Genomic DNA, 135575 nt, shown 5'->3' on the forward strand with positions numbered 1-135575 from the left:
AACTCAGCAGTGTGTCATTCAAATCCAGGTAATGCAACCCGTTTCCAGGCACATAAAATTCCAGAGGTCCCCGATCAGTGAGTGCTGTTACTGGTAACATTTCTGAATAACATTTGTCCTCGATTTAAAACTGAGTCAGCGGTGCTGCAAACAGATCCAATTCGCTCAAGGTGCATTCGCTTGATCGTTAGTAGTAATACAATGGCACTTTTTTTGTCTCTTCGAGAACTCTGGGAAGTAGCAAGGGAGTGTTAACCTTAAGGTGTGAAACAGGTGTGTACTGAGGCTAGACTAATTTTATAAATCTGACAATATCTCAGCTTGCTGCGATGCATGCAATTTATTTTAAAAACGGCACAAGTGGGAATTTCTTCTGAATGGGTAATGTCCACAAGCGTTTTATTTAATCAATCCCCCTAGTTTTAATTTAACTAGTTTTTTCACACATCTACTGGGTTTCTTTCCAGGGTTGATGCGATCATTTTATTTAAAAATCGGGATTTCGCAATGTTGAACTAAGAATGAGGCAAAGCCACCTAGGCAAATGGTAGGGGGTGTAGTAAGGTTGTTGGCGGGAAACAGGACCTCCAGAGCAGGTGTCTTTTGTCTCTTCGAGAACTCTGGGAAGTAGCAAGGGAGTGTTAACCTTAAGGTGTGAAACAGTTGTGTACTGGCATTGTTCCTAGAGAAGGTATTTACCTGAGAGCCGTGCTAGGCTCAGGGTGAACTCTGCATTCGTCGCGACAACACCACTTTCTTTGAGATCATCAAAACTATCATCGTTCTTTATAACATGGACATCTTAAACGGTAAGTAAAACAAAACCTATTATTGTATTTTTAAAAGTGTTATGTTAACATATTATAGGATATTCAAACTATCTTTTTCCTAAAACAAAAGCTTAATTTTCAGGAGTTCGGGAGAACGGCACAGCACCCTTTTCTTTAGAAACGGGGGATTTTAAAGATGGAACAACATCTCTAACAGGCACAAGGTGTGTACAGAATTACGCGATTTTTAATCGTATGTATGTTTTAAGCTTACGATTGTTTTAAATTATATAATAACAGAGTTTTTCTTTGATTTGTTCCAGGGTTAACAAACTGAGCAGGAAAACATTCAGACACCGTGACCACAGAGCCCATCCTTACAAAAGGTATGTATACAACGGGGTGTATAATTGTGTATTTTAAAAAAAACAGCAAATGGGTTTAAACAATTCCAAATGTTCTAAAACAGACCGTTTTACACATACAGAGCCACGCCAGAGAACCTTATGTGCGGAGAACCAGGGCCGTCGGGAATAACGCACACTACAAGGTAAGCATAGGTATATATAAATTAGATAAAAAGAGAGAGAGGGAGACACGCTTATTCTGTTTGAAATGGGTACATGTATAAATGTTTTAACACATATCTATCTTCACAGACTGCAGCACAGTACCCCTCCTCATAATGATCAGGACACCGTACTATTCCAGACGTTTTTGGAATGTTTAAACAGTATCGACCTCCCAGAACAACAAAAACCTGGAGTTTTGTGCAATAGTGGAGAGTCAGAAGCGATCTTCATCAGCGGTCCTGCAACACCCCCGAGTGAGTGCTTGCCTCGGGATTTCTCTGATGTTTTTGACTACAGTATATCAGATTTCGATCTTGTTCATATACCCACCCCACCAGAATGTGTCAGAAATAGCATTGATTCACACGTAGATTTTGAAGACGACGGTATAACAGACTCTCAAATATCAGCGGCGTATGATGCTTACATGAAGGTTTCAGACGCTCAACCTGCTGAACAGAGTCATATAGCTTCATTAGTTGATAAATTATGTTTGATTGAAGCTAGACTCAATCAATACCACCAAGAAGCACAGATACAAAGGCAACAGTTTATCAAATTCATAAAAAAAAGTGTGTAGTACATTAGACATCATCTGCAGCAAAATTTCAAGTCCCTGACTTTTAAAATCCAGACCATGGACCCTCCAAATAAATTATTTAAGCATAATAACGGAACCTCCACTCCTGTTAGATGTTTTGACTTAGAGACTTTTATGCAGTGGGTTGAAGAAACAGATAACAAATTAGACAATATTATAGCTAGACTTAATAGTGTGCCTGCATCAGCCTCATCTGATACACATCCTTGTCAGACTGTTCCTACGCCTGCTATTGCTGATGGGGCTATTGTTGTTGTTGTTAATAATAGTGATAGTACATCAGGTGTTGCTCGGACCACTGTTGTTACTGATGCTAACCGTATTGCTGCTGCTGCTGGTGTTATTGAGTCTGTTACCGCTTCTACTAGTACTACAGACACACATGCGTGTCTGGGCGCCGCTGCAACACCACATACCGCCTCAGTCATTGTAAATTTCTCACAAAGTGATACTATCGTGATTGAGCCCGTTGTGCAATCTGGATCTGGCAGGCGCTCCCAGCCACACATTAGAGAGATACCTAATTTTAATGCTCGCGAATTGCGTGAGCGCCTTGATTTTAGGGGTATAAGTCTTGATCATCCAGAACAAGTACCTGAGCGAGTGCGCGAGTGCTTAGCCAATGTGGTAGACCGAGCTGTGGCTGGATCTCAACAGGGCAGCGTTCTAAACGTGGTCCTGCGTGGCCCCTCGCTGGCTTCAGATGTTCAGGCTGTTTTAAACGCTGATGATCGGTATGATCCGGAGCTGTTTCTCGATCGAATTGCACAAGTTATGCAGAGTAATGATGAATCTATCGGTGATGATGAATTAGAGTTTATTGTCACGGCAGCTCAGAACAGTAGTGGTGGGGCTCGCTTAAGACTGGCACAAATCCCTTATGATGAGATTCTCTCAAAGAAAGGCAGACATTTATACACACCAAACAACACACAACAATTTGTGCTTCTCCCTATGTATAGCACATTCATTAAACTCATCAGCCTCTGAGCTAGAAAAACTCGCTACAGCTAAACGGATGCATGCTGAAGTAGGTCTATGCGACAAGCAGCAAGTATCATTCACCGATGTCAGTAAATTTGAGAAGCACTTCAACATTAAGATTGTAATCTATTACCACACAGAAGGGCGTAAACGCCTGGAATGTTTTTTCACACATGAAGAGCCAAACACAAACACGTTGATGATGTATCTCCATAATCAACATTACCACATGATTTTAAACCCAACCGCTTTTCTTGGTGCATCCTATGTGTGTAATTTCTGTTACAGTACATATAATACAGCATTACATCATAGCTGTAAACACAGATGTAACACATGTTATACACTCTGTCAACACCACAGGGGTCCCACAGTGAAATGCAGCGACTGTAACCGCATCTGCAAATCACAACACTGTTACCAGCAACACAAATTACCAGAATTAAAACACAACATGATCCCCTGTGATAATATGAAACATTGCATGCACTGTGGCACCACATATAGAGAATCCAAGAAATCGCCACACAGATGTGCCCAGCCTAGATGCGAGCACTGCCGCGAGCCTAAATTACCCGGAGACTCCGACCATCAGTGTTTCATACAGCCTGTTGAAAAACAGAAGCCTAGCGATAAATACATTTTATATGATTTCGAGACTAGGTACCACAACGGTAAACACGAGGCTAACTTTGTGTGTGCGTCTGATCTGAAGGGCAATAAGTTCACATTTAACACATTAAAGTGTGTGGAGGCGTTTGTGCAACATTACAGACGCCCAAGGTTTCGTGGGTACACGTTCATAGCACATAATGCATCTGGCTTTGACAACTACATACTCCTCGAGTACTTTGTCAGACAGGGCATAACACCTAGTGTCATAATGAGCGGCAGCCGTGTGATTTTGATGTATGACAGGGACTATGACCAGCGATGGATTGATTCGTTCAGCTTTTTGCCCATGGGCCTTGCCAAAATACCCTCTGCTTTAGGTTTTCAAGACCTGCAGAAGGGCCATTTCCCACACAGGTTTAATACGAGGGATAATGAGCATTATGTGGGCCCGTACCCAGACCCCTCCTTCTACGGCTATGAGTACATGTCTGAAAGCGATAAGGTGCGATTCATGGAATGGTACCAGGTTGCCTCACAGAATCCCTTTGATTTTCAGGCTGAACTCAGGCGTTACTGTGTTAACGATGTTGATGTCCTGCGTAAAGCATGCAGCATTTATCGTGACACGTTACTGGGTTGTACACAAGTTGATCCATTCCACCTTGGCTGCATTTAGTATGGGTGTGTATAAAACGCTGTTTCTGCCTAGAGACACGCTCGCTCTCACGTATGACGGGGCATACGTTGAGCAGAATAAGACGTTTTCTAACGTCTCTATCGAATGGCTTCAATACGTGTCCCACACCGCCAACAAAGTGGTAAAACATGCTCTCAGAGGAGGCGAACAGAGGGTTGGACCGTATTTTGTGGACGGTTTTGACCCCACAAGTAATACAGCTTATGAATTTGCAGGATGTTTTCACCACGGCTGTGTTAAATGTTACCCCGAGAGTGAAGTTAATCCTGTCAGCAAAGCATCCTATGGACTGCTGCATCGCATGTTTTGTGACAAAGTTGATGCACTGAGATCACAACACAGTGTGAGCGTAATAGTGATGTGGGAATGTGAATGGGCTGCCTTGAAGCAGACAGACCCTGCAGTTGTGGCTTTCATGCACACATACAGAAAGCCAGAACGTATGAATCCCCGAGACGCCCTTTTTGGAGGTCGCACAAATGCTATAAAGCTGTACCACAAGACTGGTTGTGATGAAAAAATATTTTACTACGACTTCACCAGTCTCTATCCCACAGTGCAGTCTAAAAAAGACTATCCTGTAGGACACCCTCAAGTCATTTACACCAACTTTGACAAGCTAGAAAATTATTTTGGCTTTGTTAAATGCACAGTGCTCCCCCCTAAGGGTCTTTTTCACCCCGTCCTTCCCTACAGGTGCCACGGAAAACTGATGTTTCCACTCTGCAGCATGTGTGCTGAAGACCAAAACCAGCATACTGCATGTGGGCACAGGGACAGTGAGCGGGTGTTGAAAGGCACGTGGGTCTCATTTGAGCTTGAAAAAGCTGTTGAGAAGGGATACAAGGTTCTTGCTATTGATGAGGTGTGGCATTTCCCCAATAAGACCGACACATTGTTTAAAGATTATGTGAAAGCCTTCCTAAAACTCAAACAGGAGGCCTCGGGGTATCCTGAACACGTCAAGACACCTGACGAACAGAAGAAGTACATAGACGAGTATTATGAGAAGGAGGGAATAATGCTAGACCCATCCAAGATTTGTGTAAATAAAGCTGTTCGTAACTGTAACAAGCTGTTGCTAAACTCGTTATGGGGTCGTTTCAGCATGAGGTCAAATATGGCGTCATCCGAGCTCATTACAGACCCTTCCAGATTTAGCCAGCTAATGTTTAGCGACCAGTACGACGTGCGTCAGTTTTGTTTCATCTCTGACGACGTCGCAATGGTGCAGTGGCGGCATGCTGATGGTAGAGCTTCCCGTGTGAAGGACGTTAATGTTTTTGTCGGGGCCATGACCACTGCACACGCCAGACTCATGCTGTATGATTTGCTAGACAACTTGCAGCAGCGCGTGCTGTATTGTGACACGGACAGTGTCATTTTCACGGCACGCCCTGGCGAGTGGATGCCTCCTCTAGGTCCATTTCTGGGGGATCTCACAAGTGAATTAGACTGTGGAGAGGGTGGTGTGGAGGATTACATAGCGGAATTTGTTTCTGGTGGGCCAAAATGCTACGCGTATCACACATCGCTGGGCAAGACCCAGGTCAAATGTAAAGGCGTGACACTGAACGCATTAAACTCAAAAGTTGTCACCCACGAATCCTTGAAAGGTTTAGTCCACAAGTTTGTAACCAATCAGACATCAGACGCACACCTAGTTGCCGTGTCTGATAGCATCAGACGCGATAAAAAGAAGCTTCATTTGAAGAATAAAACCATTGTGAAAAAAGTTAAAGTTGTTTACAATAAGCGCCGTGTGCTCCCAGACTATACAACCGTACCTTATGGATTTTAAATTAGAACAGGGGTTTGACGCCCGGTTGCAGCACCCGTTCAGTATGGTGGTCAGCGGTCCCAGTAACTGCGGCAAGACTTTTTTTGTTAAAAGCATAATTGAAAATTCTTCCAGGATTATATCATGCAGCATTGACAATATTGTATATATATACTCATGCTGGCAGCCATTATATGACCAGCTTCTTAAGATAAGAGACAAACTTTGTTAACGGTATACCCGAATCTCTTGCTGATGACACCCTTCTTCCTGCAGAAAAGAACAATTTGTTAATTATAGACGATGTAATGAACGATGCAGCTAACAATTTAGAAGTACAAAATGTGTTCACAAAGTATGTGCATCATAGGAATTTGAGTTGTATATATCTAGTTCAGAATTTGTTTATTCAAGGAAAATCCAGTAGAACCATTTCCTTGAACACTAACTATCTAATATTGTTTAAAAATCCGAGAGATAAATATCAGGTTATGCTTTTAGGTAGGCAAATGTTTCCGGGTAATACTAAATATTTTATAGAAGCGTTTAATGATGCCACATCCACAACATACGGGTATCTTTTAATAGACTATAAAGCTAAGACCCCGGACTATTTAAGACTCAGAACAAATTTACTATCAGAGCGTCCGGTTGTTTACATTCCAAAACAAAAATCAGCAAAGAGGTGAAAGGATGTCATCACGCATGCGGAGGAATCTGTCTCTGTTGGAGATGATATACAGGGCTCCTCCTACTCTACGCAGAGTTATTATTAGTAATTCAAACTTAGATTTTATCAATGCGCTGTGTGAGATAGCCTTTAATGTATTGCATGGTAACATTCCACTGACCAATCAGCAGTACAAACAGCTGAAAAAGAAAAAATCAATAATCAGACTGATTGCAGACAAAAAAATAAAAACTTTGAAAAAGAGAAAGACAATCAACCAATCTGGAGGGTTTTTACTGCCGCTATTAGGGGCTGCAATCCCTTTCATAACCAGTCTGATAGCAAACAGGTGAAAATGGAACATGTGCAAAAGATGTTTTTGGTACCCCAACACCAGTTGGACTTAATAAAGCAACAGCAGCAGCAGCAAACAGGCAGCATCAGACAACAGTCTCAGAACGAGTTGGACAAGGAGATGTTACAAGTGTTACAAGATTCTGACATAGATGTGTATGAGAAGGCTAAAAAATACAGCGATATTCTCCAAAGATACCTTACCCTTGTGAGACAAGGTGCCCGTGAAAAGAATGTATTGTCTTTATCATTACCTGAACAATTTAACAGGGATGTGCAACCGCAGTCGGCGGACACATCGCCTGTTCGTGGTGATGCAGGGGTGAGGGATCTTGTTGCGGAGAATGTTTTAACACACATACCTAAAAGGAGTAGGAGGAATGCAGAACTTATTCTATCAGCGGTGAGCCGTTCGCCACACTTGATCTCTTACAACGACAAAGGTGAAATTGTTGTTGATAAACACACCATCCCTGGTTCACACATTTATGATCTAATTAAAGGCGTCACAACCACACACACAGCCTCTGAGGGTTTGAGGCCTATCGGCTGGACAGAGTTTTTAAAAGCTGTCTCAGATTTAAACGTACCGTTATCAGCCATATCTAACACAGGCATACGTAAGACCGTCGCCATGTATAAAACCGATCACACACTGTCTGAAGACCCTGGTTTTTTAAAACACACACCAAAAAAGATCACCCCTGGCGGACCGCTGCGACATAGTACACTAAAAAAATAAAGAATAAAAAAAACAAATTAAAGGGGGGTCCTGTAGAGTGGTTGGATTTTTGAATTCAGGTTTTTTCTTATTGCACCTGAAATGGTTTTTCTGCTAAAAATATTTGCTGTTTGGTGTTTTTCTACTGTAATGTTTTTTTTTCACTTATTGCTGGTAAATTGTTTTGTTTCGTTTCATTTTATTACTGTTAAATATATTATGTCTTTATTATTGTTAAATATATGTTTTTCTTTTTTTATTACTGGTTAATGTTTGATTTCTTTTATTTATGTTTAAACAATGTATGTTGTGAATATCTATCTATATATATCTATATATCTATCTATATCTATATACGAGATTTGATAATAAATACCATTGACTCGATTATCATGCTCTCATGTTGTTTTTATTATTCTCATTAGTACATGTCAGTATCCGCATTGCACACACACGTAATCACTGCATACAGCAACAGGTTGTATGTTGTTGACAAATCGACACACCATAGCATCATTACAAATTAAATCAGACCCATACATGTTAAGCAGACGCTCATAAGATACACCATTTTGCACATGATATAAAAAAAATACACAATGTTGACCGCATGTGATGGAGAAGTCGTTCTGCACTACCTGAATATAAAACAGTGGAACAGTTTTTTAGAAGAAACATCTTTATTGTTGGGGGAAAACTGTCTAACGAGTGACCAAAACTATCAAAAAAATAACCGCGTCTGTCTCTCGAAATATAAACAGCAAGCCAATGTTCCCCGGGCATCGTAGAAGGGTGGGTGTTTACAATACCCATAGCAGGGAGTCTTTGAAGCCGTTCAGTGGTTAGCTGATCATAGGCTAACACGCCTAGGAAATGTGTGTTTTTATTGATAATGCTGCCGATCACTGCTGATAGTTCTATAGTGTTCATGACCGTTTTTGTCTCAATAGTAGTCCAAGAGCACCTGTCTCATGTTAGATATTTCAATGACTGAATCAAATACCGAATAACACAAGAGGTTCACTGTACGGGGTAGTGGATTTCTGAAACGGGTTTCCAATCTCACGTTCCCAGTTTTAATTAACGACACATTCCCTGAATGTCCTTCGTCAGCTTCCAGATTGAAACAGAATAAAGTGTAGCCGTTACCAAAGTCAGCACGTGTAATAGCTAAGGATCTGTCCTTTAAATGTCTTCCTGTGGTTTGTATCAGCTGGTAAAATTCTCTGGTATAGTGTTTTCTCTGGAAATTTGGCTGAAATGGTTTAGCAGGATAAGCCTGACTATCAGCATATAAAGACATAAATTCTATATCGCAGTTTTCAAAATGAAATGGATTACGCTGGTAGGAGCCAGTGTATGCTTCATTGTCTATAAATGCAATGATCACAAATTTAGGTATCCTACCCATAAATAAATTGTCATTTGTTGATATTCTAGCCCCTGCAGGTATGGAGAAGGTCTTTAAAAGACACTCTGTCTACCGTGTATTTTGCGTTTGCATGGTGCAATGCCTTGCTGTGTGCAAGTCTGACGGTCGGTGATACACTAACTTTCTTGACAAAGAGACTGGCTGAGACAATTTTAACTCTGTATGCATTGGCATCCGCTGTCATGAGAGCAAATTCGTCTTTAGAGCGCACAAATTTCAGTGACAGGTCGATTCCATTAAGTAACAGTTTTTCTTGAAAAAACAGGTCTGCATGTACTGGTGCAATCAATTCAACAATACTGCTATTTGCTGTGTAGCCACCTCTGGTCACCAGGCCCTGGTTCTCTCCTTCTATAGATGTGTCATTCATGTGTGATGATGTATCCTTACAGAATAACCCGGTGCTGAACTGTGTGTCTAAAGTGTCCTTATTATAATTGATAAGACATTCTATCACACCTCTGTATGGATATGTGTTGGATGGTTGACTAATGAGGCGGTCTCCCAAATTAACATCAACTTGACTAAATATGCTGCATCCAGGATAATTAATAAATCCTACATTAGCGTCCCTAGCCAGGTTTGAGCCATCAGCGTTTGTGATTCTCACACGTGTGTAGATATATGAGTCATTTAGATCCAGGTAATCTTCACCGGACGATGAGATGTAAAACTCGATCGGCCCTCCATCAGTGATTGCAGATACAGGTGGGATTTCGATAAATGTACTTTTCTCAATGCTAGTCTGTGTGTAGGGAACAGTAAACAGGTCCAGCTCTGTTTTTACACATTCTCCAGAATGACTGTAACAGTGCCATTTAGAATATGTCAAACGCTGCAGTTTTAGAACGACTGGTTCTGGGTCTTTTCACTCTGCGTGGCGGTGTCCGTTTGCTAGCTCTCCTGCTAGGTTTTGTGGTTTTACGCTTTTTAGACAACGGCTGCCCTGGGGGTGGGGTCTTAGATGGTCTGGGCGTATACACATACAATCCGCTACCGTCCTGCTTAGTGGTTGAGGGTCTGGTTATGTTGGTTATGACATCAGACACTATGCCCGATGCGGCTGTTTTTAGGTGTGGTTTGACTATGCTAACTCCTTTTTTAAACAGTGGTACAGCAAATCTAAACAAGCTGCGGAACAACCCACCCAGCCCTGACCCATATTGCGTACTGGTCCCAACATACCCTCCGAGCTCTCCACCAGCCTGTGATAAGTAGTATTTTACATATCTTGAGTCATCAGTGTTGTAGACGGCCATCCTTTTTTTTCAAAAATGGTGGGTTATCGGTCGGAAGTGTAACTTGACAAACACCTTGCCGTATAAAAAGGGTATGTGTTGATTTCGATCGTCTTTCAAATCAATTTCTATGTCGTCGATCAATGTCTTTGACACAGGTGTGTAGTGTGAGCTGTCAAATTGTAGAATAGGCAAGCGGCGGTCATCGTCCGTGATATTTATAGCTCTTAATAGCCTCGCGTGGGCGTCACCCACAAGCTGGTAATCAACGATATCTGCATAAATAAAGATGTTATATTTTCCCCCGTATATGTCTGCGGGGTGCGGGGCATATGTGTTTTTATAATGAAGTACAAACGGCTCTCCTGTTTCGAATCCTAGGATTTCCGCCAGTCTCCCTCTAAATGTGAGAATAGTGCCCCTAGGTCCCATAACACAGGCATGGTTAGTAACTGTGTTGTATTGCATTTTAAGGTCTCCAGTGGTTTGGTACTGCTGACATTTAAAATTAAATTCTTTTATTATCTGTTCCACAGATGCATAATGACCCACAGACAGTTCGATCATGGTTACGGCGATGGTTCCATCTTTGACTGGGTCATGAATTTCCACTTGCGAATCTGATTGTGGAAAAGACATCCATATGCGTGGGTACTGTATCTCTATAACAGCGACCTCATACGGCTGATCCAAAACGATAGGTTTTGCTAGCTTTGTTCTAAAATTAGATATCTTATTACCCGGGTAAACATGCGCCGAAGCATTCGAGAAGAGGCTTACATAGAAGCCTGCATTGTTGTTGTTCTTTTTATTCATGCTTTCTCCGTCTATGCTCAGTGTTAAATGAATGTGTGTAGAGCTGCGTCATCTGAGTTAATTACGCCTCAACGATGTCTTTTTCTGGAATCCACGAATTAAAGCTGTCGGGCCATTCTAGCCATTTCACTAGCACATGCTTTTTCCGACCCACTTTTTTTCTAGCCAATATGTTTTCAATTTTAAATGTTTTGTTTTCATCAACAACCACACGTTGTATCTCAGGCTCATAAAATGACCCTTTCAATACCTCTCCTGCTAGATCCGCTAGTCTGTACACTGGGGGCTGTCTCCCTATACGTTCCTTGACTGTGAAAATCTCATCGGTGTAGGTCTGCTCGTATCCTTTTCGAAACTTTCCTCTCAGTTTTGATATTCGTACAGTGTCGCCAATATTAAATTTAAAGCGCAGTTCCCTCTGAGGCCTCGTTTTGTACAGCGCGTTAAAGACCGACTTCTCATTATCCTTATTCACCTCTGCCGGAGCCATTTGGATAGATCTGTGATAAGCATTGTTATATGCTTGTGTGAGATCTGGTATGACATCTACATATCTCCGGGAGTTGGCTGATGTTAAGTACTTCCACATTCTGCCCTTGAAGGTACGATTGAATCTCTCGACAATACTGCATTTAACCTCGCTAGCTGTTGAGAAATGCTTGGTATTATATCGCTCCATTAGGTGTTTAAAGGTTGTATTATAAAACTCTTTGCCTTCATCTGTTTGTAGTTTCACAGGGATCCTACCCTCACTAAGTATATCCTCAAAAGCAACTGATACAACATTCGCTGTCTTGTTTGTTAGGCATCTAACCCATGCGTATTTTGAGAATACATCTATACATGTTAGCAGATATCTCACATTATCATTATCTGCCACATATTCACACATGTCAACCAGATCGGCTTGAAACTGTTTGTCGATCCCTGTCACCAATACTCTATTTCTGGGGAAATGGATCCTCACAGGTTTATGGAGTGTGTAAGTGTCGTCTTGTTCTAAATAATGTTTGACCTGAGATATTGGAGGTGTTACACCTGATGCCTCCCCTGCCGCTATACGTAGCTTATTTAAACTGGCCAACCCCACAGGATGGGCTGGATCATGATATATTTTATGCAATGTGCTTTCCATGACTGTGCAAACCACAAATGACTAAGAAGTTGGTGTTAACACGTCTTTTTATTTAATTTTCACACAGACACAATCACAGACAATGGATACTTGAACAGCACACATTAAACCAGGTGTCTCCCACCCCAGTAGTTTCCAATCATGCGGAGCATGGCTGGTTTAACACGTCGGGCGCAAGTACTTGCTTCTAGCAGGTCCACAATGTTGTCATTAATGGCGCATACTATATTTCGCTCTGATCTCAGTTCACACATGAGGTGTTCTGCAACTCTGCGGATTTGTGTTCCAGTCCCATCTGTGGTGTTTGAGCGTACAAACAGCCGGATGGCTGGGATGAATCGGTCAGTCTTGAGCCTTATCATCCCATCGTCATAGTAGGTGTCGAAGAAATACTCAGACAATTCCTGCAAGCAGCTGTGTTGCTTGCAGGAATATGCGGTTAATGCCATTGGCAACACAATTCCTCCACTGTTTGTGTTCCCACACATACATTATGCAGACCACTGTGTCAGAGATGGACCAGTAGGAAGTACTGGTAGTGGAAATAAATCAGGATGGGTGCAAGAAACAGATTTCCTCATCTTTCTGAAGCACTTTGCAAACCACGCCAAGGTAAGCCATGATAAAAAGTAATGGAATTGCGATGCTGGTGAACAACTACATTTTTTCAGCTTCATTGTTATGTTCATTGGTGCAAGAGTTGTAGGTTATAATGCCCACTGAGCCAATGAGGCCAAACTCAAGGAAGACCAACCAAAATTAATGAAATATTCAGTTGCAGAAAATTCCATAATTTGTCTTTTTTGGGGGGTTGGAATATGTTCAAAAGCTAGATTTCTGCATTCTGTCTCACACACACACGGCTCTAAGTGCATGATTGTGTTGAATAAACAAAGATTACATGTTAATGTTTTGTTAATACCCTTTTTTCCATTGTGTTACATTTCACCCCAGGATATGTTACAACTAACCCAGACTATGGGGTTAATTGTAACATTTCACTCTTTGTGTTTGAGACCATACCATGCAATGGGTAATTGTGCTGCAGAGAAAATAGCTGCACTATTTAATAGCCGAGACATGTAAATACTTTGCATTACATTTTGAATCCACTACAATAAAAGAGCTCCAATTTACAGACAGAAATGTCAAAAATGTTACAACTATCCCCGGTCTCCCCTACGTAACAGGTGATAACAGAACAGGTGATAACACCCCGCCTTTATATCTGCAGGATATGTGGCATATTTGCGCTGGAATCGCTGCCAGACACCTGCCGGGACACCAAGCATATATGCAAGCAGTGGGAAAAACCTGAGCTGATATGCGCCTCCAGATGTGAATTCAAACTTTTTAACAATTGGGTGATATTTTAGATAAATATCCGAGTCGATATGCCTAAGGCAGGCTTCAACCTCTGATCTCAGCGTGTTAGTGTCCTCATAAAAACTGGGATGTATTTTCGTCTTAACCACGTCATCAGGTCTCTGCTCACCATCACTCTTTTTCCTCCATTCAAAATAAGCCTCATCATTCGGGAGACTAAGCCATGTACAGGGATGTGAAATTTCAGTGAGAGCCATTGAGATGGTGAGCCAAATCAACACGGAAGCAGCTACTGGTATTAATTTTTTTTTTTTTTTTTAAATACATTCAAACTTGTGATTGATGATAGCGTGACATAAAAGCCTTGCGATCTGACAGTGAGAGTGAGGTCCGGAGTTTGTTATGTGAGGTTTTTAAGCTCACAGGCTTTAACACAGCTATTAAACTTTTCAGGCCAGTTCCTCCATTTCACCAGGAAATAAATCTGTCCCCTCTGTTTACGTTTTGAGAGAATTTTGTCTATTGTCCATGTGATAGAGCTTATCCTTGACAAGATCGATTTTCTGCAGCTCAAAAACTACCGATAATTTCTTCCCCATCGTAATCTTTGATTTTGTTATGTTAAAGGTGTTTAAAAAAAAAAAAAAAAAAAAAAGTAAAAATCAAAGTGAGACAGATTTGTGCCAACGCTGCGTGAACCGATTGTTCAGAGCAAATGACAAAAACTTAGTCTTACAAATCGATGTAGCTCTACCCTTCATTGGGCAAAAAGTGTCCTCATTGGCTAGACCACAAATAATGAAATAAAATAACTGACTTCACATACATTTTTAGTCTGTGTATATAGTCCTTCCCCTGGCTTTGTTAGCCTTTGTCAGTTATGCAGATGGTAGTTTTTAAAATGGTTATCAAACAAGAATCGCTTTAGACAAGTTTCTTGTGTGTGGTTCTGCTGCAGCCATTACCACCAGACCCTGGAGTGATGACAGCAGTGTCACTGGGAGGTGTACAACATCTGTGATCCAGGTCGAATGTGGGGCGATTAGGAACCAGTGACACCAGCAAGATGAGGCCTGACACTCCTTATATTTGCCACATGCTTAACTGCCACCTGAATATGCAGTCAAGGTCTAGAGCCTGGCTTATGAGCTACTCAATTTTAAATTCAGGTGTGTTGCAGCAGGGACACGTAAAAGTTTCAGGACACCGGCCCTCAAAGTAGAGGAAAGGGTCTACCATTGCACTGGCTTTGAGATGCCCTTATTTGAGAGGAAAGCACAAGAGCTCGTGGCTCTGCATGGAGCACAGATGCCAAGTTTGATGGGAAGAGCTGGAGTAGATGTCATCCGCTTTAAATGTTATCAAAATGGGAGTCACTAGTAAAACAAGCAGCTTGTTTTAATGTTGTGTAGTGGTAGAGTTAGTGTTGAGATTATGTTTTTATCTTTAAGGCTTTAAGGTTATCTTTTAAGGGGGGGGGGGGAGAAAGCAAGCTGTCAGCTTGCAGATGGGGAGGGAGTAAGCCTTTAGAAATTAAATCCTCCATATCAACACTGCGGAACACCAACTTATATACTGCCTAAAAGCCCCAGCGCAACAGCAAGACCCAGCAGGCACAACAACCTACTGAAGACTGGGAGAGAGAGAGAAGCCACACTAAATACACCGGCTCCAGGAGGCAGGATAACAATGCACAGGTGAACCCAACCAAGACAATAATGAGGGCCTCCCTGCAAAAGAGGGAAATAAAAATCACAGAGAGCCACACGAGAAACTCACCATGGAAAAAAAACAAAACTAAACAGAAAGGAAATCTGAAAGAAACGAACAAAGACGAGGAGGATGCTGAGAGGGGAAGCACTGGTTACCTGGTGTAGATACATCACAGCAAGTTACAACATAGATGCAAACATCCACAAGTCTTTATCCTTGCTCTCATAATCTAATGTTTGTGACTCACACTGAGGATAACAAGGCTCAGGTGGGTCCAAAATGGAAGAGGAACAGAGGAGGGAAAGTCCAAAAAGCCACTTCAGGATTAAAAGAAAAAAAGAAAAAAGAGGGAAAACATGCAGGGTGAAGAATGGATTAATAAATGACTTTCGCTGCTCTGTCACTGTGTGTACATGAAAGCTGAGTGGTGTTTGTTTCTCTTCACATCTTTAATTAGTGGGTCAAAATCCGAGAGCCTGAAGTGAGCAGTGGGCAGATTTTCAGGTCTGGAGATTCAATGCTTTAGTTCCTGTTGAATATTCTTAATGCTCTGCTATGTATCTAGTTTTCTTTGTTTTTGTTTCTTCTTTAGTTTTTTCTATTGTAGCTACTTCACATCTTATTTTGAAGGTTAGTGCTTGCCCCGCCCTCATTAGCATCACATGTGTGATTGCCTTCACCTGTTCGCGGCTGGTTCACTGATGGTTTATAGGTCTGTCCTTTGGGAGTGCTTCAGTTTGTCCTTCTCACACTCATGGTTATGTCTGACTCTGCTCTAGGGCTTTGTCAGTGCCTCGTTTTGATACTCAGTCTTTGTCTCCCATCACAGGTCTAGCTAGGGGGGAATGTTGTGAACTATCTTGGGGCTATGCATGCTGCAGTGTTTCGCATAGTAAACCTGCTTTTCCTGATCAGTCAGATGGGTTTACTAGAGCTTGAAACATTACAGGAAAACCATCAAGGCTGCAGCAAAACCATGCAATGAGCTCTTGATCTTGTTGAATAATCGCTCTAAAGACAAAATACTGCAGTCAGTTTGCAACTGAATTGGTTTAGTTTGCAATTCTAGGCAATTTGTCTAATAAAAAAAACTGATAAAGTTAAAGACAATTTGTGCATGTAGATGGGGGGGCACTTCAAACTAGCTTATATTCAGAGTTTGGCGAGAACCTTAAATCAAATTTATGATCTGACATGCTGGACGATTAATGCTTCCTGTTGCACATTTAGAAGAAATGTGAAAATGAAATCTTAATGCTGAGGAAGCAGATCATGTTCCTCAGAGCTAAAGAAAATTCTGCTCAAACTCTGCAATTACTTTGCTCCCATAAAGGGGCCTTATTTTGTCACATGGCGTCTTCCATTGGCTGATGGTCATGTCAGAATCAGTATGTCCCTGTGCACACGGCTCTAAACACAGTCCTTTAGGTTCCCTCACCCACCTTTGAGCTGATGTCAGAACATTCATAAAAACTAATAGATCTGCTGTTCTAACCTTCAGTTTGAGTTGGTTAAAATCTTGAAGGAAGAGGAGCTCAAACATTTATTTTAAACGATCAAACTTGCAAACCTGCTCTGAAGCCAAAGCACAAATGGAGAGACAGAGAAACGAGTCCAAAATGAGAAATTGGATGACTTTGGTCTAATACCTGGTGAAGCTATATTTAAGCAAGGCAGGAGTAAACTAAATTACATGTCTGCTTGTTTCCTTCACTGGTGTAATTCTTATCTCGGCTCCTGATGTAAGGACAGAACAACCAAACCAGACAATTGAGAAATCCTTGTTGTGTCAGTCCAGATTATATTGATGGGGACTCTACATGTCCACAGAGCTGCTGCTTTTCAGCTCATCTTCATTTTAGGAATGAGTGAATTTCAGGAAGGACGATGAACGGAGCCATCAAACCCCAACCTGACTCTAATTTGAGTTGAATCATTTAGTTTTTGTTAATGGTGTTTTTGTGATTATACTAATAGTTTTAAAGAGTACAGGGTTAAAACAACGACTCTCAGGGCCGTGGGAGGTGGCCCTGAGAAACATAACCCACGTGGCTTCCTCTGGAATCTGTTTGCAGGTTTTCCCTCCAGCTGTAACACAGCACAAAGCATCAGGGAAGGTTAGACGGATGTTTTGAGATCACAGATTTGATTTGAATCAGCAGAAGGCCACAGCTGGAGAGGTTTCTTCCAATTGATCCCAATATTCTTCATTCTTAGTGATCATCAGTCATGAGCAGGCTGGGGACACTCAGCCTGAACTCAGGCTGAAAGCAGGTCTGATGGTCAGAAAGGTCCTGGTATTAATGTTTAGTGCAAAGAGCCAGAAAGTGTTCACCAGAGTAGTGAATGATAAAAATTAACAATGAGAACTGTCCATAGAAGCATTACACAAACATTCCTATGGAGCCTAAGAGTCCAAGTATATGCTTCTGCTTCTATTTATTTTTTTGAATAGTTCAGTCATAAACTGACATGAGTGAAGAAGCAGAAACGTCTCACACTGTTACATGAGTTCAGCTCAGGTGTCTGAGATGTTTATACTGCAAAGCTCCGCTAAAGATCAGTCGCTCATTCTTGAGTCATTCGACTAAAAGTCTGTCAAAGTTAATTTTAATCTGAGACGACCGATAAAACACTTTAAATTTCATGGTTTTCCCATACATATGAAAGGAAACTAATATAAACACAACTGGTAACTTACCATTCTTGTTCTTATATTCTTCTGATGCTTTTATCACTGGTGAGCAATAATTCAAATGTGTTTGAGTCTTGCAGTTTTTATTAAATAATAGTGACAGCCTTCAGCCAGCTTTTCCTTTTACACTGGGACTCTGACTTCATCCATGCAGTGGAGTGTTAAGTCTGCAGCATGATTCCCAATCACTACCATTGTGTCATTTAATCCATTACCTGGTCAATTATATAAGGTAACAGATCTGACATGGCATGATTTACAACACATCTTTTTGAACATTTCCAGAAATGAAGTAACCCAAAATACTCAAAATATCAGGACCAGGATGTAACTAAAATGTCAGTATTAGTCTTTTGGTCTATTAGGAGTTTTGATCTTGATACTTTTTATTGAAGGACTACTTCTCTTGGCACAGCAGTAGAAGTGTTTGAAAAGTACTATGTTTGTGTTGTATGAGCTGCTTTTGTTTATTGGCAAAAATAAAGAGTTTGTTACATGAGTATTTGAGTATCCACTGCTGCTTTTCTGGCTCTTTCACACGTCTTCCCACTGAAATTCAGACCCACAGCCTGAAGTGAATATGACAGCTGAAGTTGGGTCAAATATTTCAATATTCAAAATGACCTTTGAGCAGCCGCCTCTTATCATACACAACCCCTAAACCTCTTCTGGAATGAGTAATTCAAAAGAAAGCATTTTTACGTCACACAGGAGGAGTAGTACTGAGCAGAGATGGCACGATACCACTTTTTTATGTCTGATACCGATATGAATTCAATATAGTGTTTTTTTTTTATTCAATAAAACTTTAATATCTTGCTGCATTTTGTATAAGTCCATACTCAAGTTTAAATAAACAACAACACTAAAGCTATTCTGTTATACCTGTATGTGTAAAAAAATGCACCCAAAATATTTCATAGTTCAGCAATACTGATCAATGTAATAAACTTAAACCTGCTCCATCCTTCCTATTGTGGATTTTAAAGAGTACTTAGCAGAAATATTAAGCAACCTAACTAATAGCAGGCAAAACAATAGGGAACCACCCTCCACCTCATGATTCTTAATCGACGTAATCAACTTTAATTTGATGCAGGTTGGCAAAAAAATGCACAGAAATAAGTTATTTTTCAAGAATAATTAAATAAATTCATCCTCCTTCAACAGAATCAGTCCTTTTTTCCCTGTGGAGTCAGCATTTACACTGGAATTTGCCTTTGGTGGCTTCTTTGGACAAATGTGACATTCGGCAGTATAACTGACAAACAATACAAAATAATAGCTACACAACACACCAACTATAGCCTCCAATAACGCTAAACGTCACTAATGTCTCACATATGAAAACTCGCTCTCTCTCTCGCTTGCCCACGTTCCGTCCCTGGTGTCACTCCTAAAACTTCCCCTTCTAACCAACCAAGTGCAACATGTTGCCATATCATTTTTTTATTTGGCTGACATGGTAAACTCTAACACCAAAAGGGAAGGGGTGTTTTTTTTTTTTTTGTTGCCTGTCCCGTTTGGTTCTTTTGCCATCAGAATTATTGTCTAAGGAGGAAAGATGCCCAACGGATTTACTTTACCTAATTGACCATCCCAGCCTTGCTGTAATGGTCTATTTGATTCACCTTTTATTGTTTATTTTATTTTATTATTTTTTTTATTTTCACTTGCTAGATATGGGACAGACTTGAATGAGGAAAAGAAAAGGGAGAAAGGAAGAGGGGAAAAACTGCGTAGAAGAGGGTCGGGGATAAAGGGCAAAAACACAAAAACCAACTAAATAGGCAGGCAAAAAATAGATATATCGATCACCTGGATCATTTAGTGAAGTTAATACAGCCACGGAGTGATGTTGGGGTCGCGGTGGAGCTGTCAGTCCACGTACAGCCGGTCCACAGCGATGACAGTGCGGGAGCCCTTCTGGATGAAGCCGCGTCGGATTGGGACGAGGACCCTGCGTCGTTCCAGGATCTCTTTGGGGAACTGGTCGTTCACGCTGAAGTCCGTTCCTTTTAATTCCCTGCCGCGGCTTTTCACATGTTCCTTTTGTTTGAAGTGGCCGAATTTGGCGACAATAGGACGTGGTCTCCCGGTCGCAGCCCGCATGGGGCCGAGGCGATGCACCCTATCGAAGACTATGTTCTTCACAGTGTCCTCAGGTGGGTTTGATGAAGCTTTTTACCGTGGTCTCCGCTTCTTCTCCAGCGGCTTCTGGAATACCAGATTATCACGCATGCTACGAGCTTGTAGATCAATAACTGTTTCTTTTATTTTTTTTATTTTCTCTATTGAGCTGGGTAACATTTTCTGTGAGAGATTTCACCGACTCCCTTAGCGTGGCATTTTCAGCAGCGAACGTTTCCACCTGCTGCTGGCTGAACTTCTCGCAAGCATTTAAATTCCCGGTGAAGAATCAACACCAAGGACAGCCTTGCATCGAAACTGGACAATCGTTTGTCGATTGACTCCAGTATGTCGACAATATCTTTGCTGGCTGGCGATGTTGTGCTGGGGGAACCTGCCGGGCATTGTCTTTTCGACGACGGCGTCTCAGATTTGGCCGGGGAAGCTGCACTCTGGGCCTTCTTCATCACGAGATCCTGGAAACACTGAGAGCCTCCACACTCTGCCCGTTGTTCTCCAGGGTGTTGGAGATGATTAAGCAAATGTTGTTAGTTATAAGACAATTGATAAGTGTATTTGGTAATACTGAAGCTTAAATGAATTTGTTCAAATCTAAACTACCATTTGCTTTAATTTTCCGCCAAAATCTCCGGCGTCTGACGTCAGTTACAACATGAGTCGCTTACCTTGTCCGTCACTTCCGTCACTTACCACCTGCACTTACCACAGACTTTCGCTGCATCTTGTAGCAGTGTCGTCTTAAGTTGGTCATGTTATTTTTGACGCGCCAGCGCGTCCGTCGACCCTAAAGGGTTGAAGTCCTCCGGGCCAAAGACTGGCAGAGTTTAAAAAAAAAAAAAAAGTGGCAGAAGGAAAAAAGCAGGTAAAACAGTTAGACATACAGGACGCAAGTCTAAGCAAGATATTTTCTAAAAACGAGGAACAAGCAAGAATGTCTTTACTTCACGAACAATCGAGTGGGGTGTACCTTGAGTGAAAGCGACGCTGTTAGCCTTATGGTGCGTCAAAGTTTTACAGCCTGTACACTGCTACCGGGAGAAACCTGAAAGATCTGTCCTCGTGCACTGACAAGAATTTGAACAAGGATGGATATATATATGCTATCGATCTCTCGATCTCGGACCTGTATCCGATTGGCTAACCGGAGTGCGAAGGGAGCCGCCCCATTGTTATGTGATTGGCAGAGGGGCGAAGTTAGGCGGAGTTGGTCTCTGGCGGAAATTTTCAAACTAGGTAAGCGGCATTCGGGACCTGAGCCAGGAGCAAACAACAAGGAAAAGATTGTGCTCTGGAAGCGGTTGCCGGTCGGTGCGATTAAGAGAGAAGGGAGAACTTAGACTTTGCGTTGAATTTTAGACGGAGCTGGTTTGAAGAAAAAAAGACTAAGGTTTTTTCAGGATTTTTCCCCCGTTTTCGAATATAAGGTTTTGGGAATAGAGGGGTACCTAAGAGGTTTTTTTTTTTTTTTTTTTTTTTTTTTTGCTGGGAGCTGTGGTGGGTTTTCCGGGGATCGCTAGAGTTTTATTTTATTTTAATTTTTTTTTCACGATTCTGAGTTTAATTCTAAATCTCCTTGTTCGGATTAAACAAATGCATATAAATTGAAATCAAGTTTTCCCCCAAGGCATGCAGCCTGTATTTCTGGCCATACTGAACGTTACAAAAGCACAAGTTTAACTAAGCAGTTTCACTATGGTTTAACACATTTTCACACATAAGCACGGAGCCCAAGACACACAGCACGGTCCGGAGACAGGCGCGCCCACAGCCCCAGACACACACACACACACACACACACACACACACACACACACACACACACACACACACACACACACACACACACACACACGCGCTGACCCACCACCAGATGGCGTTTTTTAAGCATAAAAATGGATTTTTTTTTATGGATTAAAAAATAAAAGAATGCTATTTGATATATAAAAAACTTTCTAAATAATCAATTAGTTCTTTTTTAGGGGGAAAAAGCAATGAGCTATGAATATCATATTTTTATAAATATCATATTTTTATGAATATCATTTATTACTTTATTACTTCATAGGGACATAAAACTTTATTGGAGGCCATAAATCACTCAGTTTGACATAAGGGGTATAATATCACTCTCTCCTGTGCATTTTTAGCCTCTGAAATACATCACTGCTGTGTCCCAAATATTATGGAGCCCTGAAAACAAACTGCAGAAATGTATGTAAATAATATTTAATCAAACTTAATTGTGAATGAAAGTTTCTCCTGCTCTGATTGGAGGTTCTGAGCACAGACGGGTGTCTGTGATGTTTGTGTGCACAAATCAAACTGACTCCGCTTTTCATTCAAAGTCTTTATTAAAAAGCTGCTCACAGACACACTAAACCAAACGCTTATTACAGTGGTTGATTGGTCCGCTCTCCTGACCTGAACCCCTCAGAGAATCTGATATGAAGCTGAAGATGAAAAACAGCTCAGACACCATCATTTTCCTCAAACGTCCAATGGAAGAATTGAAAAGCAGAATTCATGAGCACATAGGGTTCATGTAAAGATGAAGCAGACAGTAAAGTGAGCGGTCCACACACAGAGTCATCGTCTACTTTCTGTCAGTAAACCCTCACAGATAGATAAACAAATGTTCTGAATGCACTGTGACTAAATGATCGTCGTCATTATGAGGTTTATAATGTTAGAGAAACATCTGGGTCCTGTTCTAGGCAGCAGGTGCAATAACGCTGAGCTTTCTATCTCACAGTCACCTCCTCCTGAACAATCACTTCTTTGGAAAATGGCATCAACATTCCCAGACTATCACTTAGACGTCAGTGAGATAACCCAGGCCTAAAATTTCTGATGAGCATCAATAACAGATCCTGTGACATGATTTAGTAAACAACTGTATTCTTGTATCAGACTAAAAACAGAGCTCATATTTTCACGTGTCCACACAGTCTCAGCCTGGTGTGAATGTTAGAATGAATCTTTACTGTCAGACTGGTGAACAGGCTTCCTCTCACACTCTGTACTCCATGCTTCATCTCATTCTGCAGACATAACGTTATAGGGAACCTTCCATGTGGAACATGTTCCAGCTAGAACATCTCACTGAGGCTCATTAGTTAGCAGTTAGTAAAGGAAGAACAAACATCTTCAAGCTTGTGTTCTCAGACCATCACTGAGCTTCACTGAGCAGCAGAAACATACATGATCTTGTCAGAGTGGAGGTGTGAGCTTCACGTCTTCTCCTCACCCATCAGCTCCTCGTTCTTCATTCGGACTAACAGACCCCTCAAACTCTTCGATTTCTCACCGAAGGAAAGGAGTCATCTTTGTCCAAATGGCCAGCGAAGCCCTGTCCGCCTTGGGTTACTGACAAGTTGAGCTGATGAAGACAAACACATAACGTCACATGACCCAGACACACATGTCTTTGATTCTGTCACATGATTTAAAGATTAGAGATGTCATCAGAGAGAGATGAAGAAGAGCCATCAGCTACCAGCTTCAAACTTTACAATTATTCAGAGCATAATCTAATACTAGTGACAGCACAAATCCCACTGTGTCTCACGCACTGTCCAATATTACGTATGAACTAATTACCCTGGATTATACATGTACTTATTATACTTATATATTGTACCTCAGTAGATATATGCAGCTGTCCCTGGTAAATGCAACATGTGCTTGTGACGCCTGATGAAGGCTCTAAGGTCCCTGTTGATACAGCTCTATGTACTCTAGGATCCCTGTTTGGGTGTTGTGTTCTCTTTCTGTTTCCCATTCACTCGCTTGTGTATATTAGCCCTGTTTTCCTTTGCCCTTTGTGCTGTAAGCCTCTTTGTTTCTGGTTTCAGTTTTAGTTCTGTGTTTCTAGTTTCCCAGTGTGGTGTTCTGAGTTTCATACTCAAGGTTTTGGTTTGTGTTTCTGTGAGTTTATGTTATGATGGATGTTTTTCCAGCAAATAAAGCTGCCGTTCTAAGTTTTTTTTCTGTGCACGAGTGTCTGGATTTGGGCCCACATGCATGCTGCATAACCTGACATGACAATCTTAGCCTCTATGATGTCTGACAGGAGCTTCCATGTGGTCCTGAGGTAGGTTATCATCTTGTAGTTGGGTGGGACCGGTCCCTTCAGGGGATCCTTGTGGATCAGGACTGTCCAGCCTTCAGTCAGTTATTCCAGGTGTGTCTCACCCGTTAGCGGCAGGTTCATTTGCCCTGCCAGACACTAATGGAGTGTGGTCAGCTTCTTTAACCTGTAGGTGTGGACCATGCTGGGGCGCAGTGATGTCCACTGCTTCAGCAGGTGTTGTTACCTGTGGAGCAGAAATGAGCAGCTCCGCCCGAAAAAGTTGTTCTAATGTTACTTGGTGTAACTCTTCACATGCTTTTCCTTTTCCACCTTCTTTTTTTTTATGTATTTACTTGTGGAAGTTCTTTCTAATGAATTTCCCTCTCAGTTGATTGTTGTCCGTTGTCAGTGATTAACACAGGTGGGTGATGACAAGCAGATCTCACTACCTTCAGAGGTAATGCTTGGAAGAAGGAACTAAAACATCATCTATTAACTTCAGCAGCATTTCTTTACTGCACCAAACAGCAGGGTGAAGCCACTGAATCTCAGCTCACTGTAAACCGTACACACTTTATAACACACTCACGTACCTTCTACAGTCTTAAGCCTTTTATGTTCACAATACAGGATGACGCCAAAGGCAACAATCAGGACAACCAGGAGAAGCAGGGCACCTGCGAGGACCCAGGGCCAGAGTGGAGGTTCTGTAATCAACGCAAACAACCACACCATCATCGAACATGATTCACATCAGAGTTCACTTCTACTCTGACCGTTGACAGCACTGACCTTTGACCCTCAGGTATACTTCTGTCCGCCTCAGATCTCGTCCATACTTCCGGGTGGAGCAGGTGTAGCTTCCACTGTCAGAGACTGTAGGGTTCCTCAGAGTGAGGCTGAGGTCTCCAGTCTGCAGAGCGTCGGCTCTCATTGATGTTCGGTTGGAGTAACGATGGTTTTGTTCTTTAAGATCATCTCCGCTCTGCAGACGCACGTGGACTGTTGGCTTCTTGAACTCATCACGGTCCCACACTGCTGCTGTGGTGTCGCTGGAAACATCCTTTGCTACCTGACAGGGCAGCAGGACAGAATCCACCCCCTCATACACCTCCACACCTGAGGCATGCTGAGAAACTGAGGAGAAAAACATGAAACGGGTGATTCCACAAAAGTTGAATCTGTTCATCTGGATGTAGCATTTTCAGTGGGAGACTTCTTCAGTCTCAGCTGACTGCAAACCTTATAAACAGTACATTTGCACAATAACTGAAACCTGCCCACTGAATGAACAATAGGCAGTGAGGTCAGTTCCTTCATCATTAATATGCAAATTGTCATGACCACTGATCAAATACCATTGGGTGTGCCATGGGTTTCCCAGTTCACGCATTGTGGGCAATTTGTACACGGAAGAAGTGGAAAAGAGGGCTTTGCTATTCTACCCTGGAGCACAAGCCACTGGTTCAGATATGTGGATGACACCTGGGTGAAAATCAAATCTCAGGACGTACCACAGTTCACGGATCACATTAACTCAGTGGACCGACACATCAAATTCACCAGGGAGGATATGAAAAGTGTCAGCTTAGCCTTCTTAGACTGTGAGATTTCCATCAGTAATGGGGGACATCTAAAACTGACGTGTACCGTAAACCTACACATACAGATCAGTATCTAAGGTTTGACTCTCATCATCCACTGGAGCACAAACTGGGTGTCATCAGGATGCTACAAGCAAAAATTTCTGGCACAACTTCACCTACTTCCAAGGTGCATGAAGAGGGTGAAAAAAATCACAAAACAGAAGCTCCAGCAACACTTGAAGGTAAGACCAACGCTTTTCAGCTTGTGGCCTTCATCAGGGTCCTCATCAGGATGCTAACACACAGAGCCAACACCATCCCCACAGACACAACGGCCAGGGAAGGAGAAGAACATGACGTCAGGAGGGCCCTGAGTAAATGTGGTTATCCCAGCTGGACATGTATCAAAGCTGGGAAGGCGCCAAAAGAAAGCTCCAGCTGATCCAGGAGAGAAGGACAACCGCTGCCTAAGTGAAAACCTGTAGTGATCCCATATGTGTCAGCAGTATCGGAACAGTTGAGACGCATTTTTTCGAAACACCAGGTCTCTGTGGCTTTTAACCCCCAAAACATGCTGCGCCAAAAACTGGTCCACCCCAAGGATCAGGTCCCCGACACAAACAGAGTAACATAGTGTAGCTGTTAAGTGCAGGAGGATTGCCAGGATTTATACATCGGGGAAACCAAACAACCTCTGGTGAAGCGGATGGCACAACACAGAAGAGCCTCGTCAGGCCAGGACTCTGCAGTCTGTTCACACCTACAGGCCAGTGGACACTCTTTCAAGGATGAGGATGTAACATCCTGGACAGGGAGGAACGCTGGTTTGAGGGCGGAGTCAAGGAGGCCATTTACGTGAAAAGGGAAAGACCATCTCTGAATCGAGGAGGGGCCTAAGGGTACATCTGTCACCATCTTACATGCTGTGATTGCAGCCATTCCCCAACTCTCTGTGAATGGGACTCATGGACATTGATCAGTGGGCTTTGATCTGATTAGTATCATCAGTGAATCAGTGAGACTCATAGACCTGTCTTTCCCTCAGATGCAGGACAAAGAAGCTCTGTGCGAGTCAGCGGTGGGTGGAGAGCAGAGCTCCAGAGGGTGGAGGCCTCACAGAGAACACATTCATCCAGCAGGAAAGAACACAGCTCCACACAAACATTGTTGTGTTCATAGAGAGAAATGTCTCCATTCACAGCAGAACAGGCGCTCACTGACACGCGCCCAACCATCAGCACAGGTGGGCGGGACTTAATCATGCGTGTCTCAACATGTGTGCGCACAGATGATGATGACCATAATTGCCTACACAAGAATCGACTCCCACAGATCATCTTTCCATCTAACACGTGTCATGTGACCTCAGTCTGTCCTCGGATGACTGTCCCAAAGTTAAGTTCATCCTCAAGAGCGACGAACAATAATAACATCAAAAATAAGTAGAATAAAAACAAAGTTCTCCACTCTAAACTGATTCCAGACCGACTGCTCAGATCTGCAGCCATTACACTCAGCACAAACACACATTTGCACACACACATGCACCTACACAAAACATATAAACATGCAAAAGCACACAGACATGCAAACATGTGCACACACGAAAGAAGAAAATTTTCAACAAAGTCTGAAAACATAAACTCGACTTCACACATACTCATTACAGAATAATAAGTCTTGACACCACTGTGTGTGTGTGTGTGCATGTGTGAGTGTATGTGTGTGTTCCTACCATGCAGGAGGACCACAAACAGCAGCCTCAGCTTCATTCTCAGAGTCCAGTTAACGAGTGTTTGTGTGACCCAGCTGATCCTCCTCCCAGTTCTCTGGTCTCATCATTCAGAGAGGAGGGACAGGAAGTGGGATGCAGGAAAGCATGGACCACCACCCATATTACAGTGAACCTCAGAATAGTGAAAGGGATGAGCTGCACAGGTACAGGTGAGCATGCACAGCACGACTGGGTCCAGTCTGACACAAAGCACCGCTAAACATGCTGCACAGGAGAAGAGAGGTGGAGGGCATACACGCTCTTTATCATAGGACGGGTGGAGATAAGCATCACTGTACCTGTAACACATGTTAGCATGGTGTTTGTTCAGAGCTCTGGTAGGAGCCAGACACGCTGATGAGCTCTGTGGTTTGATCCATTAATGAAGCTGTGATGTTGTCTAATTAAAATGAACCTGAGCATCATAAACCTGAAACTGCAGTCAGTCATCACTGCAGAGGTTACCAGCTGTCTCGGTTCCACTGAACAGACCATAAACTGTGTTCACTTATATATTGAAGTAACAACAGTTGTGTAGCAGCTTTGATCTCTACCAGATTCATAGTTCAACATATTTCAGCTGTGTGTCACACTTCAGTTCAGTTATCTGATTTAACTTCCTCGCCTTCATTACATCACCCACTGCTGTTACGTGCACTAAACAGCAGCAGGATATCAGAGTGCTTTAAAACCTGATGGAACACCACTAGAATCAATAGATGGAGACGGATTTGTGTCCAGCTGAACTGCTGCCACTTTGATTTCTTTCATTCGTAGCACTGTCTGTGCAACCAGCAGCGACCATGCTGAAAGCCACCACCAGAGGGCGCCATAACTCCTGTTACTACTATTATGGTACTTGTTAAAGTTGGTCTGAACTTATAAAACAGCAGCTCCCAGTCTCTGAGCCACATGCATCAACCAATGGGGACTAAATACCACTGATATGAGCTAGACAGCTGGTGATGATGTCACTGATGACTTCCTGTTTGGGAGGTGAAAAGAAACATAAAGAATCTCATCGTCTGTAAAACACTTTAATGGAAGTGAAATCAGTGAAAGGATTGATGAGCAATCATAGACCTGAATGTCTGCACTGTAAACTCATATCTGCACATAAATAGATACTGATCGATAATTAATAATCAATCACTCTGGAGCCTCAGTGGGTGAAGCGGTGCATGTTGTGGATGCTCCACACGTCTCCATTCAGAGCGTTGGCGGCGCCCTGCAGCGTCCACGTGAACAGCGCCAGCTGCCGCCTGAAGCTGCTCTCGTCGAAGCGTCCGGGGTCAGAGGTCAGCAGGCCCAGGTGCTCAGTGAGCGCACTCAGAGTATGGTTGCCACGGCCGTGGATCACATGACGGAATGGCGTCTCAACTGCAGACACGTACTGAGACAGGAAGTAGTACTCCACCTTCAGGATACACATGAGAAGACATGCAGTACTCTGTACAGGGCTCATGTCTTCATCATTCAGCTGTTTGCAGTACTGTTTGCAGTACAGTTTGCAGTACTTGTACCTTCATGATGCGAGTGTTGTAGAAGCGTGTTATGGTGGGCTCGTGCAGGTCGCTGTAGTCGATGGCTCTCTGCAGCGTCTCTGCCGCTCGGCTGTAATCTCCTCGAGCGCTGAAGACCCACTGAGGAGACAAACCTCTGGACTGGACACACACACAGAGGTCACATGACAGCGACGGGTTTAAACATGTGTAGAAACACTCAAACAGGTGAGCTACCTGCAGCTCAGCAGAGTGTTTGTTGAGCTGAGCGCTGAACTGCAGCACCGTCTGGGCGTAGGAAGTGATGCGCAGCGGCAGGATGTGGTCGTGGGCCAATCGCAGCACCATTTCCCCCACCAGCTCCCCTAAGCTCCGCCCCGTGACCCCCAGACGACCCCCCAGCACCTCCTGCAGGCGTGAGACACTGTCCAATGGTGTGTTGATGAACGGATATGCTCGCTCCTGAACATGCGACACGGTTAACATGACATCATGTACCATGACAGTGAGTATGTATGATGTTGGCGTGTAACGTTGTACCTCGGTGAATCTGAGCTCCATGGCTGGAACTCCTGCAAACGCCGTGAAGCTGAAAGCGCCGCTGTTCAGATACAGCGGCTTCATACTGAGGAGACAGCAGCGGCTCAGTCAGGCGTCATCACAGTAACGTGTGTGTGTGTGTGTGTGTGTGTGTGTGTGTCCTCACATCCTCCAGCTACCTCCATCTCTCTCCGCCTGGCTGTAGATGCTCTGACCTGCATGTTTGGGATGCTCCACCTGGAACACATGAAGGCCCACTCATGCACAGCATCATGTGGTTTGGTAATCAATTGATTGTTGCGGTTAACCCTTTAATACCACAGCCTGTACATACTTATAGTTATAGCATATTCATAACATACTTCATACCGTGCACATTGTAACATACCTGTAATAGATCCATATAATGTAATATATCTATATTATTGCCAAAGCACTTCTGGATGGATGCAGACAGCATTTCGTTGCCTTGTACGTGTGACATGTGCAATGACAATAAAGTTGAATTCTATTCTGTTCTATTCAACTGATGGGCCCAGTTTACAAGCAATCTTTAAATGAGTGCGACTCTATTTCTGTTTGAGAAGATGAGGTTTATGGGAATATTTAGTGTATCACGGTAGCACAAGGCCTAATGTACACTTCACATGATCCTACTCTTCAACCATTATGGCTAGAGCAAAAATTAAAACGTTTTCTGAAACATGAGGATGATTTATTTTTCATTTAACAGCCAAAGTTAGAAAATCATCCCAGGCTTGCATGATTCTTGGTTGATAAATGGTTAAGAGAGGCTGGAAAATAAGGCCTTTCTCTGTCCAGTAATTTAGTCTTTTAGAGGCAATGGCACAGACAGTCCAGACTCACCTTTGTGAATAAAAGCTATTTGTAGATACATTTAGCTGTAGTGTGGTCACAGATTCATGCTTTTACTGTTGCATGATTGGGGCTTGTCTGGGATTGTTCCCAACTCAAAAACGATAATCTCAACCGTGCATACATAGATGATCCAACAATTATACTTCAGCCACACAAAATGGACAGAAGAACTAAATCTTGGGGTTCAATTCATATATTATATTAAAACCTGTGTTTATTGCAAATGAGCGTGTCATCTCCGTAGCATGTACACAAAGGTCAGCTGTTGTCCATGTATAGATCCCTGAGGGACTCCGGGTCCAGAAAAATAGGATTAACATTATTTTTTTTAATAAATGTGTGAGGGCGATGAGCTCCATCCAGCTGTGTGACCACAGGCTGCTGTATTAATGCATCACAGATGCATCACACTCACCTGTCTGATGGCAGCGTCCAGCAGGTCAACCAGGAGAGGACTGGTGTAAGCTGACAGGACCTCATCACCTGATGAGAAGGACAACATAAGACACCGCGTTTGGTTAGCAAAGAAAATGCTTTCTGATTGGCTTCCAGCTCTGTTACCCATGACTGCCTGGTCCAGACTGAAGTAGACCACAGCCTTCAGGTGAAGCATGGACAGATAACCCTGTCAAACGAAGGTCAAAGGTCAGGCAGTTATTTTGATAAACTGTTAAATTTGCTTTGGTTTGTATTTGCTGTGGCTGAACCTCAAGCCATTCGGTTGTTCCAACATTCCCGAAGTCTCCAGCATCCCAGCTGACAAACAACAAGCTGCGTCTTGGACTGAAACCTGTAAACGAATCCATCAGTTCAGACAAATCAGAGGAACCAACACACCAAAGTAATGCCAGCATCATTTCAGCTCCCACCACCACAGGTGAGTCTTACCCTTCTTCACCATGGCTGAGAAGGTTCGAGCCAGCTCCAGCAGGATCGCAGTTCCAACTCCGGACTTCACGGCTCCCGGACCCAGAGAGTCTCTCTGAGCTCCCAGTATGATGTACTGGTCTGACAGGGAGATGCTGAGGTTTACCACTGTGGCACATTCACCTGTCTCTGTGTGTAGTCAGCAGAGCATACCTGGCTCCACTCTGCCTTCCAGTGATGAGAAGATGTTGTTGAGCAGGATCGGCTTCATCACGTTCTGAACCGACATCTGGACTCTGCGACCGTTACTGAACTCGGGACCGACAACGCAGCGCACGTACGGCAGCCGACCCTGCCAGGGCCGAGGACAGGACGGACCTGTCAGCTGGCTGAGACACAGAACAGCGCTGAGAGTCACACTCACACCTGGGCAGGTTACCTGAGGGGTGGGGCTTACCTAAGCAGCTTGGAGGCCACAGTGGCAGTAATTGGCAGGGCTGGAATGAGTGGCAGACCGGACGACTGAATGGGCGGGAACTGAGTGTGATTGAAGGAGGGAAAGCCAGGGGTGAAGGGGTCCCCTGACCCTAGGTGGACCTGTGATTGGACAACAGAAGGGAGATGAGGATGCTTATTGGCCAGGAGACGTGGATAATGTTTGTTTGTGTGTGCGTGTTACATGTTCAGACACAGCAGTGTGTGTGTTCAGGCCAAGGCGGCGAGGGTCCTGCGGCACATCAGCAGGGTCAGGGTAGATCAAAGCTCCGCTCGCCCCATTCTTCTCAGCCAACCAGACCTTCTCCGCAAAACTGACCCCGCCCCCAACACGCATCACCACCACACAGCCAGCCACAGACACGTCCTCACGTTTCAGCCATTTAAAATCCTCCGGTCGGCCATAGTTGGCATAGACCACACCCCCCTGCAAAGAGACATACATCAGTAACTGGGACTTTGGTTACCATGGTGACAGATACTTCCTTTCTGGTTGGCTCACTGTGGCATTTCCTGTGGCGCTGTACGGGCAGTAGTCAGAAGGGTTGAGAGGAATCTCTTCTGAGACCCGACCTGCAGAGTCCACCAAGCTCAGAGAGCTCCTCTGAGACCTGCACACAAATAAATGAATGTAGCACCCTCTGGTGGTCAAATTAGAGCACTGCTGAAATGTTAAATAGCTCTTTATATTGAGCTGTGTGTAAATGTGGGTTTGTTTTTTGTTAAAGTTTTAATTCAGCTGGTTCCAAATCAGCTCCAGAGCCTGACCACATGTTCAAAGCAATGTTTCAATAAGTGAAAGAACCAGGATGTGCTGGGACTTGACTTGCTGCTGAGCTTCAATCAGCTGCATCCATTTAAGACCCAAAAGTATCCTGATGTGACATGTTAAGTGTATGATGGGTTATTTTGTTGCTGGTCTGTCCTGAATGTGGGGGAGCTTCTCTGACTCTTACCTGTCAGGGAACTGCAGCGTGGCGTATAGTGACTCGGTCCAGGTGTGGTCCATCTGCAGCTCCCTGAAGCGCTGCAGGATCTCTGAGGCCAGAGAGGTACCCTCCGAGGAGCCTGGAGGATGAGCTGCCCTGCTCACGCGACTGATCACACACACACACAGAAGTTATTAAATAGGACCCGATACTACAGCTTCTGAAACAGGTGACTTTACAGCGATTCACCTTTGACTTAAAACAATATCAGAATCTTTTCTTCTTGAATGTTCTGTTGACCACCTGATTACCTGCTGGAAAAACTCTACTTGTACTTGTACTCAGTTACCATATTTTCCGCACTATAAGGCGCACTTAAAATCCTTTAATTCTCTCAAAAATCAACAGTACAAACCGTCTAAATTCTTTCATCGTTAATAAAATAGTAACGTTGCTGCTCTACCAGGTGTAACAATCAAGTTTAACATCCAGGCATCCATGAAAACGGAATTAAGTTTAACAGAGTTAGAAGTTAGCAGGAAGTTAGCTCGCTAGTTTCAGAATCAGAATACTTTATTGATCTGTTTTTGTTTTGCCTTATAATCTGGTGCCTTTATGGTCCGTGGCTGTGAGCATTACCTGACTGTGTTGTGGATGTCTTCATCCTGTAGCAGCTTCCTCATCATCAATCTTAGCTCTCCCAAGTAAAGCCCCGCCCCTCCTTCTGAAGGAGCTTTAGCCCCACCCAGCTGCTGCTCATGCCCCTGCTCTGCTTGGGAGCAGTGGTACCGCCCACTGAAGATCCCATAAGCCAATAGGAACGCTGGAAGGGAGAAGCAATGCCGGCTTTAGTCACATGATGAGACTAATCGGTTAAAATGATTGGCATCTGTTTACCAGCAGTGAACACGATGACTCCGCCCACACACAACAGCACACAGCATCGCCGGTATCCATGACGATACCTCATCACCAGAGCTGTGAGGTCACTGAAAGGTCCCGCCTCCTCCTCGTCTTCTGATATCGCCAGCCTCAGCTCCGCCCGCTGAGCACCTCCTACCTCCTCTTCTTCATCATCATCAGACACTGAGTGGTGGACGGACATCAAGGAAGCCTCCAGAGAGAAAGATATAACCATGGTAACAGGGGAAAGGAGGCGGAGCTTGTCTAACCTGTGTTTCACGTGTGTCTCACCTGTGTCAGGTGGGTAGTCATGGTAACAATGCAGCTCTGCAGGCACAAAACACAGGGACAATCTCAACAACAGGAAAATATATACCTTCATTGTCTAAGGAGATTGGAAATAAAAGCGTCTGGAGGATGTGAGGTTAAGGTGTCTGGGAAGGATCTCAAAACCTAAATCTGGGACTGAGAGGTGAAACGTCTTCAAGCAACCTAAAGAAGTCCAAACACTTTTCTTTCCAAGCTCCTTAGACTACGATGACCTGGATGACTGAGAACCTTCACAGACATACACCTTCATTCTAAACAGCATACATTCAGCTGCGAGACACTTGGACAGGTGAGTCTGTGTTTCTGAGCTCCAGTAAGTCTGTGAGCAGCAGTCTGAGGGGTGTTTGGCCCCGGCTGCGGTCCACAGACACACACACTGAGCTCTTCTGTTTCTATTTTTCAGTTTGTCCTGTTCAGCTGATCAGAACTGTGGCTATGAAGGAAATAACAACGATGAGAAACTTGCAGCCCTGAAAAGTGTACCTTTGAACTTTTTGGGTATGAAATGTGATTAATTTTTGCTTTTGTTCTAACAGTTTTTACAAAGTTCAGTTTAGATTTTCACCAGTCCAAAATGTCTCTGTATGTGTAGCTTTGTTACGACTCGGCAGGTTTGAGTTTTCTCTCTGCTTGTAAGTACTCTCAGGTGAGGTTGCTGGGCTGAGCCGTCCTTCACACGCCTGGTTCGAGTGGCAGCACCGTTCTCTGCAGATCAGCCTCAGCAGTGTGGTGACTGTACTCACCTGCTCCCCCCCAAGCCTTTAACTTGGCAACACAGAAAATAACGCTTGCTGTCCACTCAGCTATTTGACCCTCTCTCTCCTCTCTTACAGAGCTCTCTGTGCACCATCCAAAGGCAGCTTCATAACCTTATTCATCTGACCTAAGCCCCTCACCAGCAGTGAGTGACGGCACCATCTGAACCTGTCGGCAGCACACACACTCAGGAGATTCTCACCTTCACCTCCGACTCTCTCAGTTCAGGATCCAGAGCTTCATCATGGGTCAGGATGAGCTCAGGCTTTGTTTTTTTTACTCCTCAGCCTGCTGTGATTGGCTGCTCACAGGGGTCAGAGGTCAGCGTGTGCTGTCTGTTTGATCTGCTTAACTTTATTAACAGCAAAGTAAACACACGCCCACACTGCAGAGCCAAAACAGCTCTCTGTCATTACAGGGTTTGGAAGAAGAAACCGATCACATGACTGTGGAAACAGATTGATTGAGAAAAGAACACAAACACCCACAGAGCTCCGCCCCCTCCAGCCTTACAGCCAAACAAAGCAATGAGAAACTCAGTTTCCCAGCACACACCTGGTTGTCCTCTGGCTCAGGTCCATCAGGAAGCAGCTCACCTGGTTGGGCCTGAGCGGTTCCTGGTGATAGACAGGTGTAAAGACTTTGCACACACACACACATTAAGACTCCAGCAGATCCACCACAGTCCACATTCAGCCTGACTCAAAGACTCTGGATCAAACACAGAGCTTCCAGCAGCTGCAGCTTTACTTCCAGCTGACAGAAGCAGAACCAGGTCCAGGTCCACAATCAGGATCAGCTACTGGGAACCAGCATCAGTCCTGGGGCACAGACAGAGGAAACTTTGTTAGAACAAGTCTGACTGCTTTAACCAGCACTAGTCCCAGAGTCTGCTGGTGTGTAGCAGCAGGACTGAGCAGGATCAGGACTCTGCTGGGCTTATCTGGTGCACTTTTATACATGTGAATGTGCCCACTGCTAATAAATAGAAGCAGTTGTATTAAAAACACAAAAATCATTAATGACTCATCCACATCACAATCCTGACACTGAGCCTGATGTAAACTGGCATTTGCTGTCATTCATACAGGAAATCACCATACGGGCACATGTGTGGTTACACACAGAGATTCAGCCCTGAATGTTTCTAGTATTTTCATTCCCTTTTTCAAAATAATCATCATTTAATACGACAGAATCTGACTGGCATATTTAAAAACAACCCACCCTGCAGCCTGACTGTGTCTTTATAAACTATCTGCCTCCTCATCCTTTGAACCTGCACTCAGAGCTGTGGACTCAGCTGTGGAAGTTTGTGTTGTGGAAAAGCTCATATTAAGACAAATAATGTCTCAGTAATCAGCTGGTGATGTTTAACAATCAGTTCATTTGCTCACAAGGATTTTTAACAGGTTAATTAAAATACAAGCGGTAATTAGATTTAGAGACTCACCATCAGCAGAGACAAAGAGGACCGAGGAGAGGACGAGGAGCAGCACACACACCTTCATCTTCATCATCTGCTTTACTGATGATGAAGATGAAGGAACTCTGTGACTCTCTGAATGTCTGCTAGCTCGAACACAAACAGCAGCCAATCACAGAGCAGGGACTACATGATGTCATCAGTGTCCAGGCACACAGAATATACACACACACAGACAGAAAACTGAGATTAATAATAGCATATTATATAAAACTAATTTTGATCAGAGCCTGATGAAGATCACATGGATGGAAAAGAAAGCTCTGATAAAGAAACACCGAACAGGTGGTCAGGTGAATCAGATGGTCAGGTGATCTGGGACTGCTGGTGCACTGCGGACACCTGGTGGATGGATGAAGAACTGCAGAGGTGATCTGGTGAAACCTCAGTGAGTCCAGGTTCAAGGTTTTCCTGCGCCAGCGTCCTGTTAAACCTTTCCACCAGTCCATCGCTTTGGGGGTGAAGTGGGGTGGTGTGGGTCTTCTTAATCCCAAGGCGTTCACACATGGCAGCAAATACCTTGGACTCAAAGTTACGCCCCTGGTCACTGTGGAGGGTCTCTGCTGTTCCAAAGCGGCTAAACATCCCCTCCACTAATACATCAGCGACAGTCTCACCCTTCTGATCTGGGATGGCATATGCTTCTGGCCACTTGGTAAAATAGTCCATGGCCACAAGGACAAAGCGGTTTCCTCTGTCTGTACGAGGAAATGGGCCCATGACGTCCACAGCTACTCGCTCCATTGGAGCGCCTGCTGGTTTCTGCTGAAGCTGAGCCCGGGACTGGTCCTGTGGCCCTTTGTGCGAGGAACATGCATCACAGCTGCGGCAAAAGTCCTCCACATCCCTCCGCTGCTGACCCCAGTAGTAGCCCTGGCGGAGGTGGCGGAGGGTCTTGGGGACCCCAAAGTGGCCGGAGCCAGTGCTCCCATGGCAGGCTTCCAGCACAGCTGACCTCAGCGACCTTGGCACCACAACCTGCCACCTCTCCTCCCCTGTGGCAGGATCCTTCCAGGCACGCTCCAACACCCCCTCCTTCAGCCTGAGAGCTGCAAATTTGGCCCACAGCCCCCTGGTACAGATGGAAAACCCAGTGACCTCATCCCAAAGGGGTTGCTCCTCCCTCTCCCGCCACTGCAGGACTGGCAGCAGGTCAGTGTCTTGTTCCTTCCGTGCCCTCCACTCCGCTGCATTCACCACCAGAAGAGCCCTGCAGGCGAGCTGTGTTGCTCCGTCTATTGTGAGTTCCTGCTCTATCTCCTCTCGCTTCTCATAGTAACGGCAGCCAGTGGCAGCACATGGGCGGCGAGAGAGGGCGTCTGCGTTAGAATGGTGCATCCCTGCTCTGTGCTCCACAGTGAAATTGAAGGCTTGGAGCTCCTCCAGCCAGCGAGCCGCCTGTCCCTCTGGCTCCCTGAAAGACATCAGCCACTGGAGGGCGGCATGATCAGTTCTGATAACAAATGATATCTACTTAAAGTGTCTCACCCCTGCCACCACGGCCAGCAGCTCTCGTCGTGTGACACAGTAGCGCTGCTCACTCCTGTTCAGGACCCGGCTGAAGTACGCCACCACCTTCTCACCTTCCGGCCCAACCTGCGACAACACAGCTCCCAGCCCTACATTACTTGCGTCAGTGTCCAGGACAAAAGGCAGGGTGGGGTCAGGGGGGGCGAGGACTGGGGACTCTGTCAGCGATCTGCGGAGGGTGTTGAATGCCTGCTGACAGTCCTGGGTCCAGATGAAGTCACGGTCCTTCTGCAGCAGGCGGAAGAGTGGTGCGGCTATAGAGGAAAAGCCCTTCACAAACCTCCTGTAATAAGACGCCAGTCCTAGGAAGCTTTTGAGCTGTTTCTGGTCTGCTGGTGTGGGCCACTCAGTAATGGTGCGAATTTTTTCCTCCAAAGTGCTGATGCCCTCATGACCCAGCTTGTGGCCCAGAAACTCTACCTCCCTCCTCATGAAGTGGCACTTGTCGGGGTGCAGCTTCAGGCCTGCAGCAGCCACCCTCCCCAACACTTGTCTCAGGGCATCCAGGGCAGCATCAAAGGAGCTCCCGTGTACTAGAAGATCATCCAGGTAGACCAGACACCGTTGCCGTGGGACGCCAGCCAGCACACTGTCCATAAGCCTCTCGAAGGTAGCAGGAGCGTTGCAAAGACCAAAGCTCAGGACTTTGAACTGCCATAGTCCCCTGTTAGTGCAGAAGGCTGTCTTCGGTCTGGATTCAGGGGACAGTGGCACCTGCCAGTAGCCACTCCGCAGGTCCAGGGTGGAGAACCAGGAGGATCCGGCTACTAAATCGAGAGACTCGTCAATCCTGGGAAGGGGGTAAGAGTCCTTTTTCATCACTTTGTTGAGTGGTGTGTAGTCCACACAGAAACGCATCCTTGGGCTTTTTTTCTTAGGCACCATCACCACAGCGGAGGCCCACGGGCTATCAGATGGCTCTATGATGCCCGTCTTCATCATTTCACACAACTCTCTGTCAGCAGCCTCCTGATGAGCCAGGGGCAGGCGGCGGGGGCGCACTTTAATAGGCTGGGCATCCCCGGTCTCAATGACGTGCTCTACCAAGTGTGTGAAGCCAACATCACTTTCTTTCAGGGCAAAAATGTCACTAAACTCTCTTAGTACCTGCCATAGACTCGCTTGCTGCTGTGGAGTCGGCCCCTCACAGTTCTTTGACCAGATGATCCTCACTGCTGAGAGCCTCTCCTCCTCCCCCGCTTGCTGTTCTGCTGGCGGGTCTGCGGGGGTCTCCGAGGTGGAGGTGGACGCCGCGGCAGATGCTGGGCAGACCAGGGGAGGAACAAGCTGCACCTTCTTCCCATCAGGGAGTATGAGGATGCCTTTGCCTAGGTCCAGTACACCACCAATAGCTCGCAAAAAATCCAGCCCAAGGATGCAGGCGTCCTGCACGTCAGCCACCCAGGCAGCATAAGGCACACCCAGGTCCCCCACCTTAAACTGGAACACTCCCCTCCCTCTAATTGGGGCCAGATCACCGGTCACAGTCTTAAGTCGCACATTAGTTGGTTGCACAGCAGCTCTGGTTGGGACAACATCGGGACGGACCAGCGTTGCATTGGACCCCGTGTCAAGAAGGGCCGTACAGGACACCCCCGCAATCATCACTGGAACATGGCAAAAGTTACCAACCTGGGTCCAGCCCACAGCGATGACCGCACCGGGTGGAAATGGCGGTGGTGTGGGGATGTCGTTCTCCCTGGCCCGTGTACTCCCACCTACACGGGCCTGTGGGTGTTTCCCTGAACCGCTGCAAGCTTGGGGCACTGCCTGATGAGGTGTCCGACTTGTCCACATCCCCAGCAGCTCTGTGGTCGGCGGTGTGGGCCAGCCCGAGGGGAAGGCGACTGCAGAGAAGCCGTCTGAACCAAACTGCACAGGCCCGCTGGCATCTCCATCTGCTCCAGAGGTGCTGACATAGCCCTCACCACAAAGCCAATTGGAGAGCTTTATGTTCCTCAGACCAGCCAGCTGCAACAGCTAACAGCTCAAACTGTGCAATAAACACTTCCCATGGCGTCTTGCCGCTGAACTTAGGCATTTTTATATTCGCCGCAGCTTGCTGGGCGCCGCCATGTTTAGTTACATCACGTGACGGCACGCCAAGCGAGGTCGACTCCCTCCCACCGGAATCGCGGCCACTGTGCAAAAAGTTCCCGAGCCTAGTCAAACCTGGAGAAAATCCAGCCTCAGCAGACAGCCGCAGCGCCGTTTCCCTCACTCTATGGGCAGGCGAGTGCGGACGAACCTCCCTCTCCTCAGTCTCCTTCTTAATCTTGTCCGGCAACATCCTCGTGTCTCGTGACGGTTAGCGTCGCCAGCAACAAGGTGTCGGGCGTTTTCGGTGTTTTTTTTTCTTTCTTCACTTCTGACACCAGTGTAACGTTCGCAAGAACCAGACGTTTGGATCTCAGTTTGTCTGTTTATTTGGTAACACAGGCAAACGGGCAGTTAACTCCGGGGAGAGTGCCCTCGTACAACACCTCACTTCAGCCCCGCACAGTAGTGATGTTCGATTCGTGAACGAATCGTTCAATACTTGAGAATCACTTTACTGACTCGTGAATCATGATTCACAAGCCCAACTGACTCATCCCTGTTGCTGTTAGCAAACTAATTTAATTAGTAGAAATATATCTAGCTTATAATTAAAATTGTGGGGGGGGGGAACAACAGCCAGTTTCTTAACAAAAGCATTTCTGCTCTGAACTGGAAGACAAAAACCCTGAGTAGAAGCTCACATCAAGAAAATAGCTCCTGGGTTCACAGTAGCATCGCTCTGCTAACATGCTAACAGCACATTTGAGCTACTCACCCCCTTCCTTCCTGTGCTGAATCGTAGAGCGAACGAATCACTCACTCACTCACTCACTCACTCACTCACTCACTCACTCACTCACTCACTCACTAACCCCCTCCCTCCTGTGCTGAATCATAGAGCCAAAGAATCACTCAGGACTCACTAACCCCCTCCCTCCTGTGCTGAATTGTAAGCGAATTAAAACTCGATTCAGTAAAAAAGAATCAAATTTACCAATCACTACCGCACAGTCACACAACAACAAGGACCCCCCTCCCCTTCCTGCACACATTAACTCCCTTTTTCCTGCAGCACAACCAAACATGTATCTTAAAGAAATATCAACAGTGTGCAGAGATAACCAACATGTCACTGTAAAATAACATTTAACCATCGTTACAGTATATACCAGGAGGAGTTTGGGGTTGGATAAAGGTGGGGTTCCTCCTGTGAAGGGTGGAGCAGCTGTGAAGGTGTCATCCTTCTGCTGTGATCTCAGTGGGACCATCATCAGACTCTGGGAGGCTGAACCAGCTCCAGTCCTGCTCTGTCTCCAAACTACAAACTACTGAACCCTGACAGGACTTTCAAAATAAAACTCCCTCTGCTATATGATAAGAAAGATAAGTAAATAATGTCACACTGCAGGCCTGCTTACACACTCCACTCATCCTTCATCATGGTGCAGAGGTTAGTAAGTTGCTGCATTGATGTCTGAAAGGCTTTGATGACAGTTTCTGGTTGGAGCAACAAACAGGTTAAACTCAGATTCAGCTCTCTAACAGACTTTGATGAGGTTCTTTAAACCTACGTTCAGGTGCAGTGATGTGAAACAGTGCTTGTCCCTGATTTTCCCTTTTTTGTATGTTTGTCACATTTAAAAGTTTCACATCATCAAACTAATTAAAAAAATGAGATAAAGAAAGAAGAAAGAGAAGCAGCAAACAACATGGCCTGGATGGCAGAATTCCAAGATTAAACTAAAGGCTCATCTCAGATGTGCCAAAAACATCTTGATGATCCCAGAGACTTTTGGGAAAAGCTGAGACTGAATTAATGTTGATTTTTCATCCAAATCATCATTAAATTTCAAGATTGAAATCTAAGTGTTAAATAAATGTTGAATAAATGTGTGAAATATTGGTGAAACCTGACAGTTGTTCTGTTGTAACCGACGATCTATTTATAACTGTAGTTATGGCACATGTATTTATGTTTTGGCCAAGTATTAAACATGTATGATGCAACATTATTTTTTAATTTTACACACATTTGTGTTTAATGTATATGTAACGACTTTATTGTTACTTGCCGCACTTTTTTGCAAAGTAACCTTGGTTCCTACCTCGTGTTTATGGAGGGAGTGTTTATGGTGTGACGGCCCCTGTGTCATGTGCATTGAGGAGTCAACAAAGTAAAAGCTGAGTGCACACTGTCCTGTCATGTTGGTGTTTATTATGGAAAAGCATTTTTAAGATAAACTGTAGTCTGAAGTACAGCCACAGCCAAAAGAAACCAGGTAAGACCACCACAACCAGAAACCAAGGTTACATACTTATAGTTGACCATGTTTCAACCACTTGTAGTTGAAACATCAAACATGTTCAAAAGTCATGGATTTATAGCTGACCATGAAATGAAAGCCATCATCAGTTGGACTGTTCTATGACAGCCCTCTGAAAGTGGTTCATCCCATCTGTCCACCACTGAAAATACTGGGAACGTCTAGTGAAATTAGGTTTAATTTATTTAAATTTGGGAAATTAGGATTTATTTTTGAGTGGAGAAAATGAGAAAACCACAGCTCAGCAAAAACATCTGCCAAAAACATCTGGATGATCCTCCTCAGAAACTCTTCTGTCGATTGAAGAGACAAAAGCTGAACTTTATGGAAGGTTTGAGTCCTGTTACATCAGACATCAGACTAACAGGATTTCATAAAAAAACCACCTCACAGCAGCAGTTAAGACGTGGTGTGATGGTCTGGGCTGCTCCACTGCTTCAGGATGAATTCTGCTCTCAGAAATCCTTGAGGAGGATGTCCAAACATCAGTTTATGTCCTCAAGAGCACTGAGGTTACGCAGAGAGACCAGCAAGTCCAACTCTGAATGGCTCAACCAAAATGAAGGTTTTGGAGTGTCTGAGTCAAAGTCTAAATCAGATTGAATCAGGTCAAGTTTATTTGGGATGAACTTGAAAAACCTCTAATGTGTCTGAATTCAAAAAACTCTGCAAAATAAACACGACCAAAAACTCTTCCACAGTGATGTGAAAGACTCGTTTCCAGTTCCTGCATGTCTTCATTTGTGGAAATGTCATGGAGCTACATGTTAGATTGATGTTAACTGGTTTTACCATTAGGTGGCGCTGTTTGTATTTGTTCCTGTGAAAGCTGTAGCAGTGACAAACTTGGTTAAATGAAGGTTTATTTGGCTTCATGAACAAACATGATCAGATTATAGAGCTCATATGGAATCATGACACAAACATGGTTTTACCTGCTTTTAGTGACAGGCTTTGTAATTCAAGCTGAGGATACAATGGTGTGATACAAAGATTTACAGCACATGAAGCAGAAACATTCAAACCTTCACCATATCTGAACTAAATAAAACAAATATCCTGCTACAGTTTAATAATGAACCAATCCAGCAACAATGAAGGAAGAAACCAAGATGCTCCTGACTCTGGTAAAGGAGAGGAAATGAAACACAGACTGCTCTCTGCAAATATCTAACCTGCAGATAATAATCTGTTGGTTATTTTTCTCCCATTTCAAACCCAGAGACTGTAAACACTGAGCAGAAACACAGAGTTCACCCCAGAAAATCTACATGTGCAGCTAAGAAGTGACTTTAGGTTTAAACTTTAGTGTTTTAAACAAATAAAATTAAATTTCTCATTTTTCCTCTGACTGACCCACTCATGCTGCCCTCCTGTGGTCATGGCTGCAGACATGTCACAGTCTTCAGTATTTCCCCCTGAAGCCCACCTCTCATAGCACACTACATAATCAGTGACCCAAAGCCACAAACGTGCAGCACAGCCGTACTGCAGCCCCAGCCACACGAAAGGAGTCGAGGCCTTTTTGGCTCTTTCCTGGACCCATCGCTGCTGATGAGGGTTGCTGATTGAAACCAGGTCATGGTGTTTCTGTCTGCAGTAATTCAAGGCTTCCTCCCAGGTTTTGTTTTTCCTGATCAGGATCAATTTATCTGCCATAAAATCAAAGAAAACATGAAATCAGTTAAATCTGGACTTAAAGTCTGTGGATGTTTGGTCCAGTTTCACTGGAAGAACAAAATAAAACATTTCAGTGATTCTTCAGATGAATCAGTCGCTCTACAGAGAAATCTCTGTTCCAACCATCAGCTAAACATCTTCACCTCTGACAGAAGTTCAACATACATGCAGAAATAAGTGGCTGAAGAAACATACTGACCTAAATCCTCTCAGTGACTCCAGCTGTTCATCTATTGGACAAACAGCTGAGATAAATCTGTGTAAACTCACCATCATAGCAGAAGAAAGGCTTTCTGTGGTCACATCCAGCAGAGCTCCATCTTCCTGATCTCCCTAACAGAGTCGTAGCACATGTCCTGTTGTTTAGTCCATCATTAAATGAGTCCATGTCCCAGTGTCTGAAAGAGAAGTTACTCCCATCTGACCACCTCCAGCTGTCTCTGAACAGGCCGATCCACAAGTTGACCTTAGAGCCTGTAGACTTCTGCAGCGTCTTAAACTCTTCACTGTATATCTGATCGAGTCCACTGGCCAGGTCAGTGTGATGCTGTCTGCAGTAGCTCTGAGCCTGAGTCCAGGTCACAGACGTCTTATTCAAATGAAAGGTTTTGTTGTCTTTCATTGTTTCTGTCGAGTCAACAGAAAAACACAAAAACATCTTTATCAACTAATTTGTTTCATTCTTCAAAATGTCTCTTTCAGGAACATGTGATATAACACAGATTATAAACTAGATTATAACATTATTAAATATTGTATTGTCATATTACTGTTCATATATTCTCACCGTCATAGCAGATGAACTGAAATGTGTGAGTACATATAACATCTACCCACTTGTCTCTTGTCCCCACACAGTTTTCAGGGTATACTTTGTCATTTGGCTCTCCATCTCTCCAACAGGTCTTATTTTCAGTGTATTCCTCCCCCGGCAGAGACCAGTGCCACCTCCTGTTGTCTCTTCCTGGCTCGCTGTACAGTCCAATCCAGGCTTGTGTTTGACTCTGTGCAGAGTCTTGAAGTCTTCTCATGTCTGTCAGGTCAAACACTTTGGCCAGGTCTGTGTAGTTCTCTCTGCAGTATGCCCGTGCTTCATCCCAGCTCATCTCTTCTTTAATAAAGTGGTACTCATACAGCTGACATGTGATGAAGACACACTGACCTAAAACAGAAGAAATACTGTTGAATATCTGCTGATACAAGCAGGAAACTCATGTTCCCATCAAACTGTCCAGTTTACAGGTGAATCCTTGATTTTCTCAGTAAGAGTTCATTTGTTTAATGAGTCCTGATCAAACTAAAGGATTTTAGGTGGAAACAATCAGGAGCCCTGGTAAAATGATCACTCACCCATCAGAAGAAGCAGAAACAGACTCCACTGCATCGTCGCTCTGTCACATGAAAATGACTTTTCTGTCATTTGGAGGAAACAATGAATCCAGCAGCTCTTCAGTGTTTGATGGACACGCAGCACTTTATATTAAACACAGATATCTAGTTTATCACACACTGCTGTAAGAAATATATGATTCTTCTTAATAAATGATCATCTATTTAAAATTGTCCAAGAAGAAAGAAGCAACAGTTCAAATGTGGTCCACACAGCACCTCTGTACACAGACATGAAATGAGCCTGCAGGTTTGAAACTTACATCTGGTTCTTCTCTGGTGTTCATGCAGACAGCTGTGCAGTAAATAACCATCTGTACTAACACACACTCTCTTTGTACTCAGTATTTGAATATGAACTAACAGTTTTTACCCCTGACTCAAAGACACACTGTTAATATGAGTTATATATGAACTCATTTACATATTGCTTTGGAAAGAAGAAACACTGGACTGTCCAACAAGAGGAAGTTTCTAATATCCAAATATGACAGCAGAGGTGCACATGGACAGAAACATGAATATGAGTCTGTTGATTTTTGAGAATATAATCATAACGCTTCCTGTACTGATCAATATCGCTGGATCGCTCTGACGCTGACATGATCTTAAAAACCTATCAAAGACTTTTGTGTGCACTGACACAGCAGTGACGTCTTCAAGCTCACCCTCCAAATTCACATATTACCAGGTTGTCATCCATCGTCGAGCTTGTAGAGCTCAATAAATGTCTGTCAGTGCTGAGTGTTTAAAACGTGACTCATTCCTCTGGATATGCAATTGCAATTGTTTTTAATATGGCACCAGTTTTGACAAACTGCAGATGATGAAATCCACTTTATTCTGTTCATAATTACTGAGCTATTTCTTTACTATGTCAATAAACTATCTGAACAAGAACACTACACTGTAGATGTAAAGATGTCACGGTCTGCGGTGGGCGGACCGAGTGTGGGAGTGTGAGGTTCCAGGTGCAGACACAGACGAGGAGACAGTATCGGACTTGAATCGAAAAGCGAGCCTTTATTTGGGCTGATTAACGTGGCAAACAACAGAAAGCACTGAGGCAAAGCTAAACTAGACGCTGAACTGGGAAAACTAAGAACTGACACTTAACTCAGACAGGGTGACAATGATGCACATGACTGTGAACAGGACTCCGTGCTGGAACAACAAAGAACTATGAAACATATATACGTAAGTGACATGGACGACGCGGCGACGAACAAAGGAAGTCTGAGGACTTAAATACACACATGAGGTGATCAGGGGAAGTGGAGACACATGAGGACACAGCTGACTAGAATGAAACCTAATGACAACACAGGGGAGAGTAACACTAACTACAATGAACAAAGAACACCAGACTCTTTCTAAATAAAACAGGAAACACAGAGACATGGAGATAGAACATGAACTTAACCTAACCAGAGACATGAAACATGACAGGTAGACACACGGACCAGGGAGAGATGACAAAATGGACTAAGAAAGCAAGGACTAAACTGCAAACTAGAAAACAACTAGATCCGTTAAACTACACATGTGGATACAAAAATATGCGTTAGAACTTAAACCCTGGGCCTCATGGCCCAGTACCGTGACAAAAGATGCATCTTAATCGAAGCAAAGGCAAAAATCTGGAATAAATTTGATGTGACTGTTCATATAAAATACAACTGTGTGTGTGTGTGTGTGTGTGTGTGTGTGTGTGTGTGTGTGTGTGTGTGTGTGTGTGCGCTCATAGAAGTCATGGCAGAAGCCTTTTTGAATGCATCCAATCAACTTTTTTTAAACAAGAGGTGTAGATCATACATTGTAATAAAAGTCTTTTTTTCACATTTTATGAATATGAAACTCACAAGATTTTGAGTTCATGTTTATCATGAACAAATATAAATCTCTGTGTCACAATGATTTCTATAAAAACATGTTGTTTATGGGGACAATATGACAAATCTTTCATGGTCCCTATGAATGATCACTGGTAACTGAAGAGAAAGAAGAGGAAGCTTGAACCCAGATTCTGTCCATTTTCATAACAAGTGACAGCTCAGACATCTGTTAATGAGAGAACATGTTCTTATCATAAAGACGGTGATGTGAAGCATCAGCAGGACATTAAAGTGTTCAACAGTCTGGACCCTGAGACATAATAAAAACAGACTTGCCAAAGTAAAAGCAGAGCCAACGTGTGTATTAGATACACTCAGTCCAAAAGCAGAAATCATAAAAAATAGAATCCACAACAATGTCATCCTAAATAAATGTCATCCTGGGGGTCGTTACAAGGAAATACAAAAAGAAAAATCTGCCATTTTTTTATCTGAAAATGTTACATTTAGTAAAACAAAGGAGTACAGGGGTCAACAATAATATGGAATATGGACATTGCTGTTTTGTCCGCTATATGTAGAGCCAAAGCAACTGCACATGTGTAAAAAGAAGTTCTTTGCATGGACTTTGAATATATCGATATCATAAAGATCATTTTTTGCAAAAAACAAACTTGTTCTGTCTCAGAGTCCTGCAACCTGTCAAAATACAGATAGTTGAGACAAAATAACATACTGAGTTATAGTTATACCAGCTACACCAGGCTATAAATATTAAGTTATAAATTCACGTGATAACACGCTCTCTTCCTTCACCCCCCTGTTCACAGACAAAATTACAAGCTGGTAATTGTAAGAGGCACAGACATGTGCCATATACCATGTTACTCTCCACAGTAAAAGGCTTAAAATACTGATTCATTTAACGCAGCTAAAGCGATTGTTTGTAAAAACCAGTCTTTGTTTTTTTTACAGCTGTGTTTTTATATTAAACAGAAGTCAAAGCAGCAGCAGGTAAACTAACTACTGTGATCGATCTGTCTCTGTGCAGCCATTTGTGCTTTGGCTGCAGATCCTGATGCATCACTGATCTGCTGTGTTACACAGAACTTCCTGCAACGACTCAGATATGCCTTGATCTGACACACCCGCGTCAAAGCGAACTTCTGCGCTTCAGAGTTTTAACAAACTGAATTCATTATCAAGATTCAAGATTCAAGGTCTTTATCATCAACACAGCATACAGCAGATTCAAATGCTGCTTCCAGTTTGTAGGTTTATGGGAGCTTTTGTTGTTGTTGAGTCTTTTGGTGAGTATTGTGAGGTGTTTGTGTTTGTCCGTCCTTTTTGTGGTAGTGAGTTGAGGGCTCTGCTTGGAAGAAGAAGCTCTTGCAGTGTCTGGTTGTTACGGTTTTGATGCTGCAAAGCCGTCTGCCAGATGGAAGGAGGGAGAACAGCACATGTGAGGGTGGAAAGTGTCCTTCACTATGCTGCTCGCTGGTAGGATGATGTGTCTGTCGTAGAGTTGGGAGATGCACACAGATGCAACTTCATCAGTCTGAGAAGAGAGACCATGTCCTGGTCATACAGCTTGTTAGGTTTCTCTAGGCGCAAACCTAATGCTGGAACAAAGAGACAATCTACTGCAGGGGCGAAGCAAGAGGCAAGACAGCAGAGCTCTTTGTGTGATCTCGTGCACCAGGGAGACGGCCGACCGCTTCCTACCGCTTGAACCCCGTCACTCCCTGTCAGCTCCCCCGTAGCGCTGCCTTTTATTGAGGTTACATGAATATGCATAGTCCTATTAACATATGATGTTTAAACAGGCATAGATGTGAACAAAGTGTCTGTGCGTACATGTAGGTATGTGTGTGTGTGAATGTGGGTCAAAATATGACCCTGTGAACGCCTCCTCAGAAAGTTCAGGTGCACCTAAACAAAAGGCTCTCATACTCAAACAGATACAGATGTGTTTGCCAGACCATATATCAGAAGGAGAAGACACAAGCTCTCTCTGGACCCTAGGAGGTGTGTGGTCTATGCCAGAACACTCTGGAAAAGCAGTGAACGTCCTCCTATCTCATCTTATCTCATCTTTTTTATTCCTCGGGCATCCAGAGACGGCACTGGACTCAGTAGTCATTTCACAAAATCCTTTATCCATCTTCAGTTACGCATGCATCTTCTAGAAGGGGAGACGTGCAAGGCCGGTGTCCCTCTGCAGATCTTCACTTCTTTGTCTGTTACAGCTAGCTTTATAGAAGCGACCCCATCATAAAACCCCCAGGGTGTGTTGCAAACGCTGTGTTTGTGTATGCATGTGCGAGCACGTGAGTGCCTCTGCGTGTTGGTGTGTGTGTCTCTGTATCTGTGACTTCCTGCCGCTCATAAAAGTGATCTCCTCACCCAAGCTACACCAAATTCCTTTAGACAACATACGAAACACAGTTAACATATTAAAGACTGAGACCCCCACTCTGCATCCACTGGGCCGTTGGCCTCTTGTGTTACATGTACAGATAAGCATGTGGAGAGTCTCCTGCAAACCTGCTTCTAAGATAACACAATTATGAGCGTTTATTAGATTCAGGTACAAGCATCAGCATCAGCATCAGCATCAGCATCCCCCAACTGTAGCTTCATGTCTCCTTTTATGACAGGCAGACCCACAGTGTCCATAAATTCCTCTCCCTCTACACAAGTACACACAATCTTAGGCCTATAACTAAACTTAACTAAAACACAGACAAATCCTTCCCTGTTCCTCTGATCTATTGCTGGACCCTCTCATCCAAGCAAATTTAACACATTATATTCTAATAATTGTTGTCTTGTACTCACAGTACACAGAGTGTTAAAGACCTACTAAGGATGAGACATTCTATCAATATGCAAATGATTATATACCTCTAAGCATAAATGATTATATGTTTCTAAGTATAAATGACAATTCTGAAATCTCCCTCGGACACACCTGGGACGCATCCCTGCACACTTCCAGTTAGTGGTAAAGTCCTGGTCACATGACCTGTGGAAAGTCCTGGGGTTAAAGCCTTCAATCCAACTCACATTCCTAAGTGACACAAGCTGTTATGGAGTAACTCTCTCACCAAGTCTTGAAAAATAAAACTGAAAAATACAATAAAAAAGATAAAATAATGAAATAAAATATCAGTCTAGATCTTTACAACCAACAACATGAAATCAATCTTAATTAGACAGCGTGTGTGTGTGATTGGCTGCTCACAGGGGTCAGAGGTCAGCGTGTGCTGTCTGTTTGATCTGCTTAACTTTATTAACAGTAAAGTAAACACACGGCGACACTGCAGAGCTGCAGCTCTCTGTCATTACAGGGTTTGGAAGAAGAAACCGATCACATGACTGTGGAAACAGGTTGATTGAGAAAAGAATGAGGAAGTAAAATCCAGCAAACAGCTGACAGTGTGAGTGTGGGTTCATCTCTATGTGCGTGTGTGTTTGTTAACACTGGAAAGTCCCACACACACAAACACCCACAGGGCTCCGCCCCCTCCAGCCTGACAGCTCACCTGGTTGGCTCCTGCTGTCAGACAGGTGTAAAGACTCTAAGAATACTCTGCACACACACACACACATGATGAAATCTATGAACACATTGAGACATTGACTCAAAGACTCTGGATCAAACACAGAGCTTCCAGCAGCTGCAGCTTTACTTCCAGCTGACAGAACCAGGTCCAGGTCCAGGTCCACCATCAGGATCAGCTACTGGGAACCAGCATCAGTCCTGGGGCACAGACAGAGGAAACATTGTTAGAACAAGTCTGACTGCTTTGAACCAGGAGCTGCACAAACCTGTACTGCTTTACCCAGCAGGAGCAGGTGCTGGGTTTATCTGCTGTGTTTGTAGCATCACATTCAAATCATATATGGTGAGGGGGGGCTGAGGGGCCCCGACTCTCATCTTGTGTCATTAATTTGTAGATAAATAGGTGTGACCTGCTTTCCTGTATTTTTTAGGCTTTCAAACAACAGTTTTTTTTTTCCACAGTAGGAATGATCTTTAACTTTTTGGCAGAATCAGAAACATTTTCTATTAAAAGCAAAGAAGAAACTGAAGAATATCATCGTAGACAGGAGTTCTCCTCACAGACGACTCGTACTGAGCTTAGCTAATGATGATACATCGCTCCGTCTCCGCTCATACTAGTGTAGCTCATCCAGCAGTCCTGTTTATAAAAATGTCAGTGCACTTTTATAAGCTGTGAATGTGCCCACTGCTAATATGTAGAAGCAGTTGTATTAAAAACATAAACTGTTGCAATTAAAAGCCCAGAATGACTCATCCACATCACAATCCTGACACTGAGCCTGATGTAAACTGGTGTTTCCTGTCGTTCATACAGGAACTCAGCGTGCAGGCACATGTGTGGTTACACACAGAGATCCAGCCCTCAATGTTTCAGGCAGTTTCATCTTCTGGTTTAAAATAATCATCATTAAATACGATAGAATCTAAGTTCTATAAATAAAGCCACCCTGCAGCCTGAGTGTGTCTTTGCACTCAGAGCTGTGGACTCACCTGGGCTCCAGCTCATCTGGTAAAGTCTTCTGAAGCAAATCAGCTGCTGCTATCGCTTTAGCAGAAGCGACCTTTTTGGGGTAGAAGTCGTAGACTTTGTAGAGCAGCATGGCAGGATGATGACCACCAGGGGGCGTCATGGCATGCGGCATCACTGGAACATAATAATGACAATTTAAACCATCACAGTTTCCTGCATCCCTCCCTCGCTGTGTGGCTCCCTCACACAGCTTTTCAATGTTTCACTCATAATCTGGAATTATAATTATTCTTATTTAAGCTTTATTTACACAGGTAGTCCCACTGATGTGATGTCTCGTTTATAAAGAGACCTGCTTCAGACAAACATATTAAAATTACTACAATAAAAGAAAACAGTCGTATAACTAAAATGTTTCCACTGATGAGTCATTAATACGTCTTTTAAAGTCTGTAAGCAAAGTTAACTAAGAGACCTGCGAGTCGTGCTTTATGCTCCATGCAGTTCTGTATGAGCTGAAGCATCCTGCATAAGGCCCGTGAGGACCAGTCGACCAGAGAGTATATAGTAAAGTGTTGTGCTGGATCTTAGTGCTATGTGATAAACAGACTCCAACAGATGGAGAGAATGAGCAGAGACAATAATTATATTACTGAAATCCAGGAGAGCTGGATGGTGTGGTAGCAACAAGAAGAAGCCCAACTACACTACAAGACCTGAACACAGACCTTTACATTAACGCCCACACCACCGCCTTTTCTCGGACAGCAGAGTGATAAACGTTAAATCCACCAGCTGCCACATCTTTATCTTAATCACTATAAAATTAGATAACTGACTTTCAGATACGACAGTTATGTCAGCACTACTTGAACAGGCCCAGACTCTAAATATATCCATCTTAGGCAGCGAGCTATGAGCGCTTATATGAAGGATGTGGAAACCAGGCAGTTGGTATATCACACACAGCCAGGGGCCTAGCGTTAACACCAGAGGAAAAGAACAAAACATGATTATTAAGCACTTGTAAATGTTCTGGTAAACAAATAACGACAGTAACAAGTATAGCTGACAGCTATACTTGATCCAGAGACGCCTGGCACCTTCAACCCACACTGTTGGCTGTACCCAAAGCTGCTGCTAGCTGCTGTCAGCTGTTGCTCCCCGTCTGGTGCTAAATGACGTAATGACTTCTCTAATATTTTCCCATGTGGCAAAGCTAACCAGCAGGCTCTGCTTTACTGTAACACAAAGATGAAACCATCACAGTGTGCAGCTGTTCATTCAGGAGCTGATTAATCAGTGAGGACCTGAGCTGTCATGTGATGAGCTGATGATGTCACAGAAACACTGAGTCACCTGACTTAGGCAGAACATTTGTGAAGCAGAGCTCAGAGTCGGGTTTGAAGAACATCTCCTTCTGAGGTCTCCACAAGCTCAGAGCTGCAGCATCTTTGCTCCAGTCCCCTGGCTGCTTCTCACTGAACTTGTGAGCTAAAGGTGTATTTCCATCTGTAACAGTGAGAGCAAGGGTCAAAGGTCAAAGAGTGACGACTCAGGCTGAACTGATACACGCCACAGTTCTAATGTTTCATGCTGCTCACACTTTGGCTTTGGTAAAGTAACACTGGCAGGCTCCACAGCTACTCCTCACCTTCCTGGTATATGCACCTATGGTACACATTTGAAGATCCTAAGTGATTAGGGAAACGCTTGATTCAAACTGGGCCGAGGTTTTTACTATAAACTCGTATTTCGCCTCCCCACCCTGCTAGCCTGTGAGCTGTGTTGTGAGCTTTCAAAACATTGTAAACTTGGAAATTCTTTGCTGACGTGTTTGTGGTGCGACACATCGGAGAGAACAGATTTATCTGTGGTTATATTGAGTTATTAATCAGTGTCTGCTGGCAGAATAAGACATAAATGTAAGTATCTTTAATATTTAACTGACCTTTAGCCTGATTCTTGTGGAAATTTCTCACATATCAGATTTAAAAACAAAGGTCCTCTTACAGGGCCCTGTGGCGCCCCACTATTACTACAATCTCAAAGGACATCAGAGAGAGAGGAGAGATTCTGAACTCTGACCCTTAAAAATTCTAATTTTCATGCTCTGGTTCTGATTTAAATCATCCTGCTGATGAACATGTAAAGTATACGTGTCCTTTAAAGTGCTGTGAAGAAAACATGTATGTCACATGTACATGAAACTGTATAGAAGGCCTAGAATCCAAACTGGTTTCAAACTCATATGTTGTGGTATGAACAGTTTGGTGTGAGTGCTGCTCTGACCTCTGCTGCACATCCTCGTGTAGATGACTCCAGCCAGGAAAAAGAGCAGACCCAGGATCAGCCCAAAGGCTCCAACGATCATCAGTTTCTTGGATTCAGACATGGACGGGACTGAGGACACACAGGTGAGAGTCACACAGGTGGACAGACACACAGGCAGCTGTACAGGTGTGTAGATACAGACAGGTATTTACCCCAGTCAGTAACCAGAGGTTTCTCCAGGCTGGAGTGCTGCACCATACAGGAGATCTTCTCTCCAGACCTACAACACAAACCAACATCACTGACTCTCACTTTCCTCCAGATGTTTCATTTGTAATGAATCATATAAAAATCAGTTCAGAGGATGGTGTCTACCTCAATTTATTAAAACATTAGCATCAACCGTTCAGCATCACTTTCTTCCTCGGATGAAGAGGTAGATTCCTGCTGCCACGCCGAGGACACCGACAGTCAGACCCACTCCACAAAACATTGCAGGTCCCAGAATGGATTCAACGCCGTCCACCTCTGTATAGACAGAGAGAGACGTGAACCTTCACATCTGTAAACAGTCAGTCTTTGTGCTGGGACTTTCTGCTTGTTTTTTAATTTCAGATCATATTACTAGAGATCATTGAACACACTTCCTTTGCAGACATGGAGCCTTAGAATATAACTCACCTTGTGATTACTGTTGTTGGTACATTTTACAATAAACTGAACCTGATATACTCACCATAGAATTTGGTAAATGGTTCGGTCAGGGCCACATGTTCCACATTGCAGACGTACACATCTCCTCCCTTTGGAACAAAGTCCAGTTTGGACGTCTGGCTGAAGGAACCATCCTTGTTGGATAAGGGAACATGCTGGTTCCTTCAACCACTTTCTTTGTGTTCTTGCGCCAGGTGACGTTAACGGGAGCAGGATAGAAACCAGTCACATGACAGATCAGAGTGTTCTGGACTCCAATCTCCACATTTACTGTAGTGTAGATGGTCACACTGCCAGGAGCATCTGTGCACAAACACATACAGTTTACTCACAACACCACGCGACTCAATAACATGAGAAAACAAAAAACTGAAAGAAACAGAAGCTTCTTCTGCTGAACTCCAGTTTCTAGAGAAAATGTGCAAGAACAGAGTTTTTGTAGTTTTCATGTCATGTGATAAAGAGGAAATACATACTGTAGGTTCCCTATTTCATTTCATAGGAAGCATAATATTTCCATAGCATAAGATAAGATAAACTAAGATAAGATGGGACAAGAGAAGAAGATTTTTAGTTATGCAGAGAGAAATTCTTTTGACAGAGCTGCTAGTAAGTAGATCATCTTTGTGCTTTATCAAAGACACGAGTCTGATCAACATCTTAGCAGAATGATGTCGTCTATTTCTGCTCATCATCATCGCTGTGTTGGATTATGATTCTGAGAAGGATTTGGGCGTCCATCATTTACCAGGTGGACTGCAGATTCTGAAGCCTTTTAAGGTTCTCCCTGTGAATCGTAGCTTCCTTATTATTTTCAATAACAGAGCACTGAGGTGGAACATACCTACACTACAGGAAGTGCCTATCTCACCACCAACCTCTCTCCTCCAAAGCTAAGAACATCCGCATTAGTTCAGAGTGGGTTAATTAAGTAATTAGAATCAATTAGATTATTATTTTTTTTAATGTGCAGTTAAAGTCTAAACTGTGAACATTCCCTTTCTAACTGTTTGTGAAACAATAAAGGTGTGAATCTGAGTATAAATCTATTTAAGTCCAAATAGATCTAACTGGTTGCTCTAGCAAGTCATATCTTCCCCTGAAGCCTGAGATCTGGGCTTCTAAAACCATCCCGAGTAAACAAGTCCCACGATCTAGACGGGGCTGTCATAACATAAGTGATTGATAGGAACTGACTTGCAAGGCAAGTTTGTTCATGTCTTTCTCAAAACAACACATTAATAGTTTGCAGGAACTAATTACTGAAGTTAACTCAGAAAGATGAATTTAGAAAATATTTTCTGTTTCTTCACAATACTTGGGGATTTCTCAACAATCATTTCACACACATTGCTGTTTTTTTAAGACAACACTAAATCTCCCAGCATTTGCCAACTCACCAAATTTGGATTATCTTTGTGTTTTTGTTCTAGTTTATATCTGTAAATCTGGTGAATATTGACACTTTGTGAGCTTGGATTAACCTCAGGATAACACCATCATTCTGTTGTTTGCATCATATGTTATTTAAAACTAGAGTGAGCCAACTACATACTGTACACCTGAGTGTCAGGTTAATGACAGCAAAGCTGGTCTAACCTGTCAGCCTGTGACAACTGGATCTCCGCGATTTATCTGCCATCTTGTTGTTGTTGTTTTATCACTTTAACAATGTGAAATATTTACAGTATTTACTCCCAAGCTGGAAATGTACTTCTGTTCTTTACATGTGGACTGTGTGGTTGATGAGTTATGTTTACCGAGTTCTTTGGGGAAGTCCTTCATAGCCGTACGAGCCATCTTCAGGTTTTGTCTGCAGATCTGTTGATTAGCCACAGCTTCTTCATACATCCCAAACGGACAGCGTGGATGATCTGCAAAGGCTGGCAGAGAATCAACACCTGTCTGTTTGTTGAAGTCTGCGTACCAGACCACCTCATTATCCAGTATCAGCACATCCTCTCCATCAGTGTCTGAACAGCCACTGACGGAGTTCATCTCGTAGAGACCTGAGGAGAACAGAGAGCTTATTCAGTGTCTGTTATTCAGTGCTGACTGTCAGCAAATGTGAGTCACACAGGAACCATCAGCCTGATGATCCTCAAATATAGAGTCCATTAAAATCTCTTTTTTTAACTATTAGTCAAACAACACGTATGTTGTTAAAAATGTGTGTTTTACATTTGTGTTTTTCTGATTTTTGCGTGTCAGACTGGGGAACAGTGTTTGTGTTGTGGAAAAGCTCATATTTAGACAAACAGTGTCCCAGTAATCAGCTGGTGAAGTTTAACGATCACGTGATAAATGTGTGCGCGTGCTCCTCTCTTCTGTTTCGGACTTCTGACAGAGTTTATTTGCTCACTAGTATTTTTAATAAGTTCATTAAACCAGAGTTAATGAGTGATTTAGAGACTCACCATCAGCAGAGACACAGAGGACCGAGGAGAGGATGAGGAGCAGCACCCACACCTTCATCTTTATCATCAGCAGCAGGAGCTCTGTGACTCTCTCTGAATGTCTGCGAGCTCGTACACAAACATCAGCCAATCACAGAACAGGGACCACATGATGTCATCGGTATCCAGGCAGACAGAGGCACCAGGCCCACAAACACAGACGCATAGAAAACAGAAATTAATAATGACATTACAATAAAACTCATTTTGATCAGAGTCCGATGAAGATCACATGGATGGAAAAGAAAGATAAAAAACAAAAAAACACAAACGGAGCAGGTGGTCAGGTGACTCAGATGGTCAGGTGATCTGCGAATGCAGGTGCACTGTGGACACCTGGTGGACAGATGAAGAACTGCAGAGGTGATCTGCTCAAACCTTTAGTCCAGGAGGAGTTGGGGTTCCTCCTGTGAAGGGTGGAGCAGCTGTGATGGCCTCATCCTTCTGCTGTGAGCTTAGATGGACCATAATCAGTCTGAGAGGCTGAATCAGCTCCAGTCCTGCTCTGTCTCTAAATTACAATCTACTGAACCAATCTAGTTTGTTAAAAGAAATACATTAAAAAAAAATACACGCGATACAGACAAAACGTCACCTGACAGTAAAAAGCACCACTCGGTAGGCTGGTTCACGAGTCTTTATGGCACAGTACTCTTTTGGTTTCTAGTGTCCAGAAACCCGAGTCAGGGGACGCAAAGATAAACCATCTGTACATTTTTCTTAGTTCATATTTCATTCGAACACTATATTTTCAACTTAGAGACGTACATTTAAATTAATAAACACAGAGTACTATTTATAAACTGACATCAGTAAATAAAGCACATTTCCTCTAATCCACTTCTCTGGTCACTGTCTCAGTTTCACTATCAGTCCGTATCACTTCTTCTTTGCTTCAGCATTAATGGTCATATCTGATAACCTGCAGTACAAACATGAGCTCTAACTGTGAATTTGAAGAAAGATGAAAGTAAAACTCAGGCTCATTCAGGTTTTATCTTTTTTTGAGTTTTGGAATTGAAAACCGCGATCTTCACTGGTGGAGAGGCAAAATGATCTAGTAGTTAGTAGAGGTGCCAACCGTCCCTTAAAAAAACAGAATCGTCCTGAGGAACTTTTACGGGTTTCGTATTGAAGTGAAAAGGAACAGTTTGTCCCGTACTTCAGCTAGAATAGACAAAAAAGACACAAAGCTGGAGCTATTCTGTGTCTTTACGCTGCCAGCTGCCTCTTCTCTCATTCTCCCCCCTCCCTCTCCTGTTGCTACTTCAATCATGAAAGTGATCAATGATCAGCTGATCGGCTTTTCTGTCACAAGTCCCGTCTCTCTTGTTTGTTTATCTCCCACTTTGCACCAGAAACAGGTTTATGTTTTAGGTGACATGAATGAGTTGAAGGGAAGTCATGAACTGTTTCTGAGAGACAAATAACACCAGGATCTTTTTCTATGTAGTTAACAGCTGGTATCTCCAAAGGGGCAGGTCTAGCAAAATTTTGCCAGGGGGCCAGGTAGGGCATTAACAGGGAGAGGGGGGCACAAAGACATACTTTTCTTTCTTATTCTCATTTAAAATGTCTAGTTTTTAATAAATAATTATCTGAATCTTACAACTAAAGTTTTTATCTGATATAAAATGTATAGAAATCATACTTATACCAACAAGACTGAACATCACTGTGACAACAGCGTTTGTTTTCATTCAAAGGCTTTATGGCTTTTCCTATAACACCTGGTGGACCGGTCTCTAGTCAAATGCCCTGGCTGATTTTTTTTGTCCCAGCCCATCCCTGTCTAAAGGTGTGAGAGAAGAGTCAGTCAGACATACACACTGGATCACACAGAGTCTACGTCCACACAGTATTTTTTAAAACAGAGATTTTCAGTTTTATTTAAAAAAAAAAAAATCCCGTCCACACGTGCAGTTTTGAAAATAAATATATCCGTCCACATCTAAACACCAAAAATGTGAACGCTGCCAAGGACATGCCCAATCCTAGTGGTGTAGAAATTTGGGCCAATCAGAAGTGCAGAAGCCTGGGAATGGAAAAAGTAAACAGGGTTTTATGCAAACCTTAAATACTTCTGTATGTATGTTCTGTATGTATGTTAGTATTCAAGTGCCTTTATCATCTCAAATGTTAATAACCAAATTTGTGCATACACAATTTTTTTTTTTAAATTACATTTATTCCCAACCAGTGACCACATTAGGATTTAGGTTGTGAGAGTGTCTGTTTTGAATGAAGAAGTTCACTCTGCGCACAACTTTGATATTGTGTGAATAAATCTCAGTTTTCCTCATCCACACATAAACACAAAAGCATAGCTTTCAAAAATTTCCACCCTGGCATGAGTTTTTAAAAATCTCAGTTTTCAGTGATTGAAAATGCCATTTACATGTGGATCTAGAAAAAGCTGTATTTTCAAAAATACCTGTGTACGTGGCCACAAATCTGCATGTAATTTGAATCAAACATTGCTGAGAGGGACGGATGTGCATGATGACTTACCTGCCAGCTCCTCTCCTTAATTTAACATGAAGTTTTTTCTTTAGTAGTGAGTGGAACAGATTCATGAGTCCTGGTCAAGAGAAGACAGAACAGACAATCAGGAAGAAACAAGCAAAAAGATCAACATATGTAACATTGCTATTTCCAGTTTGACACCAAGAACCAACCAATGAATCACATGATTACACTTAGATATATAATATAAATAAAACAAACTTGATCAGTAAAGAATTCATTAAAGATTGAAAAAAGGATGAACGACACTTTCAGTATTCAGGTTCTGATGTCAGTTGAGGTTTTAGCAAAATTGGATTTAAACCTGCAGGATGTGCGCTGAGTTAAAGATTCATTTTAAATGGTCCAGCTCTAGTCTTTACATTTCACACCAACTTTACAACAGGCAACAAAAATAAAGACAGAGGAAGACAACTTTACACAGAGGAAGAAGGTCCATCAGTCATGGGTTTTCTCTTATTTCTGAAGCCTTGAAACCGCTCTGTAAAGCTTGCACCATGTTTTCCTGCAGAGGAAACAGACAACATTGATTCAGAGTCTCATTTAACTTGTCTTCAATCTCTGGTGCGAGTTATCAAGAATATTTGAAACATCGGAATCAGGACTGCAACCATTACTCAGTGATATCAAAGAAAACTATGGGAAACTTCCTCATTTCAAGACAAAGCAGAACCATAAAATTACACTAATACTTAACATTTAAATATTGTTTTATTTTAGTGTCAGTTTCAGAATGAGTGTATTAAGTGAATCTATTTGGCATCTGACACTCAGCAAAAATGGACACTTGATGTTTTCACAGCAGTTCCTCAACTAAAAGAGCAGTGGGTGGAGGAAGCTACATTTACTGACCTCTGACAGTAAGCATCACAATTTTCTGTCTCAGGATGTCTTCACCCTGGGAGACTGTGCACATGTAGAAACCACTGTGGGTGTTTTGGGGGTCTTTCAGGGTCAGACTGAGGTCTCCAGTCCTCAGTGGCTCTTCATTCATCTCTGTGCGACCTCTGTAATCCTGTCCCTGTTCTTCTAGCTGGTTTTGGCCGTGCTGATAGGTGTGGACTGTGACTTTTGAATCACCACGTCTCCACTCGACTGTGACATCATCGGGTAGATCAAGAGTGGTTTTAAAGGGCAGCAGCACAGACTTCTTCCCCTCTGTTACTTCGACCATTTCCACCTGGTAGTCTGATAAAATACAACATGAGCTGTAAATACAGACACAAGTTATACATTTACTGACCTCAGATAAGTTTACTGACCTCTGATAGTGAGTATCACTACTTTCTGTTTCAGGATGGCGCCATCGTTTTTGTAGACGGTGCAGGTGTAGACTCCACTGTCAGTAAGTCGAGGGTAATTCAGGGTCAGACTGAGGTCTCCGGTTCTCAGTAGTTCTTCCTTCATCTCAGTGCGGTCTTTGTAGCCCTGGTGTTGCTCTTCATGCTTGTTTTGGCTGTTCTCATAAACAAGGACCTTCACATCTTCAAGGTCTGAACGTCTCCACTCCACTCTGATGTCCTCAAGCAGGTGAGCTGTGGTTTTGAAGGGAAGCAGAACACGCTTCACCCCCGGTGTCACCTCCACTGTCTGAAGCTCGTAGACTGAAGAAAGTAGAAAAAAGTTGTACAGACAGGCAGAAGTTATGTGCTGCAGTTAATTCATATCAGTTTGATTTATGTAGTGTCAGATCCCGACAAAAGTATATCAGAGTGCTTTACAATGAAAATAACTCTAAAATACCAAAGAGAGAACCACACTGATCAGGTAATCTCATATGAGCAACACATGTGAAGCAAAAATCAAGGATCAAGGAGGTGTGGCAATCTTTTGGGTGGTGAGGGGGTAGAGGAAGAAGATCAGAGAGACCACACATAACAAACAGGACAAATAACAAACTGCAGCAGAGAGAAGACAAAGTTCAGGACATGAACTAGTGGCGTAGGAACATACAGTGGGGCAAAAAAGTATTTAGTCAGCCACCGATTGTGCAAGTTCCCCCACTTAAAATGATGACAGAGGTCAGTAATTTGCACCAGAGGTACACTTCAACTGTGAGAGACAGAATGTGAAAAAAAAATCCATGAATTCACATGGTAGGATTTGTAAAGAATTTATTCGTAAATCAGGGTGGAAAATAAGTATTTGGTCAATAACAAAAATACAACTCAATACTTTGTAACATAACCTTTGTTGGCAATAACAGAGGTCAAACGTTTACTATAGGTCTTTACCAGGTTTGCACACACAGTAGCTGGTATTTTGGCCCATTCCTCCATGCAGATCTTCTCAAGAGCAGTGATGTTTTGGGGCTGTCGCCGAGCAACACGGACTTTCAACTCCCGCCACAGATTTTCTATGGGGTTGAGGTCTGGAGACTGGCTAGGCCACTCCAGGACTTTCAAATGCTTCTTACGGAGCCACTCCTTTCTTGCCCGGGCGGTGTGTTTTGGATCATTGTCATGTTGGAAGACCCAGCCTCGTTTCATCTTCAAAGTTCTCACTGATGGAAGGAGGTTTTGGCTCAAAATCTCACGATACTTGGCCCCATTCATTCTGTCCTTAACACGGATCAGTCGTCCTGTCCCCTCGGCAGAAAAACAGCCCCATAGCATGATGTTTCCACCCCCATGCTTCACAGTAGGTATGGTGTTCTTGGGATGCAACTCAGTATTCTTCTTCCTCCAAACACGACGAGTTGAGTTTATACCAAAAAGTTCTACTTTGGTTTCATCTGACCACATGACATTCTCCCAATCCTCTGCTGTATCATCCATGTGCTCTCTGGCAAACTTCAGACGGGCCTGGACATGCACTGGCTTCAGCAGCGGAACACGTCTGGCACTGCGGGATTTGATTCCCTGCCGTTGTAGTGTGTTACTGATGGTGACCTTTGTTACTTTGGTCCCAGCTCTCTGCAGGTCATTCACCAGGTCCCCCCGTGTGGTTCTGGGATCTTTGCTCACCGTTCTCATGATCATTTTGACCCCACGGGATGAGATCTTGCGTGGAGCCCCAGATGGAGGGAGATTATCAGTGGTCTTGTATGTCTTCCATTTTCTGATGATTGCTCCCACAGTTGATTTTTTCACACCAAGCTGCTTGCCTATTGTAGATTCACTCTTCCCAGTCTGGTGCAGGTCTACAATTCTTTTCCTGGTGTCCTTCGAAAGCTCTTTGGTCTTGGCCATGGCGGAGTTTGGAGTCTGACTGGTTGAGGCTGTGGACAGGTGTCTTTTATACAGATGATGAGGTCAAACAGGTGCCATTCATACAGGTAACGAGTGGGGGACAGAAAAGCTTCTTACAGAAGACGTTACAGGTCTGTGAGAGCCAGGGATTTTCCTTGTTTGAGGTGACCAAATACTTATTTTCCACCCTGATTTACGAATAAATTCTTTACAAATCCTACCATGTGAATTCATGGATTTTTTTTTCACATTCTGTCTCTCACAGTTGAAGTGTACCTCTGGTGCAAATTACTGACCTCTGTCATCATTTTAAGTGGGGGAACTTGCACAATCGGTGGCTGACTAAATACTTTTTTGCCCCACTATATAAGGAGTGAAATATGGGCATGAAAAAAATTGTTTAGTGCATCATCGGAAACCCCCAGAGCCTGTAGGAGCGTGTATGAGGGATATAAGCAGTTCCACCTACAATATTTATTTAATGTGAATGTTCACATAGGCACATTTGTTGTCCTTTTATGTGTATACATATACAAGGAAAAGTACTCCATCTTTTGCTTTACTTTCAATGTACTTGCCAGAATAACCAAACAGACAATACAGATGTTGGGTCTGCGCTTCCATAACTTTCTCTGGCAGTTCACATCTTACCTTGGTACCATTTCAAGCTATTCACTGGAATTGAACGACTTGTATTCCAATAAATAACTGGAAAAAGTGGGGTGTTCTAAAACTTTTGGCCAGTAGTGCAGATTTCCTTTTTTCATGTTTTTCATACAGTCAATGGAGTGTTGACAACAGGAAATGACAACATACCACAGCCTCTGTGATGTGCTTACTGACCTCTGACACTGAGCACCACCACTTTCTGTTTCAGGACTTTTCCATGCGTGGAGACGATGCAGGTGTAGACTCCGCTGTCAGTGATGCCGAGTTCTTTCAGGGTCAGACTGAGGTCTCCGATTCTCAGTGCCTCTTTGTTCATCTCTGTGCGACCTCTGTAAATCTCGTCCTGTTCACCTGAAAGGTGCTGGCTGCTCTGAAACATGTGAACTTTCCTGTGTTTGGAGTCTGAGCGTCTCCACTCCACTGTGGCATCCTGTGGAAGGTCATCTTTGGTTTTAAAGGGCAGCAGGACAGACTTGTTCCATTCTGTCACCTCCACCGTCTCCATCTGGCTCTCTGAGAGGAGAACACAGTAGAACATGAGACAGACAGACAGACATCAGTGAGGTTGAGCCTCCATCATGTCCTCTGCTGTGTAACCAGCAGCTCCTGTTTTCAGTGTTTCTCTGACTTTGAGCTCGACTGCTTGTGTGTTGATGTGTGAGGCTGCACAAAGCGCTGCTTTGCTCTGCTATCTGCTGCTTTCTTTAGTCTTCTGGATTTATTCTGTCACACCTGCAGATACTTACAGCGTCTACCCTTCAGCATGATGCTGGGGAATTTGTGTTTTTAACAAAGCAGTGAGTCAGCAGGAATCACAGCCTCTGCTACACAGCATGGATCAAACTTTTGTTTGGACTCTGCTTCTGTGTGTGTCACATGTGGTGTGATGGTCCCTTATTTTTGTGTTGTTATATTGGCAGTGGTAAATTTATTGACAAAAATTCTTGTTATGAATATGTTGCCATGGAGATCTGACATAGTACAGCCAGATGTTAAGTTCTGTAGAAGAAAGAAGCAGTGTGGAAATTAATGAGTTAATGAGCTGATAGATTGATGAATGATGGAATTAAATGGCAGATGTTATCCCATGTTTTTTTTTTTTCATTCAGAGGTCTGTGCAGGCCTTAATCGGATTCACACAGCTCCCTCAGTTCACAAGTTTAATCAAAATGTCTGCATTTATTCATTCAAATGAAAATGTGTCAGCAGCAGTTTGATTTTGTTCAAATTTATGGAGGATCCACATAACAATCAAAGCTGTTCCACTCACCTCTGACAGTTAGAGACACCACTTTCTGAAGTAGGAGGCTTCCATCCTTGCTGCTGACGGTGCAGGTGTAGACTCCGGTGTCAGTAATGCGGGGCTCCTTTAGTTTCAGACTGAGGTCTTTATCTCTCAGTGGCTCTTCATTCATCTCTGTGCGGCCTTGGTACACCTCGTCCTGTTTGTCCGGCTGATTTTTTCCACTGTCATACACGTGAACCTGCATGTGTTTGGGTTCAGTGAGTCTCCACTCCACTGTGGCGTCCTGGGGAAGATCCTCTGTGGTCTTAAAGAGCAGCAGGACAGACTTTTTCTCTCCCTCTGAAATCTCCACCATCAATACCTGGCTGTCTGTGAGGACAACAGAGCAGATCATGACATGTGCACTCAAACCAACACATCAGTCTACCATGACCTCAAAGAGAAGGTGTTCGATTGTTTCAGTGCTGAAGTCATGGAGGACAGAAAAATAAGAACAACTGTATCCACTGGAGGTCTTTAGGGCCACAAATCTCAAGTGTTGCAAATTAGCATCAAGCCACAACTGCACAAAGCTCAGATCAACGTACAGCTACTAACAATCATTTAGCCATGTTCACATTAGCTAGCTTCTCCTGACAGATGACACACATCTGTGTGTCGGGTATGTCGGGGTTCCCCTTCCTCTGTAGGGAAATGAGTGCCCACAAAGGAAGAATAAGAGGAAAATCATTCACTCATTACTTCCTGTCCAGTTCTGGTTTACAACAACAAACCAAACAGCAGCACACACAGACACAAGGTCATCATACCTGCTGGGCTTTTCATCCTTTTATATCTATAACACATGACGATCCCACTGCTGACAGCCAGGAGAGCCAAGATAGCCAGGATGCCAGAGAGGACCCAGGGCCAGGTCGGAGGACGCTCTGTGGTGAACAGAAGAAACCTGAACATGAAACATGTTGAATTCACAGCAGATTTCCTCACTCGTTCACTACTCTGTGTCCTGATCAATGAGCTCATTCACAAAGTAAAATTGTTTTAGATGCAATTTTTATTTAATGTAACAAAAGTGGACCGTACAATGTACAGCTCAACTAGCAAGATGTCAACAACCTATAAGTGAAAAGATGATAGGTTCTTACTAAGCAGACATTTTATTAGTTACGTCATGCACTGAGCTGCTGCCATGTGATTGGTTGATTAGATATTTGCATTAAAGAAAAGCTGAACAGGTGTGCCTAATAAAGTGGCAGTGAGTGTATATGTGTTGAAGTTGAATAGTGTCCCCTGCTGGAGACACTTGGACATCTCTCAGTTTAGATTTCACACCATTACAGAGTCAATGTCACAGAGCCTCACTGGACACTTTATTAGGTACACTTTGCTGGTATCCTTTTGCCTAGCTTGTTAATGGCTCAGATGTGACATCATCACTCACACGCTGCACATTTATCATGTGACTCTTCTGTTCCAGCACATACCAAGGACGCTCTGTTGGACTGAGATGTGTTACTGTGGAGGCCGTCAGAGTGCAGTAAACTCATTGTCATGTCTGAGATGATCTCAGCTTTGTTACCCTGCAGGAAGCATACACTGAGGTCATTATGGGATGGACACGGTCAGCAACAGTACTCATGGCTGTGGGGTTTAAACTGCTCAGTTGGTATTTAAGTGGCCAAAAGTGTCTCAGGAAAATCTCCCCTACACCATCACACCACCAGATGTCTAAGCCTTTAAGTTAGCATGGATCCATGCTTTCATGATGTTTTCACCAAACTCTGACTCTGAACCTCTGAATGTTGCAGCAGTGGCTGTAACTCAGGCGGTAGAGCAGGTCATCTACTGATCAGAAGGTTGGTGGTTCAATTCCTGGCTTCCCCTAGTCTGCATGCCAAATATCCTTGGGCAAGATATTAACCCCAAATTGCTCTCCGATGCATCCATCGGAGTGTGAATGTTACTTAGAACGCACTTAGAACAATGTGCTTGTGCGAATGGGTTTGAGTGGGTGAATGCACAAGTTGTGTAAAGCGCTTTGAGTGCTCAGAAGAGTAGAAAAGCGCTTTATAAGAACGAGTCCATTTACCAAGGTGTGGCCTTAGCCTGCAGCTGTGTTTCCGTGTTTCAGACCTTCTCTGTAAACTCACAGATGATTGGAGGGAAAATCCCTGCAAATCACCAGTTTGTGAAGTATTCAAACCAGCACTCAGTGCCACATTTAGAGTCACTAAAATCATTGTTCCTTCTCCATCATTGTCCTTCCGTACAATATAAAGCACCTTGGGGAGACTGTTCTTGTGATTTGGTGCTATATAAATAAAACTGAATTTAACTGAATTGAATTGAATCCATTCTGTTGGTTACTTTGAACTTCCGCAGGTTGTTTTCAGCATGTCTACATGCCTAGTAAGTTGGTGTCAGGTAACTGGCTGATTAGATATTTAAATCAATGAACATCTTACAGGTGTACCTAATGAAGTGTCCCATGAGTGTACTTAATGGCCATGGAACCTTTATAATTCCACTAACCTGTACTAAGTGTTTTGGAATGTGTGTTATCAGTAGGGCTGCCACGTTTAGTCGACTAGTCACGATTACGTCGACTATCAAAAGTCGTCGTCGACGACTGTTTTAATAGTCGACGCGTTGTTTGAAGCTTTGTAAGATCCCAAAAGACGCAGGAATCAGTAGTAGGATTTAAGAGACTGCATGTACAAGGATGTCAGCTGCCGTTAAACCCCGAAGAAGAAGAAGCTGTGTCCCAGAATTCATAGCACAGCCCAGCTCAGTTTCCAACAATGGCGGCAGCTAGTTAGTTTTAATATTACTCTTATTATTCTTTCTGGGTCACAAAATAAACGTTTAACATATTTTCAGGCGAGAATGTAGCTGTGTAAACCTCAAATATCTGCTCAGTTTATCAAGACACCACATATTTTCAAAAGCGCTCCGACGTTTTCGGAGACATCTGTTAGCCACTAGCGCGATAGCTAGCCGGGGGCTAGGCTAACTAGAGCCGTGAGAACACCGGACTCCCGGCTAATCGTTACATGTGGAAACCATTTGAATACAAGCGCGCCGATCCACACAGGTGTGCACACGGGTGTTCACTGTTCGTAGACTTAAATCACACCTTTCTTGGCTGCTACTTCAAAGCACATTGTGCGCTGTCTGTCCTGCGTGCTGCACAACAACATTCAATATTTAGTATTTACTGCTGTTTACACTTAGCTAATTAATGTGATGGTGTTGTGTTTAGTATGTTGCTTTGTTTTGTTTTTTGCTTGTTTTCTTTTCTTTTTCTCTCAACAGGTGATCCCGGAGATATTTTTTCCCCCCCCTTTCTCACTGTCCCTCTCCCCTTCTGTTTTTCTTTTCCTTCCTCTTTCTTTCTCCCTTTCCTATCCCTCACTCATGTCTGTCCCGTCTGTAACAACTGAAAATAAAATAAAATAAATAATAAAAACAAAGGTCGATCAAATGGACCAATACGGCAATGCCATGATGATCCATTTGGCAAAATAAATCCATTGAGTATCTTTGTTGGTCTTCAGACAACAATTCTGACGGCTAAAGAACCAAATGGGACAGGCAAAAAAAAAAAAAAAAAAAAAAAAAAGATAACTTAAAATGTTATTGTTTGTTTTTTAGTATTTTATTTGTTCCTGAGTAAATCGGTTTGGCTGAGATTAAAGTTATAGTTTTTACACAGCTGAATAAACATCAAGCAGACAGCTGATTATCAGAAGTGTGAGATGCTGAGAATTTACTCCGGTGTCCTGTTATATTTTAGATAGCAAGGAGTTTATTAAACTTCACCGAAACAATCTGCAAATTTCATTAAAATTTAATAAACTATCATCTTGTCTTTATTTTTAGTTAGCACATACCTTAAACACTTAAAGCTGTAAGCTAATGATAGTTATATAAGAGCAGATGCTGCTGGTGCAATAAGCTGTACGTTTTACGTCCAATGGATGATGATCTGATTAGTCGACTAATCGCAAAAACAATGGGTGACTAGTCGACTATCAAAATAATCGTTTGTGGAAGCCCTAGTTATCAGCCAGTGGTGATGTGTGAGCTCAGAGTTACAACATCTCAGACTCCAGTCATACATTACTGTACACACATCATAACGACAGTACAGATGATTTCACACACCGACCTTTGACCTTCAGTTGCACTTGGGCCTTGCTCTGATCTTGTCCATATTTGCGGACGATGCAGGTGTAGGTCCCACCATCAGAGACTGTAGGGTTCCTCAGGGTGAGGCTGAGGTCTCCAGTCTGCAGGGCGTCGGCTTTCATCGATGTTCGGTTGGTGTAACGATGGTTCTGATCATTCAGAATATCATCTCCGCTCTGCACACGCATGTGGACTGTTGGGATCTTGAACTCATCACGGTCCCAGACCACTGCTGTGGAGCTACTGGAAACATTGACAGGTACCTGACAGGGCAGCAGGACAGACTCCTCCCCTTCATACACCTGATAGACCTCCACCCCTGAGGCATGCTGGGAAACTGATAAGAGAAACAGAGTGTCGTCATTCAGTCTGTCCACAGGGTGAGTCACATGTCGGGATGAGTTCTAACAACAGGTTTTAAATTAGTACCAGTAATGACCACAGTGTGTAACACTAGAAACCTTTGAAAAAATATTGAAGCCCATCAGGAGCCTCCATCAGCGCTCAAAGGTATAAATAGGAGCCAAAGAAACATCTGCTCCATGCAGACAAGTTCTTCTTGGAAGGCCTTCATGTTCGAGCAAAGGATGCTAAACCGCAGACTTCATCTATTCCAGCAACACAGCTTCATAAGAGAAGAGTCAGGCTGCTGAACCGCCCCGCCTGCAGTCCGGACCTTTCACCAGCTGACAACATCTGGAGCATCATGAGCTCAACAACAGGACGAAGCAGAGCCAGGACAGCTGAGCAGCTAGAACCCTCCATCAGACCAGAACCGCTGCTCACAGACTGATGTTAAAGAGGACACATGGACCTGTCCTACTTTAGAGAAATTTTACATTTTCAAACTCAAGCGCTTCTCTGGATTCCAGATGTTCTGTTTTCAGGTTTCTGTACTTGAGCATTTCTCAGGGCGCTCATATTTTTACCCTCTATGCTTTCAATACTCCACTTTTTACATTTGAAACAAGCTCATTATCTCACGTCACTGCACACCTTCCCTGATTAACCTCAGACTCGATGTAAAGTCCCCACACATGACACGAGTCATGTTTATTTCCTTAAAAGCAGCTCATTCAGCATATGCGCTTCTCTGTCTGCTGTTAGACAAATCCTCACACACACATTTTCTGCTAATTGGCAAAAAAATTATTGCCAGTATTCAAATTGCTGTAAATGACTTGTTGGTCTAATCTAATCTAATCTGTCATAAATGATATAGAGTCATTTTAAGCCTGAACATTCCTGCCACAGGGTAAAAATCCTTTTCAGTCCAGCTAAAAACACACACGGAAACCTCTTCCTGGCACACCAGCATCATCCCCTTCTTTGACAGTAAAATCAGTGAAATGCAAACGTTTGATCACTGCAGATTGTGTGGGAGCATTCCTGGTCAGAGCTCAGGGATTATGGTGTATTAATGACGTAAAGCTGAGAAGAAGCAGAAGCAACACAAATGTCAACCATCTGTGTTGCTTCTGTTTGAAAGACATTAATAAAAGTTCCTACAGGTCAGCCGAGATCAGCCGACCGCTTGCTTTACTGTGAAAAGGTTGTGAAACATATTAATCATGCTCTTAAAAGTAAAAAACAAAAAAACTGGGTTAACATATAAGAGTTAAAATAAACTCTGCATTCAGTCGGAGACAAAACTTCATTTGTAAAATACAAAACTACTTGTAAAACCTGGAGAGTAACAGACTAAGCTGTGACTGGGTGTGGCTCACCCAGCATTCTGTTATCACTTATTTGAAGCAGGGACCGGTAACTACTGAAAACATCCCCCTGTGGCTGACGGCAGCCCAACTATAGACGGGTTCAAAGTTCTTACTGTGCACGAGCAGCAGGAAGGACACGAGGCTCTTCATCCTGCTGTGACAGAGACTATAACCAACTCTGCTCCACCCGACACCCAAAAACTCACACGGCTCTAACTTTCCAGCTGTAACAAGAAAGTTTTACTTTCGGTTTCAACCTTCAAAGTAAAAGCTCATAGAGACGTATTCAGAGACTTCCTTATTCCATCAGAGGGAAAAGTGCTGCAGTCAGTGACAGCAGGAGCTCAGTAAAAGCTCTATTTTTATTCTCTCTATCATTCTTTTTTTTAAATCGCTCTGTGTCGTAGTTTGTAGTGTAAAGTGTTTGTAGTTTGTAAAGCTCTGCTCTGTAATCGTAGTTTATTGCGATGAACTTTGTGATGCTTGTCTCCAAAGGTGCTGTAGAAATAAACTTCATCTAAGGGTACTAATGAATAAACCTGGACCTGAAAATGTGAAGTAAAAGTGTAATTTTCTAATTAATTCACAAAAAGAAAAAAAAACTGCTGTTAAGTCTGATTCAGACTTGTGCTCAACATCTACTAGTAACTTCTGTTGTAACAGGAAGCTGTCGTGTTCCTGCGTCATTTGAGCCAGTGTTTTGAATTTTCTTGTTTCATTTTGTATTATTACTTATGTTTTAGGTCCACTTTGTCATAACCTAGATTAGTCTGTTTAGATTTGTTTATTAGATTTCCCTGTGTTGTTGCCCTCTGTCTCCCTCTTTGTGTCTGTGTTTATATAGCTGTGTGGGTTCTGGTGCCTTGTTTCCCTGCTTGTGTTTTATTCCATCATGTTTCCCCAGCCCACAATGTCTGCTCTCTCTCTGCATCCTGTTACGGGATGATATGACCTGGCCAGTTCACCAGTCTAAATCAGTGGAAATCACTGCAAACATTTTAATGTTGAAAATGATTAATTCATGCATTCATTCATTTACAGAGTGGCTTTGATCATTCTGAGTGAAACACCTCAAAACTGTTGTTCTGTGCTGCCCAACCTTTTTCGTATATGTCCGACAATATTTTCACGGACCGGTGTTGTGGATAAATACAACAACATAAAACCAGTACCAGTAACAAAAAAAAGAGAGGACTTATTCATAACACGCGGACCCAGGGAAACCGAGTTAATGCTAAAAACATTTAAAAATGTAACGATAAAGGCCCTGAAAATCATAAATTTCACACCTGAGCCTCAACTCTCGTGGCCTGGTACCAACGTCTCACGGACCACTGGTCTATGGCCTGGGGGTTGGGGGCCGGTGCTGTAAAACACACGTGACACACAGATCAGCTGAGTGTTCCTGTGCACTCAGGAACCCTGATCCTCTCCTGTTCAATTCGATTTTATTTATACAGCACCAAATCACAACAACAGTCACCTCAAGGTAAGGTAGAACCTACAATAATACATACAGAGAATCTTATGACCCGCTATCAGCAAGTGCTTTGGTGACAGTGGGAAGGAAAAACTCCCATTTAACAGGAAGAGCTCTTAAGCAGAGCCAGACTCAGGTCCACCCGGTTGGGGGTGATGGAGATGTCATATGTTGTTGTCCAGGCGAGATCCTGATTGGCGGTGGGAGCTGTGCATCTCTGATCTTCCTCTCCTCATCCTTTGAGATGTCCAACTTTTGGGTCGCCCTCCCTTCCTGCTTCCTTTTTTGGATTTGCACTGACTTAAGATTTGGGAGCACATTTCGACTTGCCCTTACACTTGTAAGCTCAGGTGGTTAAAGTTCACAACTAAAATAAAACAAATTGAACTGATCCAGCAGAACTAACATTTTGTGTTTAATGTTAGTGAGCACAGAAGCTGTCTCTAGCTCCCCCTACAAGCTCAAACAGAACATTTAATGTCAGGTTGAGGTGATTATTTTGCTGATGGTGTTTGATTTCAGGAGTTGTTGTCAAGGTTACCTGTCAACCCATCAGATTTCTTCTTTTTTTTAAAGACCACCTGACTATAACTGACCTGAGCACACCCTGGGGACAGAAATATGAGGGAATAATATCAGGTAGTTGTGAAGGTGAACACTGAATTACCACCATCACCATCAGTTTTTGCTCATGTTTACCTGAAGGGTAAGACCTTACATCCAAGTGGGCATTCAATGTATCAGCAGTATGTTTGTCTGGACACACACACACACACAAACACACACTGTGAGAAATTGTGTGTTGACTGAAACTATAAAGGATGGTGTGTGTGTGGGTTGTTTTGATGACACACACCTGTCCTGTGTGAAGGAGACATCAGCATAGGTGACATCTGAAAGAGGAGATGAGTCACTCCTTCCTGATAAATGAAGCAGGAAACAAAAACACATTCTAGTGAATAAAGTCCTTATTATCTAAGTGACCTTATAGTACCATATCACCCTATTAGAGCACTTCAAATCCTTCCTTAGTTACACTGCAGTTATACAGGAGATCTGGGCTCCAGGTTCTGCTCAAGGTTTCATCCTGTTAATTATGATGATGATGCTAATGATGAAAATGATTATTATGATTTTTTTTTTTTTATTGGGAGGCCAGTCAGTAACACATGCCTGTAAAATATGTTGGTTGGATGAGGTTATGTTTAATTTAATGCTTTCATGCTGAGCTGACCAAGCATCAAACACAAAGAGTAGCAGCATAAACACCATATCCTGTCACAGCCACAGGGACATATAAGGTATGTAGACCACAGGATATGAAGTTTACACATGGGCTGCTTCCTGTTGACAGAGATGAGAGCTCATAAACTTTCACATTATAAAGTATGTCAGAAGCAGAAGAAACCACACAGGTCTTACTTGTTTAAACTCTAATGCAAAATATATTGTAGAGCCCAGAGTGGACATTAACACTCAGCTAAAGATTAATTAAATAATCACTTAATTCTTAAAGTACAAGAGCAAGTAAACTAAACAGTACTCTGGTCCTGCACTGGTTTAAACTCTAACAACTTAATAGAGTGAACCCTTTTATAGGCCTGGGCATTGATCATGACGGTAGAGGAGAAACAGCTGTCACATCATTTTCATTATTTTATTATTATTATTATTATTATTATTATTATTATTATTATTATTATTATTATTTGTATTGTAGACTCTCTTATATAATCCACACTGATCTGACTGCAAACTGTTAAATCTAAAAGACTTTATACCTTTTAATTTCCTATAGAGAAGCAGAGCTCCAAGCAGAACTAGAACCAGAAGAATCACAGAAACCAGACCGGCTATCATGGCAACGATGGAGGAGGAGGAGGAAAGAGGAGGAGATGCTGTCCCAGTACACGGACATGCAGAAGTATCGGGAGAGTTAACAGGAGAGGTGCAGGCTGTGGTGAGGATGAAGATGATTCAGTCAGTTCATTATCAGGTCAGCCGGTGAGTGCTTGTCATTAAAACAAAAGTGATGTCAGTGTTCTGACCTCTGACCCGCAGAAAGCTCTGATGAGATTCTCCAAATGTGTCAGTAGAACATGAGTAGAGACCTTCATCAGACTGCTGGACATTTGTGATGATGAGCTCCGATTTCGATTCAGACCCAACATGACTTCCATTAACGAAGAAATAAGCTCTGATTGTGCCACCATTCCTCTGTCTGCAACGCAAGGTCATGTTACTTCCTGCCCTCACAGGAAGTGCAGGAATCTCCAGGATCACATGTTTATCTAACCAACAGAAACACAAACAGAGCATGACACAATGTCTTTGGAAAAACAGGAATTTTACATCCAACCTCTGGAAACATCTGCAAAGACACAGCTGGAACATCTGGCTGTCTCTACCTGAAACACTGATGGACACTTCATCGCTCTGCTGTCCAGATGAGTTCTCACAGAAGTAACTTCCATCAGAGGAGACGGAGCGATCCAGAACACAGGAGGAACCATGAAGCCTCCCAAAGCCTGCAGCTGCTCCACAGTCCTCAGTGGGTCCTCCTCTGCTCCTCTTCACTGTCCATCCATCAGCTGTCTGTCCATCATCAACACAGCTCAGAGACACTGAAGAAGATCCTCTGAAGACCTGCTGAAGGTTTGGACTGACAGACAGAGACACTGGAGGACACACAGAGTAAATGTATTTGTGTTCTTGTTGGAGTCTCACTGATCGTTTTCACTTCATCAACTCACCTGCAGAAACAGTCGGTGCAGACAGCAGCAGCACACACACACCTGCAACAGGAGGTCAGAGGTCAGTAAAGGTCAGAGGTCATTAGTTACTAGGGACAAGTTACCCCTGGAACGGTCATCAGAGGGAGTTTAGTATTTGCATGAGCCATTCTTCTTCCAAGCTCAGAAGGATGTCATCTTATTTGTAGTTTGTATTTTTTATATTGAGCTAGAAAGAGAATAATTTAGCTTCAAACGACAGCAGTTTGTCTCCTCATTAAAAAACCTCATGCTGATGAATTTTGAACAGTGTCTGTGCTGATCTTGAGAGGACGTTTGGAGCTCCGCATTTTACCTGACTTTTACACACCAATCACCTCGAGACTCGACGACTGTATTCTGTGACCGTATATGGTCGTATACTTCCGGGATGAGCTGCTGTGGTTACTAAATGTTTCTGCTGTGAAATAATTTCTGTGGAAAATGTAGAATCTGTCTGTGGAGGTTGTCACAAAATTGGAGAAGGCATAGAGAGGGGATGAGCTAACACATGAAACTGGAAATGACCGCCGTGCATTCAGTTTATTTCAACAAAGTAACTTCTGATTACCACCTATATAAACAGTAACTACCCATATTTTGTATTTTAAATACGTAACATGTATTCTTTTACTTCCCAACACTGGGCAGATGATGTCATGGATCAATGAGTAGATGAACGTTGGACTCACCGAGGAGCAGAGAGGCAGACGGGGTCTTCATGGTGTCTGAATAGTGACTGAATGCTTTAAGTCTGAGCAGCGTAGACGTCTTCACCACTTCCCTGTTAACACTTTCACTGTCTGAGCAAACACTCCACTGATGAGGAGCACACCCACACAGTGGGTAAGTTTCAACAATAACTTGTGTATTTACTCAGTTTGTATTTGTCTAATATTTGTTTCATGATTGGAAATAATAAAAGTGACAAATATGTACAAAACCAAGACATGAGGGGACAGATGAGCTTCATGGTATAAACTGAAGCATGATGCATGTACAAAGGACCAGGAGATGTTAGTGCTGCACACAGACGCTTTATTTATTGATCCATGCACAGATTAGGAGAACGATGGCCCTGCGAGGGAGTCTAATGTGTTCATAGTCTGAGTGTGTTATTGTAATTCATTAACTGTAAAGTGACCAGGGGACGGGCTGGAGGAATAAAGCTCGTGTTCAGTAGTTCAACTTCACATGGACAGAAACTGCTCTGGTGCTGAGAGCTTCTGACCCTGATGGAGCCTCCTGCCTGAGGGGAGCAGCTCAGGACGTTTCTCTTTGAGGGAGGGAGGTCAGCATGTCCTACCTGTACCAGGGTCCTTGAAGCCCACGTGGAGGGAGAGCAGACTGCAGGTGGTGAGGGTGGAGCTGAGGATGGAGTAGTTGTAACATTGACCACAGGAAGTTCATTATATGCTGTGCTTTTGTGATGAGGGTGCTGATGATGATGTCACTCTGATCCTGGAGACAGACAACAGACAACTGTTCAGAAAGACTTCAGAGTCTGATGGACTCTGTGTAGAGGCTGAAACATACTCGTCCCTCTGGTTCTTCTACTTCTCTGTACAGCTGCTGGGATGGGACAAGACCTGGCTGTCTAGCTGCATCTAAGCGGCAAAGGTCACTGTGTGAGGATGCCAAAGTTCACATTTTGGACAGAGAAGACAGATAGTTTGAAAGAGGAGTGGGAAAAAGCCACAGCAACTGTCTGCTATCTATAATCCAGTGTTGAGATTCTTTCCCAGAAGCCTTAATGCCCACTCACATCCTGGGCCATCTGACCTCAGGAAATCACATGACAGGGTGGAGCCATTTCACAATGAATTCACGTGAAATCTTGGCTGATCGTGACCTACACCCATTTTCACACCTTGGCTCATGTGATTAGGTAAAGGATCAACAGGGGTCTTGTGCCCCAGTTGAGAGGACACTCCCCTTAAATCTGGGACTGCACCATTTGACCCTAAAACTGAAGAAGCTTCTGGATGAAACCTCTTCAAGAAACTTAAAGAAGTCTAGATGCTTTTCTTTCCAAGCTCCTTAGAATGAATGAATGATGCAAACCTCAATGAGATGAAGCAATACTATAAATAAATAAATATAAAGCAATACTATAAAGCATAGTGGGCCTAAATTTCTCTACAGTGATGTGATAGACTGATAAAATCACACAGGAAACCATTACTACTGCTACAGGAGGGTCTGCAAGCTACTGAGTTATGGGGGTGGACTCATCTGAAAACTCTCTTTTTCATATTACTGTATATATTTATAGCTAATGCAAATCATGTATTCAAAAAATAAATGTACATCTGGACCAAGCACAGTGTGCAAATGAATGTTTCTCTCATGGTGAAATGGATGAGACACACTTCCTGAAGAAGAGAGCCAGTGCCACCATGAGTTATTACAGAACCACGAAAATGTTACGGTCGGCTTAAACCACACCAAGAACATGTTCAACTGCAAGTTGGCACACACACACACACTTTAGCTGACTGACTGAACAGCTTTAATCCAGTGTGTTTCGAGTTAGCCTCAGCTGATCTTGCAGTGTGCCTGAGCTGCTGTGAGAAGTGTTCTCTGCTGGAAACGTGTTTCCTCTGCTAGGCTGTGTTAGAGCCAGTGTTGGGGAGTAACAGAATACATGTACCAGCGTTACGTATTTAAAATACAAAATATGAGTAACTGTATTCTGTTACAGTTACCGTTTGAAAAGGTGGTATTTAGAATACAGTTACTTTGTTGAAATAAATGGATTACACATCGTTCTTTTCCTGTTTCATATGTTAGGCTGTCCCCTCTCTATTTTTGGTAATTTCACGTCGGTGGAAACTCAAACAAAACACGATATGGAAGCAATTGAGAGAGTGTTACAGGTATATCATGTATGAAGCATGTAAATATAATAATAACCATGCAGCCAAGAAGAGAGCCTGACGAGCCCAGTTGTAAGTAAGCTATTAAGACTCGACTGTACACCGTGTTCGTGTTTTCCTCTGAAACAATAAGTTCTGTTGGAGCAGCCTTTCAACGCCTCTCTCTGTCTCTGCTAGCAAAGTTGACCCAGACAACAAAGTAAAGCTAGTTTTCAGCTACGAGCCGACACAGAACCCACCGTATTAGCCAGAGGTCTGTTAATACGGCTCGAGCCGCGGACCTGCCGCTGAATAGTTTTCTATACAAGATCGCTGCAAAAAGTGCAGCCTTACCTAATGTCCACCCTACTGTTACTCATTTATATTAAGATATAAAAATCTAGTTTGTATTGGTATGGCGAGTAGCCTTCAGTAATAGTAATATATTAAGTAATCCAGAGTATTCAGAATACTGTCATTGAGTAATGTATTCTGAATACGTTACAAAATAAGTTTGGGGCATGTATTCTGTAATCAGTAGTGGAATACATTTTAAAAATAACCTTCCCAACACTGGTTAGAGCTGAGAGTAGGAAGCGTCTGATGGACTCACCGAGGAGCAGACAGACACAGGCAGTCTTCATGCTGTCTGGATGACGACCGACTGAAGTGCGACAGAACAAGGACTTCAGCAACAGCACCGTCACTTCCCTGTTCACACCTCCAGCGTCACTGACCAAACCTGCTGCTGTGACAGATGTTTAAAGTCATGTATGCTTTAAAGCAGCTGAGATGTCGTTTGAGTTTCTGTAAGAGATTTAACACAAAGTGCAGCTACACTGTTTCCCTTTATTATCTATTTTTAATATGTATGTGTGGGTTGGGGTAAAATTTTGCTGCCCCACATAACCTTATGATGCCAATTATTTAATGTCATTGTGTCATTAGGCTTAATTAGGTCATTTACATTGTTATGCAAGATGGTGCTAATGCTTTGAGTTCCTTGACAATTAAACGGATTCACTGTCTCAATCGTGACATCAGCTTTGTGTTTGACGTGTAAGAGTTTAACTTCAGGGATGAATTATTGAATCCTGTTAAGCCCCACGCCCCTGGTACCGGGGGCAAAAGGGGGACATCACGTTCAATCAGTTATAACACGGGTCAGAAATATAAGTTCCACAGAAACCTCTGAATCTCAGCTAAAAGCTCATAGAAACCATTATCTTCAACCACCAAACCCTACAAAAACAAGCCATGATTAAGAGCTTTTGCAGGTGTGAGCCGTGATGTTGAAAGGGTAGAGTGAAATAGAAAGGTTCATACAGTGAATGTTAATAGATATCTTATCTACTGTAATATTGATTGATGCTAGGTGCTAAGTGTAATTTTCTAAATGTGATTTCAGACATAATCTTCCCCAAAATAACAAATAAACCTCAATGAAACTCATTTAACAGGGAACAGCTTACAACTTACAAAGACAATTACGGAATTATGGATGGAAATTCTTCAAGTTCATTTGGACAAAGACTCAGACAGGAATGTTTGTGGTGAGAAACTTTAATAGTTTATCACTAAAGCAGAGAAACTGTGTAATACATACACAGTCACATCTGTCATGTCTGAAAAAAAAAGACAGAATGAAGAAGAATTAAGGACGAGGTCGTCCATTGGCATGACTTCCATTAATGAAGAAATGAGCTGTGATGATGTCCCCATGCACCCGTCTGCAATGCAGAACCACATCATCGCCTGTCCTCACAGGAGGTGCAGGGATCTCCTGGACCAGCCCTTTATCTGAGGAACAGACACAGAAACAGTGATGCAGAGACAGAGTTAATGATAATGGAGACACAGCTGGAACATCTGACTGTCTGTACTTGAAACACTGATGGACACTTCATAGCTCTGCTGTCCAGATGAGTTCTCACAGAAGTAACTTCCATCAGAGGAGACGGAGCGATCCAGAACACAGGAGGAACCATGAACCTTCCCAAAGCCTGCAGCTGCTCCACAGTCCTCAGTGAGTCCTCCTCTGCTCCTCTTCACTGTCCATCCATCAGCTGTCTGTCCATCATCAACACAGCTCAGAGACACTGAAGAAGATCCTCTGAAGACCTGCTGAAGGTTTGGACTGACAGGCAGAGACACTGGAGGACACACAGAGTAAATGTGTTTGTGTTCTTGTTGGAGTCTCACTGATTGTTTTCACTTCATCAACTCACCTGCAGAAACAGTCGGTGCAGACAGCACATTCGGTTCTGCTTCTATGCCTCATCTTCTAGACTTCTGATTGGCCAACATTTCTACACGGTTAGGAATATATCGCCACCTGTTGCTTTGGCATGTTCCTAGCAGCGTTTTCCTTCATTTTAGTGTTTACGTGTGGACGGGATTATTTTTTAAAATGAAAACGGAAAATCTCCGTTTTCAACAATACCCGTGTACGTGTGGACGTAGCCTCAGTGACTCAAATGACTCAAAAAACCCGATTCACTTTGGTGAGTGACTCATTCAAACTTGATTCAGGAAAAAGAATCAAATTTCCCATCACTACCTTCCACAATAAAAGCTGCCCTTACAACTGAGTGATTGGAAGATATCTCATTGATGGTGAACGCTGCCCCCTCCTGGCACCCAAGATTTTACCCGTGTGTCTTCAGCAATAACAGTTAACTCTGTACAATAACACCCACCTCAAACATGGAGTAGATATTAGAGCAGGTACAGAGTCAGCAGCTGATCTCAGGCTGGTCACAGATTGACTGTCAGGTAGTCACACACACGCCTGCAGGAAGTGACCTCTGTCCTGTAATGATAACACGCTGTTTCAGAAGCAGCAAAGCAGGCGATGAAGATGAACAGAGGGAAGAGCAAAAGAAGACTGTGTGATGAAAAGATTAAATAAAACTTGAAAATGATAAGCAGAAGCGAATGGATGGATGGATAAAACTTTAAATATTGACAATATATCACAGTTCTCTGACTCTCATTGACTATGAAAAGAATGAATGAGGGCAGAAAAAATGCTTCATTACTGTGTGTGCAAAGGTCTCATGACATTCATCAGTACTGTCCTCTCTGAAGTGAACTGAAGAGTCTGATTCACAGAGCGATCAGTGGAACTTTTCCACTCAGAGCCACAATTATCCACGCAGCTCATTTAGACTCAGCAGTTAACCTCAGATGCATACCTGTGGACTGTGGGAGGACATGCAAGCTCCTCACAGAATGCCCAAACAGCAACCTCTTTAAAAAAAAGAAAGTTTAAAACAAGCTTGATCATCTGCAGACGGAAGCGTGATGCTGTAGTAGATTTCACATTATTTCAATAAAAGAAGGATGGGGCTTTAGGTCACGTATAATACAGGCAACACTGATCATACTACAGTTATGTCCTGATCTACACAGAATCCAACCAATCACTGTTCATGAGTTTCAGCAATGGATCCATGATGATGGTGAACAGTGTGCACAGCAGAGATGCTCTCAGTACTGTTTGATGTTCAGTGGACAGAAGACACGAGACCATTAGGATGGTGGATTTCCAGGTTCATGCAGACAGATGTGATCTGGTTATTAACTTCAGTGGGACAGAGATGAACGGCGTGAGGAGACAGATTCTTATGTTGCATACACACAACAGCTGGATCCAGTAAAGACACAAAAGAAACACTCATCCACACCACGTAACTGGACTGTGAGTCCTTATATAACCCAAATATCTTAATAATAAAGCATCTAATAACATTGTAACTTTGTGTGATACAAATCCAAAGATCAAACATTTAGGAGAAAACATAAAAATAAGTGGTGGATGTTCAAAGTATACAAAATGCCTGTAAAAAGAAAAAATATCACTTAGAGAACTGATTAAATATCAAAGTAAAGAAGCTGGAGATATAAAAACAGCATTGCAGCAAATTAAAGTCATGATTTAAGATTTCTCAGATCGTCATGACACCAATATAAAATTATTGTTGTTGTGGTACAGAGTTATTCATGGAAGCGTGATGATTTTACTTTTTGGATTTATGTTACTGGTACTGGACAGTTATACATGTGTCCTGTAAACAGGAGAGGAACGGTTAGACGGGGAGGCGGGGCTTGTCACCATTATCTACTCCTCCTCATACTTATGCAGTCTTTCGTTACTTGACAGTATTACAGCTGTGCACCAACTTTTCCCAAACACATCTCACATATTCTCTGTTATCAAACAGAGTTATCACGTATGTCACACCTGGACACTGCCAACAAAAGAGCAAACTGTGGTTTAACACTGACACCTACTGGTACAAAGATGGAATGGCAGCTGCAATGTCCCTGACTTCTAGTTTAAACTACTTAATTTAGGACATTTTAAAATGAAAAGATCAGTCAAAGTTAAAGAAAACGATCTTAGTGAGTATCATATTTACAATGTGTGTTTTGTTTTTATTCAGTCCTCCTCAGTGCCCAACTTCAACACATCAAGAAGGTAAGGTAGCGTAACTTAAAGGGAGACACACATGGCTAAACTCTGCTGCTGCCTCATGGGGAAGCAGAAAGAGTGATCTGTAAGTGTGTGCAGTCCTTATATAATGTGTGCCAGGTGAGTGCAATTGAGGGCAAACTAGAGCCTTTCAAAGGAGAGAAATGGAAACAATGTAAGTCTGGTGAGGTGAGGGAGAGTGAGGGGAAAGGGGAAAGGGGCAGGAAAAAACAAGAATCTTTGTAACATTAACTTTAAAACATTTTACAGGCAACATGATGGTGAGCAGAGGCACTGTGGGCGTGGTCGGCGGCTGGATTAACATCCATTTAACAGTCTTAATCACATATCATCCCACTGATGAGCAGGAACATCTACTGTTTTTTCTACTACAACCCTGTCATGGTGCTGTGCTTGGAGACCAGCTGTTCTCCAGCAGTCTTGAACAAAGTCTCAAACATGAATATGTTTGTGGTGAGAAACTTTACTAGTTTATTATTACAAAAGAGAAACTGTGTAATACACACACAGTCACAGCTGTCATGTCTGAAAATACAAGTCATTGCAGAGCTGCAGGAAAACCTTTAAACATCCCAAAATATTTTACTTAAAAGCACTTTTAACCCACAAAGTGCTGCATAATAAGACCAAACATGAAAAACCCCAGGCCCAGCAGTAAAGATACAACAGAAAAGCTGACACTCTGAAGACACACCCCTGCTTTTATACTGGTTACTGGAACTTCAGGGGGGACCAATGATGTCACAGAACAGCAGCCAATCAGAGACAGTAGGATGAAGGTCCTCCATAAGGCAGAGTGTGTCCCCACTTTCCTGTTCAGAGACAAACATCAGTGATTTCAGCTCAGATCTGGTGACCTTTGAACTTTCCTAACACCCACATGTATGTGCTCTGTGACTCAGCCGACACACTTCTTACCTTTTAGCTTCCTCCAAAGGAGCAGAACTCAAACCAGAACCAGGAGAACCACAGAAACCAGACCTGACATGATGGAGGCTGTGAGAGGAGGGCCAGAGGATGGGGACCAGTACCACCCGTCCTCCTCAACTTTCTTTTTTGGTTTATTGTTACCAGGAGAGTTTTTTTTATTTGTATTTTCAGGGTCTTTTTTACTGGTAATTTGGGGGCGTGATGTACTGGGAGCATGAGTGGGTGTTTTAGGGGTAGAAGAAGGAGCTTTTACATTAGGAGGAGGATCAGTGGGAGGATCTGCAGGAACAATGACAAAAATGGTTCAGTCAGTTTATTATCTGGTCAGTTCATCAGTTCCAGTAGTCTGTGGAAGCTTCCTCACTGATAGACAGAGCTGTCTGAGTTCTTGAAAGACTAAAGAAAGGAGCTTCAGGTTTTCCTGTGTCGCCTCCTGTAGAAGAGGATACACTGAGACTATCTGTCATGAAAGTCTTTATTTATGGACTTTATCAGGCACAGGATGGAGAGGAGTGCAGTGACGGTCTGGGCGTACCCATCTTCTTCTCTCATATTCATCTGAAGACCGCTGACAGAAATCAGCATTATAGAATAAATGAGTTAGATCAGGATCAACTGCAGACGATTGGATCGAGTGATTCTACCTGATTAAACTTTTGCATATTCACTGATAAATTGCTTGAATAAAATATCCACTATTCTCTCAGTACAGCAGCTCCACATGGCTGCATCCTGAGTCCTCTCCTGTACTCCCCTCACACAGACACCACTGCTAGCCGACCTACAATACCAATGGACAGGTGTATCAACTGTGGTGGGCCCGATCAGCAGAGGAGATGGTCTCATTCCAAACAGACTCCCTGTATCGTTCACAGCAGCTATAAGATGTGCTTTTCTCTGCGGTTGCTTCAGTGCAATTTACAGTAAGGTGTACACTTAAAACCTTAGTGACTCACATTTGTGTGATTCATTCAAATATTCTCCTCTTGAAAGAGAAACATGGGCCTGAAAAGAAACTAATGTTCACATCTGTCAGTCACAACCTGACACTGAGTCTCTTTAGTAAATCCAGCAGTGTTTTAAAGTCAAATAGAGGTTTTGTGCCACCACAGTGAAGATGGACTTCTTTGTTCCTTCTTTAATATTCCAAACTTTATAATGATGGGATAATTTTCTCTGGCTCTTCTAGTTTATGTGACCTGAATACATTAAGAGAACATGTATCGATAAAGTAAGATATAACCTACCACCTTTCATTGATCTCTGTGACATTTCTACTAAAGTCCAGGAAAAGAGGTTGAATAAGAAAGATCATTGAACTGACCTCTGACTGTCAGTCTGCTTTTAGGAGACTGATCAACACCAGCTGAGCACCAGTAGAGACCTTCATCAAACTTCTGAACATTAGTGAGAGTCAATGTTCCTTCAAGATCAGATCCAATCATATCCCCATCTTTATAGAAATAAGACTTCACCGGTTCATCATCTCTGGATTTACAGCGCAGAGTCACATTACTTCCTGTCCACACAGGAGATGAAGGGATGTCCAGGATCAGGGAACCAGCTGACCAACAGAGACACAAACAGAGTGATACAGAGACAGACTTCCACCAACACACAGAGTCATACAGACACAGCTGGAACATCTGTACCTGAAACAATGATGTTGACTTCATCGCTACGCTGATGCCCAGATGAGCTTTCACAGAAATAAGCTCCATCAGAGGGGTTACGCAACATGAGTTGACACAGAGAATTTTTAAGAACAAAGCCTGCAGCTGCTCCACACTTCTCAATGACTCCTCCTCTGGTCCTCTTCACTGTCCATTCATCAGCTGTTTTTCCATCATCAGCATCACAAGTCAGCATCACCAGAGCACGAACACTGAAGAACTGATTGTGATCTGGAGTTACACTCAGAGAGACTGAAGGATAGACAGATACACACACAGAGTAAATGTATTTGTGTTCTTGTTGGAGTCTCACTGATGGTTTTCACTTCCATCAACTCACCTGCAGAAACAGTCAGTGCAGAGAGATGCAGCACACACACACCTGCAACAGGAGGACAGAGGTCACTGAAGGTCAGAGGTCACTGAGGGTCAGAGAAAGTGTGACTGTGTACTACAGGGGTGGGGAACTCTAAGCTTCCAGACCTAGTGTCCTTCATGATTTAGACGTGTCCTGATTTAAATGGCTAAGTAACATCCTCAACATGTCTTGAAGTTCTCCAGAGGCCTGGTAATGAAATAATCATTGGATTCATGTGTGTTGACCCAGGGTGAGATCTACAACCTGCAGGACACCGGCTCTCGAGGCCTGGAGTCTGACACCCCTGGTGTACGAGCTTCCTTCTCTTATAGGGCGTACAAAAAAAACTGCATAAATCCTGCATGATTCATCAACAGAGGTGGGCATTACCAAAGTACAAATACTTTGTTACTGTGTTTAAGTGGTAAAAGTGGGCGGGGCAATAAGTCACAGTACTTCAGCATCTAGCTAGCCCTGCTGAAGAGGAGCGAGCATAAAGGGGCTAACAGTTTATTATATGTCAGGTCATTTCAAATGCAGCGTTTCAATGAGCACAACAAACATCAGCAAACACACAAACTGTTTGTGTGCAGTTTGTCTCACAGTGTGTTACAGTTAAAGGTCCAGCTGCTGTATTTCAAAGAGAGGAAAGAAAGAGAGCTAACTTCACTCAGAGATGGAGAAAGATAAGAAAGAAGGACAGGAGAGGAAGAAGAGAGCTTGGATTTAAAGGGAAGGATCGCTTAGTGTGATGTCATAAACTGGAAGTATAAAGAAGTCAGGATTTGAATCATCTGTATGTAGGGCTTCTACGATTAGCTGACTAGTCACGATTATGTTGACTATCAAAATCGTCGACTAATTTATTAGTCGACACTTCGTTTGAAGCTTTGTAAGATCACAAAAGCCGCAGGAATTAGTAGGATTTAAGAGTGTAATAACGGATAGAAAGAGAAGATGGCAGCACTGCATGTACAAGAATACCAGCTGCCGTTAAACCCCGAAGAAGAAGCTGTGTCCCAGTTTCCAACAATAGCGGTAGCTAGTTAGTTCTACTACTTTTATTATTCTTTCTGGTTCACAAAATAAATGTTTAACAGGCAAGAATGTAGCTGTGTAAACCTCAAATATCTGCTCAGTTTATCAAGACACCACATATTTTCAAGAGCGCTCCGATGTTTTCGGAGACGTCTGTTACCCACTAGCTTGATAGCTAGCGTCTTTCGCTACTCAGGTTAAACATGATATATAAGTCACTTAGATAACTTAAAACATTTTTTTTAGTATCTCAGATGCGTGCTGGTGCATGTTGTATGTCCAATGGATGCATGATATGATTAGTCTAACTAATCTTCCGATTAGTGACTAGTCGACTATCAAAATAATCGTTTGTGGCAGCCCTATCTGTATGTGATGTACTTTCATATTGTGAAATGTCTTGCAAAACAAAGTAAGGTATACTTATTTCATGTTCTTCCATTAATACATGATCCTGGGTAGTTTTGTGCAGGCTAAACAGGTTAGCTTGCAGCACTGTGGTGAATTATTTAGAATGTCTTTAGCCAGTGAGGGTCGGAGGTCACTGAACAAACTGCTCTCTATCATGCACGACCATCACAGTCCTCACTGCTGAGGCAGCAGAGCTCCTCATCCCTCAGACTGATTCAACCCGGCTGCCATGAAGAACATGAAATTCTTCCTATGTCAGTCTGACCTTTACTGCTTTTAATTAATTTCATTTTTACATTAGTTTTTTATTATTATTTTAGCTCTGTTATTTGTAGACTGATGCTGCTGTAACACAAATATTTCATTTGTGGGATCAATAAAGTATCCTCCTATCCATCTGCAGTGACTGTGGTGTTCATGAGCTTCATTAAGATAAATGTATTAGATAAGGGTCTTAGCATAAATACTTTTTCAGTTGGAATGAGCCAGTTCCACTGTGAAAATTAAGTCTGAAGATAACAATATTATTACTATTCCCACAGCCATCTACCAGGATATTCTCTGTCATTGATGCAGTGCTGAGCGGGCCTGGCTAGCTGAACCTGCTTGCTTGTTTGCCTAGCGCTGTTGGGTCATGTGACAGGAAAATATCAAAGTACAAGAGGGGAGAAAAGGGAACCGGCCCGGGCTGTGACACTTGAAAGAAGCAGCAGCCAGGCTGCCTCTGATGAAACCTCATCAGTGCATACAGGAGAGAAACAGAAACTGAAGCACCGATCTCATTACACTTGTATTAATCCATATAAATCAATGTTAACAATACTTGGATTGATCTGCCCACCACTACATCTGCTGATCTTCTAGTGATCTTAGGGTTGCCCCAGATGCCAAACCTCACTTTAGAACTTTGGCTGTTCTCATTTTTCTGATTGGTTGTGCACGCAAAGTCAAAATCAAAGATTATATATAACAGATTCAAGCTGATTATAATGAGTATTTGGATGGAATAACATCCAATTCAATTCAATTCAATTTTATTTATATAGCGCCAAATCACAACAAAAGTCGCCTCAAGGCGCTTCATAGATACAGAGAAAAGCCCAACAATCATATGACCCCCTATGAGCAGCACTTTGGTGACAGTGGGAAGGAAAAACTCCCTTTTAACAGGAAGAAACCTCCAGCAGAACCAGGCTCAGGGAGGGGCGGCCATCTGCTGTGATTGGTTGGGGTGAGAGAAGGAAGACAGGATAAAGACATGCTGTGGAAGAGAGACAGAGATTAATAACAGATATGATTCAATACAGAGAGGTCTGTTAATACATAGTGAGTGAGAAAGGTGACTGGAAAGGAAAAACTCAATGCATCATGGGAATCCCCCGGCAGCCTACATCTATTGCAGCATAACTAAGGGAGGATTCAGGGTCACCTGGTCCAGCCCTAACTATATGCTTTAGCAAAAAGGAAAGTTTGAAGCCTAATCTTGAAAGTAGAGATAGTGTCTGTCTCCTGAATCCAAACTGGAAGCTGGTTCCACAGAAGAGGGGCCTGAAAACTGAAGGCTCTGCCTCCCATTCTACTTTTAAATACTCTAGGAACAACAAGTGGGCCTGCAGAGCGAGAGCGAAGTGCTCTGATAGGGTGATATGGTACTACAAGGTCATTAAGATAAGATGGGGCCTGATTATTTAAGACCTTGTATGTGAGGAGCAGGATTTTGTAGTAGTGATGTGCGATACCACTGATTTCCTTTCCAAGTAATATTCAGGGAAAATCTCCCGGAGCCACCATTCTCCCAAATTTTTCACGATTTTCCACCCGGACAACAAAATTGAAAAACCTTATCGCAGAATCCTTAGCGCGGCCCAGCCAATTCCAGTTTCCAACAATGGCAGCGACTCTCTCTCTTTCTGGGTCACAAAATAACTTTTAACATATTTTCAGGTGAGAATGTAGCTGTGTAAACTTCAAATATCTGAGCCGACACACCGTCTTCAAACCCCCGCAGTCTTTCACTACTCGGGTTAAACATGATATATAAGTCACTTTGATAACTTAAAAATGTTATTGTTTGGCTTTTTCAGTGTTTTATTTGTTCGTGAGTAAATCGGTTTAACTGAGATTAAAGTTATTAGATTAGATTAAATTAAATTTAACTTTATTAACCCCTCAGGTGTGTTCCTCCGGGGTTTTCACACAGCTGAATAAGAAAATGATTAAACAGAAGTGTGAGACAGTTGAGAGTTTATGTCAGCGCCCTGTTATATTTTAGATAGCAAGGAGCAGAGTTTCACTCCACTGAGGGAGCTCGTGACGTACTACCCGGCCTTCTTTAGACTGCGAAGGCCGGGTCCTCAGGTGGAAGCAGCCTCTGAATTTGGACACCCCCGCTGTTTCCGGGCCGGCCAATAATAACGGTGACATTTAACTTATTTTACCCGATAAATAAACACTGTAAAATGTATTTATCACCCCCCCACACACACACACACACCAGCCCTTTTGAATGTCTCCCTAGTATGGCCACAACACCTCACTCTTGGAGCACTTTTTTGCCACATGTATCGCAAACCACGTCTCAGCTGTTTGTGGAGGTAAAATACGTCCGCACAATTACGCTCAACCATTGTTGTGAGTGCGCACGCCAAGGCGCTGCGAGACATTTATACAGCCGTATTTCGCACATGACTATGAAAGGTGTAAGAGGAAGTAGTTCCTTTGAATGTAGACAATCCAAATGTTATAGTTTCTTTCCACTGTGTTCCTGTTAATGATAAACTACAAATTTACCCTAAATTACTAAAATATTGATATTTTAATGTGAGAATCGATTCTAGAACATAAATGACTGGTATCGGAGGAATCGATATTTCAGGATCAATCTGCATATCACTACCGAAAAAAAGCACCGAAATGTACGCTGCCTTTCGGTCCGGTTACTACCCTTTATGTCAGAACCGGTGCAATAATGGCACCGGATACCGGTACCCATCCCTAGTAATAGAGTAACTAATTACTTTTGAAAAAAATAATCTGTAAAGACTGCCAAGAGAAGTCCTGCCATTAATTAATGCTTCAATCTTAAATATGATCAACCTATCTCTAATAATCGGCTATGTACCACAGGCCTTCAAGGTGGCTGCAGTTAAACCTTTACTCAAAAAGCATCTCTAGACCCAGCAGTCTTAGCTAATTATAGGCCAATCTCCAACCTTCCTTTCATATCAAAAATCCTTGAAAGAGTAGTTGTCAAACAGCTAACAGATCATCTGCAGAGGAATGGTTTATTTGAAGAGTTTCAGTCAGGTTTCATCACAGCACAGAAACAGCTTTAGTGAAGGTTACTAATGATCTTATCTGATAGTGGACTCATGTCAGTGTTTTGAACAGGTTATAAAACAACAGTGTAAGAACAGTTTCATGATGTAAGATGCCAGTTTTGACAAGTACAGACTAGTGGAGAGTCGTCTGGATTATCAGTGTAACTGTCTCATCCTTCTCTTTCTCTTTCTGTGTCCTTTTCATTAGAAACTGTCAATCCCACCCCCACATCACCCTGACATGAACAGGCTTGTGTCCACATGAACGTGCAGACTTTCCTTTTGAAAAACAAAACAAAACAATTTTTTTTAATATAAAATACACAAAATCGATCTCCAGCACCGTCACAGGGAGGTGCTGGTCAATGAAGCCTCTAAACAGTAACATATCATGAAGTCAAAAATAGAAATAAATAGAAATAAAGGCACACAGCTCTGATGCATAAAGACTTGTGAGCACAGAAGCAGGGTTTATGACAACCTTATCTCAGGAAGAAGTTTTTCCAAAAAATACTGAAGTTAATGCGCACACACTCTGATCCAGTTCAGTTCATTTTCTTTCAAACTTGTGCCTTCATAATCGTTACAAAATAACCGTTATTTGTTTGAAAAGGAGCAGGCAGAAGTATATAGTTATTTGTCCCTACCCCCTCAAGTTTGACCTCTCATTCATTTAATTTAATTTTAATTTAATTTTCTTTTAGTCTTAAATTAAACAAACAACATCTGAAGCAAAAGTAAGTTTTTCATATGAAAAAGACAGAATGTGTAAATTTGCAGATTCACAAGTTATGAAAACAAACAAACAAAACAGAAAAGAACTACAACACCATTTCCAGCAACATTACCGTCCTGTTTTCTTCATTCTTATAATTATTTAAAATAAGTTTTTTATATTTTATTTTAAACTGGTTTATGTTTTAATTTCTTTTATTTCTTCTGTTAGACTGTTCCATAATTTAACTCCTGCAATTGAGATAGATTTTTAAAGTTGTTCTAGCACTTTGTATTTTTAAATTCCATTTCCCTCTTAAGTTATACCCACCTTCTCTTTCTATGAACAATTTACAGATTTCTTTTAGAAGCAATTTATTTCTTACTTTATACATTATTTGCACTGTTTTAAGCTTCACCAAGTCTTGGAATTTAATCGCTTGCCTTTTGACAAAGAGTGCATTTGTATGGTCCCTGTACTCCACATTATTTATTAATATAATGACCATTTTCTGTATTACAGTTATTGTTTGTGTGTTACTTTTGCATGTGTTTCCCCGGACCTCTACACAGTAGCTCATATATGGCAGTAGTAAAGCACAGTATAATATGTGCAGTGCTTTCTGATCCAACATATGCTTTGCTTTACTCTGATCAAGGTTAGAAACCAAAGGAACAACCCTGCTGTCAACCACACCTGTGGTATTTTAGAAACTTTCAGAAAATCCAAGCACACAGAAGTTGAACACACATAATGACACACTGCCAACATCTGTGTGTAAAGGAGACACACACGCTGAAAAATCTGCTCCTTCAGTGTGTGTGCTGGATGAGAGGTGAGAAATTCTTCTTACCGTGCAGCAGGATCACAGACAGCAGCCTCATTTTCATCCTCACAGTCCTGTTACAGAGCTCCTCACTGCCTCGGACCTCACCCTCCTCTCAGGAGACTCTCAACAGGAAGCTGTACCACTCTGACAGGAGGCACCTCCACAATAAAAGCTGCCCTAGATAAACACCTGTGCCAGTCGTGTCCTGTTCATGTGTTTCAGACACGTACAAGTTAACTTAATAAGTTAAGTTAGTATCCAGCATCAGGCTCAGACAGCACAGGCCTCCCAGCCACAGCCAACACTGGATTAGTCTTCAAGTTTTCTTTCTGTTGTTGTAATACTGTATTCACCTCCCAATATAAAGCACCTTGAGTTTGTGATTTGGCGCAATATAAATAAAACTGGAGTGAAAATGACTGGACAAATTTACATTGATGTGATCAAAATCATCCAACATGAGCCGTGATTAAACTTTGCTGGAAGAAAGTGAGGAGAGAAACAAAGAGCTTTGATTCGACAGTGAGTCAGAACTCAAACTGGGAGAGGTCAACATCAGCAGTGTTGGTTAATTTCAAAAAAGTAATTAGTTATACTTAGTAGTTACTTCTTTAACAAAGTAACTGAGTTACAATATTTTAAAAGTAACTAATTATTAGGAAAAGTAACTATTGCGTTACTTAGAAAACAGTGTTCCACCTTCTGAGGTCCAGGGTATAATCAGCTGTTTTTGACTACTTTTGATGTTTCCTCTACATTTCAACTTTAAAAAACTATATTTGCCTTGTTTGGTATCATTCTTTTCAGCACAACCTCACATGTCTGAATTTACTGTTATTATTTTCATTTTGACATACTGTATTAACACAACTGATCTAAAATCAGATAAAGAAAACAAACTCTCAGTAGAAAAAGTTTTATTTTTTACTGTAACAACCACAAACATGTTTAACGAATCATTTTCAGAACTTGAAATAAAAAATATAAATTGTACATTTTAAAAACCTGTGCACAAGTTTTGCAAAAAACAAATCCATTTGCAGCTATTTACATAAAAATGCAGCTTTTCTGATAATGATTTACTATTTACAGAACAATCAGGTGTTCTGCATCAAATAAGCTCCACACAAATTATTTGTGTGGGCTTAAACTCAAAATGCAGCTTGATTTGCTGATCGCGATAAGAGCCGCTACAAAACATTACAAAACTTAACTGATGACAGAAAACTGGGTCCAGATTAAGAAAAGTACAGCTAAGAACATGTGTTTATCAACACTACCTTTCATTAATGCAAAGTCGGTAAAAAAAAACAACAACAATAGAAAGTACTCTCAAGGTGTGGACAACAATTATCTGTTTCAAAGACCAGTGAGAGGCAATTGAAAGAATTCCAGCCTTCTGTGTGAGTCAGTGGCTTTAGTAGGTGGGACAATGCAGGCCTTTGGAATTTAAAATCAGATGAGAAAATAGGAAATTATTCACATACTTTTTGGGATTGTCCATTAATCCAATGATTCAGGATAAGAATCAAAGAAGAAACAGACAAGTTATGTCTCCACTAAATCCAATCAGATCTCTTTTAGGAGTTATACCTAGAGAGACGTATAGTCCAGTCAAAAACTATATTCTAATGATACTCCTATTGATAGCTAAGAGAACAATAGGAAGAGAGTGATAGCAAGCTTGCAACTGAAACTGGACTTCTGCCAACAGAGGTGGAGCTGTGTGACCAGATACCCCAGTTACTGGACCAGAATCCTGGAACGCTGCATTAACCTTGTAAAGACTGTTATCAGCTATAAAGTAACTACTGTACTGAAATACATCACTACAGAAATGGCTACTGCAGGGACAGTTCTCTGTTCAGTTGACCTTGAATTCGTCTTAATCATCTGTGTGACCAGCCAACGGTTCTGGACAGAAGCTTCAAGCTGATACAGTCTGGTATCTGTAGAACACAGCAGACAGGTAAACAGAACACCTGGATCATCCTCCTGACTGAGGGCACCTGCACATTATGATCAGCATGTAGAAAGTGACCTGAAACAGAAACTGATCACCTGAGCCAAGACACCAACCGCTCACAGAGGACGAGCTGCAGCATGTTAGTGTCACACAGGGACATGGAGTTGCTTGTGGTTCTGGAAAAGAGATGAATAAAGTAGATAATAACAAAGAGAAAGAAACAACAACTTAGCCTCAGCTTATAAAGCAAAGCGTAACTGCCAGCACACCAGACATGCTAACACCTGCAGAAACCTACGGACCTGAGCTGACAAGTACAACTATCACTCACTAACACAGCAAATCCATGACAAATAAGGAAAAGCAGGAACTACATGTTAGATTAGATAAAACTTTATTAATCCCTTGGTTGGGTTCCTCGGGAAAATTCGGTTTCCAATTAGCACAGCACCGACAGAAGTTACAGAATGTGAGCAGAAATATACCATATATACACATATATAAATACAGAGACATATATAAATAAAGAGTATACAAAGGGATAAATAGAAAAAATAGGAATAAGAATACAAGGGAATTGCACATTTCAAGTATTAAAGTCTATTGCACCGTTGGATATTAACAAAAAGTATTGCACAGTGAAAAGGCACTACAGCTTAGTTGTCTCTTCCCTCCTTTGTCCTCCTTTTTCTCCGTCCTCTCCCCTCCAGAGAGGAGTTAAACAGTTTGATGGCGTGTGGGACAAAGGAGTTTTTAAGTCTGTTGGTTCTTGTCTTTGGGAGAAGCAACCTGTCACTGAACAGACTCCTCTGGTTGTTTATGGCCGTGTGCAGAGGATGCCCAGCATTGTCCATAATCAGTAGCGGTTTTTGATACGGGCAACACGGGCGGTTGCCCGGGGCGGCATCATGGTGGGGGCGGCATCACGGACATCGGCAAAAAAAATTGCTCGTACTCATGCTACCCCGACATCATGCCAGCGCATATTGGGAATGGTACAGGCACCGATCGGTTTTCAATCGCCCATTTGCTGGGAGTAAGGGCGCCCTCCGTTTGCGAGGTGTGCCTGCTGCTTGCTGCACGGGGAGGACATGGCGGGTTGGCGGGGGATTCTCTGGCTGGCTGAAGCAGCATCTAATAACCAACTCGCAAAATAAAACAAAATAAAAACAAACCAACAAACACGAAAACACCAGACATCATGATACAGACTTATCATTTGCACTAATGTTTTTTCTAAATACTATACGCGAAAAGTGAGCGCGAGAGCCCTCGGTGCGCCTGCTCGCTGCTGAAGTCAAAGTAAACTTTATTTTCATCTCCGCTACATACAGTCCAGTATATAGAGAGACGAGACGACGAGGCTCCAGTTACAGCAGTGCAAGTAAACAAACAATAAATATAAGAAGAGTAAGAAAATAAATATACACGTTAGGACTCGGGATAAAGGGATCAACACAATTTAACATTTATCATTTACAGTTTGATGATTTGAAGTCTTACACACAACCCGTCGAAAGGGGAGGGGCCGGCTGCTCCCAAATAGAGCACATTTCATTCATAATGTTGTAAAGCCAAGCCCATTATGTATTCACAATCTGAATACTGGGTTGTGTGAAATCCCAGAAATACACCTTAGACAAAGTGACTCTGTGAACTAAGGTGTAGGTCTATTAGATCATGTTGTGGTGATCTTCGGGTTGGAGGATTTGTGTTCATACTGGAGTGCAAAATTAAAACCAATGGAAGATGGACAAGAAAATTTCAAAGCCATCAGGTGCTCAGTTTAGAAAAAATAGAAAAGAAGAGGAGAAACGAGCAAAAGATACAAGTAAGCAGATGTGTCATTGGATAATGGCAGGTCATCCTGAAACAATCAGAATCAGAATACTTTATTAATCCCTAAGAAATTATTTGGGTTACAGTTGCTCCAAGAAGAAATGGTAAAAATAGTAAAAGTAGGATTTTATAAACTCCAAACAATACATTATGTTACAGATTTTAATATTAATTAGTCATTGTCAGTTGTTGATTTGTCCTGTCCTGAAGCACTTCTTTATAACAGGTGTTAGAGCAACTGGTCGGTAGTCGTTGAGGCTGCTAATGTTAGTACGCTTTGGCAGTGGGACAATTGTGGCTGACTTTAGGCACGGCGGGATGCAGGACTGGGACAGTGAAGAGTTGAAGATCTTAGTGAAGACCCCAGCCAGCTGGTCTGCACACTCTTTAAGGACCCTTGCGGTTACCCTATCTGGTCCGGCGGCCTTCCTGGGGTTCACTGCCCTCAGTGTGCGCCTCACCTCATATTCCTGCACTTTGAGGCTTGGGCTGCTGCTGCTGTCTGATGTTTTTGCTGCTGCTGCCTCTGGTCCCTTCACCTCAAAGCGTGCGAAGAAGTGGTTCAGCTCCTCCGCAAGCGCCGCATTACCCTCAGTCAACGTGGTATTGCAAGATTTGTAGTTGGTTAAGTGCCGAACTCCCTGCCATACCTGTCGTGAGTTGTTGGTGATGAAGTGGTCTTTGATCCTTCTCTTGTATGCTGCCTTGGCCTCTTTTCAACTCAGATCTGGCGCCACTGTAATGTATAGCATCACCGGATCTAAAAGCGGCGTCACGTTGCTTCAGCAGGACCTGGACCTCTTTAGTCATCCAGGGTTTCTGGTTGGAGACGTTTGTCCACAGTGACACTGTTGACACAGAAGTTAATATATAAGAGCACTGATGTTGTGTGCTCTTCAAGGTCCTGATGTTCGAACACGCTCCAGTCCATGTTTTCAAAACAGTCCTGCAGCTGATGTGATACACCTTCTGGCCAGGTTTTCACAGTTTTTGTGACTGGGGGGGCTCTTCTCCTAATGGGAGTGTATGCAGGGATCAGCAGCATGGACATGTGGTCTGACAAACCTAGATGTGGTAGAGGAGTTGCTCTGTAGCCTTTTTGGATGTTGCTGTAGGCTTTATCCAGTGTGTTTTTTCCCCCTCATTGCACATTTAATATGCTGTTCAAATCTGGGGAATACTGACCTTAAATCAGCATGGTTGAAGTCCCCAGCTATAATGTGCACTGCGTTTGGATGGGAGTTCTGCTGGTTGCTTATTGTCTTGTGCAGCTCCTCCATGGCCGAGTTAGCATTAGCATCGGGTGGTACGTACACGGCCGTTACCATGACAACAGTAAACTTGCGAGGTATGTAGACGGGTCTGCACTTCACAGTCAAATATTCCAAATCTGGGGAACAATAGCTGTCTAGTCTTTGTGTTTTAGCACCAGCTGTCATTGGTGTAGATGCATAAGCCCCCTCCTTTGTTCTTACCGGAGCAGCCGTTCCTGTCGTGACGGTGAACCGTGCGGCCTGCTAGCTCAATAGCCGAGTCCGGAATTGATGGCTGCAGCCAAGTCTCTGTGAGTAATATTATGCTGCTGTCCCATACACACTTGTTGACTGCAATCTGTAATCTCAGTTCGTCGATTTGGTTGGTTATGGACCTGACGTTGGAGAGGAAAATGCTCGGAAGCGGTGGCTTAAATGGCTGTTTCTTTAGCCGAGCTAGTGGGCCCGCCCTGCAGCCACGCTTTTGCCTCCTTTGTTTACATTTCCTCTTTGTCTTGCCGCTGGGAAGAACCAACCACGGAGACCCTGGAGCTCTCATTATGCCCTCCGGAATGCTGTGAAAGGGGTGGTAATCCGACGTAATGCTCCTTGCACAGCGTAATCCCAAACTCAGAAGGTCCTGACGACTGTAGGTGGACTCTACTCGATGTATAATAATAAAAAACACACACATCCACACAGATACATGTAGAAAAAGTAAAAAACGAAACACCAAACATGAGGAGCAGTGAGTTGCTGCGTCTGTGCACGCCACCATCTTTTTATCCATTATCCATCTCGTATCGCTAAGAGGTAGAAGTAGAGTAACTAGAGGAGGGTGAAATAAAGTTTGAAAGCCTAGTCTAAAAAAGTTAAAAGTTAAAAATTAAGAAAAGGTGCGGTATTGCAGAGCTACTTGGAAAGGCTGCCGTCACTCCAGCGCCATCTCCATGTTTCATCTACACACACAGACCTACACTCTAGTCCTATTGAAAAGAAATAAAGGCTCCAGGAAAGGTGATTTCCCTCATCGTGGCCCTTCCTCTGCTTCAGGCATGTGAAGACTACAGGTGTGATGCACTCTGACCACTAATTGGTCTTCTGCAAAGTGAGGAAGAGCGAGAGAGCTCTGGGGCTTTTCTACAAAGGTCAAACATAACATTTAAGTGTAGTTTTGAGTTAGAGTTGTATTATGATCACAGAATTTGTATCATGATTTCAATTTTATTTTTCATCCAAGTGATGGTGTTGATGCATGCTCAATCGTCCAGGTAAGTAAATCCCAGAAACTTGATTCTGGTCATCTGGACGTAGCGTTTACTGTTGGAGAAATGTTTCATCGTCATCCAAGTGACTTCTTCAGTCTCAGCTGACTGCAGGTTTCCCCAATCTTATAAACAGTATATTTGCATAATGACTGAAACCAGCATCATTGAATGAACAACGGGCTGGGAGGCCAGCTTATGATTATTAATATGCAAATTGTCATGACCATTGATCAACAACCACTGAGTCCATTCACTGATCAGTGCCCATGAGTACCATTCAGATGGTACTGAATGGTAGCAGTTGTCACAGTAACATCAGTAACAGTATTAACAAAAAACAGTAAGTCATATGCTCTCTGCTCTATGATTGACTGCTTCTTATCTCAGCTTCCTGCAGAGGGTGAAGGATAACACACACAAGAGCTGTGTCCCAATTCAGGTGCTGCATCCTTCGGAGGACCTGGCCTTCACGGTCTACGTGGGCCAGATCCTTCAAAGACCGAGAAGGCCGGAAGTGGAGGCTTATGGACTAGCCTTTGTCGCGCTGCTCATGTTGCCTAGCAACCATGATACTAACCGCTGGAAACGTTTCATAGATCATTGTTTGACAGAAATGAAATCTTTTTTGTTCATCTGTTTAAATGAGCTTTCTGTGATTAGTTGACTATAGAGGCTGAGACCAAGGGACTGTGAAATTATGATTGTTGGGGTTCATTTCTGTACTGAACAGTCATTTTAAGCTAATTGTTATTTACTAGCTAAAGTCATCTCACTTTGGTAATGTAAATATAATATGGCCAATATTAAAGTTACTAATATATGAATCATTATTAGTTATTACAGCAGTGAACTTGAACTCTGTGTCAAACACTGAGCTTCAGTAAAGATTCAAGTTGCAATTATTTATATTTTCTCTCACCTTAAATCTTCACTCAAAGACAAGTATCTGTGACAGTGTATAAATAGATGTATTATATATAAGAGACAAATATTGAGTGCTTGGTGAATAGAAGGGGTCCTGGTGATAATACGGGCAGTAGAGAACGCATTGGATTTTTGAGTAAGACCAACAAGAAGTGAATTACAGTAATCGATCCGGGAAGCAACAAGGTTGCGAACAAGAATGGCAGTGGCATGTGGTTTGAGAAAAGGTTTACGATTAATGTTGTGCTTTTAATGTGTAAAATTAATTGAAAATATGCAGACTGAGTGACATTATTAATGTGTTAATTGAAAGATAGAGTACTGTCAAGGATGACACCCAAACTTTTCACAGAGAAAGAAATGGAGACAAGCAAGGTATTGATAGTAATAGAGAAACTGTTGGTTCTGGATAATGTTGATTTAGAGCCTACCAAGAGAAGCTCAGATTTGTTACTATTGCGTTTAAGAAAATCAGAAGAGAACCATGAATTTAGTTCAGCTAAGCAGGGGGTGAGGGAGGATGGGGGAAGAGCAGAATCAGGTTTAGTGGACAGAAAAAGGGTGTCATCAGCACTACAGTGAAACTGAATATTATATTTACAGAAATGTGTCTAAGCGGCAGATAGTAGATTATGAAAAGAAGGGCCCCCAGGCAAGATCCCTGGGGCACGCCAGTGACCAGAGGAAAGGGCTGAGAAGTAAAGGATTTGAGTTGAATAAACTGAGTGCGATCAGACATGTAGGATTTAAACCAGGCTAGTGGAGTATGGGAGAAACCGATGGAGACTAACCTACTAAGGAGAATGGAGTGAGAAAGCAGCAGTCAGATCGAGAAGAATAAGAATGGAAAGTAAACCAGAGTCAGCTACCATAAGAAGATCATTGGTTATTTTTATTAGTGCTGTTTCAGTGCTATGGGAGGGGCGAAAACCAGAATGGAACTGTTCATACAGATTATTATTAGTTAAATGTGAGTGGAGTTGTGTTGCAACTATTTTCTCAAGAATTTTTGAAAGGAATGGTAGATTGGAAATAGGATGAAAATTCTCAAAATTATTGGTATCTAGACCAGTTTTTTTTTTCAATATTGGGGTGATGGCAACAATTTTGAGGGAAGCAGGAACAATTCCAGTGGTAAGTGAAGAATAGACGATAGCAGATATGAGGGGAAGCAAAGAGGGTAGACAACCAAAACTGTAGGAATGGGGTCTAGCTGACAAGTAGAAAGTTTTGACTTACAGATGAGATCTGAAATATCAGTAACAGAGGGAAGTTGGAAAGCAGAAAAACAGTGTGATGAGAGAGAAATTACAAAGGAAGAGCTACATGGAACATCTGAAACTGACATGGTTTTGTAGACGGACTCAGGCGCAGACCAGGAGACCTTTGCAAAAGCTGACAGTGCAATTATTTATAATGATTTCACCAAGTGATAATATATACAAAGTGTTTGAGAGAGGGGTCCGGGGCTCCAGGGTCCGAGGGGAACGGGAAGGGTCTGAAAACACACTTCACTCCTTTTCCTCCAACACTCCTCGCGCTCACTCAAAGATACAGGGACGGGTCCAGGGAAAATCTACACACACAGAGAAAAATCCAATTAGTACAAGGTTGCACAAAGACTAACAGACTCAGACTTGCTGATCACAGAATAACTGACGCTGGTCGCTCAACGTTCCAGCGACGAGTAGCGTAGGTCTGCAATCTTAAAAAGCCCTTCTGATTGTAGCAATCAGTGACAGGAGCCCACAATGAGCACTGCCACACGGAGTCAGCCAGTGAGGCACGGGGGCCGTGACAGAAACCAGGTCTTGGTGTATTTTGTGAATTTTCTCAAAGAAAAGTAACATTAGAGAATCACAGAAGGAAGATAAGTAAAGGTGAGCAAGTAAAAGATCTGGTGACCTGAAAGAAGAATTGAACAGTGAAAACAGTATCTTGGTTGAGTCATCATTTGAACAGATAATGGTGGAGTAGTAAGCAGATTTTGTTCGATTAGTACACTCCTTATAATACAGAATATGATTATTAAACATTTCTTTGTGGATAGTAACATCAGTTTTCTTATAAATGCATTCAAGTTATCTGCATTTTGCTTTAAGGAGCCTGAATTCAGCTGTAAACCAGGGTGCTAAGAGACTGACGCAGATTTGGTTATGAGTGGGGCAACAGAGTTTAGAATACTACTGAGACTAGAGTTATAATAGGAAACCAAGTCCTCTTGGGTAAGCAGGTTATGAAAATGCAAATTAATAGAGAAAGCAAAGGAAGGGGTATCAGGATTGATATTCATAATATTCTGAAAAGAAATGGTACAAAGGTTCTTGGTTATAGAAAAGGTCATTTTGAAAGAAGCAAAGTCATCAGAAATTAGCAGTTCATCAGCTTTGCAGTTTAAAGGAATAAGTCCAGAGCTGCAAACTAGGTCCAAAGTATGGCGCTTAGTATGAGTAGGAAAGTTTTTATGTTGTTTAAAGCCACAACTATCGAAGCAGGATGAGAAGTCTTTGGTGAGAGGATAATCACTGCTATCCATATGATTATTAAAGTCTCCCAGAAGTGTGATATTTGGGGAAACACTAGCTATGTGAGTCAGCAGATCAACAAAGTCACTTATGAAGACAGAATTAGACTTTGCAGGGCGGTAAATGACAGCTATAACAGTTGGAACAGGTGCTGAGAGTTGGCAAACAATGGATTCAAAGGAATTGTAGACAGGTACAGAAAACAGCGTGACTTTCCAGTTCTCACGATAGATTACTGCGAGACCTTAACCACGGCCGCACCCACGAGGTTGGAAGGTGTACAAAAAGTGGAGTCGTTGAGCTGCGAAAAGTCATTGGGCTGTTGCCACATGTCAGTCAAACAGAAAAAGTCAAACTTACGATCTGTGAGGAGATCCAAGATGAGATGTCCCTTGCTCGTAAGGGAGCGGCTGTTAAGGAAGCCAAAGTTGACATCGGTGCTGTCAGGCTGGAGAGAGGTATTAGGCGACCTGGGCAGGCTGGCTAAAACACTGTGGTCAACATCCCTTTCGAAGTTCTGTGAAGGGCGACGAGACCAGAGGGACTGTATTGGCTTAGAGTCGTCATGGTAAAAATTCCGACGAGAGTCCCGGAGAATGTACTTTCGGCGAGGGAGGAATGCGATATCCGTGTGGAGATGAAGCGCAGCCGGCGGTGGAGCAGCCAGGTGAAAGCAGAGTCGGAGAAGTTCGTCAGCTGAGTATTGGTAAGTCCAGCACTAGGTCGGTAGACCAATGACCTGAAAATCATTGGAAGCCCTTGTTTATGGATTGATTGTTGGGTTTTGGTTTTCTCTGTATGTATTATTGTAGGGTCTACCTTACACTATAAAGCACCTTGAGGCAACTGTTGTTTTGATTTGGCGCTACATAAATAAAATTGAATTGATTTGAATGGAATTGAATTGGATTGCATTAAACTGAATTGAGTTGAACATAAGTAGAGACCTTCATCAGACTGGTGGACGTTAATTATGATGAGCTCTGATTTAGATTCAGATCCAATACAACTTCCATTAATGAAGAAATGAGCTGTGATGATGTATACATTCACCTGTTTGCAATGCAGAACGATATCACAACAGCAGAGGAGTGATACTGAGGGGTGATGAAGAGCTGTTGACTGGAAGACATTCAGATTTGTTAGTGAGCAGGAAATGTAAAGACGAATGTGAATGTTGATGACTAAACTTGTTGTGTTTCTAATGCTTTTTCAGAAGCAGCAAAGTGGGCAATGAAGAAGAACAGAGACCATAAGAAGACTGTATCCTGGAGAACTAACAAGTTCAACAAAGACATTAAAAGCTGAAATCAAAACGTATATGTTGAAAATAAATCACAATTCTCAGAATCTTATTGACTATATGAAAATGATGAATGAAGGATATCTGCATACACAGGAAAATGCTTCCTTACTGCATGTGCAAAGGTCTCGTGACATTCATCAGCACTGTCCTTTCTGAGGTGACCCAAAGAGTCTGGCTCACAGAACAATAGGTGTAACTTTCCCACTCAAAGCCACAATTATCCATGCAGCTCAGCAGTTGACCTCAGATGCATATCTGTGGACTGTGGGAGGACATGCAAGCTCCTCACAGAATGCCCAAACAGGAACCTCTTTAAAAAACAAGTTCAAATCAAGCTTGATCGTCTGCAGATGGAAGCATGATGCTACAGTAGATTTCACAATATTCCAGTAGAAGAAGAAAGATGGGGGTTTAAGCTCACGTACAGTACAGGCAAACACCGCTCACACTACAGTTATGATACCAGGCCTGTAGTTTAAACTAGTGAATTTAGGGCATTTTAAAATGAAAAGATCAGTCAAAGTTAAAGGAAATGATCTTAGTGGGTATCACATTTACAATGTGTTATGTTTTTTATTTGGTCCTCCTCACTGCCCATCATCAACATGACTCAGAGACACTGAAGAAAGTTAGCACCCTCCAGGAAGTAAACCAGATCGAAAGACGTCATATTTTACCTTAACAGTCAACATGATGGTGAGCTGAGGCACTGTGGGCGTGGCCAGTGGCTGGCTTAACATTCATTTGACAGTCTTAATCACATATCATCCCACTGATGAGCAGGAACATCTACTAGTGTGTTTTTTCTACTGACTGCAACCCTGTCATTGTGCTGTGCCCTTCTCCAGAAGTCAGGGTTCCTTTGAACAAAGACTTGGACATGAATATGTTTGTGGTGAGAGACTTTAATGGTTTATGATTACAAAACAGAAACAGTGTAATACACACACAGTCATAGTTGTCATGTCTGAAAATACAAGTCATTGTAGAGCTGCAAGAAAACCTTTAAACATCCCAAAATATTTTACTTAAAAGCACTTTTAAAAACAATCACAAAGTGCTGCATAATAAGACCAAACATGAAAAATCCCACGCCGACAGTAAAGATACAAAAGCAAAGACACACCCACTGCTTTCATACTGGTTACTGGAGCTTCAGGGGGGACCAATGATGTCACAGAACAACAGCCAATCAGAGACAGTAGGATGAAGGTCCTCCATAAGGCAGAGTGTATTCTCACTTTCCTCTTCAGAGACAAACATCAGTGATTTCAGCTCAGATCTGGTGACCTTTGAAGTTTCCTAACACACACATGTATTTGCTCTGTGACTCAGCCGACACACTTCTTACCTTTTAGCTTCCTCCAAAGGAGCAGAACTCAAACCAGAACCAGGAGAACCACAGAAACCAGACCTGACATGATGGAGGCAGTGAGAGGAGGGCCAGAGGATGGGGACCAGTACCAGTACCACCCGTCCTCCTCAACTTCCTTTATTGATTTACTGGTAGCACAAGGAGTTTTTTTACTAGTAGTATGAGGGGTTGTTGTACTGATAGTATGAGTGGTTGTTTTAGGGGTAGAAGAAGGAGGAGCTTTTACAGTACAAGGAGGATCAGTGGGAGGATCTGTGGGAACAATGACAAAGATGGTTCAGTCAGTTTATTATCTGGTCAGTTCATCAGTTCCAGTAGTCTGTGGAAGCTTCCTCACTGATACACAGAGCTGTCTGAGTTCTTGAAAGACTAAAGAAAGGAGCTTCACGTTTTCCTGTGTCGCCTCCTGTAGAAGAGGATACACTGAGACTATCTGTCATGAAAGTCTTTATTTATGGACTTTATCAGGCACAGGATGGAGAGGAGTGCAGTGACGGTCTGGGCGTACCCATCTTCTTCTCTCATATTCATCTGAAGAACGCTGACAGAAATCAGCATTATAGAATAAATGAGTTAGATCAGGATCAACTGCAGACGATTGGATCGAGTGATTCTGCCTGATTAAACTTTTGCATATTCACTGATAAATTGCTTGAATAAAATATCCACTATTCTCTCAGTACAGCAGCTCTACATGGCTGCATCCTGAGTCCTCTCCTGTACTCCCCTCACACAGACACCACTGCTAGCCGACATACAATACCAATGGACAGGTGTATCAACTGTGGTGGGCCCGATCAGCAGAGGAGATGGTCTCATTCCAAACAGACTCCCTGTATCGTTCACAGCAGCTATAAGATGTGCTTTTCTCTGCGGTTGCTTTAGTGCAATTTACAGTAAGGTGTACACTTAAAACCTTAGTGACTCACATTTGTGTGATTCATTGAAATATTCTCCTCTTGAAAGAGAAACATGGGCCTGAAAAGAAACTAATGTTCACATCTGTCAGTCACAACCTGACACTGAGTCTCTTTAGTAAATCCAGCAGTGTTTTAATGTCAAATTGAGGTTTTGTGTCACCACAGTGAAGACTTCTTTGTTCCTTCTTTAATATTCCAACCTTTATAATGATGGGATAATTTTCTCTGGCTCTTCTAGTTTATGTGACCTGAATATGAACATGTATTGATGAAGTAAGATATAACCTACCACCTTTCATTGATCTGTTTGACATTTCTACTAAAGTCAAGGAAAACAGGGTGAATTAGAAAGATCATTGCACTGACCTCTGACTGTCAGTCTGCTTTGACAAGTCTCATTACCACCAGCTGAGCACGAGGAGAGACATTCATCAGACTTCTGAACATTAATGAGAGTCAACTTTCCTTCATGATCAGATCTCATTTTCTCACCATCTTTATATAAAGAAAAGTTCCCCAGATCTTTGAATTGACAGAGCAGGATCTCATTACTTCCTGTCCACAGAGGAAATGAAGGGGCCTTCAGGATCAGGGAACCAGCTGACCAACAGAGACACAAACAGCGTGATACAGAGACAGACTTCCACCAACACACAGAGTCATACAGACACAGCTGGAACATCTGTACCTGAAACAATGATGTTGACTTCATCACTACGCTGTCCAGATGAGCTTTCACAGAAGTAAGCTCCATCAGAGGGGTTGCGCAACTTGAGTTGACACTGAGACTTTATAATAACAAGGCCTGCAGCTGCTCCACACATCTCAGTGAGTGTTCCTGTGGTCCTCTTCACTGTCCATTCATCAACTGTTTTTCCATCACCATCAACACAAGTCAGAATCGCTAGACCACCACCACCGAAAAACTGCTTTTGATCTGGATTTACACTAAGAGGGACTGAAGGATAGACAGATACACAGACAGACTAAATGTATTTGTGTTCTTGTTGGAGTCTCACTGATGGTTTTCACTTCCATCAACTCACCTGCAGAAACAGTCAGTGCAGAGAGATGCAGCACACACACACCTGCAACAGGAGGACAGAGGTCACTAAAGGTCAGAGGTCACTGAAGGTCAGAGACAGTGTGACTGTGTACTACAGGGGTGGGGAACTCAGGCCTTGAGACCTAGTGTCCTTCATGATTTAGATGTGTCCTCTAAAACAGCTGATTTAAATAGCTAAGTAACTTCCTCAAGATGTCTTGAAGTTCTCCAGAGGCCTGGTAATGAACTAATCATCATCAATCAATCAAGAAAAAGAAACAAAACACCTGGATCACCTGTATGGAGAAAAAAAAAACAGAAGAGAAAGCAAACAAAAAAAGAGCAACATAATAAATACAGCACCATCACAATAAACTAGCTAGCAGTAGATAACAGTAGATACTAAATATTAAACGATATTGTGCAGCACGCAAGATAGACAGCGCACAATGTGCTTTGAGGCAGCAGCCAACAAAGGTGTAGTCCGCGTCTGTGAACACCTGTGTGGATCAGCATGCTTGTATTCCAAAGGTTTCTCCATGTGACGATCTGCTAGGGAGTGTGGGGAGCCATAGCCCCGTCCCCCAGGGCATGAAGCAGGTATGGAGGAGATCCAGGCCCAAGACATCCAGAGGCCCCAGAGTACGAGGACCTGAGGAGGACCACCAAAAAGGGGGGGAACCGTGCCACCCTCCTGGGAAGAGCTGAGTAGAGCCCCAAACGAGAGGTCACCTTGCAGCTATGGAGCAGAGGCCAGAGGGGGTTGCAGTGGCGTGCCCGCGGGCTCTGCCGGCAGCCAGCTGTGCCAGAGAGAACTGAGCTTCAGGCCCAGAGGCCAGAGGCCTGAGGGCACCCCACCCCCCGGAAGGGGCCCAGCCGGGCCACAGGCGCCAGGCCCCGCCAATCGGCCACCAGGAGTGAGCCGGTACATACATGAGCGCCCAGCCCCAGTCGACAATGACCAGCATCAGCCACCGGCAGGGAGTGTGGTGAGGGGAGATAGGCCTGCGTACTTTGGAGGGCCTGAGATGTACCCACAGAGGTTGAGTCTAAGACCTGACCTGACATATAGACACAAACGAACAGGCGCACGCGAACACAAACCTGCATTCCCACCCCCTTATACACAACCAAATACTCGGCACTCACCCAACGTGTAGACAGACACAAATAGACACTGCACAGACAGTCACACTCCCCAAACATACTCTATATCCCAGGTCCAGGTAGCCCCGCCCCCAGAGGGGCAAGACGCACCTAGACCCAGGAGATGTAACCCTTCTCTCTGCGGTGGAGGCAAGTGGACCACCTCCTTATCTGCAGTAGCAGGGAGGCCCCGCATCCCAGACCCCAATCTGACGGCCAGCACCTCCTTCCAGCCCCCCCTGATGGCTAACAAAACCGGGGTGAGTGAAGACCCCAAACCTCCCTACGCCTGCTCATATGTAGTGTTGCTGTGTGTCTGTGAAGGTTCTCAGTCATCCAGGTCATCGTAGTCAAAGGAGCTTGCAAAGAAAAGCGTCTGGACTTCTTTAAGTTACTTGAAGACGTTTCACCTTCATCCGAGAGGCTTCTTCAGTTCTAAGGTCAAATGGTGGAGAGTCCCAGATATAACCCTAGTGGGAGTGTCCCCCCCACAGAGGGACAAAAGGACCCCCTGATGATCCTCTAATCGCCTGAGCCAAGGTGTGGAACTGGGTGTGGGTCCCAATCAGCCAGAGTTTCGGGTGAGTTCATTGTGAAACCTGGCCCCACCTTATGTGTGGAGTGGGGCCAGGTTTCACATAGTGAAGGCAGGACCAAACCATGACCCCCCACCCTCACTAGGTGATGAAGCCGATCAAAAGAGCCCAAAGGGATTGATCAAATGTGATGGCAGAGGCTGTATCAAGACTAATATGATCTATTAGATGGTTTTTATATTGGTTAGAATTAAGATTATTTTTTATTTATCCAGTAAATGAGGACCATCTTCGCAATGCATAGGGCTGTAAAAACAACGTGGGCTGTGTTTATTTCTGCAGTGACCTCATCCAAGCTGCCCAACAAACACACTAAAGGGGAAGTTGGAATGTTACATTTTAGACACTTTGATAAGTCTTCACATACCTCGCGCCAAAACTTCTGAACTGGTGGACAGAACCAAAGAGCGTGAATGTAATTGTCCGGTGTATTTGCTGTGCAGTGTGAGCAGTTGTTGGAAGGTGTATAGCCCATCTTGAACATCCTATGACCAGTATAGTGCACTCTGTGTAATATTTTGGATTGTATTAATTGCAAACTGGGATTTCTGATCCATTGAAAGGTTTTTAAGCATATCTGAGACCAAAGGTTTGGGTCTAAGCTGATCGATAAATCTGCTTCCCATTTTGCAATAGGAAGGGATATTGATTCATCTATTTTAGAAAGTGTTCTGTATATTTTAGACAATAAACTGTACCACACTTGGTGGTCTTTGTAATTCAGCTTCACTGGGATTAATTTTTTTTTTACTATGGATTTAATTTGTAGATATTCCAAAATTCGTTTCTTGTTGATCCCATATTGTGTAACTAGTCTGTCAAATGAAATAAAGGCTGTTCCTTCCAATATATGTTCCAAGTATTTAATTCCTTTGCAACTCGAATCTGGAAGGTTTATCATATTATTGTTTTGTAATATGTCAGGGTTGTTCCAGATAGGTGTATGTTTGCATGGGATTAATGAAGACTCTGTCATTTTTAGAAACTCCCACCATGCTGTCAGAGAAGAGCTGATGTTGATCCTTTTAAAGCATTCATGTCGTTTGATGTTTGAGCTGATAAATGGTAGGTCTGAAATTTCTAGGTTATTACATAGTGCCTGTTCTACATCTATCCAAGGTTCATCTAAGAGGGTGTGTTTAAACCATCTAGAGATGAACTGAAGCCTGTTGGCTAAAAAATAGTGATTAAATTAGGCAGATCTAATCCTCCTTTATCCTTGGTCCTTTGTAATGTTTTTAAGCTGATACGCGGGGGTTTATCTTTCCAAAGGAATTTAGAAATATACGAGTCTAGAGATCTGAACCAATCTTGTGATGGCTTATTTGGGATCATCAGTTTATTTTTGGCAAGACCATCATTTTTATAGCGGTGACCCTTCCCGTGAGTGATATGGGTAAAGATTTCCATCTAGCCAGATCGCCTTCTACTGTCTTTAAAAGTGGGATGTGGTTTAATTTCGTTAATTCTGAAAGTTTAGGAGAGACATTGATACCTAAATATTTTTTATTTCCAGATTGCAGTGGGGAAGGAGAAGAATTATGGAAGGAGCAATTAATCGGAAGAACTGTAGATTTTGACCAGTTAATTGAATAATCTGAGACACTTAAGAAAGAATTTATCAATGCAATTAACCCAGAGAGATTAGTTTGTGAATTTTGGAGAAAAAGTAACACATCATCCACATAAAGGCTGATTTTATGTTTTACATTCTTACATTTTATGCCCTTAATTGTTGTAGCCTGTCTAATTGCTGCTGCTAGTGGCTCAATAAAAATTGCAAACAGTGAAGGGGAGAGTGGGCATCCCTGTCTGGTGCCCCTCAGGAGACAGAAGCTGGAGGATGTTTGGTCATTTGTTCTGACAAAAGCTGTTGGGGAGTTATATGATATTTTTAACCAGTTTATGAAAGAGGATCCAAAACCAAACTTGTGTAAAGTTGCAAATAGTAATTTCCAGTTAACTCTGTCAAATGCTTTTTCTGCATCTAAAGAAAATATTATGGTTTCAATGTTTTTACTGCATGAGTAGTCTATTAAATTAAGTAATCTACGTGTATTTGTTGATGAGTGCCGACCTTTTATGAAACCAGTTTGGTCAAGATGAATTAAAAGGGGGGTTATTTTCTCTAATCTTTTTGAGAGAGCTTTGCAGATTATTTTAAGGTCTACATTAATAAGGGATATTGGACGATAGTTTGAAGGAAGGAGCAGAGCTCTGCTTGATGAGACCTCCTACTTTTCCACTCTCCTTTTTCTCCCTCCCTCGCTTACAGACACAACAGGTATGGCAGTCCATTCTCCCTGCAGCACAGACTACACTACCCATGAGGCTACATCCTTTAGGGCAATGCCTGTAACACTCTGTCTGTTAGCATAGCACAACAACAACAACAAAAAGCCGCTCTCTCTCCCAGGAAAAACACAGTCGCAGAGAGAGTGCGTCACCCTATAACCACGGCAATCATAACGCTGCCACCTGGAACAACAGAACGTAGCTGTCAAACAAAACCCAAACAATCCTGACCCGCCACAATATGAAACAGGAAAATACTGCCGTGTAATCCATTTATTTCAACAAAGTAACTGTATTCTAAATACCACCTTTTTAAACGGTAACTGTAACGGAATACAGTTACTCATATTTTGTATTTTAAATACGTAACGGCGGTACATGTATTCCGTACACTGCTTATTTTATGTTCTTCCAGTAATACATGAAAATCATGGGTAGTTTAGTGCAGGATAAACAGGTTAGCTTGCAGCGCTGTGATGAGTTATTTAGTATGTCTTGAGCCAGTGAGGGTCAGAGGTCACTGAACAAACTGCTCTTCAACATGGACGACCATCACCATCCTTACTGCTGAGGCAGCAGAGCTCCTCGTCCCTCAGACTGATTAAACCTTGCTGCCATAAAGAAAGCTTAAGGAAGTCCTTCCTGCTGTAGTCTATAAATCTAGATGGTGGGATCAATTATAGGCCAATCTCCAACCTTCCTTTCGTATCTAAAATCCTTGAAAGAGTAGTTGTCAAACAGCTAACAGATCATCTGTGGAGGAATGGCTTATTTGAAGAGTTTCAGTCAGGTTTCATCACAGCACAGAAACAGCTTTAGTGAAGATTACTAATGATCTTATCTGATAGTGGACTCATGTCAGTGTTTTGAACGGGTTATAAAACAACAGTGTAAGAACAGTTTCATGATGAAAGATGCCAGTTTTGACAAGTACAGACTAGTGGAGAGTCGTCTGGATTATCAGTGTAACTGTCTCATCCTTCTCTTTCTCTTTCTGTGTCCTTTTCATTAGAAACTGTCGATCCCATCCCCACATCACCCCGACTTGTATCATGAACAGGCTTGTGTCCACATGAACGTGCAGACTTTCCATTGGGGAAAAAAAAAGAAAAAAAAAAGTATTTTTACATAAAATGCACAAATCGATCTCCAGCACCGTCACAGGAGGTGCTGATCAATAAAGCCTGTAAACAGTAACAAAGCACATGTAGCCAAATAAAGGCACACAGCTCTGATGCATAAAGGCTTGTGAGCAATGTTCCCCGCTGTTCACCACACCTGTGGAATTTTAGAAACTTTCAGAAAATCCAAGCACACAGAGGCTGAACACACATCCTGACACCCTGCCAACATCTCTGTGTGTAAAGGAGACACATACACTGAAAAATCTGCTCCTTCAGAGTGTGTGATGGTTCAGAGGTTGGAAATTCTTCTTACCGTGCAGCAGGATCACAGACAGCAGCCTCATTTTCATCCTCACAGTCCCGTTACAGAGCTCCTCACTGCCTCGGACCTCACCCTCCTCTCAGGAGACTCTCAACAGGAAGCTGTACCACTCTGACAGGAGGCGCCTCCATAATAAAAGCTGTCCTAGATATACACCTGTGCCAGTCTCGCTGGGTGCTAGATTGGTGGCTGCCCATTGCTTCACAGATTGAATAGGTTATATGCTGAGAGGACTTTCCCTACAGGGATCAATGATATTATTAATCCATCTAGTTTCATCTGACGTCTTGTGGAGAAGGTGTCCAAGTGCGGAACACGACAGAGATTTTCCCTGGGTAGGATACAACTTTCTTATGCATCTTGGTATGCAGTGAAAAAATAAACAATTATTTTAAAAAATGTGTTTCAAAAACAAATAAGGACATTCAGGTTATAATCTTCTTTCACATTGTGGCTGGGCTTCGACAGCAAGATGCAGGAGAAAGATAAAGAGACAGAACAAAAGTGTTTTTTCTCCAGGCATTTTTTAAAAAAAACCCAAACCGAAACAAATTTCTATTTTTTTGTAGTTTATTGCATTTTTTTCAATGCATATATAATATTAAAATTTGGGCTATAATGCTTGTATTGATGTATAGCAACTTGAAATGCTCCCAAAAATAGCACTACTGTCACAGCTAGGGCAGCAGTCGTGTGGTGGAGAGAAGGAGGACTCAAGTTGCAGACAGCGGTGGAGATGCGAGTGTAGTTTATTTACAGTGTTGCAAAGTGACAAGTGAAACCTAAACTGGAAAAACTAAAAACCAAACCAGAAATCATAACACAAAGTGAGGACACAAGGTAAGGAGCAGAGAGAAATGGAGAAACACCAAAATAACACAGAGTAATGCAGACGAACCAACGAGGAGCACAGACTGACACCCACTATATATACACATGAGGGTAATGAGGGAATGACACACAGGAGGGGAGCACGCTGAACCTAATTCAAAAGATAAGACACAGACCTACAAAGTAAAATAGGAAACTCAGACTGTTTTACAAAAACAAAACTACTCGGGGACATGAACAGAACACAGAGGGAAGACACAGTTAGGGATAATAAGACATGAATATCAAACCTAAAGAATTAATACAAAATCAGAATAAACTAGAAAATAATAACTCAAAACGCTGGGTCACTGACCCAGGATCATGGATGTGAGCGCTGTGCGATCTCGTTCTCGAGTGAGTGTCTGTTTATCCAGAAGTTTCAGAAATAGGTTGCAAATAATAATAACCAGAAGGTCAGAAGGTCTTGACTTCCAATCGTTGTCACACCCTACAACAAAGTACCTGCAGCATACAATACACCGTCGTAGTTTCTATGTGCAATATTAGTTCTTGTCAATCCCTGTCACTACATTACAGTTTTTATTTTTGCTGCTTTTGTTTGCACTGTCCACTTTTCTGCAGTGACTCTAATAAACACTAACTGGACTAATAAAGACTAACTGGACTAATTTCACCCATCAGGGTATGTTTCTAGTTCTTATTAACAAAGGTAGGATGATTTGCCACTGAATTTTAGCTGTGAAAGTGTGCTTGTAGGTCACATTCACAAAGGTAGGATGGTTTGGCACTTAATTTTAGCCATCAGAGGATTTTTTTAGCCAAAATTCACACAGGTAGGAGGGTTTAGCACTTAATATCCTGTTGTGCGCATGCACAGAAACAATGGGTAGGATGGTTTGTCAGATGGGATGGATCCCCAGAACAGCAGACTTTATTCACCGTGCCCAGTAATGTTTGCTCTGCAGCAGTCTGAGCGACAGTGAGGTGAATAAATTGTCCATTGTGACATTTCTCTCATCATCCAAAAATGGCTCCATCAGTTTCATGACCACATTCTCTGCCCGCCTCTCTCCCTTCTGACGACTGGGGTCATTTCCCAAGTAAGGAAATGCCCTGCAGACATATTTGGTCTTCAAATACGTGGCCATCCAGAACCTGATCCCAAATTTGTCTGGCTTGGTTGCGATATACTGTGTGAATGGACCTTGGTAGGAACAGCTGTTCATTTATGGTCACGTGTTCTCTTGTAGTGAAACTCTTAGCATAGTTCTCGTTGAAGCGTGTCCAGATATCGGAGATCGCCGCAAATTTGTCTGGTTTCACCCATTCTGTAGGCGTGTCCTTGTCATCAAATCGAAGGTGTTGCATAATTAAAATGATTTCTTTTTGTCTGAGTGTGTTGCTGGGTCTGAAGTACAGTGGGATGTTGTGCCTGGAGAAAACTCTCCCGAGTTTTTCTGATACACTGGCTACAAAGGGGATGACAATGACAATGTTGTGTTTGTCTTTCTTGTCCTCCCTAGTTGGTGTTTGATCTTCTTTTCTGTGCATCTTTGCTGACTTCATGAAAGCCCAATTAGGATAACCGCATGTTTTAAGTGCTTCCTTTACATGTGTGTGTTCCTTATTTTTTCTTTCAGGCTTAGAGGGAACACAAGCTGGTTGGCAGCTTCTGGAGAGCACATTCAGTTTGGTATGCTGATCCCCGCAGACACTTTGAGTGACCAGAGAAACCTGCTGTGACGCAGTGTGACGCAGATACACGTAATGGAGCGAGCGAGACAACAAACTAAATGGGGCCTAAGAGAACGCCGACCGCTGAGGAAATTGAGGACATCAAAAAGTCACTGGACTTTTTAACTGAAGAAACATCAGCTATCAAGCTACAGCAGAAATATATCCTGGACATTGTCGAATTTTTATCCACAGCGTTAATTTTAGCACTGAAGGATTCCAATTCTTGGGTTTTGATTTTTGCATTGGATTAATGCCTTTTCTGTTTGTGTGTGTGATTTTGTGTACCTGTCCTAATTTGTGGCGCTCGAAGACACTCAATTTTCCCATTTCAAGGCAGTCATTTTTTCTTTTTCACAGGTTCGCTAACCCAATTTTGTATTTCCCACACTAAACAAAAGCTTTCCTCTGTGTCCTCACCTGCTCCTTCCACTGTGGTCTCCTCCCCCTTTTACAGCAGTCCAGTGGCAGTTCTCCTTTTCAGCTTTGTTCTGTTCCATCCCACTGTCTCTTCCTATTGCCATTTCACTCTGAACATGGCAAATGTCAAACTTAGACAGTCTTTGTCAAGGCCTTTTCATGCACAGTGAAGTTGCAGCTTGTTGGAAACGTATCTCCATCCATCCAGTCATGATGATGGTGTTTTTCTCTTCCTTGCAGATTACTTTTGCCCATACTCCTGCTGCTTAGTCTCTCACTGCTCAGGACAATGCTGTTGTCTCTTGGCCTGACATGTTGTTGCTATTGAACTGCATTTCTTGTCTTCAGGGAGAAATTAGCATCCTTGGCGCTTGCTTTTAAGGATGAGGAACACATGGAAGTGAAGCTGTAAAACAATTGTCACGGCCCCGGCCATAATGTGTCTTGGTGGTTGTTTTTTGTTCTGCCTGTCTGTGTCTTTAACAGTCTCTGCATTTTTGCTCATTGTGTTTTGTAGGTTGCCTACAACTTTTGGTTGGCAGTTTGGCTTGTAGGGTAGGGTGTGAGCTAGCCACAATGACTTTTGATGTGAATGATTTTGCACAAAAACCCACCATGGATAAGTTGGATCGATGCACAAAGGCAGATTTGTTGTTGGTGGCAAATTTGTTTAACACTAGAATTACTGAGCCTTTTTTTCCCTGCTGCAGTCCCTACTACTAGATTTACTAGCCTGCGCAGATTTGCGTAAATTCCCCCCCCGACCCTAACACCTCTTGGCACCCCGCTGAGATTTTCACAGGTCTTCAGCTCCATTGTTCTCCTGCTTTTGTTGTGCAAAGACACCCTCCCCCAACCCCCAACCATGAGAGATTCAGGTCTTTCCTTCCCTGCAAGGCTACTTTCCTTCCTTACTTGCAGCGTACAATACACCATGGTAGTTCTTGTCAATCCTTGTCACTACATTGCATGCCTGCCCATAAACACATATACACAGAGTTGTACATATATTTATATAGCCACACCTTACATATTATGCATAAAGTCTAGTTATACACACACACACACACACATCTATATCTATATATATCTATATATCTATATCTATATCTCTAATATATATATATATATATATATGTATATATATGTATATATATGTATATATATATAGATAGATATATAGATATATATATATATGTATGTATAAATGTATATATATCTGTATATATATATATATATATATATATATATATATATATATATATATATATATATATACAGATATATATATACATATATACAGATATATATATCCTTGACAGTTTCTCCGGACATTTAGGAATTAAAAGAACTTATCATTGTATTCTGCATCACTTTTTTGTGGCCAGGGTTAAAGACTGATGCAACCAAGTACTGCTGTTCTTGCCACATTTGGCAGGTCAGTGGAAAACCCAACCAGGTTATTCTTCCTGCTCCATTGCATCCAATCCCGGTTTTAGGGGAACCATTTGAGTACATAATCATTGATTGTGTAGGTCCACTTCCCAAAACGAAGTCAGGACATCGATACGTCTTGACCTTGATGTGCGCCGCCACATGCTTCCCCGAGGCTATTCCATTACGCACTCTCAAATTCAAAGCTGTTGTCAGAGCCTAAGTGAACTTTTTCTTCACTTTCGGTATGCCTAAATCTGTTCAAACACACCAAGGGTCTAACTTCATGTCCAAGATACTTGCTCAGGTCTTAAAATCGCTTGGCATAAAGCATCAAAAATCCAGTGCATATCATCCCGTATTACAGGGTGCGCTAGAGCGTTTCCCACCAAACATTAAAAGCCGTGGCTACAACTGCGGTTGCCTTCACAAGTGTTTGAATGTGAGAGTGAATGAATAGTGGAATTGTAAAAAGCATTGAGTGTCTAGAAAAGCGCTTTATAAATGCAATCTATCATTATTATTATTATTACAGTGATAAAGACTTCTGTTTGTCACCCCAGGAGACGAGTCTCCTCACATGAAGAAAATATCTGAACATGCAGTTTGGGAGAAGATTTACAGTTTTAATGACAACAATGACAGCTTTTATCAAAAAACACTCCAACAATTTTGACCCAGGTGTCATCTACATATCTGTACCAGTGGCTAGGTACTCTCCCTTTAAAAAAGACAAGAGCCCTTCTTTCCACTTCCTCCATGTAAAGGTTGGCTACAATAGGTAACGCCGGGGAGCCTATGGCACATCCATGTTTGTGTCTGTAGAAACCATCATTATATTTGAAATATTGTGGAGGTAAGGCAGAGGTCTAACATTGTGCAAATCTGTTCGGGGGTGAAGTTGGTTCTAGCAAGGTGTTTTGAAATGTTGTAAGTGGCTGAGTTCATGCTGCTAACAATGGGTCTCAGTGGAACACCTTCAAGCAGTATGTAATTTAATTACTTTTTTGCCATAGTAATCCCTTGCTTTACACTTTACTGGATTTACTGATAATGTCAGGTAATAAGTCAGTGCAGAGCTGAAGGACAACTTTTAAAAATCGAAAGTAGCACAGCAAACTCTCCAAATACACACTCCCTGCTTTTATAGTGGTTACTGGAGCTTCTATTTGAAACTAGTTAATTAAGGACATTTGAAATTGAAAAGATCAGTCAAGATTAAAGGAAATGATCTTAGTGAGTATCATATTTACAATGTGTGTTTTGTGTTTTTATTTTATTCTGTCCTCCTCAGGGCCCAACATCAACACATCAAGAATGTTAGCACTCTCCAGAAACTAAAACCAGACCAAAAGATGCAACATTTTACCTTTTAATGATGAGGTTCAATAGGCGGTTAAAATTGGCCTCATCTGGTCAGAATGCAAAATAAAACCGCAATCAATCTGTTGCTGTATATCACGATTTATTTCATTCTTATCAGTGATAGCCTAACATTCATTTAACAGTCTTAATCACATATCATCCCACTGATGATCAGAAACGTCTTCTAATGTGTTTGTTTTTGTTACGAGTTCAAATATTGAGGGTGAGCACAAAAACAATAATGGTCCAGAAGAGCTTCGGTCAAACAATGATTTTAATGAACACACGCGTGGGGAGATGAACACTGCACACTGACAGCATCGATCTCCGCCCAATGATACACAAGCAGTTGTTTTTATAACATCAGGGTATTATTTATGACGCCCCCTCGTGCGTCAAAGCAGATACAATACATGCATAAGTTTCAACACCACAAATGTTCTGTTGACGACTTTTGACACATTTCAAAGGACATCTTCTCCGTCTCAAGGCCAGGTGCTTCCTATTTATCTTCTAACTCTCGCTTATCTCCTGGAACAAACTGTCCCTTAGGCAGACACAATTTTGCAGTCACAAGCTTTTGCAAACTGTTACCTAAACATGAGTCTATGAGTCTAACTACTGTTTGTATGTGTGTGTCTCGACCTCCAACGCACTCAGCCTCACCCCGCCCGTTGATGCTTCTAACCTTATACCAGACAGAAGCTCTCTGTGATAGGTGTAATAATCTTAACTAAGAACATGTGTAATCTATTGAATAAATGCTTTGATGAAATGATAATTAATGTAACGGTAATGATGATGGCTATGAATAGTAGCAGTAAAATATTTCCCTGATCTCCACATTTTCTACTGACTGCCACCCATCATGGTGCTGTGCTTGGAGACCAGCTGTTCTCCAGCAACCTTGAGCAAAGACTCAGACATTAATGTGTTTGTGGTGAGAAACTTTAATAGTTTATTATTAAAGCGCAAAACCTGTGTAATACACACATAGTCACAGCTGTCATGTCTGAAAATACAAGTCATTGCAGAACTGCAGGGAAACCTTTAAACATCCCAAAATATTTTAGTTAACCCTTTAAAGCCGGTCGGAGCGGGCACACTCCGTTTTGCCTAACTATTTTTAAATCCCGGTAGCACTGCAACCATGTAAGATAGCGCAATATTTTTTTTTGCATATGAAACCGGAGGAGTTGTACTTACATATTATGCCATCAGCTTGTCCTATAGCTTTGCAAAAACTCCATAAAAAGCACTTGCAGCAACAAAAACATAATATCCCAGAAACACGCTTTGCCGATCCGATCAGCTGTTTGTAACACTTCCTATGTTCATCAGCGCGAACTATCGCATATCCGCCATGACCTGCCCGAAACCGGAAGTGATGTCATTTTTGCGGAAATGTAGTTTGTTACCATCAGGGCCTTCTAAGCCTATACTGGTGTTTTTAAAAGTTATGTTTGACTTTATGACTTTCTGTGTCGTTTCTGGGATGCTTAGAATTCAAATTGTACTGCTGGAAAAAGCGTATGCATCAAAATAAACTATTTTTTTTGCAAATTTGCATTATAATACTTGTTTTCGTTTTTCCTACAATATATAAAAATTGGTGTATTTCAAAAATAAAACTATGAAGACACTCAAAATAAATTTCCTGTGGTGGGAAACTATTTTGTGCAACTTTTTTGTATTTACAGTTTTGAGGAATAAGCATCTTAAATTTCTCTAACTAGAAATATATGTTAACAAAAAAAAAAGAAACGATTTTCAATTTTTTTTGTAGTTTGTTGCACTTTTTTTGCAATTTATGTAATTACTATGCACTTAATGCAGACATATTATTAAAATCTGGGCTATAATGGTTGTATTGGTGTACAGTAACTTGAAATGCTCCCCGAAATGGCACTCTACAGCATGTAAAAATATAAAGAAAAGCTCTGGCGGAATTGGTTCAATGGTAGTTCTTAAAGGGTTAAAAACACTTTTAAAAACAACCACAAAGTGCTGCATAATAAATCCAAACATGAAAAATCACAGGCCCAGCAGTAAAGATACAGCAGCAAAGCTGACATGCTGAAGACACACCCCCTGCTTTTATACTGGTTACTGGAGCTTCGGGGGGGGGGGGGGGGGGGGGGGGCGGCAATGATGAGACAGTAGGAAGAAGGTGCTCCGTAAGGCAGAGTGCGTCCTGACTTTCCTGTTCAGAGACAAACATTAGCAATTACAGCTCAGATCTGGTGACCTTTGAACTCTCCTAACACCCACACGTATGTGCTCTGTGACTCAGCCGACACGCTTCTTACCTTTTAGCTTCCTCCAAAGGAGCAGAACTCAAACCAGAACCAGGAGAACCACAGAAACCAGACCTGACATGATGGAGGCTGTGAGAGGAGGGCCAGAAGAGCGACGACGAGGAGAACGAAGAGTGGTTGTGGTAGTAGTAGTAGTAGTAGTAGTAGTAGTAGTAGTAGTGGTAGTGGTTGTAGTGGTAGGTTTTACAGTAGGAGGAGGATCTGTGGGAACAATGACAAAGATGGTTCAGTCAGATTATTATCTGGTCAGTTCATCAGTTCCAGTAGTCTGTGGAAGCTTCCTCACTGATACACAGAGCTGTCTGAGTTCTTGAAAGACTAAAGAAAGGAGCTTCACGTTTTCCTGTGTCGCCTCCTGTAGAAGAGGATACACTGAGACTATCTGTCATGAAAGTCTTTATTTATGGACTTTATCAGGCACAGGATTGAGAGGAGTGCAGTGACGGTCTGGGCGTACCCATCTTCTTCTCTCATATTCATCTGAAGACCGCTGACAGAAATCAGCATTATAGAATAAATGAGTTAGATCAGGATCAACTGCAGACGATTGGATCGAGGGATTCTGCCTGTCCTGAGTCCTCTCCTGTACTCCCCTCACACACATGACTGCAAGCCTGCCTACAATACCAATGGACAGGTGTATCAACTGTGGTGGGCCCGATCAGCAGAGGAGATGGTCTCTTTCCAAACAGACTCCCTGTATCTTTCACAGCAGCTATAAGATGTGCTTTTCTCTGCGGTTAAACCTTAGTGACTCACATTTGTGTGATTCATTCAAATATTCTCCTCTTGAAAGAGAAATATGGGCCTGAAAAGAAACTAATGTTCACATCTGTCAGTCACAACCTGACACTGAGTCTCTTTAGTAAATCCAGCAGTGTTTTAAAGTCAAATAGAGGTTTTGTGTCACCACAGTGAAGATGGACTTCTTTGTTCCTTCTTTAATATTCCAAACTTTATAATGATGGGATAATTTTCTCTGGCTCTTCTAGTTTATGTGACCTGAATGTGAACATGTATCGATAAAGTAAGATATAACCTACCACCTTTCATTGATCTCTGTGACATTTCTACTAAAGTCAAGGAAAAGAGGTTGAATAAGAAAGATCATTGAACTGACCTCTGACTGTCAGTCTGCTTTCATGAGTATGTGGATGATCCTCAGTGGAGCACGAGTAGAGACCTTCATGAGACTTTTGTACATTAGTGAGAGTCAAATTTTCTTTAGGATCAGGTTCAATCATATCCCCGTCTTTATAGAAAAAAGACTTCACCGGTTTAGCATCTCTGGATTTACAGAGCAGAGTCACATTACTTCCTGTCCACACAGGAGATGAAGGGATGTCCAGGATCAGGGAACCAGCTGACCAACACAAACCAGACCAGACACAAACAGAGTGATACAGAGACAGACTTCCACCAACACACAGAGTCATACAGACACAGCTGGAACATCTGTACCTGAAACAATGATGTTGACTTCATCACTACGCTGTCCAGATGAGCTTTCACAGAAGTAAGCTCCATCAGAGGGGTTGCGCAACTTGAGTTGACACAGAGAATTTTTAAGAACAAGGCCTGCAGGTACTCCACACCTCTCAGTGAGTGTTCCTGTGGTCCTCCTCACTGTCCATCCATCAGCTGTTATTCCATCATCATAATCACAAGTCAGTATCACCAGAGCACCACCAGTGAAGAACTGATTGTGATCTGGAGTTACACTCAGAGAGACTGAAGGGCAGACAGATACACACACAGAGTAAATGTATTTGTGTTCTTGTTGGAGTCTCACTGATGGTTTTCACTTCCATCGACTCACCTGCAGAAACAGTCAGTGCAGAGAGATGCAGCACACACACACCTGCAACAGGAGGACAGAGGTCACTGAAGGTCAGAGGTCACTGAGGGTCAGAGAAAGTGTGAGGGTGTACTACAGGGGTGGGGAACTCTAAGCTTCGAGACCTAGTGTCCTTCATGATTTAGACGTGTCCTTGATCCAACACAGCTGAATTAAATGGCTAAGTAACATCCTCAACATGTCTTGAAGTTCTCCAGAGGTCTGGTAATGAAATAATCATTGGTTTCAGGTGTGTTGACCCAGGGGGAATCTAAAACCTGCAGGACACCGGCTCTCGAGGCCTGGAGTTTGACACCCCTGGTGTACGAGCTTCATTCTCTTATAGTGCAAAAAAAAAAAACTGCATAAATCCTGCATGATTCATCAACAGAGGTGGGCATTACCAAAGTACAAATACTTCGTTACTGTGCTTAAGAGGTAAAAGTGGGCGGGGCAATAAATCACAGTACTTCAGCATCTAGCTAGCCCTGCTTAAGAAGAGCGAGCATAAAGGGAGTAACGGTTTATTAATTTAAAGGTTCAGTTCCTGGAATAATCAATGTTACAAGTTTTTCTTAAAGGAGCTCATTTTTATTTTCTTAAAATTTATCCCACAGTCTGTACTTATTTACTTTTATTGAGTAAAGAAGTTTCTTCAGTGCTTCATCTTTTACTGGAGTATTTTCTAACACAGGTAAGTAAATACCTGGTGTTTGGATGGAGTGGTAGTGATGTACCATGGCGTACAAAGTTTGGGGCTCTGTCTGGACAAGTAAGGCAAGCGGTGCTTTAAACTAAGTCTGATAAGACATGAGACGTAAAACAGACCATCGTAAGTCATTCCTCTCCTGTCATCACAGACATCATGAAACTCCTCATCTCTTAGTGAAAAGGCATAGTGACAGATTAGATTCCTCTTGGCTAACATGATAATGATGTCGAGGAAATAGTATTTGAAAAAGCTGTTAATAACTCCTTTACCTTGTAATTTGAATCATTATTGGTGATACAGAAGATAGAAGTGGGGAAGTGGGGGGTGGTCACTGCACAGAGCTTTCAGAGGATAGCTCTATCATTACAGACTGAGGAATAGTGGACCCGAGGCAGCACTGAGGGATCCCTGACACTGCTGGCTAAGGATAAACACTGATTTGGTAGAATTAATTATCATAATGGCACTACACAAGGAACACAAGGGAGGCAAGGAGAAAAAACCTAAAGGCTGGGAAATCACAGAGTTGCAAAAATAACTAAGAACTAACGAATTAAAAAACAAAAAACAGAACCACGACAAAGACCCAGCAGTCTTAGCCAATTATACGCCAGTATCCAACCTTCCTTTCATGTCAAAGAGTAGTTGTCAAACAGCTAACAGATCATCTGCAGAGGAATGGTTTATTTGAAGAGTTTCAGTCAGGTTTCATCACAGCACAGAAACAGCTTTAGTGAAGATTACTAATGATCTTATCTGATAGTGGACTCATGTCAGTGTTTTGAACAGGTTATAAAACAACAGTGTAAGAACAGTTTCATGATGTAAGATGCCAGTTTTGACAAGTACAGACTAGTGGAGAGTCGTCTGGATTATCAGTGTAACTGTCTCATCCTTCTCTTTCTCTTTCTGTGTCCTTTTCATTAGAAACTGTCGATCCCACCCCCACATCACCCTGATTTTTATCATGAACAGGCTTGTGTCCACATGAATGTGCAGACTTTCCCCTTTGAAAAACAAACCAAAAAAACAAAGTCTTTTTACATAAAATGCACAAAATCGATCTCTAGCACTGTCAAAGGAAGGTGCTGATCGATAAAGCCTGTAAACGGTAACAAAGCACATGTAGCATGAAGCCAGAAATATAAATGAATAGAAATAAAGGCAAACAGCTCTCATGCATAAAGACTTGTGAGCACAGAAGCAGAGTTTATGACAACCTTCTCTCTGGAAGAAGTTTTTCCAAACTCTGTGCTCACTGCTCTAAACGAGCATTTACATGTGGATGAGCTCAAAGTTTGAAGACTCTCTAACAGAGTTCAGAGTTATTAACACACACTCTGATCCAGGTTAGAAACCCAGAGGAACAAACCCGCTGTCCACCACACCTGTGGTATTTTAGAAACTTTAAAACATAAACCCTGCAAACATCTGTGTGTGTTTGTTTAAAGGAGACACACACATTGAAAAATCTGCTCCTTCAGAGTGTGTGATGGATCAGAGGTGAGAAATTCTTCTTACCGTGCAGCAGGATCACAGACAGCAGCCTCATTTTCATCCTCACTGTCCCGTTACAGAGCTCCTCACTGCCTCGGACCTCACCCTCCTCTCAGGAGACTCTCAACAGGAAGCTGTACCACTCTGACAGGAGGCACCTCCACAATAAAAGCTGTCCTAGATCCCCACAGGTACAAGTTAACCAGTATCCAGCATCATACTCAGACTGTACAGGCCTCCCAACCACAGCCCACATTGGATTAGTCTTCAGGTTTTCTTTCTGTACCGTGAGGTTTTGATTTGGCACAATATAAATAAAACTGGAGACAAAATTACTGACAAATTTACAGTGATGTGATCAAGATGGTTCAACATGAGCCATTCTTAAACTTTGCTGGAAGAACGTGAGGAGAGAAACAAAGAGCTTTGATTGGACAGTGAGTCAGAACTCAAACTTGGAGAGGTCAACATCAGCAGTGTTGGCCAAGTTACTCTCAAAAAGTAATTAGTTATACTTACTAGGTAATTCTTCAACAAAGTAGCTGAGTTTGTAACTGAGTTACAATATTTTAAAAGTAACTAATTACTAGAAAAAGTAACTATTGCGTTACTTAGAAAACAGTGGTTCACTCTCTGGGGTCCAGGGTATAATCAGCCGTTTTTGACTGCTTTAGATGATTCCTTTACATTTCAACTTTAAAAACTATTTACTTTGTCTTGTTTGGTATCATTCTGTTATGAGATATATTCTAAAACACTTCTTCAGCAGAGAATCAGAGAGGAGAAACACACAGATTTTCTTGCTAGCAAGGGCAGCCTCCTGAGCTCACACACCAAGAGTGAGGCTCCAAGATTTGCAAATGAGAAACTGCCCCGGTCTTTATTTATACTTCAGTGGGTGCTTGTGTGGTGTGTGTGTGTGTGTGTGTGTGTGTGTGTGTGTGTGTGTGTGTGTGTGTGTGTGTGTGTGTGTGTGTGTGTGTGTCAGAGTGTGACCCCATAAACGACTTCCCTTGACCTGCTGGTCTGGAAAGTCCAACAGTTCATCTATATGTAAAAAAGGCATTTAGACTAAAACTGACATAGCTACGTTAATCCTAACGTAAAACAATAAAACAAGGTACGACTTTCCCATGCTCCCAGGATGTGGGGGTGAACGCCAGAACACCCTGGAATGTTACAGACTTCCTAGGATGAGACCAACTATATACTTCTAAACACAAATGGTTACATGCAGTATTCTACCATATTCAAACTTATATCATTAAAGATTATACTGACTACTAAGTACAATTTTCCATTGACACATTATTTTCAGCACAACCTCACATATCAGAATTTACCGTTATTTTTTTCATTTTGACATACTGTATTAACACAACTGATCTAAAATCAGGCAAAGAAAACCCCATAAACCCTGAGTAGAAAAAAAGTTGTTTTTTTACTGTAACAACCACAAACATGTTTAATTAATTAGATTTTATTTTCACCTTCAAATATAAATTGTACATTTAAAAAAAAAGTTTTGTGAATAACAATACTATATTAATATAATATTTACCTAAAAATGCAGCTAAAGTATTTTTTGATAACCATTTAAAACTGTTTACAGAACAACCAGCTGTTCTGCATCAAATAAGATTTCACACAAATTATTTGTGCCACTGCAAAAAATAGTTCCTGTCTATCAGATAAAGGGGGACATCACAGCCTGTTACCTGCAGGCCTGAAAGCAGGAGGTGTATCACTCCTCCTGTTTTCCACCTGGAGACAGCGTTTACACTGCCATCACTCCTAAAACTTGCTCCTGTTCCTAAACAAGTCAAGTCAAAGTAAACTTTATTGTGAGCTCAGTTATATACAGTGAAGTATATAGAGACATGAGATGACAAGGCTCCAGTTACGTCAGTACAAAAAACCAAACAAATAGATGTAAAAGGAATAAGAAAATAAATATACACTTAAGACTAAGGATTAAAGGATCAACAGAAATTAGAATTTGAAATCTACAATTTACAGTTTAATGATTTAAAGTCACCAATAAACCAAGCAGCTAGTAAACATGAGCAGAATTCTTTAGAATGAGAATTGTCTTGAAGGAAATACAGGGTCTTTGCCTGGTTTTAGTAAGAGACTGATATTTGGAGAGTTCATATTTGGTGGTAGTCTACCATTTTCTTTGATTTCCTGCAACATCCTGTGAAAAACTGGTGCTAGAATCGTCCAGAATTCTTTGTAAAAATCTGTTGGAAAACCGTCTGGACCTGGAGCCTTATTATTGGGCATACTTATCAGAGCTTCCTGGAGTTCACCTGGTTTCAGTGGTGAATCCAGTGCCATTGCTTGGGTGTCTAATAATTTTGGAAGAGTTATGTTGTCGAGAAATTGATCAATTTTGTTTTTAGATGGGTTTATTTGTGGTGAATATAAAGTTTCATAGAAATCCCTAAAAATTTTGTTTATTTTTTTTAAGATCATATATTGTATTGCCAGATAAATCTGTAACAACACATATAGTTGTTTTTTCTTTATTGATTTTTAACTGGTTAGCAAGAAATTGTCCAGATTTGTTACTGTGTTCATAATTTTGCAGGCGAAGTCTTTGTACTAAGAATTTAGTCTTTTTATTAATAATTTCATTTAATTCTAGTTTTGTCTTGGATATTTTGTTTAATATTTCTTGATCTTGGTGTGACACATAGGCTTTTTCTAATAATGTTTTTTTCTAGTTCCTGAATATTTTTGTTTTGTTCTTTCTTTTTATGTGATGAGAAAGAGATTATTTTACCTCTCATCACAGCTTTCCCTGCTTCCCAGAGGACAGATGCTGATGTTCCAGGAATGTCATTAAAGCCTAAATATAGAGTCCATTCTTTTTTATAGTATTTGATAAACTCTTCATCTTTAAGTAGTGATGTATTGAATCTCCAGTTTTTACTTGGTGTAGTATTATTCTTCTGTATTAGTGTTAAAGATAGAGGAGCATGATCGCTGACAGCTATAGGATGAATCTCATTGTCTGTAATGTTACTCAGCAGAGCTGCTGACCAAAAACTGGTCTTCATATGTGCTTTGACAAGTCTCTTGATGAACAACAACGGCAATGTTTTGATTGGTGGGCATGGTATATTTTTCCACCAATAGGAACAATTCAGGAAAAAAATTGCACAGAGTTTTTAATCTTAACTCTGGTTTTACATGGCCTATTAACACAATTTAAAAACTGCCATATAGATTGATGTTCATACTTTAACACAAACATGCAGACTCAGATTTGTCTTGGGTTGAACATCAGTAAAACTGCCATTACCAAACACATCACGTATCATATCATGGATAACAGCTAATGATACAGGGAGAAGGTTCATATTTACCTTTTTTTTAAAAAATATTGTAAAATTTTGGGGCTATTTGATTGTTGACATCTGACGCAAATGTATCGGCCGTGAGCTCTGATGCTGTCAAAAAAGATTCTATATTTTTAAAATGATGCTGTGCTGGTCAGATAAGTTCCCAGTAAAACTCAACAACTGTGGGAATAAACCTGAACTATCTGAGGAAAATCTGCGGAAAATCTGCGGTGTGATCACAACTGCGATAATGCACAACTGAACAGCACATATACCGAGAAAACATGCCTTTTTTCCAGCAGAGCAATTTCAGTTCTAGGCAACCCAGAAGTGATACAGAAAAGCATAAAGTCAAACATAACTTTTAAACTAAGGCAAAAAACTACATTTTCTGCAAAAATGACGTCACTTCCAGTTTCGGGCAGGTAATGGCGGACATGAGTCGTGCTGACGTCTATTTCAATGTAGGAAATGTTACAAACAGTTGATTGGATTGGCAAGGCGTGTTCCTGGAATATTATGTTTTTGTTGCTGCAAGGTCAGGTGTTCCAGGCATGTCCCACCAGGAGGAGGCCCCGGGGAAGACCCAGGACACGCTGGAGAGATTATATCTCTCGGCTGGCCTGGGAACGCCTTGGTGTTCCCCCGGATAAGCTGGAGGAGGTGGCTGGGTAGAGGGAGGTCTGGGCTTCACTGCTTAGGCTGCTGACCCCACAACCCAGCCCCGGATAAAGCCGAAGAAGATGGATGGACGGAAGTTCTTTTTATGCAATTTTTGCAAAGCTATATGTGGAAGGAAACCGTGACTTAGGACAAGCTGATGGAAGATGTAAGTACAACTCCTCCTGTTTCATATGCACAAAATTATTGCACTAGCTTATGTGGTTCCTACAGTGATTTAAAAACAGTTACATAAAACGAATTGTGCACACTCTGAGCAGCTTTAAATGGATAAGAAAAGAGCCACAGACCAATACCACTGGGACAGTTTAAATGGAGCCTCTGCTCTTTGCACAGTCTTTAGTCAGAAATGAGCCAGTTTACAAAACTCCTCTCATGACCTGTTGATAAAACTATTTCTGTTTTTTTCTTTGAATTCTATCCATCCATCCATGTTCTTATACTTATCCAATTCAGGGTGGTTGGAACCGATGCCAGTTACCACAGTGTGAAAGGGGGGTACACCCTGGACAAGTCTGAAATCTGTTGCAGGGTTTTATTTCCCTTGTCAATGAAAAATGTTTTCAGCCCAGAGAGCACAGCTCTGCCTACAGTCTCCTCAGACAGACAGCTCAAGCTTCAAAGCAGAACATGATTATAGCTCATCACTCCCTCCTGATGTGGCGCCCAGAAAAACAGAGGAGCGATGAGGGCTCTGCAGACACATTGTCCTGGGGTCTGCAGCTGGATGATGGTGGTGTTAGCATTTTTATTCTCAGTGTCTGCAAATGCTTTTTTCTTTGTTGATGAATTCATAAGTGATGTGAAGCGGCATGACAGTGCTTTTCATCTATGGAGTGAGACAGATGCCAGCTTGTGTTGTTGCTCTGGGTCCTCACTGTGTTTTGACTTTACTGTAAATCCATGTCGTTTTTCTCATGCATCACGTTTCCCTCTGTCTTATACGTGTGTTTTTTTAACCTACATCTTTCTGGTTTATTATGGAAAATAAGTTTCAACTTCCTGTCTAGCTTCCCTCCTACTTATTTTGTCCATGTGTGTCCTGAAGTTCAACAACCCCAGTCCGAGGGAAGACTCAGCATCAATCAGACTGGTTAATTGTTTTTTATTGGTTCATATTATTTGAAACAAGGGAAATGAATATGTCTATATAATCTTTATGGAACATGATATACTACATACATCAGAGAGGTTTGGCTTCCCAAGATCTGCTAGTATTCAGGGATTCTGAGAGGAAACCTGGTTGCATGTCTTAATTCAGTGAGTGTTCATTCCAAATGTTCCCTCAGAAAAAACCTGTTGACATTAGATTCATATCAAAGGAAAGTCAATACTTGAAGGATGGAGGCAGAGGGCCAACAGAGTAACCAATAATGGAATGTGCTGCTGCCCCTCCCCCGCCATTCTCTACTGACAGATGGGTACACCTGTCAGGCACCTGAGCCTGTGCCAGAGACCAAATGCTGGGAACTGCCTCTGGCACGGGAGTGTTGCTAGCTCGAGCATGCAGATTGTCATTTTAATATTAGACAAAAATAATGCGAGTAAATACAGAAGTTTTGAAATCATGATTAATTAACAGGGAAAAGTTATCCAAACCTAGCTGCCCTGTGTGAAAGACCAATGTGAAACACAGCAGCAAGTCCACCTCTGGCTAAAATAAGCAGAATGAAGGTTTGGTCAGTCAAAGTCTGGACCGAGCTGCTTTGACGTGACCTTAAACAGGCCATTCATGCTGAAAAACCCTGTGATGTGTTTGAATTAAAGCTATTTTTCAAAGAAGAGTGGGCCCACAGCAACATCCCAGCGATTTTTTAAAGCCAGTTGTAATAAGCTCATTTGACAAATAAAGAAAGACATAACAAATTGGGATATTCTGGTCCTTTCATTACTTGGAGCAGCCAAAGTGGTGAGGATGAACCTTCTTTGTCTTTTGTTTCTATTCCAAACATTACCTGCAAGAGTCCCTCTGTCCACCTTTGATATACTAAATCCACAAATCTCCACATTCATTTGGCAGAAAAAAAGACACAGAATAAGACTTGGCACTCTGCCTGGGGCTGCCGAACTTAGAAATGACCAGAAATCTTGATCCAGATAGAACAAAATACAGCTAAGAACATGTCTTATTAACACTACCTCTCATGAATGCAAAGTTGGTCAAAAACCCAACTTTGCATTCATGATTGGATAAAACATACTCTGAAGATGTGGAAAACAATCATCTGTAGTCATGTATCTGTTTCAAAGGCCGTACTAGTGAGAGGCAATCTAGAATTCCAGCCTTCTGTGTGGGACAGTGGCTTTAAGACGTGGGCCAATCCAGGCCTTCATACAATATATCAAGTATTCAATGGAACAGAGCTCGAGTCATTTAACCAGCTTCAGAAACAGTTCCAACTCCCCTCTAAAGACTTAGATGGATATGTATGCAAAAGGCTTATAAATAAATGCTGCTAAAATAGGGATGTATTAAGGAGAAATGGGAACTAAACTTAAATGTTAAAATTACTGATGATGTATGTGTGGGAAGAGCTCTGCAAAAGCTGTCGCAAAGGAATAAACAGTCAACTGTGGAGAGAATTTGACTGGAAATTTTAATTCAGATTTTTAATACAGCTCTTGTTATCTCCTCATATTAAAAAGAACCTGATATAGAACTATGTTGGTGAAAATGTGGGAAAACAGGAGATTATTCACATACATTTTTGGATTGTCCATTAATCCAAGGATTCTGGATAAGAATCAAAAAAGAAACAGACAAAATCCTCCAACTTATTTCTCCACTAAATCCAATCACATCTCTCTTAAGAGCTATACCTAGATAGACCTATAGTCCTGACAGAAACTATTCTAACGATACTCCTAGTGATAGCTAAAAAAAACAATAGGAGGAGAGTGACAGCAAGTTTGCAACTGAAACATCTTCCCACAGAGGTGGAGCTGTGTGACTAGATACCCCAGTGACTGAAACAGAATCCTGGAATGCTGTACTATAAGGTTATAAACTCCCCTTATGAAATCTCTCTCTCGTTGGTCTTGGTCTGTTTGGTTTCCATGGTCCTATGTCAGAGAATGTTAACATCCTGGTTGCCTGCTCGTACTTGTTTTTGTTTTGCTAGTGCTTTTTTGTCATGAAAATGACAAAATACAAGGTTATAAAAAGGAAGAAGAAGAAGAGTGGGCCAAAGTTCCTCATTGCTAGTTAACAAAAAGCTTGATTGCAGTTCTTGCTACCAATCACTTTTTCACATTTGGCTGGTAGGTTTGAAAAACTTTCCCCCAAGAATTCAACGATCATTTAAAAACTGAATTCCATATTTATTTTGGGTGATTGTTGTCTAATATTAACATTTGTTTGATGATCTGAAACGTGAAAAAATGAGAAAAGAGGAAAGATGTGAATCCTTTGTCACAGCACTATGAACTGCAGTTCTTTCCTTTTATTGTGACATATAAAGTGTGTGATGTACGTTTGCTCTAGAGAGGTCACGTGTTTAGTTTACTGGTTCTTGTAAGTCATGTGTATTCTTGCTTGCACTTTAAACAGTTATTTGGCTTAAAAAAATAACACAAACAGATTATCGTTTTTGATGCCGTGAGTACAGGCGGGTGTTACGCTGTACAGGACATGTTGATGTTCCTTTTCTTGGACCTTCATCATCAAAGCACAACATCAACTATTTTTACTCAGATGTTGAATAGTGAAAACTGTGCATTAACCCAGGGAAGACTGTTATCAGCTATAAAGTAACTACTGTACTGAAACACATCGCCACAGAGCTGACTACTGCAGGGATAGTTCTCTCCTCATTTGACGTTGAACTTTTCTTATTCATCTGTGTGATCAGCCAACAGTTCTGGACAGAGGCTCCAAGCTGATACAGTCCGGTATCTGTAAGAAACCACAGCAGACAGGTAAACAGAACACTTGGATCATCCTTCTGACTGAGGTTACCTGCATGTTATGATCAGCATGTAGAAAGTGACCTGAAACAGAAACTGATCACCTGAGCCAAGACACCAACCGCTCACAGAGGACGAGCTGCAGCACGTTAGTATCTGAGGAAATAAGTCAGCATGTGTCAGAAACATACACTGCTCAAAAAAAATAAAGGGAACACAAAAATAAGACATCCCAGATCTGAATGAATGAAATGATCTTAATACTTTGTTCGTACATAGTTGAATGTGCTGACAAAAACCAAAAAACTACACACAAGAATTATCAATAGATATCAAATGTAGCAACACATGAAGATATGGATTTGGAGACACACTCAGTGGAAAAAACACAGGCTGATCCAACTTTGATGTAATGTCCAATGTCAAGTCAAAATTAGGCTCAGTGTGTGTGTCCTCCATGTGCCTGTATGACCTCCCTACAATGCCTGGGCACACTCCTGATGAGGTGGCAGATAGTCTCCTGAGTGATGTCCTCCCAGACCTGGACTAAAGCATTCACCAACTCCTCAGCAGTCTGTGGTGCAACGTGGTGTAGGTGGATGGAAAGAGAAAAGATGTCCCAGATGTGCTCAATTGGATTCAGGTCTTGGGAATGGGCGGGCCAGTCCACAGCGGCAATGCCTAACATAAGCTGCCTTCCTTGCAGGAACTGCTGACACACTCCAGCCACATAACGTCTAGCATTGTCTTGCATTAGGAGGAACCCAGGGCCAACTGTACCAACACACGGTCTGACAGGGGGTCTGAGGATCTCATCTTGGTACCTGATGGGAATCAGGCTACCTCTGGCAAGCACATGGAGGGCTGTGCGCCCCCCAAAGAAATGCCGCCCCACACCATTACTGACCCACTGCCTAACTGGCCATGCTGGAGGATGTTGCAGGCAGCAGAACGTTCTCCATAGCATCTCCAGACTGTCACGTCTGTCACATCTACTCAACGTGAACCTACTTTCATCTGTGAAGAGCACAAGGCACCAGTGGCAAAGTTGCCAATCTTGTGTCCTGCACAGTGTTGGGCTGTAAGCACAGCCCCCACCTGTGGATGTCAGGCTCTCATGCCAACCTCATGGAGTCTGTTTCTAACTGTTTGAAAAGACACCTGCTCATTTGTGGCCTGCTGGAGGTCATTTTGCAGGGCTCTGGCAGTGCTCCTCCTGCACAAAGGTGGAGATGGCCGTCTAGCTGCTGGGTTGTTCCTCGCCTACGGCCCCTTCCACGTCTCCTGATGTACTGGTCTGTCTCCTGGTAGTGCATCCATGCTCTGGACACTATACTGACAGACACAGCAAACCGTCTTGTCACAGCTCACATTGATGTGCCATCCTGGATGAGCTGCACTACCTGAGCCACTTGTGTAGACTCCGTCTCATGCCACCACTAGAGTGAAATCACTGATCAAATGTGACCAACACATCAGCCAGAAAGCAAAGGTACTGAGAAGTGGTCTGTGGTCACCACCTGCAGAACCTCTCCTTTATTGGGGATGTCTTGCTAATTGCCTATAACTTCCACCTGTTGTCTATTCCATTACCCAACATCAGTGTTGCTTCCTAAGTGGACAGTTTGATTTCACCGAGGTGTGTTTGTCTTGGAGTTACATTGTGTTGTTCAAGTGTTCCCCTCTTTTTTTGTAGTGTATGTTTATTTTAATATCAAGAAGAAACCAGCAGGAGCAGGATGACTGACCAGAACATAAGAAGATGTCTGATTCTAATGGCAGGAGTGTTGACTGAGGTCACACAGGGACATGGAGTTGCTTTTGGTTCTGGGAAAGTGATGAATAAAGTAGATCGTAACAAACAGAAAGAAACAACAACTTAGCCTCAGCTTATGAAGCAAAGCGTGACTGCCAGCACCAGACATGCTAACACCTGCAGAAACCTACAGACCTGAGCTGACAAGTACAACCATCACTCACTAACACAGCAAATCCATGACAAATAAGGAAAAGCAGGAACTACATGTTTCATCTGCACACACAGATCCAGTCCTAATGAAAAGGAATAAAGGATCCAGAAACAGTGATTTCCCCTCATCGTGGCCCTTCCTCTGCTTCAGGCATGTGAAGACTACAGGTGTGATGCACTCTGGTCACTAATTGGTCTTCTGCAAAGTGAGGAAGAGCGAGAGAGCTCTGGGGCTTTTCTACAAAGGTCAAACATAACGTCTGAGTGTAGTTTTGAGTTAGTGTTTATCTGAGTGTCCAGCCAACAGCTCTGGACAAAAGCTCCAAGCTGTTACAGTCTGGTATCTGTAGAACACAGCAGACAGGTAAACAGAACACCTGGATCATCCTCCTGACTGAGGTCACCTGCACATTATGATCAGCATGTAGAAAGTGACCTGAAACAGAAACTGATCACCTGAGCCAAGACACCAACCGCTCACAGAGGACGAGCTGCAGCATGTTAGGATATGAGGAAATATTTCAGAAATATATGTTTATCATCAAATCAAGAGGAAACCAGCCAGAGCAGATACATGTGCAGGCAGAATGAAGAGCTGCTGCTGCGTTCACAGCCCCTCTGTAACACGTTGTCCAGCTTCTCCTGCTTACAGTGCAAGCTGCTGCAGGTGGAGGTTGGATGGTGTTGCTTAGGAGAGCTCCACAGTGACAGATGTGACAGGAAGTGTCTGAGTGTCTGCAGCCAAAATCAGGGCCTTTCCTCCCAACATGAAGGAAAGGAGCTTCAGTGCTCCCTTTAATGTCTCCTTTAGCTGAGGAGAAACTGGAGCGTCCTTTATGAAAGGACACGTTCAGCAGAGAAAAAACACAAACAGATATTTGAACCAGCAGGGGGAGCTAATCAGTGGAATGTCTGGCTGTGACGCAGGTTAATGAATGAATCCAAGAGAAGAAGAACAACAGCAGCCTTCAGTCATTCGCTGGCTGTGTCCCATTTCAGGGTCTGCACGCTTGAAGTACGCGCACTACGCGTACTACGTACGGTGCGTACTATAAGTACGAGAAGTGCGGAAGTGAGAGGCTTGTGAAATGGGACGGTATATGCTTCGTCGCGCTGTTCAGGTTGCCTAGCAACCATGATACTAACCGTGAGACACGTTACATACAGCTTTGTTTGACAGAAATGAAGGAGAAAATTGTTTTGTTGGCCATTCATTTTTGTTCTGACATCACTTTGATTAGTTGAGTATCTGAGGCTGAGACCACAGGACTGTAAAACATGATTCAAGGGCTTCATTTCTGTACTGAACAGTCATTTAAGATTAGCTAGTAAATAATAATTAGTTAATGTTGTTCATGAGACTAAAGTCATCTCACTATGGTAATGTAAATATAATATGGCCAATATTATAGTATTGTCAGATTATTATGATATATATATATATATATATATATATATATATATATATATATATATATATATATAATCTATATCACTGACTTTCAGCTTGTTGTGTTTGTGGATATATGACTGACTTTAATTATCCATAAAATCATCAGATTCTCTGTAAGATTAAGGTCGACTATATGTATATTTAGAAGTAGAGGCTTTAAAACCAAGTTAATGCTGAAAGTACAAACATCACTAGTGTCACATGACTTTGCCGACATGTGGCCAACAGCAATGTTTTAATGTTCTTCATTATTAAACATTCGCACATGAATAAGTGACGTCATATTCAGTACTTACTTTTGACAGTTCACTTTTCGGCCGCTCCCTTCTGCCGTATTTTGCGGCAAAATTATCCACACCCACCGCCGCGCTATGAATTGTGGGATATATGGGACCACGAAGCGTGCACCGGACCACGCTTGATATTTGGGGAAATCGACGGCGCATTTGGAGTATGCATTTGAAGTACACTTCGAATTGGGACAGCCGTCGTCGCGTGGCGGTGACGTAACCGCACTTAAAATGCGTACTTCAAGCGTGCAGACCCTGAATTGGGACACAGCCTTCG

The 135575-nt window shown here is 42.4% G+C and overlaps 9 protein-coding genes, 1 long non-coding RNA gene and 1 pseudogene across 26 annotated transcripts; 1 reads left to right on the forward strand and 10 right to left on the reverse strand.

Moving 5' to 3' along the window:
• The first annotated feature begins 218 nt into the window (after nt 1–218).
• LOC146520998 (uncharacterized) lies at nt 219–4083 on the forward strand. Its single transcript, XR_014873230.1, has 4 exons — nt 219–994; nt 1094–1156; nt 1258–1320; nt 1430–4083. It is a non-coding gene; the product is annotated as an uncharacterized LOC146520998 (long non-coding RNA).
• An 18519-nt stretch (nt 4084–22602) lies between these two features.
• Nucleotides 22603–28177, reverse strand: LOC146520999 (myelin-oligodendrocyte glycoprotein-like). 3 transcript variants are annotated; one of them, XM_085154560.1, is made up of 4 exons: nt 27664–28177; nt 25135–25479; nt 24936–25049; nt 22603–23649 (listed from the first exon to the last, which is right to left on the reverse strand). In XM_085154560.1, the coding sequence occupies exons 1-4, from the start codon at nt 27698–27700 to the stop codon at nt 23591–23593; spliced, it is 555 nt and encodes a 184-aa protein (XP_085010686.1). In that variant the 5' UTR covers nt 27701–28177; the 3' UTR covers nt 22603–23590. The 3 variants fall into 3 exon arrangements, 2 of the variants coding, with proteins under 2 accessions (XP_085010686.1, XP_085010685.1); XR_014873161.1 differs by lacking the exon at nt 27664–28177 and having other exon boundaries at nt 24311–25049; nt 25135–25992; XM_085154559.1 differs by lacking the exon at nt 27664–28177 and having other exon boundaries at nt 25135–25987.
• A 531-nt stretch (nt 28178–28708) lies between these two features.
• On the reverse strand, nt 28709–51865 carry tfr2 (transferrin receptor 2). Of its 10 annotated transcripts, XM_085154308.1 has the most exons (20): nt 51749–51865; nt 50736–50953; nt 35459–35499; nt 34109–34144; nt 33812–34028; nt 33554–33737; nt 32942–33082; nt 32488–32596; nt 32170–32412; nt 31948–32087; nt 31704–31879; nt 31512–31631; nt 31331–31413; nt 31185–31248; nt 31039–31106; nt 29911–29981; nt 29745–29829; nt 29442–29666; nt 29226–29366; nt 28710–29119 (listed from the first exon to the last, which is right to left on the reverse strand). In XM_085154308.1, exons 2-20 carry the CDS (start codon nt 50920–50922, stop codon nt 28865–28867), a joined length of 2586 nt encoding a protein of 861 aa, XP_085010434.1. In that variant the 5' UTR covers nt 50923–50953; nt 51749–51865; the 3' UTR covers nt 28710–28864. The 10 variants fall into 10 exon arrangements, with proteins under 10 accessions (XP_085010437.1, XP_085010435.1, XP_085010436.1 ...); XM_085154311.1 differs by lacking the exons at nt 35459–35499; nt 50736–50953; nt 51749–51865 and adding exons at nt 35500–35724; nt 36357–36813; nt 39016–39134 and having other exon boundaries at nt 28709–29119; nt 33812–34144; XM_085154313.1 differs by lacking the exons at nt 35459–35499; nt 50736–50953; nt 51749–51865 and adding an exon at nt 36357–36424.
• On the reverse strand, nt 42582–47039 carry LOC146521001 (macrophage mannose receptor 1-like). 2 transcript variants are annotated; one of them, XM_085154489.1, is made up of 5 exons: nt 45616–47039; nt 45314–45436; nt 44751–45125; nt 44234–44590; nt 42582–43935 (listed from the first exon to the last, which is right to left on the reverse strand). In XM_085154489.1, the coding sequence occupies exons 2-5, from the start codon at nt 45381–45383 to the stop codon at nt 43589–43591; spliced, it is 1149 nt and encodes a 382-aa protein (XP_085010615.1). In that variant the 5' UTR covers nt 45384–45436; nt 45616–47039; the 3' UTR covers nt 42582–43588. The 2 variants fall into 2 exon arrangements, with proteins under 2 accessions (XP_085010615.1, XP_085010614.1); XM_085154488.1 differs by having other exon boundaries at nt 42585–43935; nt 45314–47038.
• Nucleotides 50963–54485, reverse strand: LOC146521002 (uncharacterized). The gene is made up of 5 exons (XM_085154575.1): nt 54378–54485; nt 54215–54282; nt 54021–54131; nt 53088–53240; nt 50963–51902 (listed from the first exon to the last, which is right to left on the reverse strand). Exons 2-5 carry the CDS (start codon nt 54258–54260, stop codon nt 51745–51747), a joined length of 468 nt encoding a protein of 155 aa, XP_085010701.1. The 5' UTR covers nt 54261–54282; nt 54378–54485; the 3' UTR covers nt 50963–51744.
• Nucleotides 54415–57314, reverse strand: LOC146521003 (H-2 class II histocompatibility antigen, A-K alpha chain-like; annotated as a pseudogene). The gene is made up of 4 exons (XR_014873157.1): nt 57134–57314; nt 56477–56725; nt 54739–55019; nt 54415–54530 (listed from the first exon to the last, which is right to left on the reverse strand). The product of XR_014873157.1 is annotated as an H-2 class II histocompatibility antigen, A-K alpha chain-like (transcript).
• Nucleotides 57315–57715: 401 nt separating this feature from the next.
• On the reverse strand, nt 57716–73805 carry LOC146521004 (uncharacterized). 2 transcript variants are annotated; one of them, XM_085154372.1, is made up of 11 exons: nt 73050–73805; nt 70827–72949; nt 68976–69332; nt 65614–65730; nt 64829–65173; nt 63733–64071; nt 60961–61302; nt 60551–60886; nt 60119–60203; nt 59684–59753; nt 57716–59207 (listed from the first exon to the last, which is right to left on the reverse strand). In XM_085154372.1, exons 2-10 carry the CDS (start codon nt 70861–70863, stop codon nt 59705–59707), a joined length of 2007 nt encoding a protein of 668 aa, XP_085010498.1. In that variant the 5' UTR covers nt 70864–72949; nt 73050–73805; the 3' UTR covers nt 57716–59207; nt 59684–59704. The 2 variants fall into 2 exon arrangements, with proteins under 2 accessions (XP_085010498.1, XP_085010496.1); XM_085154370.1 differs by having other exon boundaries at nt 70827–73805.
• LOC146521005 (uncharacterized) lies at nt 71997–75687 on the reverse strand. The gene is made up of 6 exons (XM_085148604.1): nt 75657–75687; nt 74947–74988; nt 74602–74871; nt 74242–74484; nt 73906–74148; nt 71997–72079 (listed from the first exon to the last, which is right to left on the reverse strand). The coding sequence occupies exons 1-6, from the start codon at nt 75685–75687 to the stop codon at nt 71997–71999; spliced, it is 912 nt and encodes a 303-aa protein (XP_085004730.1).
• A 5943-nt stretch (nt 75688–81630) lies between these two features.
• Nucleotides 81631–91711, reverse strand: LOC146521006 (uncharacterized). 2 transcript variants are annotated; one of them, XM_085154523.1, is made up of 6 exons: nt 91619–91711; nt 85264–85305; nt 84903–85175; nt 84575–84814; nt 83239–83529; nt 81631–83132 (listed from the first exon to the last, which is right to left on the reverse strand). In XM_085154523.1, the coding sequence occupies exons 1-5, from the start codon at nt 91653–91655 to the stop codon at nt 83267–83269; spliced, it is 855 nt and encodes a 284-aa protein (XP_085010649.1). In that variant the 5' UTR covers nt 91656–91711; the 3' UTR covers nt 81631–83132; nt 83239–83266. The 2 variants fall into 2 exon arrangements, with proteins under 2 accessions (XP_085010649.1, XP_085010650.1); XM_085154524.1 differs by having other exon boundaries at nt 85264–85345; nt 91619–91710.
• Nucleotides 91712–103560: 11849 nt separating this feature from the next.
• On the reverse strand, nt 103561–115154 carry LOC146521007 (uncharacterized). Of its 2 annotated transcripts, XM_085154528.1 has the most exons (7): nt 111490–115154; nt 106017–106058; nt 105659–105928; nt 105463–105570; nt 105337–105378; nt 104027–104302; nt 103561–103920 (listed from the first exon to the last, which is right to left on the reverse strand). In XM_085154528.1, the coding sequence occupies exons 1-6, from the start codon at nt 111524–111526 to the stop codon at nt 104055–104057; spliced, it is 747 nt and encodes a 248-aa protein (XP_085010654.1). In that variant the 5' UTR covers nt 111527–115154; the 3' UTR covers nt 103561–103920; nt 104027–104054. The 2 variants fall into 2 exon arrangements, with proteins under 2 accessions (XP_085010654.1, XP_085010653.1); XM_085154527.1 differs by having other exon boundaries at nt 105337–105570.
• A 655-nt stretch (nt 115155–115809) lies between these two features.
• LOC146521008 (uncharacterized) lies at nt 115810–123844 on the reverse strand. Its single transcript, XM_085154529.1, has 6 exons — nt 123674–123844; nt 121423–121464; nt 121065–121334; nt 120724–120966; nt 119595–119804; nt 115810–119488 (listed from the first exon to the last, which is right to left on the reverse strand). The coding sequence occupies exons 1-5, from the start codon at nt 123708–123710 to the stop codon at nt 119623–119625; spliced, it is 774 nt and encodes a 257-aa protein (XP_085010655.1). The 5' UTR covers nt 123711–123844; the 3' UTR covers nt 115810–119488; nt 119595–119622.
• Nucleotides 123845–135575: the final 11731 nt, after the last annotated feature.

This window comes from Neolamprologus multifasciatus, chromosome 3 (assembly GCF_963576455.1).
Source record: "Neolamprologus multifasciatus chromosome 3, fNeoMul1.2, whole genome shotgun sequence".
NCBI lineage: Eukaryota > Metazoa > Chordata > Actinopteri > Cichliformes > Cichlidae > Neolamprologus > Neolamprologus multifasciatus.

Bases quoted from the DNA above. Each gene is read 5' to 3' on its own strand.
- LOC146520999 (XM_085154559.1), bottom strand. From the start codon at position 25,531: ATGAACAGATTCAACTTTTGTGGAATCACCCGTTTCATGTTTTTCTCC. The intron at 25,050-25,134 runs GTCAGTGCTGTC...CGTTGATTACAG, and splicing joins AGTATACCTGAGGGTCAAAG to AACCTCCACTCTGGCCCTGG. The intron at 23,650-24,935 runs GTACGTGAGTGT...TGTCTTCATCAG, and splicing joins AAGGCTTAAGACTGTAGAAG to CTCAACTTGTCAGTAACCCA.
- LOC146521001 (XM_085154489.1), bottom strand. From the start codon at position 45,383: ATGACAGAAAAGTCATTTTCATGTGACAGAGCGACGATGCAGTGGAGT. The intron at 44,591-44,750 runs GTGAGAATATAT...TTGACTCGACAG, and splicing joins TCAGTTCATCTGCTATGACG to AAACAATGAAAGACAACAAA. The intron at 43,936-44,233 runs GTGAGTTTACAC...ATTTTATGGCAG, and splicing joins GCCTTTCTTCTGCTATGATG to ATAAATTGATCCTGATCAGG.
- tfr2 (XM_085154308.1), bottom strand. From the start codon at position 50,922: ATGGTGGACCTGGACCTGGACCTGGTTCTGTCAGCTGGAAGTAAAGCT. The intron at 32,413-32,487 runs GTGAGCCAACCA...GTCTCTTTGCAG, and splicing joins GCGCCACAGGAAATGCCACA to GGGGGTGTGGTCTATGCCAA. The intron at 32,088-32,169 runs GTAACACGCACA...GTCCAATCACAG, and splicing joins ACACTGCTGTGTCTGAACAT to GTCCACCTAGGGTCAGGGGA.
- LOC146521002 (XM_085154575.1), bottom strand. From the start codon at position 54,260: ATGGTGCAGCACTCCAGCCTGGAGAAACCTCTGGTTACTGACTGGG. The intron at 53,241-54,020 runs GTCAGAGCAGCA...TCACTGTTACAG, and splicing joins CACGAGGATGTGCAGCAGAG to ATGGAAATACACCTTTAGCT. The intron at 51,903-53,087 runs GTGACTCAGTGT...ATTATGTTCCAG, and splicing joins AAATGTTCTGCCTAAGTCAG to TGATGCCGCATGCCATGACG.
- LOC146521004 (XM_085154372.1), bottom strand. From the start codon at position 70,863: ATGAAGAGCCTCGTGTCCTTCCTGCTGCTCGTGCACA. The intron at 65,174-65,613 runs GTATGATGACCT...TTGTCCTCACAG, and splicing joins AAGGATGAAAAGCCCAGCAG to ACAGCCAGGTATTGATGGTG. The intron at 59,754-60,118 runs GTAAAGTTGTCT...TCTCTTGACCAG, and splicing joins GATGGACCTTCTTCCTCTGT to GACTCATGAATCTGTTCCAC.
- LOC146521005 (XM_085148604.1), bottom strand. From the start codon at position 75,687: ATGAAGACCCCGTCTGCCTCTCTGCTCCTCG. The intron at 74,485-74,601 runs GTAGAGACAGCC...TCTGTTGGTTAG, and splicing joins AGTGTCCATCAGTGTTTCAG to ATAAACATGTGATCCTGGAG. The intron at 72,080-73,905 runs CAAATAATAATA...TGTGTTTTACAG, and splicing joins ATATAAGAGAGTCTACAATA to CACCGGCCCCCAACCCCCAG.
- LOC146521006 (XM_085154523.1), bottom strand. From the start codon at position 91,655: ATGAAAATGAGGCTGCTGTCTGTGATCCTGCTGCACG. The intron at 85,306-91,618 runs GTAAGAAGAATT...CTCCTGTTGCAG, and splicing joins GTCTGTGATCCTGCTGCACG to GTGTGTGTGTGCTGCATCTC. The intron at 85,176-85,263 runs GTGAGTTGATGG...TCTATCCTTCAG, and splicing joins TGCACTGACTGTTTCTGCAG to TCTCTCTGAGTGTAACTCCA.
- LOC146521007 (XM_085154527.1), bottom strand. From the start codon at position 111,526: ATGAAAATGAGGCTGCTGTCTGTGATCCTGCTGCACG. The intron at 105,571-105,658 runs GTACAGATGTTC...TCTGTTGGTCAG, and splicing joins AGTCAACATCATTGTTTCAG to CTGGTTCCCTGATCCTGAAG. The intron at 104,303-105,336 runs GTCAGTGCAATG...TTGTTCCCACAG, and splicing joins AAGCAGACTGACAGTCAGAG to ATCCTCCCACTGATCCTCCT.
- LOC146521008 (XM_085154529.1), bottom strand. From the start codon at position 123,710: ATGAAAATGAGGCTGCTGTCTGTGATCCTGCTGCACG. The intron at 120,967-121,064 runs GTACAGATGTTC...TGTGTTGGTCAG, and splicing joins AGTCAACATCATTGTTTCAG to CTGGTTCCCTGATCCTGGAC. The intron at 119,805-120,723 runs GTCAGTTCAATG...TTGTTCCCACAG, and splicing joins AAGCAGACTGACAGTCAGAG to ATCCTCCTCCTACTGTAAAA.